We start from the raw sequence: 120,877 nt of genomic DNA on the forward strand, positions 1-120,877 counted from the left end.
CCAGATTCATCTGTGTCCCTGCAAAGGACATGATACTGTTCTTTTTTTATGGCTGCATAGCATTCCATGGTGTATATGTACCACATTTTCTTTATCCAATCTGTCACTGATGAGCATTTAGGTTGATTCCATGTCTTTGCTATTGTGAATACTGCTGTAATGAACATACGTGTGTGTGTCTTTCCGATAGAATGATTTATATTCCTTTTGTGTGTGTGTGTGATGGTGTTTTGCTCTTGTTGCCCAGGCTGGAGTGCAATGGTGCGATCTTGACTCACTGCAACCTCTGCCTCCTGGGTTCAAGCGCCTGCCTCAGCCTCCCGAGTAGCTGTGAATATGGGAGCGTGCCACTACGTCTGGCTAATTTTTTATTTTCAGTAGAGTCGAGGTTTCACTGTGTTAGCCAGGGTGGTCTCAAATTCCTAATCTTGTGATCTACCCACCTCAGCCTGACAAAGTGCTGGGATTATAGGCATGAGCCACCATACCTAGCCAATGATTTATATTCCTTTGTGTATATATCCAGTATTGAGATTGCTGGGTTGAATGGTATTTCTGTCTTTAGGTCTTTGAGGAATCACCACACTGTCTTCCACAAGGGTTGAACTAATTTACACTCCCACAGGCAATGTATAAACGTTCCTTTTTCTCCACAACCTTGCCAGGATCTGCTATTTTCTTTTTAACAATAGCCATTCTGACTAGTGTGAGATGGAATATCATTGTGGTTTTGATTTGCATTTCTCTAATGATGAGTGATGTTAAGCTTTTTTATACAGCAAATGAATATTTTCTAATTGACAAATGTGTGATGTTGCAAAATCATACATGGGTAAAAATTTACCATTCAACATGCATGGTAGACCAATGAATTTTGATATAACAATTTGAAAACTTTATTGATATGGTTTCAGATTCCACATTGCAATTAACCTTTAGGGGGTGGGGGGAAAAAACTCTTGCTGAGTTTGGTGTGGTATCAAATAAGAAAACCCAGTTTTCATTTTCTGAAAAGACTATTAAAATATGCCCTTTCCTCCCCAACTATATCCCTGTGTGAGACTGGATTTTCTTTCCATACTTCCACCAAAATGGCACATCACAACAGATTGAATATAAAGGTGGTTATGGTAATCCAGCTGTATTCAATTAAGCGAGACATTTAAAGACGTTTGAAAAAACTTAAAATAATGCCACTATTCTCACTACATTTTTTCTGTTTTAGAAAATATAGTATTTTTAATCAAAATGTTATTTACATTGACATGCAATAACGTTATTGCTATTTTAAATAAGTTAATAAATATTGTAACAATATGTGTTTATGTTTTCCATAATATCGATAGTGGTATCTTATATAAGCAAAAGCTCTTTGGGGTCCTCAATCATTTTTAAGAATGTAAAGGGTTCCTGAGACCAAAAACTTGTTGAAAAACTGTCTTAAATAACATAATTGTATTCAATTTCATGGCACTGGGGTTACTAGGACAATGTGAGGAAGAGAGATCACGATAATGGTCAGGAAAGTTCTGACAGAAGATCTGGTATTCCACTTAGACTCTGAAAAGTGAGTAGGATTTTGAAACTCTTTTTCAAAGATGAAAGGTATGAGTAAAAGCTAAGAAACCGCGAAACACCTGATATTCTCAGGCAATAATGAGTAATGAGTTCAGGTGATTGAAATATAAAGAGGATGCCATTCATCTCTGCTTCTCTTCTTACCTGTGTAACCATTCCTCTGGTCTTATCTCCTTTGTGGGAGGTTTTCTTCCTTTCTCATTCCACAAATATTGATACTTCCTACAGTTCTGTCCCTTGGATCTCTCTTCTCACTCTATATGACGGTCTCCCTCACCAATCTGATTCATCCTCAAGATTGGAGCTTCACTTCTGAGCTGCCAAATTCAGATCTTTACCTCACCTTCTCTCCTGAGCTCCAGAACAATATGTTCTGAGTATTTTGAAGGCAGCAAACTGAAAGTGAAACAAACGTTTCCCTGGACCCCACTCTTTTCCTGTATCCTCTTTCTTGGCCCCTCCCCACTCAGCACATCACCTTGGTTTCCACTCTCACCTTCTGTCACATACATTCAATTGAATGACCCTTCATTACCACTGCTCCTTGTTTTTCTTTTCTATATTATCATGCTGGTTTCTTAGTTCTTTCTGCCCCTAGTCTAATGAGCTTCCATTCTATCTTCTACGTTGCTGCCAAAACCAAAAGTACAAAAGCAACAAATCATGTTGTTTCCCTGTTTTGAAACCTTTTGATGCCTCCCTCCAGGATGAATCACTAATATCTCAGTGGTACTTAAAATGCCATTCATTATCTGGCCCTCGATTACATCTTCATGCTGTTGCTTGGCAGGGCCCCTCCTCAGCAATGACAAGCATGTTTCTTGCTGCTGCCATATCAAAAAGTTTGCAGTTCCCCCTAGATCTCCAGGTTGCCTTACATTTCTGTGCTTTTGTTCGGGTGCTTTCTCTTCCAGGAATTCCCTTCCCTGCTCCACCAACAGAGAATAATAACTACTTTCCAGATTGTTCTCAAGATGTTTTCTCTAAGAACCCATTTCTTCACATTGGGTTAAATGGTATATTTAACTTACTTTAACACAAACATCTTCAAAATGATTACAGAAGGTGCCCAATTTGGGAAGATTCCACAAAAGTGATACACAGTCAGTAAAAATTTGAATTTTGAATTTTGGCTTTTTCCCAGAGTGTGATATGCAGTGTAACACTACTGTATTGCAGGATGTCAGGCAGTGGCAGTAAGTTGCAGCTCCCAGTCAGCCACGTGATCAAGAGGATAAATGACCTGTAATATACAATGTATTGTGCTGCCAGATGATTTTGCCCAACTTTAGGCTAATACAATGTTCTGAGTGCATTTAAGGTAAGTTAGGCTAATCTGTGCTTGATAGGTGTCTTGAATACCTTTTTGACTTATGATATTTTCAACTTACAATGGATTTATCAGGACATAGCCCCATCTTAAGTCAAGGAGCGCCTGTATTTGCATTTGAAATCTATTTCTAAAACTATTTTTAATCCACTTCTCCTTTCTACATCCAGAGAAGATAACCTCCCCCTCCACAGCACAAAATAGTATGGTATGAGGCATTTTATGTAGACTCACATTATGTTAAATAAAGAGCAAAGAAAACTCAAATGTCTCACAGAAAGTACCAAATTTAGTATTTCTTCTCACATTCCATCATATAAACTGGAAAACAAAGAGTTAGGGTTTATAAACACATGTCCAGTATACAAGCATGTAATATGTCCTTTAAAAACTTGTTTCACAAATTATTTAATATTGCTAGAATTCTTTGAATAATATGAAAATTAGCTCTTTCAAAAAAAATAGATTTGACATTTCTTTAACTTCATAGCAAGGATTTTGTTTTTTGAGGTTTTTTTACCCAGAGCCAACTTTCCAGTCTTTTATTTTAACTGTAGCTGGTCATTCACAGTTCCTTTGAAAAAGGATTAAAATTCTTAAGTACAAACATCATGGTCCTGTCTGCCATCCTCTGAATTCTAGTGGTATCAGTGTTAGTTATGGATAAGCCTGCCAGAGACTTACTTCATGGTTGGGCTCAAGTCCCCATAATCAGTGAGCTCTGGCAGTTTTCTGTGAAAAACATAGAAACTTGGAAGGGTGTTTTATGAAGTCAATTAGAAAAAAAATGGCATATTCTTAGTTTATAAAGGACCTTCAGTTAAATGATTTATCCACACTTGACATTGCACATGAACTCCTAGTGATCTAAACTGCATTAAGTTTTCTAATTCTACTAAAAATAATCTATAAGAAGAATTTTGTCAAAGAAAAGATTAATAATAAATGATATAAGCAAGGACGTAGTTCTCATACTTAGATCTTCATTGTGCTCTGGTTTCTTGGTCTTAAAGGCAGAATCCTGGCACAATATTCTTAGTAAGGTGCCTAGAGATCATGTCAATAGGTACTGCCTGAACACAGAGCTAAAAATAACTTCTTCAGGACAAATGTGGGCCAGATACAGTGGTTCATGCCTGTTATCCCAACACTGAGAGACAGAGATGGAAGGATCACTTGAGCCCAGGAGTTTGAGACCAGCCTGGGCAACATGGTGAGATCCATCTCTACAAAAATTTGTTTTTAAATTAGCCAGGCATGGTGTTGCACACCTGTGGTCTCAGCTACTTAGGAGGCTGAGGTGGCAGGTAGGAGGACTGCTTGAGCCTAGGCGGTAGAGACTTCAGTGAGCCATGTTCATGCCACTGTACTCCAGCCTGAGCAACAGAGCAAGACCCTGTCTCAAAAAAAAAAAAAAAAGACAAATTTGGACAGAGGTGTATATAAATTATTGAGAAGATGCAGAATACTCATAGTTTTTATAGATTTTATCAACAGGACATTATCCCACTTTTAGAACTTGTGATTCTTCTATACAGAAAGACGCCATGTCTATCCATGCATTCTAAGAGCAGAAACAATAATCACAAAGGCATGGGAGGCATCATTTATTTGCTCCTGGGGGGATTTGGTGCCATTGGGTTTGTAGTAAGCTTGTTATGGTGGTGATGCTTTTCAGTGCCTTGTAAGCACTATATTAATGAAAGGATGTAGCTGATTTTTTTTTAAAAGGGCTAGTAGAGAAAGACAAAAAAATGAGAAGACAGGAATTACAGAAGAAAAAAGATATGAAAATCATCTGAGAAATGAGTCAACATTTGTGGAGACTATATAGGAATACAGAAGTTAAGATCCTTAATATTGAGAATGAAAAAAATCAAGACTTACTGAAGGCTGGATGTGATGGCTCATGCTTATAATTCCAGCATTTTGGGAGACTGAGGAAGGAAGATTGAGTCCAAGAGTTTGAGACCAGCCTAGGCAACATAGTAAGAACCCCCTCTCTACAAAAAAAAAAAAAAAAAAAAAAGCCAGGCATGGTGGTGTGCACCTGTGGTCCCATGTGCTTGGGTGGCTAAGGTTAGATGACAGCTTGAGCCTGGGAGTCTGGGGCTACAGTGAGCCATGATCACCCCATTGCACTCTAGCTTGGTCAATAGCGTGAGATCTGTCTTAAAAAAACAACAACAATAACAACAACAAAAAAAAAAAAAAACATTGAAGCAAAGTTTTATGTAGGAGTGATGAGATCTTTGATAAACTAGATTTTTTTTCCATTTATTTTTCTGTTTAAAATACTGTTTTCTTGTAAGCTGTGTGATAACTTTAGTGGGAGTAACAAATGGTTTGAAAGTATGGTGGGGAAAGTAGAGCAAAAGGTATTATAATACATTTAAATAGGAAAGATAGCTCTCAGCTTCAGGAACAGGAGGAAGGAGGCTGTCTCGCCTCTCTGAAGGTGTAAATGGTAAAATCATCCTATCAGAGGAGAACAGTTTGGATTTCCAACTTCTACTCCCCACTCAGAGACACTTTGTTCCTGCTTTGTGCAAAGATGAGATGTTAAAGCTGAAATCTGGAGGCAGAAGAACTGGCTTTTATAGTTAAGCATCAGGCTACAAAAGCAGTTTTGCACCTTCCTTTGGATTACTTGGAGACAGTGGATCCAAGCCACAGAAGGAAGGCATAGAGCCTAGACAGGCAGAAGCTGAGAGCCAGATCCTCATGTTATCAAGGACTGTACAGTGTTGGATAAAGCAAGCCATAAATGGAAGACTTTCCCTTCCCTTCCTTTCCCTTCCCTTCTCTCCCCTCCCCTCCCTGAGCTGTGTCCATGTATGTCCGTGTGTGTGGGTGGAGGTGGGGGCAATATATATATACGTATGTGTGTGTATATAATTTTTTAAGAAGCTTATTCTGTTTTTAAAGTTGGTTTCAAAGTATCCTCTTAACACACAGTTATAATTTGAAGTTAAACTCTTAAAAGAGGCTTTTGAATGAACGTAAAGTCTAGAACATGTGGAGAAAGTTTGGAATCATAAAAAAGCCACGGGAGTGCAGATAGAGATTTAGGTTCCAGTCCCAGCTCTTCCAAAATTCATGGCCCTATGAGCTTGACTATCTGAACCTCAGCTTGTCTATCTGGGGAAAGAAAATATTGGGCTAGAATGATCTTTGAGGCTCCTTACAGCTCTGACACTGATTATACAGTGAATTCTAGGTGATGTTAAATAGACAGCCACTCCCACATGGCACATTAACACATGGTAGAGAGGCACACCTAAAAAATATTAGGGAGGGTCAAAATCAGATTCTGAAATATTGAAATTGTTCCCCTCAACAAATGAGTAGCTTGCTTCATAACAGATAGGAACAAAACAGATCATGGCGATAGCAGCATGTAGTATTTCTCATAAGTAAACAGGGCTAAAACTAGCAAAGCCAACAATACATACATTAAGTTCACCAAAAGACAAGAACCAGCATGTATGCCAGGCTGCCCTTTTCACTGGAATTTCCAGGTAAAATAGGTAATGCAAATAAAATTTAGAAATTTGATGCAGTTACAATATGGAAAATAAATCCAGCGAGAAGCCAACACTCTCACTGGAGCACTGTGATAGTTTAGGGATCAAGGATTCAACAGATCTGGTTGAATATAGTTGGCTTGGCCACTTGTCAACAATGTTTAGTTGAGTAGGTGAGTTATGGGTTAATTGTAGAAAATTGGAAGAATACAGAAAAAACATCAAAGAAGTTGTAAAAGCCTTAATGCAAGGACTGGAAAATGTAGTTTTAGCTTTCAACTCTCTCCATTAAAGGAAAGCAAGCAAGCTAGAACAGGTGTTTCTGTATTTGCCATGCCCACTACCTATACTAGTCAGGGTTCTCCTGGGAACAAAAGTGCAGAGGGCAAATTAATGTTTTAGCTCAGTAGTCAGAGAGTGAATTCAACTTTCCTCTGTCTTTTTGTTTTATTCAGGTTCTCAACTGATTGGATAAGGCCCAACCACATTAAAGAAGGACACCTGCTTTATTCATTCCATCAATTCAAATGCTATTCTCTTCCCAAAACAACCACAGACAAACCTAGAAATTATGTTTAATCAGATATCATAGTAGGGCTGATACATTAAAATTAACCACCATGCCACCTTTACCTAAAATATTATTCTAAATGTATATGCCAAAGTCATTTCTTTAAAAGCACAACCAGAGAGAAATGTTCAACAACAGGTTTATTACTCAGTATTATTTTGGAGTTTCTTGTGAGTTCAGTAAGAAAAAAAAACGGAATGCTGATGAGGTTGCTGTATATGTAGAAAACTCCAAAATTGCAATTTTAAAGTAATAAAATAAGAAAGATAATTTGATAATTTTATCACTCATATATAATTAGAAATGTATTTACTGGTAATAAACACTAGAAATAGAAATGGAAAAAAGGAAATTCACATAAAACATAATAGTAAAAAATTAGGTTCAAAAATACAGAAACCTGGCTGGGTGCGGCGGCTCACACATGTAATTGCAGCCCTCTGGGAGGCCAAGGGAGGTGGATCACGCAGTCAAGAGATCGAGACCATCCTGGCCAACATGGTGAAACCCTGTCTCTACTAAAAATACAAAAATTAGCTGGGCATTGTGGCATGTACCTGTAGTCCCAGCTACTCTGGAGGCTGAGGCAGGACAATTGTTTGGACCCAGCAGGCAGAGGTTGCAGTGAGCTGAGATTATACCACTGTACTCTAGACTGGCAACAGAGTGAGACTTTGTCTCAAAAAAAATAATAATAATAGTAATACAGGACCTATACATGAAAAAACAAAAACAAAACCACCTAACTTATCAAAGGGCCCAAAAGCATGGAGTTTTTTCTCTCTCATGTATCAGCTCACAGGTAGACACGGGGTTCAAGAGGGATAGGCGGCCCAGTTATGAAGACAACCAGAGACCAGGTTTCCTTATTTCTTACCATAAACCCTAGAGGATTATCCTCACCTGGAGGATTAATTTGGCTTTACTACCACCATGTTTTCATTCTAGCTTGCAGAAAGTGAAAGACTCAGGAAGGGACTTTTAAAGATGAGACAAAGAAGTTGCACACATCATGTCTACTGTGCTTCTGTGAGCCACAAGGCTACAACCAGCTACAGGGGAGGCCAGGCATCCACACACCAGCCACACACTCCAGAAAAATGCACAGTCTCCGCCACATATATAATATTCCCCAATCCAAATTTCTGATATTTCTCATTTATGCAACGACATAGTATTGCATTATGTTTCTAGGTAATCACAAAAGTAGATTTGAGGAAAGAATCAAAGGAACATCATTTCTTCCTACTAATGATCATATACCCAAGCACTGATTTTAATTCGATTGTTAGTACCATTTTTACCTCTTCCTATAATTAGGATGAGTCAGGTGCTTTTAATTTCTCAGTTTAGTACTACTAGCTCACCTGCCTCCTTAAATCCCTCAAGAAAATCAGTGCAATGAAAACATTGAGTCACACCTTACTCCATCAATTGGAAAATCTTTCAAGTCACCAGGAATGTGGTGGGAGTGAAGGGTGAGCTATGAATACAGAACTGTGGTCGTGCAGCAGTCAGAATTCAATTTTCCACATGCTTTTATAGTACAGTAGGCTCCAAAACACTTACTTACTGTTCTTCTCAATTGTTGGCCATGACCAGGAAAACCTGTGTGAAACCAAACCATTAGAGAATAATTTCTGAGGCCTGAAATCTCACTAAGACTGTAAAAATAAATATTTCTCTGAACACTAGATTCTGCCTCCTATATCAGGAAAAAGAAATTGGAAAGTGAGTAAATCATGTCATTCCTCAGTTCAAAACCTGTAATGACTCCTTTTTCATTCAAATTAAAAAAACAAACTTCAAAATAACCTAAGGATCCTATACTATTTGCCCCCCTCCCTTATCTCTAAGCCCTTCTCTCCTACAACCTTCCCCTCATTTTTTTCTGCTCCAGGCTCCTTAGCATCCTTCTACCCCTGAAACATGCCAGGTACTTACTTCCTGACATAGGAACTTTTGGGGGCTCTCTTCTGCCTGAATTCCCTTCTCCGCCCCAGATGATCTGTGTTGTTAACTCCCTTACCTCCTCCAAAGCTTTGTTCAAATCTCACCTTCTTGATGAGGCTTTCAGATTAGGTCAGATGAAAAGCAGACAACAACATGGAACAAGACATATAAGAGATTCACTGGTGGAAACGCCTACAAGAACAGATGAGCTAGCGAGCAAGAGGAGAATAAAAAGCCTTCTGGTGCATGCAGATCTGACATCTGTGAAAAAGACAGGGAAGGAAGGAGAATGAGGTAGGATGAACCTCAGATTGCAGTGCAGCTCCGAGAAGGTCTTGGCCAGGGCAAAGGGAACCCCAGAGAAAAGACTTCCCTCTAGAGGTGTCCCATGTTAGGCAAAAATGCTAACTTCATGAACCCCACCAGGTGCAGTCATTGGCTAGGGGCTGCTGAGAGAGTGGCTTTGGGCTAAGCGCCTTAGCAGCCCCAGTGGGGTAGCAGCTGAAGGTTGTCAGCCACTTAACATTCCTCAGCAGGTTATATTGAAAGGAGAGCTGAATGGCACAACCCTGTGGCCCCAAGAGCCCTGCCTACCTACCCTGTATAATAAATACTACTGATCACCAGCTCACCATCCCCAATGCTTTTTACCCTAGTCTACTTTTACTTTGTTCCATAACCCTTTTTACTCCATCACAATGAGAGAAATGTAATCTTCTTAATTTACAATGAGTAAACCAAGGTTTAGTAAACTTAGAACATGTATCTATTCTAGGGTTCCCAAGGGTTTCATCCTTTGACTTTACTCATATGACTTCAATTGTCACTTATATGTTATTAATCGTGATTGGGATGATGATGCCACAATGATAACATTATTGATCAGTTATTATATATCAAACATTGTACTAAGTGATTTGCCTGTATTATTTAATCCCCTCAACGACCTTTGAGATTACGATTATTCCTTTAATTTTTAAAGCTAAGGATACTGAGGTTTAGGGAGAGTACACACAGCTTATAAGGGACAGAATCAGAAGTCATGACTTAGTCTGACTGCAGAGCCTGATTGACGTCTTCTCTGCCAGATTGATTTTTAAATTTTCATTGCTGGCTGCCTTCTATTACGTCCAGTTCAGATTTGTCTCCTAGCTCCAGACACACATATCTGACAGGTGACTTGACACTTCCACATAGATAGATGTCCCACAGATAGCTCAAAATGGACTTCTCCAAAACTGATCCCATCCCTTCCCCATATCTGCTCGTTTTTGTTTCCCTAACCACTTATATAGCTCTACCACTCATCCACTAATTCTCCCAGATAAAAAATCTGAGTGTTTGTCTGTATTCTGCCTCACTTTCCTGATTTCTGTACCCATTCCCATTGATGCTCATTATCAACCTCTTTCCCACCTGTCTGTCTTCTCTACCCACATCTCCACTGCCTTTGCTCAAGCCATCATATTCTTACCTGGATTACTGCCGACAGTGTCCTAACTCTTCTTTACCCCACCAGTCTTGCCTTGTCCTCTCTTCCACTCTTTCGGTAACTCCAGACTGATCTTTCTGGAAAGAAAAAAAGAATCCACTGTGTCATTCCCATGCTTAAAATGTTTCATTGCCGCTCTTTCACTAAGGACCCACCAACATGGGCCGCATTTGCACCAAAACTGTGAAGAAGGCGGCCCGGGTCATCATAGAAAGGTACTACACGCGCTTGGGCAACGACTTCCACACGAACAAGCACGTGTTCGAGGAGATCGCCATTATCCCTAGCAAGAAGCTCCGCAACAAGATAGCAGGCTATGTCACACATCTAATGAAGCGGATTCAGAGAGGCCCAGTAAGAGGTATCTCCATCAAGCTGCAGAAGGAGGAGAGAGAAAGGAGAGACAATTATGTTTCTGAGGTCTCAGCCCTGGATCAGGAGATCATTGAAGTAGATCCTGACACTAAGGAAATGCTGAAGCTTTTGGATTTTGGCAGTCTATCCAACCTGCAGGTCACTCAGCCTATAGTTGGGATGAATTTCAAAACGCCTCAGGGACCTGTTTGAATCAATGCTGTATTATTTTCAATAAACCTGGGACAACAACAACAACAACAACAAAAATGTTTCATTGCCTTTTCCAGTGCCTTTGAGGGGTCCATGAGCTATGCTAGCATACCTGCCTAATCTCATTTCCTCTAGAAACCCACTTCCAAGCTGTAAGGGACTTCTAGCACCTCTGAATGCCCCATGTTCCTCATCTTCCTCAAATCATTCATGCTATTCCCTTCTGCCCTTTACCCTTTTTTTGCATTACTACCGTCCTCAGATCCTCAGCACAGATGCCACCTCCACCAGGGACATGTCACTTGCTTTCCAAATCTGGGTTAAGTGTCCCTTCTTACATATTCTCGTGGCAACCTCATAGAATGAATATGAATGATATTATAATTGTACATCCTATCAGAGCAGGGGCAGCAAATTTTTTCCGTAAATGGCCAGGTAGTATATATTTTAGGTTTTGCAGACCTCGTGGTCTCTGTCATAACTACTTAACTCTACCGTTTATAGTACAAAAGCGACCACAGAATATGATAATAAAGAAGCATGGCTGTGTTCCAAGTGAACATATTTATGGCCATTGAAATTTGAATTTCATATAATTTTCATGTGTCACAAAATATTTTTTAAAAATTTCAACCATGTAAAACTGTAAATGCCATTCTTAGCTTGAAGGCTGTACAAAAACAGGTGGGTAGGCCAAATACAGTGTATGGGCTGCCATTGGCTGATCCTTGCACTATTGGATGAGTTTCTCATAGCTTAGGGCAGTGTCTCCCCTGACTTTAAATTCACAGTGCTTAGTACAGTATCCAGTTTATATTAGGTGCTTAATAAACACTTGTTGAATAAGTAAAACTTGCATAGCTAGTAGTAAATGAAACTGTCAGGATTCAAACCTGAGTCAATTTGAGCTGGCAGTGTGATGTCCCACTGCCCATTTTGTGGTTGATGCTGTATGTGATATAGTATACTTAGAGCATGATATTCGAGAGATCCAAAAAGTAATTCTAGAAGCACCTTGGTATTACTTGAACTCTATCATTACCATTATTAGTTGCTACTTGGCTTACCATACCATGTACCCTTCCTATCACCCCCATTTAACTTGACCTTATTTACTACATCTCCAGGTATTTAAAATACTCCAGATTTGGCCAACTTAATTTTTTTTTTAAATAAAGCTTTTTCAAACTGTTTTCAGCTTTGGAATCAGAAAGTCCCAACTTTGTAAATTACATAAACGCTTAGAGCATCATCACCTTCAAAAGGTTGCCAATTAGAAGAAATCTTAAGCGTTGTCAGGAAATTCCTTCTCTTTCTATATAGTCTTAAGTGTAGATGACTGTCTGCTTTCTTCCGTTTTTAAGTTAGAACATAGAAGCCCCATACATGGGCATTGTGAGGTCCTTGTGACCTCACCTTTCAAATAGATATGGTTACCTGGGAAACTAAATTAATTACATATGGAACTAAGGCTATGTTCAGAGGCTAAGCTCAGGTGGCAACAGGATGGGTCAGATCAAGGAAGGCCGAGACTCCAGGCCAACTCTCACAGCTCGTGAAGGCCAGGGACCCAATCACATGAATAAAGTTAGGAGTTAGTCACCTAAGGCATGGGCACTTGGGGACAGGACAAGAAAGTAAAATGCAAACCAGAAGCCCATTTCATTAAAAAAAAAGAGATTTATGATAAGTAAGTCCAACTGTTGGGAGAATTATGCAGTCAGTTAATACTTAGTTATTTGAGAACTTGACTATAAGGCAGTCACAGGAGAAAAAGGCAGAACCAGTTAAAAGAGAACAGCAAATCAGAGTATCAAAAGGTAAAAAGCATAGGGAGGTGAAGAGAACTTTGGAATTGGAAGGCATGATTTCTAACTAGCTGTAAATGACTAGTAAGTCATTTAAATTTTCTCAATAAACCTATTAATCCATTAGATGATTAAATGGAATTCAGTTCTCACTGAATGTTGAGTTGAATACTCATATCTCTAGAGTCCCTTCTAGCTTTAACATTTAGGAATTAAAAACTGTTTTAGAATTGAAATCACAAATTGTCCTAGTCTCAGACAAGTTTGGTACCTGAGCAGGAAGTGAGGATGTATTTACAGTTCAAATGTAGTGGTTTTATAGGGGTACCAAGTCAAGCAGGTCATCACATGGTGTGACTGTTTCTGACTTTACTCTCTCCTATTCCTGCATCATAGCTTCACTCTTTCCTTGTTATGCAGCTGTGACATGACAACTTCTTTCACTACTCTTACAAGCTGTACTGCTTCAGCACTGGCCAAAACTTCCTAAACTTCCACCAAACATTTTCATCACATTGAGAATATAAGAAACAGTTTGAAACAAAATTTTCAATGTGGTTTTACAAACCTGACCAGTGTTGAAGCTGGATGTAGGCAGGTTATCACACCTTAAAATATTTTTTTCTTTTTCTTGGGACAGGGTCTCACACTCTGTTCTCCAGGCTGGAATGCAGTGGTGTGATCATAGCTCACTGCCTCCTGGCCTCAAGCAATCCTCCCCACTTGGCATCCCAAAGTGCTGAGATGACAGGTGTGAGCCACTGCACCTTGCCACATGCCTTAAAAACTTCTAAGAGTGGGAAAAAGGGATCATAAATCTTTACGGCTAAAATGACTTAAAATTCCTGCACAATTCATGTAGCATCTCAGGAGCAGCAACATCTCCATGTACGTTTTTACATAGGCAATTCATCAGTAAAGGTATTTGTCAAGTAGGTTTCTTGTGGCCGAGATTCTGGACATGTTAAAAAACAACAGCACAAGGCTGGTTTTTACTTTGTAAGTTTGAGCAAAGTGGTAGCTACACCAAACCTGGCTGTGGCTGAATGGCTTTCTATTTAGCAGTGAGAAATGATGGGAAACCAGTTAAATGCTCCTGATTTTAGGGTGAGATTAGAGAGGTAAGCTCCATATATTGTATACGTTGCCTTTATTTCTGAACGGTTTCTCACAGGATAGTGAGCTATAAACGCTGAGTGCTTTTACATGCAGAGATCCTGTTTGGGGCTGGGATCAGTCATCCTAGTTCACAAACAAGGAATATGAGGATGAACGAGTGTATAGAACGCTAGCAACCGCAATGTCAATGGAAACCCCACTTCGCACACTTTTCCTTTGGGACATCATCCGCACTCCCCCACCCCTCAGTGTTACACGTTGCCAAGCTGCTTTGGGCGTTCCTTCCTCTATAGTGTCTCGCACGCGTACGTCATCAAATGTGCGTGTACACGTGCCAGATTCGCGTTTAAACAGTAATTTCCTCTAGGTCCAGATCGTGTATTTTCCTGTAAGTAACGGTAGTGCCGTGCCTGAACTATTCCTTATTTAAGTAATACGTAATGAATGAAGAGCTGAAACTGCAACCTGTTGATGGAAGAATGAATGAACGCGCTCCCCTCCTTCCTACAGGGCTGCGCGGAGAAAATACGGTTCTGATTTAGCCACGACGTTCAAGTGTTTGACCTGTAGGGGGAGGGGAAAGGAAAGACGGGAAAAAGAAAACGAAAAAACAAAAAAAAACGGAAAAAGGCAAAAAGCGAAAAGGAGGAGGTCGGTCGGCTGCTCGCTGGCCCGGCGCGGTAGCCCCGCCCCTCCCCGCCGCGGCGGGCGGCTGTGCGCGTGCGCAAGCGGGAGCGCGGCGGCGGGTCCCAGCCTGGCGCCGGGGGCGCGCGGCCGGGAGAGGGTTTGACGTGGCAGTTCACAGCCCAGCTGCAACTCCGAGCGTGAGACCAGGCTGAGGGGACGCCGGCCCGGGAAGAGGCGCGGCGAGAGGAACGGCCGCAGCGGGAGCCGGCTCACCGGCACTAGGCGCAGAGCCGCCAGCGCTCGGAAGCCCGCGGGGTGCGGGAGTGGGAGCAGGTAAAGCCTCGCACCCGCCGACGCGCTCAGGCGGGACAGCCCCTGCCCAGGCACAGCGGAGCGGGGTGCGGCGCCCGGCCCGGGGACGCGGCGGGAGGCCGGGTGTTCACCTGAGGCTGGGGCGGCGGGAGGACACCTCATTCTTTGTTCCTTTAGCCTTTCATTTCAGTTTAATAGTGGGGCGGGCGGGATAGGGGAGAAGGAGGTGGGCGTGGGCATGTTTTACCCGCCCCCACCTTTTGCCTTGGGATGCTGGAACCGCCTAGTTAGGATCCTCAGTGGCCACCATTCCAGTGTCATTGCCAGTGGTTTTCTTGTCTCCGTATCAACTTAATTTCCTTTTTCGAAGGAAGGGACTGTTGGAAATATTCATGATAAAAATGGCAACTATATCTTGTAGCTTCGGGACATCCGAATAGTGAAACTGATCTGGCTATATCCGAACTTGTTCCAGGGTTAGAAGCGCACCTTGGCTAGAGTTGCTGGGTGACAGTGGGCCAGGGGGCCGTTCTGGGGTTGGGGCTCCCCAGATTTTGATCTTAGGCCTGCTCACGCCAAGTGGCTTTCTGCCATGTCGCCGCTTGAAGCTGAGTCAGGTTTCTTTAACTTGGTGGTGTGTGAGGAAGTTTGACGTGGCAAACTGGGTTGCGTGAGGAAGCTGATTCCTCTCAGGACCAGTTTAGAGGGACCTGGCTGCTTCCTATTCTTTGGAGTGACCATCTTTGCCTCTCTTTTCTGTCACTCAGCAACAGGCTGCTGCTTAGGTGGGTTCGTGCCGACTTCCTAAATGCTCTTGGTTGGATGAGCTTGACCAAAGCTCAGGCTGCCACGTCTCTCTCTGCTAAGTGGGAGGAGGGAAAAAGAGTTGTCAAGAACAAAGTGGACCAGAAGGCCTTTGCCTGCCTCTGTCCTCTTTTTCAGTTCTCCCCTTCCCAGGAGAAGGAAGTGATATCATAATATTTTTACGTGGTTGCTTTAATTTTGGAAACGTATAGTTTAATATGGAAACAAAATCAAATCACAGATTTTAAATTTGAAATGTCATTTCTTGAATATAGACATATTCTAAGTCTTAGCAGGTATCACTGATCTGTTATCTTAAATTGCAGCAAATAAAAGAACAAAAGGAAAAATATGCCTGAATGGGGCAAATAAACTGGAGGGGAATTGTAGAATTAGTGGAAATCTGGAAAGGCTCCTAAAGGCTTCGTTTTCTAAAAGAAAGAACTGAGGCTCAGAGAGGTTCTTCAGCTTATTCCATGTCACACAGTTAAGTATGGCAGATATAGAATGAAAACATAACTCTCTTGCCAGGATTCAGAGCATCTTTTATCTTATTTATTTTTTAAAAAAATGTCCTATGAAATAGCTCTTATTTTGTGAAAACTGGGAAAAATGGAAAATTTAAAGCAAATTTGGGTTCTGAGTAGAATCAAGATGAAAATAAAAGGATCAAGATGAGTCTGTTATATTTGTGATGTGTGTGCCTACACATTTACAGAATTACACTTTTTTTTTCTTAGTCGCTTAAATATAGGTGCATATGTTCTTAGAGATGTGATATCATTTAAATTAGAAAAAAAAATTCTGTCGCCTTTGAAAAACCACCGAAAACACTCAAGTGGTTATAGTGACTACCTGGCTTGTTCAAATTATGACTCATAAAATAAGCCCATTATCAACTTTATCTTTTGCCATGTTTGTTGGACTGTGATTTTTCTTTGTCCTGATGACCAGATTAAAATGACTAATTAGAGGAGCACTAAAAAGAGGTAAGTCATAAAAGGTCTGATTGCAGACTGCTAGCAGTTATGGTGGTCAGTCAATTGAATGGCATGGTGTGCTCTCTGCTGAAATGTGACCATGGAAACCAAAAGCACAGAACTGTAGGAGCACTTAGGAAAAACTATCTGAAAAGCTTCAGGCTTCCAATAAAAAAGTGTTTGGCAGTTGTTATTCAGGTCTCAAATGCTTGAGCATTTGCCCAGAATTATTGAAGTGATTTACTGAGTTTCAGAGAGGTATGATTAGACCTTTTTAAGGGGATAATGATATATTATATTGTATAATGCAAAGATTTCATGTACCTGATAATTGTACTTTTCCTCAAACCATCATAAACATGTATTAACAGTGTTTATATTTTTAATAGCATTAAGTGACTAAAACTCTCTTGGTAACATGTTTTTTGTTTCTCTGTTGCAGAGTTCTTTTGTAGGATTATCCTTTGGAATGATATTTTCATAATGAGTCAACAAGGTTACGTGGCTACACCCTCATATTCTCAGTCCCAGTCTGGAATAGGCCTTTCTCCACCTCATTACGGGCACTATGGGGATCCATCACACACAGCATCTCCAACAGGTAAAGTGTGTTATTTTGACTTGTAGGTGATTATTCAGTTCTCAGGCTCAGAGACATAAGATGTTCTGAAAGAGGAGATTTGAATGCATTGAATGATCATTATGTAATGAAATGGCTTAGATTACAGGATCATTTGGAAAAGGCTCTCATAGCAGAGCTCTACATCACTAGTTTGGTTATTGCATGGAATACAAGTTTGTTTTTTAAATATAGACTAAAACACTTCCTGTTTTATTTTTACTGTGAGACTTGTTCCTGCTATTAATTAGTGGTGTAAAGCTATTGTACAAATTGAATAAAAAATGAATTAAATCTATAAATGATTTAAATTTATGTATTCTTAGCTAGGATTGGTCCTAGATAAATTTGTACATCAGTTATATGTGAGGATAATTCTTTGTAAAAATGGACCATGTGTAAATCAATGAGTAGCTCTCAGGGCTCACTGGAACTAACTCAGATATCTCGGATCCAGGCTGTGCTCCGTAGCATGTATATAGTGCAGAGTCAGCAAGGGGTGAGGACTCCCTGTGGTGGGGCTTGATGTTAGCAGGCACACGCAGTATTCTGCAGAAGATGCTCTGAGTTTGTGAATTTTCTGTGGAAAGTCACTCTTATGATTTATTCTTCCCTAAATTTTAAAGATGTCCAGATGAAGCATCCCCCTTCTTGTTCAGGACAGTCCTCTCCAGAACATTTATAATCTTGCCTTTCTGGATCCTGTAGAAACCATTAATGCCTCCAGTTTCTATCTGGTGGTTCATTCCTCCTCAGCATGCGTTTATAATGATAATTATAAATTATTCTACTTTGGGTGCTTAGGATGTATCGAAATCTGGTCTTAAAAGCTGTCTCTGTATCATCTTAATTAATACTCATACAATGCTATGCAGTAAGGTATTTTTGCGGCTAGGAAAATTGAATGTCTGGTATCATGGTGTCATGTGACTTGTCTAAGGTCACAGATAGCAAGTAGTAGCGCCAGGATTCGTACCCAGATCTCTCAAGAAGGCAAAAAACAAACTGCATACACACTTAAGTATACACTCATCATTATTCACCCTTCTGTCTTCACAGGCATCTTCTTGAGAAAGAAGGCTTTCTCTAAATTACCCCAGCTCTTACTTCTCTGATTATATTCTGCTGAATAACCTTACATACCTTCATCTTCAGTCTTCATGTGTCTTGTTGGCTAGCCTTTTCGTGACTCTTTTATTGGTCTTCTGACAGACACAAGCAACCTAGTTGTAGTTTTTTGAAGTATCTATTCTACTGTAGTTCTGGCCAGTTCAAACTCTTGCTTTGTGTTGCTTACATCATCATATCTCCATTTATGCCTATTCACTATGTTTTTGTAAAGCTAGTGCTGTATGCTAACACTTTTTTTAAAGAGGTAGTGTCTTGCCCTGTTGCTCAGGCTAGATTGCAGTGAAGAGATTATAGCTCACTGCAGCCTTGACCTCCTGGGCTCAAATTATCCTCTTACCCCAGCTTCCCAAGTGGCTGTGAGTATAGGTGTGCCCCACCATGCCCAACTAATTTTAAAAATTTTTTATAGAGATGAGGTCTCACTATGTTGCCCGGGGTTGTCTTGATCTCCTGACCTTAAGCCATCCTCCTGCCTTAGCGTCCCCAAATGCTGAAATTACAGTCATGAGCCACTGCACCCAACCACAAGTTTTAACAGATTTATTTGGTGAACAAAATACTTCTGGTAATATGACATTGAATAAAATAAGCCTAATCTCAGTCCTCATAGTGTTTACTTAGCTAGTGAAAAATGCATTAAATAAATTAACAATGACAATTTTGGGGGGAAATACTATTGTAAAGGAAGTAGAGAGTGGTATGGAAGCACGAGACAGGGTCACCTAAACAAGACTTAGGGTGAAAGGGCTCCTTCCCGGAGGGAATGCACTGAAACATGAGTGAGAATCGGCCCGATCAGGAATCAGTTTGCTGGGATTGGAAGGCAGTACTTTTTAGGACCTGCAAGACATTTGGCATGGCTGGGGTATGGCATGGGAATGGTGAGAGATGCCACTGGCAGGGGAATGTGGGACCATTTTAAGGAACTTAGACTATTGTAAGGGCAGTAGAGTACCACTTAAGTGATTTAATCTGGGAAGGGTCACAATCCAATGTATGTACATTTTAGAAAGCTACACAGCACATCCACTGGATGCCAGTAGTATGTCCTCCCACCTGGGAGTTGTGGCAACCAAACATGTCCCAGACATTGCCAAATGTCCTTTTAGAGAAAAAATCACCCTTGGTTGAGGACACTGGTCTGGAGACTGAGAGTCAAGAAGTATTAATGTCCTGAAACTAGGACAGGGGTAGTGGGGTAGTGATAGGGCTCCTAACAGCTTATGTAGGTGCACCACCCAGCACGGTGCTTCAGGGACCATAGCCATTACAATCCTACTGATATAATATGGAGCTTATCTTTGTTTATTTTAGATAAACATTTTCCCCCCAACAAATGGCTTATAATTTTGGTTTTAGTTTGTCAGGTCCAGGACCAAATTCAAAATATGCTTTTCTGTGATGTGGTTTTGGTCAGTGTTCCTTTGCTGTTAACAATCCCCTTGAGTGGAAAGGGATTTGTTAAAAGGTATTGGGAAGCAAACAAAACATCAGAAAAAGGCAGAGAACCAGACTTGGGAGTATGTGGTCCATGAGGATGAACAGTCCCATGAAGGACCATTCCACCAGAAGTCACCACCTTTCACTCCCAGAAGAACCGTCTGCCACCAGGCTTGCCAGCGCCTCCCAGAGGTGTGCTGCTTTGCTGAATTTAGAGCACATGGCAAAACAAATTGTAAGGCAATCTAGGAATTTTCACTTTTCCATCTCAAGACCATATATTAATATTAATAGAAAGGCAAGTCAGAAAGGGATTGGAATTGTTGAGTTAACTGGTCTATAGGATCTGCCACCCTGTTAGAGACCGATTTGTGATCTTAGATTTTTTTGGTGAGGTGTTTCTAAGCACAGTTCGATGTCACTGCACAGTGCACCTTTTCTGTTAAAATTCTCATACTGTTCTATAAAGAACCTGATTCTCTTTGTGTTTGAGTACTTTTGAAAATGCCAATAACGTGGCTGGGGGAAGACCATGACTTTGCAGATATCAGTGATACTGACTTCCCTTTGCCCTGAGGGTGGAGTGCAAGTGTCATACAGGACTTTGCAGTCTGACCCCAGCCAACCTGGACGGCCTCCACTCTGGCTACTTTCCCTCCCAGCCTCTCCACACCGAGCCCTTTCCCTGTCCTGATTGTGCCATCCTCTCTCATGTCTTTGCACAAGCTTTGCCTTCTAACTGGAATCCCTTATCCTGTCTTCCATACTAAGAAAGCTTCTGCTTGTCCTTGAAGATTCAGCTCAAGCAGTCCTTTTTCTTTGAACCTTTCTGGATTCCCCCAGGAAGAGTTGAGTAGTCTCTCTGCATATTCTAACAGTCATCACAAGACATTGTAATTATTTGTTTACATGGTTGTCTCTTATCTCAGTGCCTCAAAAATCACCTTAAATGTATATTGAATAATAATGAGAATGATTTAAGAATGCCACAGAATGATTTGAATCATTGCTATAGAGTTGATTCCCAAATAAAAGGGATAGTACAGTAAGACTCATGTATAAAGTTCTGCTTGCTCATATTATAGCTGTTTTTTTAAAAATTCTCTAGGCATGTTTATAGGGGTTGTTCCTGAAAATTGCTATTATTCTACTTATTTTTTTTAAAAATGGAGACTATTTTCGGGGAGAGCTGTGAGGCAAATTTAAAAAAAGGAAAAAAAACCCAAAAATAAAGACAAAAAAAGAATATGTGTGATTTCTTATAGTGCATGTAATTATTTAAGTTGAAAATATATTAATGCTACTGTTGTGAATTGCCTACTTTTGTCCAAAATAATGTTTTTAAGATGAAAATACAAATGTGCTTGTAATTATGGTGCATATGCTTTAGTAGAATAAAAATGCTTGCAAAAGGAGAGCAGGGGCTATGGCCAGGAGAGACGAATCAGCTGTTCTGAATACTGTCATATCCATTGCTTTATTTAATTCTCAGAACAATCCTTGGAGCTAGAGGATATTATTACCATGACATGGGATGACAAGTTGAGGCTCTGAAAAATAGAATATGTTGTCAGAATCACAAATTCAAATCCGTCTGTAACTGCAAGTCTCATGTTTTTCTAACTTTGCTGGGTTTGGGGTTTAGAACTTTGTATTAAAATGTGGTGTTAGAATAATATTTATTGAAATGGTAGTATATAAATGTGCTAAGCAAAACTATATAGAATTAATATAAAAATGTCCTCAGTTAAAGGAATCCTATTTTAAGAGAAGAAACCTTGTAAAACTTTCAATATTATTCATGAAGATTGGTACTTCTAGATACCTGTTATTTTAGATTACCCGAACATCTGAAAGCATTCTCTCGAAAGCAGTTATGGTGACAATATAAGAAACTCTTCCTGGGTGACTGCAGGTCATCAGTCAGTTCCTTTCTATCTGAGGGAATAAACTTTCAAGAGGAATATAACAAAAGAAAGGAAATGTTAATGTGAAATACCATGATGAAGCCAAAGGGAGGAGTGCACAGCAGGCAGCTAGGTGGTCATTGATGACCTTGCCAGAGAGCAGGGCACTGTCAAAAGTATATTGAATGAGTGAAAACAAGCAAGTAGAGAGAGCAGATAGAAGAATTGAAGTTTTTCTCCTTTTTTCTTTTCTCTTTTCTTCTTTCTAGAAGCTAGAAGAGGTCTCAGGTAATCTAGTCTAAGCCTTTCATTTTGCAGGGAGAAAACTGAGGTCCTTAAAGAAAAGCTTCTTGCCCACGGTCATACAACTAAGTAACCATGTGGGGCCTTGAACTACTCTAACCCAAGCCTAGTGATTTTTCTCCTCTATTATGTCTGAAGACAGTTCCAAAGAGAAGTCTTTAAAGGTCTCTATTTGAGAAGAGCTGCTAATAAGTGAAAGCACAGTCATTCCCAGAAGCATCCATTAATTGCATGTAGTCCTATATTTTGTCTGAGCAGGCATGAAAAGTCTGACTTAGAGTGAGCAGTCCCTCAGCTGTTTATCTTCTAGCCATTTAGGATCCTGGAAAAATTATTAAGCTCTGAAGGATATGCTCAGGATTTTAAGAAAAATAGACCCTACCCCCGTCTGCTTTTGTTGTGCTATAACTCAAAAGCATTTCTAGTGGTCTCTCCCATGCTCCCATATAGTTACAGTTAGAATGCTGTACCATGACCCTTCCCACTGTTTCCAGATTTATTTTCTGATATCTTACTGGCATTTTTCATTACATGTTCTAGTATTCTTTGTGTGGTAATGTGCTTTATCAAGGTCCCTCTGTCATATGCAAAGTTATTTTTTCTGTTTTAGTTTCTGTTTAGTGATAAAGTGATTTCCTTCTTTTCTGCTCTTTCATCATTATGATAGTCAGATACTTATGCCAGAGCCTGGTATTGACAGGTCTGTAGGTGATGGTTAAGCTTGAAAGAGATTTTGCTCTAATCCATTTGTTTCCCTCCTCCTCCACCTAGTTTTCATTTTCAACCTAATGCCTTTGCCTCGTCTCTCTTTGTACTTTAATACACTTCTAAATTCATGCTCCTCTCTTGCAGGTATGATGAAGCCAGCAGGGCCTTTGGGGGCCACTGCCACTGGAGCGATATTGCCTCCAGGTCCTCCACCTCCTGGACCCCATCAGTTTGGCCAGAATGGAGCTCATGCTGCTGGTCACCCTCCCCAAAGGTGAGATAGGTAGATTCCAACCTTCGTTTGTATATTCTCCTAAAATAATTTCAGAAATACCTTCAAGCTTGTATGTTTATTGGTTGAAAGTTTGACCTTTTGATAATGTCTACATCCCTGAAAGAATCTACTAGATAATTGCCCTAGGAAACAAAGCATTAAGAAAACCTGTGGCCCGGCACAGTGGTTCACACCTATAATCCCAGCACTTTGAGAGGTCGAGTTGGGTAGATAGCATGAGACCAGCCTAGGCAACATAGTGAGACCACGTCTCTACAAAATTAGAAAACATTAACTGGCCTGGTGGTGCATGCTTGTAGTCCTAGCTACTGGAGAGGCTGAGGTGAGAGGATGTTGTAAGCCCAGGAAGTCAAGGCTGCAGTGAGCTATGATTGTGCCATTGCACTCCAGCCTGGGCAACAGAGTGAGACCCTGTCTCAAAAAGATAAGAAAAGTTATGAAGAAAAAGACAATATTAGTGGGCATTTAATATCAAAAATTACTTGTGTTAATACCATACATTTTAGTTCTGAGTTATAGTCAGTTTATTTTAGAATTTTATATTAATTTCTAATTCCTTTAGATGTCCTGGACTATATTCTTGAATAAAATTTTAAATCATTCTATTTTCTTGAATCCTTCACAGAAGTGAGCTCAGTGCCAATGGGTGCTTAATAAATATTTTAAAATTAAATCGGATTGTCGCCAATGGTAAAGTCTATGAGTTTGATGTGGAAGGCACACAGATGCCAGTGAGGGATTCTCAAAAGGCAGAGCTATAGTAAAAACAACACAGGAAACAAATCTTGTGTTTGTGTTTATAATTGAGGAAGGGAAAAGTTGGAAGCAGGCCTGGATATTTCAAGTTGTATGAAATATTTAGACCCTGCAGCCCGCTAGGGACCAGTCCCTGGGAAAGAAGCCAGCATCACACCTTCCCTGTTAGAAATCCTATTATTGTTTGTCCTGTGAGGTATACCTGCTGAGAACCAGTGCCAAGCCAGCACCAAGCCGCAGGCAGTGTTTGTTTTGGAGTTTTTCCAAGGATTACCCACAGGCTTCATTTCTCAGGTTCCTTCCCAGGTAGCTAGGTTTGGATGGGGGTGGGCAGTAACCCCTAGTTATGACTCTAGACCCTGCTAATGGTGAAGCCTTTTAGTTTTGGCCTTTCACAAAGCCTGTAGTCCATAATAGGAAAACTCCCTCTGGGATTTTTTGTCTTCAGGTTAATTCACCTATAAGGCCTTTGTGAGTTTGGCACTTGCTGGCTCTTGTTTGTCATGATAACATTTGCCAGTTGAAATGGTAGCTCTGGGATGCAGAGGGTAGGTCATGCAAGAAACAGGGGATGGGTTTAGTTTGGTTTAAGTGTGATTGTTGTTTAAGCTTGGAGCAAGAAGTCAAAGGGCCTTACTCAGGACCTGACCCTACTGCCTTGAGTCTCAAAAGAGTAATAAAAAGGCAAGACAGAAAGAGCAAAAAGATGGAGAACCAAGATGTCTCTCCTAGTTTAAGCAGTTTACTAACTGTGGACACTGGTGCAGTTTCTTGGCCATGTCCATTCTCACTTTCCTCACTTGTAAAATGAGAATATAGAATTCTCAGCCCAGAAGTAAAGGGAAGAAAACCTGGAAAAATTCATTGTTGCCAGGTGTGGTGACTCACAGGCTCATTTGTAAAATGAGAATATAGAATTCTCAGTCCAGAAGCAAAGGAGAGAAGACCTGGACAAATTCATTGTTGCTGGGTGTGGTGGCTCATGTCTGTAACCCCAGCACTTTGGGATGCTGTTGTGAGAGGATTGCCTGAGCCCAGGAGTTTGAGACCAGCCTGGGCAACTTCATAAGACTCCATCTCTACAAAAAAGTTCAAAAATTAGCCAAGCATGGTGGCATGCACCTGCAGTACCAGCTACTTGAGAGGCTGAGGTAGGAGGATTGCTTGAGCCCAGGGAGACCCTGTCTCAAGGCAGAAAGAAAAAAAAAAAAAAAATAGAAAGAAATACAAAGATTGAACAGCTGGTTTCAAGTTTAGAAAAATGTTTTGGTCACTGGTATTAGCCTGGAATTGATTGATCTTTTTGGTTTATAGCCATTTATTTCACTTGATCAGGTTGCTTAGGAATAAGTAAACCATGGACTTGGCCGTCAAACAGGCCCTAATTTTGTCATTGTGAGCTCAGAACAGGGTCTGGCCCAGAGAAGGGCAGAGGACTCTAGAGTCAGGACATTTGCTAATGTTGGCCCAACAGTTACTAGCTAGATAATTACCTAACCTCTATGTGCCTTGGTTTACTCATGACTATTGTAACAACAATATGTGGTTGTGAGGATTTTAATGATTAATGCATGCAGAGTACCTTACACAGTGCACAGTGCCCATGGACTCAACATCTTAGCAGTTGTCAATATCATTTCCATTGGATCTGAAAAGTCCACTGTTTATAGCTTGTCTGTCCCTAGAACTCAATTCTAATTACTTAGGACAGCTCAAGAATCTCATGACAGCTTTAAGAATCTGCTTTTCTGGTGATTCCTAGGGAAGTACTGACAGATTTTTCTCCCTCTCTTCTACTGTTCACTTGCTACAACTTGCATACTGGATTAAAGTAGAATTAGGGTTAAAAAATAAAAAAGTCAGGGAAAATTATAGTATTTCAGGCTCAGCCTTCCTGGTAACCATGCTGCCTTGCCCTCATGGGACATCCTTCTGTGAATGTAGTGCAATGCAAGGGTAAAGTGTGCCGTGATTGTGCAGGTGAATCACACCAGTCTGATGATGACAGAGGCCGTCAAAGAGCAAAAATGGCATATGACTGTTCTTTGTGGATTCTAGCATTTCATTTGTGTCATTTGTACTTAGTATACCAATAAAAGAAATATTTTAATTTTACTATATCTAAATTATCAAATAAAACCCGAAATATAAATGAGTTACTATGTTGATTTGAATTTAACATGTAAAATTTTTATTTTCAAAATACTGCTATTTTAAAGATAATGTTTTATAAAATTTAAAAATCGTACCAAGTTATTTGTTGTTTTGATTTGACTGAGGAAGAATAAACGTCTTAAACTTTCGAGCAGTACTAAAGTTATGTATATAGAGTTACTACTGGGTAGGATATTAAATAAAATCTGCAACCTAAATATCAATTTTTTTAATTGTAAGGAAAAATTTAATCAATCAATTTTAAGTGATGTATTCTGATGAAGAAACAGTGAATTAGAGGGAACAGGGACCCATCTTCCCAAATTGAAGCTAATATGTGTGAGTCTACTTGATTTTAGCAAAAGTTGAAGCAAGGAACAATAAAAATAAGAGAAGTAGTTGTTTTTTCTTCAATTTTATTTAATGTACAAAATGATGCTAGAATTTGGTGGAACTTTTATTTTTTCTATCTATGGGGTAGGTATTCAAAATTCAGATTTTGTTTCAATCAAATCATTAAAAATTTGGCATCTTATCTCCGCATACAAACTTCAGCATATATCTCATTTCTTGAGCAATTTGTTGCAAACTTGAAAATAGGGAATATTTGAAGTTGAACAGGGCACAGAAAACTGAGCCAACTCTACAGAGGATCAGGATTAAATTGAGGCTAAATTTTCATGTTTTATTAATCATCTGGTGGTAATTCTTCATAGACTTCTTTCTGCTGGAGAATCTGCCCTTCTCTGACATTCAGTGAAACAGTAAATTAAAATATGTAATTGACATTCAATAAATAAACAGTAAATTAAAATATATAATTGAATGTTTTTCAGTCCAGAGCCATGTTAAATAAAGGCAGTCAACATGAGGAATATTTATTTATGGTTCTTAATTTTAACTACATTATATTTATAGCAAAAAAAAGAGGATCGTTCCTTTTCACTCACTCATTTTTAGAATCTGAAAGCTGAGAGCTACAGAGGTTAAGTGGCTTACCTATAGGCACACACTAGGTTTCTACACGAGGACAGGAGGACCCAGCTTTGTACAACATGCTATGTGACTTTGAACAAAGTAATGAAATTGAATATTAAACCAATTTGTATGTTTAAGATGTTCCTTCATCTCTTTTTTCTCATTTATGCGAGAGTTTTGTTAGCCATTTAATACTATTTTATTTTTTAATTGATAATAATTGTGTTTAAAAACAGAATCTATTTAATACTCACCATATTTAAGTTGGTAAGAAGAAATAATTTATTTGTGAATTTCTGAAACCTAATCCCTGGGGTATATGTTAGGCACTGAATGTTAAGTAGGCACTTAGGGGTTGAAAGTAGTGGCTGAGGTTATACAGTCTCTCATTCTCTATTTCAAATCCTTAACCTTTGCTATGTTTAAAAAAATACTTGAAGCTGCTTGTGTTGAAACTCCTGTTTAAAATATATTTTGTCCTACCTGTATTTTCTATATTGTTTAAAAAAAAAAAGATTCACAGAATTGCATATTTTAAAAATATTAACAGTCATAAAAAAACAAAAAGTTGTACTCACTGAAGACCTGGAAAAATGCTGGTCTTAGTGTTGTCACAAATAAATTGTAGGACTTCAGGCAAGCAGTGGCCTCCCTCAGGCTGTGTTTCTAACCTCTCAATGGCAGTAGGGGGCAGAAGGCAAGACATGGGCCATAGGAAAACAGTTTCTGGTTTACAGATAGAGAAATTGAAATCAGAGTATACCATTTGGGAAAATTTAATTTTATTTAAAATTTGAAATTTATAAGAATTTGTAATGTGACTTTCAGGCAGGCTTTAATCTCATTTGGCAGACTAACCATACTAGGTACACTGTCCAGATAGTGGTCATTGTTTAATGCAGAACAAGAAAAAATAAACATCTAACAAGTTCAAGCTAAATCAAAGGTAAAGCATGATGTAACTTTTAGATTTTTCTTTTTCTTTGAGACAGGGTCTGGCTCTGTTGCCCAGGCTAGAGCGCAGTGGCGCGGTCTCGGCTCACTGTAGCCTTGACCTACTGGGCTCAAGTGATCCTCTCACCTCAACCACCCAAATAGTGCCACCACTCCTGGCTAATTATTTATTTATTTTTTTATTTTGTAGAGACAGGGTCTCACTATGCTGCCCAGGCTGGTCTTGAATTCCTGGGCTCAGGTTGTCCTCCCACTTCAGCTCCCCAAAGTGCTAGAATAATAAGCATGAGCCACTGCTCCTGGCTATATTGTTTTCTTGGTTTTCGTTCTGTTGATCATTAACTTTAGTATAGATAAGGCTGTGGTGGGCTTAGTTTCCGAAATTGATTTCCAGAACTGGTTTTATGCTCACATTAGAATTTTTTTTCTTTCTTGGCATGTTCAGCATGTGAGCATAAATACAAGATGATGCTGCATGAACGTATTGAGCTCACGTCAAGCTTAATTAAAGATTGAGTATATAATATCAGTCATTTTCCTAGGCCCACTAGACAGGCCTATTTAATTTTACAAGCTGTTAATATTGTTGTATGTCATTTGCTTGAGATGCTATGATATTAACATCCTGTTTTTCTCAGATTTTCAGGCCCTCCACCTGTCAACAATGCGGCATCCTCATATGCACCATACCAACCCTCTGCACAATCATCTTATCCAAATTCTATGTCCACTTCATCTGTCACCCAGATGGGCAGCCAGCTCAGTGCTATGCAAATTAACAGCTATGGTAATAGTTTTATTATTAGTGTTTATTGACTGCCTTGCGTCCTGGTTATTTTTAATGAGAGAGGTTTTCTTCATTTTTAAAATAGACATGACTAGGGCATACTGTATCGAAGTAGTATTTGGACATTTTAATATAAAGCATCTATATTATGTATTGCTATAGTTGTTTTCTTGATCATGCTGCCACTTATTTCAAGGTAATTGAAGGACCCTCAGAATACCTTCCATTCAATGATCAAACAGTGAAATAAAATATGCGGACTTAACAAATAAACATTAGAACAGTGAAATTATTTTAGGAAATAAAGTTTAACCTTGTATTGTTTATGATGGGGACTCAAAATCAGAAATATAGTACTCATTGTTTCACAGTACATTTTAATTATGTGTTTAGATCATGGAAAGAATGGAAGCTCAGATGTTGTGAGGCAGAAAAGAGAAGAACAGGAAAGGAAAGAGTCACAGTACTGAGATTTACATCAACAAAAATGCTGTATATCCTACGAGTCATAGAAATATCCACTGTAATGACAGCACAGTCAGCCATTTATCTAGATGAAGAATGTTTCCATGTTACTTAAAATTAGTTTTTTGAAGTATCATTAAAACCCCTCAGAATATTTTCTGTCTTTTACCAATTTTAAAAGGGAAAAGTCTCCAAAGAAGCAACCCAATTTCCCATGATCAAAGGAAGACATAATCTGGTTTTACAGCAGTTTCCAATATGATTGAAGAGCATGTTATTGGCCCTTCCCTCCTCTCTGGTTATTTCAACCTAATTCTGAAATTTGTTTGGTCAAGTCACACACAGGATGCAAATAATTTATTGAATGTATAATTTACCTGAGTAATACTTATTATGTAATGAAATTTTTATATAATTTTCTAGATTTTGTACCAGATACAGATGCTTTAATTATCGCATAAATTATGTAATTACACAACTGAGTTAAAATTTATTCTATGAATTCTCTCACTTAAATTAGAAGTACTGATTTTACCTTTCAAAAATTTCCAGGCCAGGCCTGGTGGCTCACACCTATAATCCCAGCACTTTGGGAAGCCAAGGGGGAAATATTGCTAGGTTCCTAGAGCCCAGGAGTTTGAGACCAGCCTGAGCAATATCATGACACCACTTCTCTATATTAAAAAATAAAAATAAAAAAAGGAAGAGAAAAGAAAAAAAGAACGTGGTGTAGTGGTGTGCTCTTGTAGTCTCAGTTACTTGGGAGGCTGAGGTGGAATGATCACTTTGTTCAGGATGTTAAGGTTACAGTGATCCATTATCTTGCCATTGCACTGCAGCCTCAGTGACAGAGCAAGACCCTATCTTAAAAAAATAATCCCATTGTATAAAATAGCATTTGTTCTATTTTCTGAATGAAGATTTCAATTTCTGGCAAAAAACCCAAATATGGATTTCTAAGGGTGTCCTCTAGCTTTATGTCAGAAAAGCAAGCATCTCTGTCATGTACTTTGCAGAAGTCAGAGAGTTGAGAAATGTGGTATTTAAGTAGGCTGATCTTCTTTCTCACACAGGTTCAGGCATGGCTCCTCCAAGCCAGGGACCCCCTGGCGCTCTGTCAGCCACATCATTCCAGACTCCTCCACGACCTCCACAGCCATCCATTTTGCAGCCTGGATCTCAGGTTCTTCCACCACCACCCGCCACACTCAATGGTCCTGGTGCTTCACCTTTGCCTCCACCAATGTACAGGCCAGATGGGCTCACTGGACCTCCTCCTTCAAATGCCCAGTACCAGTCCCCGCCTCTTCCAGGCCAGACCCTGAGCGCTGGATATCCTCCACAGCAGGGTAAGGCAGGCAGGGTTCAGGGGAAGGCTTTGGGTTACCCAGGGGAACCCTTAATTGAAAATCAACTTTGTTCCTATGTTACTAGGTCTCTGTCACTTACTTTTAAAAAACGGTAGTTTTTGAAGAGTGTGGCAAGAGCAAAGAAATGGGGAAACCACATTCATACTTGACAGCCTGCCTTTTTAAATAAGATGAAAAATACAACATGATTGACTGAACAGCATGATATTGTCAACAAATCTTACATGCCGGATTTGGGATGATAGTCATTTCTCTTTAAATTTTTTTCCAAGCAGCCAACTCTGGCCCCCAGATGGCAGGCACACAGCTCTCTTACCCAGGAGGCTTCCCTGGAGGTCCTGCACAGATGGCTGGTCCACCACAGCCCCAGAAGAAGCTGGATCCTGACTCTATCCCTAGCCCAGTAAGTGCTCTTCTCACTCTCACAGTCTCACTCACAGAGGAGCATTGTTCTCAGCACCTCTTCAGTTTGTTAGCATTTATCCTATTCATTATCATAGAAGTTAGGAGATACTCATCACATAGAGGGAAAGCTTCCCTTCCTTATATGTGTGTATGGGGGAAGGCATGCTCGGGTTATGGGCATACTAAAGGTCTCCATGAAAAAGCAGCCTATATAGATTTTTTTTTTTTTGGTGTCATATAAACTTGGCAGTGTCTATAATGTTTATATACATATTTTGGCAGTATCTATTGCTATCTAATGAGTAATTAACAGTAAGACTATATCCTATATAAGCATGCTATTTTAGATAAAGGATCCTTTTCAATAAGAGAAACCCATAGAGACTGAAGGTATATTTTGCATCTTGCACATTAAAAAATAAAATTGTTTTATGTAAAGTGAGAACTAAACTCTTCACTCAAGTGACTTCTTTGAAGGGTTACTCTTTAATAATTGTATTAGTCAGCTTTATAAGGTTATTCTGCATAGCAAACAATCCCCAACTTTGCTTACAACTGCAAAGATGCATTTGTCACTTAGTTTACATGTAGGCTGCAGCGGCTGCAGATTAGCTTTGGGCTCTGCTTCATCCTTATTCCAGAATCTAGAGTGAAGAGGCACCTACTACTGAGGACATGCTATTTTTTGGCAGAGGGAAGAAAGAAAGAGAGCTGGCCAAAACATGCAACAGCTCTTAAAGCTTCCACTCATGTGCCCTTGGCTGAAGCAAGTCATAAAACAAAGCTCAATGTCAGTGGGGCAGGGAAGCTGCCAATCTTGTGGCACTGGAATATAAAATCCTTTCAGAATAATAATGAAATTGGCTACAGTTAATTTTGGGTCTTTGAATAGGTTCTATAAATATAAGCAGAAGAAGTTAGAAATAAACTAAGGAGCACGGAAAGCTACCATATTAGCTCAGTAGCTTAGCACTACTATATCTTAATACTCATGAGTCAGTGGATTCCCTGAGCAGTTTTGGTAATTTGGGCCAGGCTCACCTGGTTTGGGCTGGGCTTGCTCATGCATCTGGGGTCAGCTGGAGGCTTGGCTGGGGTATGGATGGTTTAGGATAATGTATTAGTTTCCTGTGGCTGCTGTAACAAATTACCACAAATTAGGTGACTTAAAACAACAGAAATTTATTCTCTCACAGTTCTGGAGGCCAAAAGTCCAAAATCAAAGTGTTGGCAAGTGCTATGGTTTGAATATTTGTCTTCTCCAAAACGCATGTTGAAACTTAATCTTCAGTGTGGCAGTATTCAGAGATGATTGGGTCATGAGGGTCCTGCCCTGGTGAATAGATTAATCCATTCATGGATTAGTGGGTTAATGGATTAATGGGTTATCATGGGAGTGGAACTGGTGGCCTTATAATAAGAGGAAGAGATACCTGAGCTGGCACGCTCAGCCCCCTCGCCATGTCATGCTGTGACGCTTTGGGATTCTGTAGAGCCTCCACCTGGAAAAAGGCTTTCACCAGATGTGGCCCATCAACCTGGGACTTCTTAGCCTCCGTAACTATAAGAAATAAATGTCTTTTCTTTACAAATGACTATTCCAGATGTTCTGTTATAAGCAATGAAAAACACACTAAGCAGGGCTGTGCTGCCTCTGAAGGCTGTGGAGGAGAATCTTTTCCTAGGCTTTTTCAGCTTCTGGTGGCTCCAGGTTTTCCTTGGCTTGTGACCATGTGACTCCAGTCTCTGCTTTTGTGGTCACATTGCATCCTCCTCCTCTTTGTGTCTTCTTCTCTGAGTGTCTATTTCAAAATTGCTCTGCTTCTTTCCTTATACATGTGATTCCATGCAGGGCCAGGATAAGCTTCTTCTCTCAAGATCCTTAATGTCATAAAATTCTTTTGCCATATGAGGTGATGAAATGGGAAAGGTTCCCTTGTGCCCCTCGCAGGGCATGCAGTGAGAGTGTGGCTGACTTCTTCAGTGCCCTGCTGCTCAAACCTCTAGGGGACCATACAGACAGGCAGGCTGTGGGGCTCTGGCTCCCATGACAGTGTCTAGGGGTGAATGTTTACAGCTCCTGAAGCCCCGGTGGACGTGTGTTACAGGGTGCTCTTTTAGTTTGCTGTCTGTAGGCGACTTGTGTTAACCAGCTCAATTAGACCCCTTCCTTATCACAAGGACAGAGGGATTTCTGTATCCCAGGTTTTTGCCTTGATGTACTGGAAGAATTGGATCACATGTGGGCTTGGAGAATGAGTCCGAGGTTTTATTCAGTAGAAGCAGCGCTCAGCAGATGGGGGAGCCAGAGGGAGACGGTTTTCCCCTGGAGTCCCGCCACTCAGTGGCCCAGGCTCTCCTCTGACTGCCCTGACCAAACTCTGCCTTGGCCCGTCCATGGATGGCCTGCCAGTGTGCTGGTGTCTGTCAGTGTGCTCTTCTACTGGCGTGCTCCCTCAACATCCTCTTCCCATCCAACCACTTGTATCTTTATCCACTGATGTGCTCCCCTGCACATCTGGCTGCCTGTGTGCCTGCACATTAGGGATTTGGGTTTTTATAAGCCCAGGATGAGGGTGTGATGGGCCAGGGTGGTCTTGAAAAATGCAACATTTGGGGGAAAATAGGAGTGCCTGTCCTCACCTAGGTCCATGGGTATAGAGCCCTAGACAGGGAACTGCTTTTCTCTACCCAGCACTTCCCTGCCTGCCTTCTGTATCAGTAATATTCACAGATTTCAGAGATTAGGACATGGACATATCTTGCTGAGGGCCACTGCTCTGCCCATCATAGTGTCATTTGTGTATCTTGTGTTTGGTATTCATCTGTTGATGGGGGATGACCAGGCCATGTTGTCAAGCAGAGTACACTGGGTTTGTTCATGGGGTGGCAGACATCCAAGAGGGAAGGTAGGAGTGAGCATGGCGTTTTGAACCTTAGGCTTGGAACTGGCACATCACTACTTCCGCTACATTGTCTCGGCCAAAGCAAGTCACAAGACTGCCTCAGATTCAAGGAGTAAGAAAATGGACTTTGCCTCTTGATAGGAGGAGGGGGAAGGCAAGGTTGAAAAGAGAATTGATACAGGGAAGTGTAGATAATGTTGGCTATTTTTGTAATCTGTCACTTTATATTTATTTGAATTCGAAGTTGAAGATTTGTAATACTACCTACTGCTATAACATGTTAGAAATTAAATTTTGACGATTCTTATTGTCTTTATTGATAATCATATTGCCAGTCATTGCTTTTATGGTTTAAAAGAGGGAGGGAGATTTATTTTAATTAATGGTTTTACTTGGTTACGGGAACAGAATAGGACAGTTAGGACAGCAGGCTGGAGACCTAGGGAGGAGCTGATATTGCAGCTCTAGTTTAAAGGCATCTGGAGGCAGACTTTTCCTCTTTCTCAGAGAACCTGCCTTTTTCTCCTAAGGCTGTCAGCTGATTAGTTGAGTCCCACCCACATTATGGAAGGTAATCTGCTTTACTCAAAGTCTGCCTGTTTAAATGTTAATTAGATCTTAAAAATACTTTAACAGCACCTTCACAGCACCATCTAGACTGAGACTGGTGTTTGTCCTAAAAATGGCCCAGCCAAGTTGACACATGAAATTAACTATCACATCCCCTTTCTCTTGCATCATCTACACTTCTTTGAAAATGAACTTGATTTTTTCTCTGTCTCGATCACTCTCGTCATAATATAAATATCCTATGATGCCTCCCATCATTAATAGAAGAAGCTTTCCTTGGCCTCTCCCCAAACCTGGATTCAGTTTCCTCCCATCTCTTGGCTTGCTTTTATAGCAAGAAATCTCCCAAAGAGTTGCCTATATCCGCTGTTTTCAGTTCATCTCCTCCCACTCTCTCCTGATCCTATTCCAGCTTAGATTTTATCACCACAACCCCAAAATACTGTGCTAGTCCAGTTACCAATGACTTCCTGTTACCAAATCTAATGGTCTATTCTCAGCTTTCATGTGACTTGACATCAGCAGCAATTTGACACATCTGTTTACTCCATTCTCCTTGAAACAAAACTTTTACATTTGGCTTGTGGGATTCCACCCATTTGGTTACATCTCTGCCTACCCCACTGGAGGCCCTGTCTCCTTTGTTGATATCTCCCCATCTCTCTATCACCTAGTGTTAGAAGTGTTATAAGACTTAGTCTTTGGACCTGTCCCTTTCTCCATTGACATTTACTCTCTGGATCAACACTTCTCAAAATGTGCTCCCAGGACAGCACCATCAACATCAGCTGGGAGCTTATTAAAAATTCATGTTCTCAAGCCTCAGCCCAAAGCTAAGGAATCAGAATCTCTTAAGGGTAAGACCCTGGAATCTGTATTTCAACAAGCTCTTCAGATGATTCTTAGGCACACTGAAGTATGCAAAGCACCACTCTAGGTAATCCCATTCATTCTCATGGCTTTGAATGAGAATGCAGATATTCCTAGTAAAGACCTTTTTCCTGAAATCCAGATCCAATTCCATTCTTCTAGCTCCTCAGGCCAAAAACCTAGGAGTCATCTCTGATTCTTCCTTTCTTGCACATCTCACATTTAGTTCTTTTGCTAATTCTCTTGGTCCTACCTTGTCTATTCATCCTGTTCTAAGCCTCTACTATCTACCTACCTACGTTCTTCTAAGAGCCTCCTAATTGGTCTCCCTACCCTTTTAGTCTACACAGAGTAGCCAGAGTCATCCATTTGAATTCTAAGTCACATCATGTCATGGCTTAGAAAGTCAATACTCTAGTTAAAAACCAAAGTTCTTACAATAGTCTGCAGGACCCTACATTATTTGCCACCCCTGGCTCCCCTACACCTGCACGCGTGCGCGCGCGCACGCACGCACGCACGCACACACACACACACACACACCCACCCACCCACCCCTACTGCTGACTTGGTCTTTTACCACTCTTCCCCACACCCTTTGACTCAACAACACCTGCCTTCTATGCCCCTGCCTCAAGGTCTTTGCACTTGATATTTATTCTGCTTAGATGCTTTTCCCCTAAGTGTATGCAGGGCACAGCTCATGTCCTCATTTCCTTAATGTCCTCATTGGTCATCCTCAGTCTCCCTAGCACCCCATCCATTTCACTGCATATCCACAGCACTGATTACTGCCTGATGTCGGGTGTGTTATTTGTACATTTGTTTACTTATTACCTGTCTTCCACACTAGAATGTCCACTCCATGAGGGCAAGGATTTGGTTTTGTTCACTGCTGTGTTTGTAACACTTAGAACAGAACTGATACATAGTATATATGTCCATGTATTCCTTGAATGAATGGGCAACAAAAGCAAGAAGGAGTAGATGCTGTGACTCATCCAGGACCCTTATAATACATATAGACAAATCAGTCCAGTGTTTGTTTTTATTTTAAAAGTAATTAAATAGATTAAAATTATTTTAAAAGTAATTAAAGATATCAGATGGAACCTGTTTATGCTCCTATTACCAAAGTAACATGCTTTTGTTAACAAAATTTTTCCTTCTGGAAAGAAAGATGTAAAGTCACATTTACTGAGCTTCTGCTATACTTCAGTCCTGAGCCAGGACTTATTACATTTTTGGGTGATAGTTTCAGACAAATTTTAAAAGTAAGGAAACTTATCATCATCAAAACTCTTTCTCCCTCCCTTCCTGTGTCCGTAAGAGGATTATTCCAAAGTTGGGTACTTTCTACTCCACTTTATCTTACCTCTCCAAAATTCACAATTCTGCTAAGTAGCCTTTTTTGTCTGGCACACACATCCTCTTGTTTTTCCCTTATTCTCGCTCATTTATCTCAAGAGAATCACTTCCTTTTTTTTCTCTTTTCCAATTCTGCTTTATGAACCCAGAATGCTCCATTCATAGCTGATAAGTAAAATCGTAATTCTAGCAGCGCATCTTCTGAAGGGAAAATAAATCTATGCCTTTTGAAGTAGTTTTGGTATTATCAAAATCACTGTCATTAAATCTAAACCCTTCAAGTACCGAGTCACAGTCAAAATTGCTGTTGAAGCTTGTTTATTTTCTCTCTAAGCCTGCTTTTCAAGAATATGCACTTGAGGTAAATAAAATAGGTGTACAATTTTTTTTAGCAATTATCAGAAATACTTTAATATCTCCTAGTCTTTATAGTATTTCATCCAAGATCTGAATTAATTTAGAAATATAATTACTACTGATAACACTGTTTCTTTGGAAGCAGGGTTTTGTAAATTGTAAATGGATGATTTAAAAATTAACTTTTTGGAAATATAGTTGATTAAAGGCTATGTTCAATATGTTCAATATGCACACTAATACATATTCATGGCTTTTACCTCACTTTCATATTTGACTCTTTGTTGGTTGAAATGATTGTAATAAATATTGAAAAATATAAAAATGACTCTAGGCCAGGTGCAATGGCTCACGCCTATAATCCCAACACTTTTGGTGGCTAAGGTAGAAGGAAAGCTTGAGCCCAAGAATTTGAGACAAGCCTGGACAACAAAATTAGACCCTATCTACAAAAAATTTAAAAAATTAACTCAGCATAGTAGTGCACACCTGTAATCCCAGCTATTCAGGAGGCTGTGACAAGAGAATGGTTTGTGCCCAGGAGTTTGAGGCTGCAGTGAGCCCTCTTCACGCCACTGTACTTTAGCCTGGGCATCAGAGCAAGACCTTGTCTCAAAAATATAAAAAATAAAAAACAACTCTGATTTTAATGAATCCGATTAACCTTGTGGTCAAAATACAGAATATAATTATAGTGTTAAAGTTTCTCTGCTTCTAGTCTCCGCTCATGGTAGCTTTAGTCTTATCTGTGTCTGACAGCTGGAGCCATTTTATATTTTAATCTAATAACAATTCATATCCTAAGAAATTAGGAGGGAAGACCTGTAGACTTAAAGGCAGGCTAAATCTGTCATCAACATTTCATAAAACCAATGTTGTCAATACCAGCTGGGGGCTGGATTGGATGGAATGGGAGGGAAGATTAGAGAAAGCAACCTTTCAGAGTTTGGTAGAAGGCAGTTTTCATATTGCTAATGGTTTTAGGAATATTAAAAACTGCATCCTTAGGTGCAGTTTGGACCTACTATTCCAGTCTGGACACACTTCCTGTTTCTCCATTTTTTTTTCCTCTTATTACATCCCCTCCATGTTTTTTCTTTTTATTCCTTCTTGTTTTGCCTATGAAGAAAGAAATAAGGGAAAGGAGAAGATAAAGAGGAAAAGATAATTATTAGGATTTTTTCTTGTTCTCTTTTTACTCCATATTACTAGATTTTGCTCATAATTTTCATCCCTAAATAGAACAGAGAGACATTTTGTATCTCTTATATTCTTCATCAGTAACAATTGTTTTTAGTAGAGAAATAGCAGATGTTTCCACATTAGATGACAGAACATAAGAAACTTTTGCTCCTGTTGACTTCTCAACAGTGGGCAAAAACCACATGGGATTGCTTTACTGTTTGTGTCTTATATCTCAAGGAGCCAGAGATTCAGTTGGAGAAATTTGAAAAGCAAATTGAAGATCAAAAGGCATTTGAGGAGAAAGTTAAGGTTTTTATAGGTTGTATATTATAAATCATCTCTTCTGAGATAATTTTTAGCCTTTTGAAAGTTTCTTTTACTTAAAAAAGTGTTCATTTATTTATTTTGAGATAGGACCTTGCTCTGTCGCCCAGGCTAGAATGCCCTGGCATGATCAAAGCTTATTCCAGCCTTGAACTCCTGAGCATAAGCAATCCTCCTACCTCATGGATAATTTTTTAAACCTTTTTAGTAAAGATGAGGCCTCACTCTGTTGCCCAGGCTGTTCTTGAACTCCTGAGCTCAAGTGGTCCTCCCACCTTGGCCCTCCACAGTGCTGGGATTACAGGTGTGAGCCATTGTGCTAAGCCAGTATTTCCTTTAAATATTTGTTTTCAATTTCTTATCATATTTTTTTTAAAGAAAATGCTGGCCAGGTGTAGTGGCTCACAACTTTGACACCAACATTTTGAGAGGCCAAGGCAGCAGGATTGCTTGAGCCCCGGAGTTTGAGACCAGCATAGGTAACATAGGGCGAGGAGATCCTGTCTCTACAAAAAAATGAAGAAAAGAAATTAGCCAGTTGTGGTAGCACCCACCTGTGGTCTCAGCTACTTGGAATGGCTTGAGTCAGGGAGGTCAAGGCTGCAGTGAGCGGTGATTGCATCACAGCACTCCAGCCTTGGTGACAGAGTGAGAGCACATCTCAAAAAATGAAAAAACAGAAAAGAAAATGCTTACCTATGTTCCTAATAAACAAATTAGATAGAAAAATAAAGTTCTCTGAAGGGTCACGTTGTCAGGTCTGAAGCTTAAAAAATTACAGAATAGAATTGGAAACTACTTTTCTAAAGTTGTAACCATTTTAACTGAAGACACGGTAGGTTTTTCCATGACAAGTTGATCTGAAATGAACTGAAAGGATTTAGAAAATGCCAGTTTGTGTGAATGTGTGAGACTGTGTGTGTGTGTGTGTGTGTGTGTGTGTGTGTGTGTGTGTGTCTGTGCATGTGAATATTGAGAGGGAGGGGAAAGGGAGGGAGGAGAGAGCAAGGGTACTCTCTAAATGGAATGTTGGGAAGAGTCTGAACCTACTTTAACTGGCTCTTGATGTCTTATTTATCAGATTCAGGTGATTGAGAATGATAGAGCCAGCAGAGGAGGACAAGTTTATGCCACCAACACCAGAGGCCAGATCCCTCCCCTGGTCACTACAGATTGTATAATACAAGACCAAGGTATTTGTTTTCAATTATGCCATTTATTAAGGTTTTAAAATTTCTCACCATTCTTAAAGCAAATACACTGACACCCTTCAATAATGCTCTTAATGATGGAAAACCCCATTATAGCAGATAATGAACCAGTTCTCCATGAATCCCTCAAGTACGAAGAGAGTGCTGTCAACTAAATTTTATTCTCTGAGTATAGAAGTCTAGAGAGTTTCTAGTGAGATACAGAGCAATATATCTGCTTAATACAATTATTTATTTTAGTTTATGGGTTTCAATTGGTTTATACCCTACTTTGGTTTAATTTATTCACTATGTTGGAAAGCTGGCACAAGCAGAGCAGTAAGGGATTAGACTCTTTGAAATGTCAGCAGACCTGGTTCTTGCCCTAACAACATTTTCTAAGCAGATCTTTTAACATTTTGGGTTCTGTTTTCCCACTTTTAAACTGGGAAGAGGAGAAGCTGAGCTGCATCTCTACTGACTGTTCATACCTTTCAGCATAAGAATATATTACCCTATTGTTTATGGCAAGTTAAAAATATAGCCTGATGAAATCTGAAGTCTGAGATTCTGAATATACCATTTTAATGAATCATGTACTTTATCCTAGAAACATAAAATCAGCATACAAACAAGCATTTTGTCTCATCTCAGAGTTGTTGAGTTAGCCAAATTCTAGTTGAGGATCATCTCTCTATCTTTCGTGCCGCCTTCAGAGCTAACCTTATACAGCAGGCAGCACAGTGAGATAGAAAGAGATTTTGATTGGGAGAACTCAGACTCTCTTCCTCACTGCTCAAGTGAACTTTGTCTGTCTCACCTGTCTTTCAACCTCAGCATCACCCTCAGTAATATGTGGAGACTAAGACTGGACCTGCAGAACTAATGTAAGAATTAGAGGTGACTGTGTGTGTGAGTCTTTATGTGTCATACACATACACGTAAGTATGCTTATACGTGTGTAGAGGGCTCAATACACAGAAAGGTTTCATGTAAATTATAGGTGTTGTAGATATTAATATTAAAACAATTCAGATCACTTCATTTATTATTCCAAAAATTGTTTGTGCTCCTGGCCTTTTGGTAAGATCTAGTGTCAAAATAATTTGTTTCTTCCTCGTTACCTACAGAATCCATTCCAACTAGTTAGATGAGTTTATATTTGTAAAGCATTTAGGGTTTGGTAGATAATAGATTGAGCTACATGAAATTGTTGATTTTTTTTCTATCATTGTGACCTATACAAGTGGCAATTTCATTTCAACCTAATGATAAGTGTTACATAAGTGTTTTAATACCTATTTTATTTAATATTTAAAATAAATATAAAATTTGGGGCTTTTTTTCAACCTAAAGAATATTCCTGATCAGCGTCATCTCCCACCTGTTTCTTCCTCTACAACTGCCTTAATAAACCAAACTCATCCTCTTTCTCCTCATGTCTCTGATTCTTGTGTGTACTGTTTTCTCTGCAACAGCCTAAGGATGGTTTTTTGTTCACCACTGTATCCTTAGAAATTCACCTGGTATCTAGAACAAACTAGTTGACCAATAAAAATGTATTGAACACATGTACTTGAAATATAAGACTCTCAGCCCTTTACTTGGGAAACATTTAGTTCTTCCAAACTCAATTTAAATTTTCTCTTTGAAGTCTTCTCCAGTGTCTTTTCCCAGAGTGCTTCATTTATATATCGCCCCATCACATTATATTTTACTGTGGAGATAGGTCTCCCCCACAAATCTTTGAGCTATCTGGGATCAGAATTCCACTTGTTCAGAACTTCACTCATTCATGGCATACATCCAGAAAGTGTTTATGCAGTACCTATTATGTGCCAGGCCTCTATGCTAAACCTGAAATGAATAATATAATAAAAAATAGACAAATTAACATTATTATTATAACTAATAATTGCAAGTACTTAGTATGTATCCAGACAATTTTCTAACCACTTTATATGGAATAATTCATCTAATCCCCCCTATAATGTTATGAGATAGGCATTAATATCATTCTCATATTACAGAGTGGAAAACTGAGGCACAGAATGCTTAGGTAATTTACCTAAGAGATGTAGCTAGTAGGAAGCAAAGCTAGAATTTGAACTTGAGCATTCTGATGCAAGTGCCTTTGTTCTTAACTTCACTGCATCTATTCAGAAATAAAAGACATGGCTCTTTTTTTTAAATGGGTGAGCAATCTGGCAGGGAAAAAGAGAAAACTAAATATTAATACAGTGAGATGAATGTTATAATAGAAGGATAAAAAGCATGTCACCATGGGAACTTAAATGTGAGGTCACCAACCAGATAACTGACCCAGCCTGTCTTTGCTCTAGTTGGAGACGCCCGAACTGTGTCTTTAGTGAGCAAGTGTAACCCACAAAACTAGGGAGGTGGGGGAGGGGAGGGGAGGGTTGCCAGGCAGAGGAGGTGAATGTGCTAAAGTATGGTAGTGGGAGAGAGCATAGTCTGTGTCAGGTAACAGAATCTGCATAGTTTTTTGTTTTTTGAGGGACTTGTGCATAGTTTTAAAATTACGGTTAAATCTGTGTGTGTGTGTGTGTGTGTGTGTGTGTGTGTGTGTGTATGTATATATATAAATAACATAAAATGTATTATTTTAATCGTACTTAAGTGTACAATTCAGTGGCCTTAATTATATTCACAATGTTGTACAACCAAATCCTTCTTGTTACCTGTTTCTAGAACTTTAAAAAAAATAATGTCACACTGAAACTCTGTATCCATTAAACAATAACTCCCCATTCTTCCACCCCACCTGGCCCCTGTTAGCCTCTAATTCTACTTTCTGTCTCTATGAGTTTACTCTAGGCACCTCATTTGAGTGGAATCATACAATATTTGTCCTTTTGTGTCTGGTTTATTTTACTTAGCATAATATTTTCAGGATTCATCTACCTTGTAGCATATATCAGAATTTCATTCCTTTTTAAGGCTGTGTGACATTCCATTTTTTTATACATACCACATTTTGTTTTCCATTCACCTGTTGAAGGACATTTGGGTTGTTTCTACCTTTGGGCTATTGTGAGTAATGCTGCTGTGAATATTTATGTACAAGTATCTATGTGAGCCCCTGCTTTCACTTCTTTGGCTTATATACTGTACCTAGAAGTGAAATTGCTGGATCGTATAGTATGGAAAGAGTATGAAGGAAGGAGTGGGTGAGCAGGCAGGACTAGTAAGGCGGCAGGGTCTGATTCATCATTATTTCTCCTTAGCCTGCAGCCAAGCCCTGGCAAGATGTGAGAGCAGGCCTGGTATGGAGGCCTGGTGTGGAGCAGGCCTGGTATCCTTTTGCTCTGAAGCCCCTTTGTCTGGCCTGACTTATTTGATAATAGTAATACACTTTTTAGGATGTAGCCCAAGGTTCTCAGACGTGTATATAAATTCACAGACTAAGTAGAATATAGAGCTGGAAGAAATCTTGAACTTTATTTGCTCAGCTCTCTCACTTTACAGATGTAAGGGTAAGACCCAGGGAGGTTAAGTGGCTTGCCCAAGGCCATACAGCTGGTTAGGATCAGAGCCAATAAAGATAAAATAGTCTTAAACTTTAAAATATTATTCCTTTGCCTTTGGCTACAGGATCTTATTTTAAGATTCTACTTGTCCTTTGGTTCCCATTCTTTAAGAACCTGTTCAAGCACTTCATCCTTTGTGTAGTCAATTCTGGTCTTAGGGACAGAGTCGTCTCCTTTGTTCTGTTTCTTAACCTATTTGCTCTTCTGTGATTTTTACCACGCTATGTTGCAATGAGCTATTTTTACTATCACTCTTTCCAACTAGATTGTGAAGCCAGAGACTTCACTCTATTCTGTTTCTAAGCCCTTGCATGGAACTTAGCTTAGTAAATGTTTATGGAATGAATTTATTGAATGTTTTCAGTCAAATTATCCCATAATGCTCTTTACTAAGCATCTCAAAAAGCTTCAAATTTTAGTTCCTAAGGTTGCTAAATTATCCACTGTAGCCAGACCTTTTATGCCCCACTGTCGTATACCTGTTTGTAAAAATAAATTCTCAGTTGCTTTTTCAAATTTTTTTCTTTGTGCACGTTATCTTCCTGAACAAAGCATTTGTTTAGTCATATTTGGAGCTCATTCATTTATGCATATTTCACTGTCAAAAAATAAACCCTTTAAAGATAACAAATATCCAATTTCAATATTTATTGGTAATTTTAACGAGTAAAATTGAGTTCAATGGAAAATTAAAATAAACTTTAAAATATTGCTTAAATTATTAGTTCACATTCTCTGTAGCATTGTGTAATGATAATGGGGAAAGTGTTGTCTAAATATGAAACAAACACTAATAAGCATTTAAGCATATTTACGTATATTAATATTATCTAATCATTTTCTTTTATTCCTGCTGCCAAAAATCTGGTTTCATCCTCTATTATGGCTCACTTGAGCTCTTAAAGCAATGGACCAGCTTACCTGTCTCTATTCTTTTTCTGTTCCTAGAAGCTATCTAACTTTGGGCAAATTGATTTTTTTCAATTATTTATTTGATATTTTACCCTTGGTAAAAAAAGTTTTTTGTTTTTGTTTTTTTTTCTTACTCTTGCTAAAGAAATGTCACCGTTGCCCATGGGCAGGCAGGGTTCGTCTCAACTCCTCATCCAGCATTGTCAGCCTTGACAACCTGGACTCAATTTTTCTGGGATGTTGTAGAAAATTATAATCGGTTCTAATCCTACTTTTGCCACTTACTAACTCTTTAACCATTGACAAATCACTTAATCTCCTAGTGTCTCAGTTTCCTCCTCATTAAAGTAGATTATAAATATATTAATCTATAGAGTTATTTTGGGGCTAAATGAGTTTACATGTAAGCCTTAGAATGATGTCTAACACATTGGCTGCTGTTATTATTATTATTATCCTTGTTGTTAGTACTATGTCTTGCCCTTCTCACATGCTCTGCAGAGGAGCCCAAGGACTGGGTTCAGCCTGCAGTCATGTTAATTTGCCCTACACAGTCATTTATTTTGTTTCTATTCGAATTAACTGTCATTATTTAAAAATCAGAATATGTTGTATAAAAGTCCAGATTTCTAGTTTGTCCTAAAAACTGTGAAATCTGGCACTACTAGCTTGGAAATGAGCAGAATAAAAGCATTCTTAAGTTCAACCTTCCGTTCATTTCAGGCCTGCATTTGTGTAATAAAACATGGCCAGAGAAAGTCTCACAACCCCACTACAATCTGTTTAAACTCAGGACCATAAACTTCTCAACACACTGTATTCCCCGGTCTTTTCACTTTTCCACTCTCCTTAGTGACTATTTTACACTTTTTCAAACCTGCAGCACCTTCTCTCACATCTTTCTTTTAGCTGCTTTACATCCTCCTTTTAGGAGGAAAAACTTCCATACCCCCCACCACCACATGGACCCCCTGCCTGAGCACATCCTCCCACTGTGGTGGCCTGCATTTGGCTCTCAGTGAGCAATCTGTGTTCTGGTCCAAAGCCAGCCTCTCTCCCTGTGCACTACTCAAGTATATTCCCACAATAAGTCTCCACTCTTCTTCTTAAATCACCAATATTTTTCTTTCTACAGAATGATTTCCATCTTTTTAAAAAACTCTTCTCCTACCTTAAAATATAAAAATGTTTTCTTGATCCACTTCCCTTACCAGCTAGCACTCTTCTCTTTCCGCCCTTCTACAGCAAAATTTTAAAGGACTGTTGCCAATTCTTCTCCTTCTGTTATCTCTTAAACTCACTCTGAGCAGATTTTCCCCCAGCATTCCACCAAAACTGTCACTTTAGCATCTCCAGCAGCACCATCTGGCATAGATGATCATGCCTCCGCATGATATACGTCCTAGGCTCCTCGTTTCATCCTTCTCAGTCCTCTGGCGGCTTTCTTCTCCTCCTCAAACCTCCTTCTTTTGGAGGACCCCAGGGCATAGTACTTGATCATCTTCTCTTCTTTGGCCATAATTATTCCCTTGGTGGTTTTAACTTGGTTTCATGGCTTCAAATACCATCTATATGGTAAGAATTCCCAAATGTGTATCTCCAGCCCAGACTTCAGCCCAGTCTCCAGATGCACATATCTAATTGTCTACTCAGCATTGCTGTTTCACTGTATAATAGATTTCCCAAATTGGACATGTCCCAGACTAGATTCCTGTCTCCACCTGCACACCCGTTAAAACATCCCTTCCCTTCTTGCAGCCTTTCCTTTGTCAGTTGATGGCAATTTTATGCTTCTAGTTTCTCAGGCCAGTAACCTTGGAGTCATTCTTCACCATCACGCTCTCTCATACCTCATATCTTCACACCTTATACATCATGCTCTTTAACAAGTCACTGTACCTTCGAAATATATCTAGAATGTAGCCACATCTCAACAGCTCTACTGCTGTTGGGCTGGTACTCCAGCAGTGTTCACATGGTCTCCCTGGTTCTACTCTTTGCCACTGAAATCCATTCTGAAAATGCAGGCAGAGGAACCTATGTCACATCATGACACTCCTCTGCTCTGAAGCCATCAGTGGCTCCCCATTTCGTTGGGAGAAATGTCGGAGGGCTTAAAATGGTCTCAAGAGTCTACCTCATCTGGCCTGTAGCTTTGCTGAACTCCTCACCAGCCTCGGCCCCCCACAGTGCCTCCGTTCCAGCTCCATGGGCCTCCTGCTGTCCCTCTACTCCAGGGGCGTCCTTCCCCAGATACCCGCTTGAGTAAATCGCTTGCCTCCTGTGACTCTTTGCTCGGATGTTAACTTTTAAATAAGACCTACCTTGTAAGTATTTAAAATTGTAATCTGCCTCCCACCTCCTGGTACCGTTCACTAGATATGCTTTTTCACAGCATTTATCACCTTCTAATATCCTATATAATTTACTTTTATTAGGTGTAATATTCATTATCTGTTGTCATCTGCAAGAATAAGCTCTTCAAGCACCTAGGACGGAGGCTGAAATGTTGTAGACACTCAGTGAACATTTGATGATTACATTCTTTTAGTCATAATTTCATTTCAAAATTTATTTTAGATAAGATATTCTAGTGTTAAATTATTCTTTATGTCTTAGATGTCGTTTTAACACTCGTGTATGTCATGAAGTAAGGATATTTGGTCAGGGAGCCTAACATCTATCAAAAATAGATTAGGGTGTTTTTGAAAATAATATTTCTGTTACAAGTAGAATTTTCATTTCTAAATGCAATTTCCAAATTTAGAGAAAAAACAGACAAATGGCATCATATTTGACAAAGTATCACTTGGTAATATGAAATGATGTACAAATGCTTACCTTTCCCATAAGCAGATAGAAGAAGATGAAGAAGAAATGATTGCGATTCGAAAATTTTGTTCTTTCATATTTATGTGCCTCATTGTTTTATTTTTTCCATTGAATCTAAATACTTCTCAAATCTATAGTAAGGCTATATTAAGGCTCTGCTTATGGAAAATAATAATAACTAAGATACTTCTTTTATGTCTTTGCAGTAGGATTCAGAGTATTTTTATTTTGTAAGAAATTATAGTGTTCCTAGAAATAGATTGTAGAATTGTACAATACTACTTTTAAAAAAAATCATGAAGAGAGTTTTACAAATCAGAAATAATGCAATGTATTATCTAGAAGTACCTTTTTAAATATTTGAATATCTTAGGGAAGGTTTTTTCCTAAACAAGTTTTAAGTGTATCCTTTTGAATGTTTCAGGAAATGCCAGTCCTCGATTCATCCGTTGCACAACATACTGTTTTCCATGCACGTCAGATATGGCAAAGCAAGCTCAGATTCCATTAGCTGCTGTCATCAAACCGTTTGCCACCATTCCTTCAAATGAGGTAAGAATGATATGTAATAGCAATTCAATAATTTATCAATTCCAAAATTACTCTTTTCTAACAATTTTCTTATACATTACTCAAACTGGAATATATTTATATAATGTAAAAACATCTAGTCATTGAATTCATCAGGAAAACAAATAATAGAATAAGCTATGGGTTTTGGCATCCCGTCCACCAGATACAGTTGGACTAAGTCACTTTTTGGCTTATTGTAGTAATGCACATACACAGAAAATATAGAATGTCACACGGTAAAAGTATCATGACTTGTCATGAGGCCCTTATGCCCTAGTTTAGAGCCCTGACATATAGGTGTTCTGTTGAGGGAAGATGATAGATCTATAGTCCTTGATATCTACTTTAGTTATCACTGGGCCAGGATACTCATCAACTCCTACTTAAAGATTAGAAAGCATGGGGTAGATAAATCTATGTATATTGATTTGAAAATATGTGCCCAACATATAATTGAGTGGGAAAAAAAAAAAGATAAGAAGTGGTTTACATTTGAAATCTGCAGTGTCAGGATGCTGCTAGTGGGTATTTGAGCTAAACTTCCAGAAATAGCCTAATTCCAACCTACGCTGCTGCCATCCCGTCTTTTGATGCCCCGGAGTGATGGATGCCCACATGCACACAGAGACACAGACACTATAGCAGAGCAAGTCACACAGGGGAAGAAAAGCTTGACTTCTAGCTGTAGTTGTGACCATAATCCATTGCAGTATCCCGATAAGCTAGGCTGAACCACAGATTCCTCTTGCTTCACTAAAGGCCACAGCCCCAGTATCCCCTCTCAGCATAAACCTCAGTCTTGGATCTAATGATCCTTTGAAGTAGGCTGATCCAGTGCACACCTAGCAGCATCTGAGCAAGAGGCAGAGCATCTGCAAGAGAATACAGGTTCGTTCCCTTTCTTGGTCTCACCACACCAGCTGGTATGGAGAGTAAAGCAGTGTGGGGAAGGGAAGGAAGTGAGAGGAAGCTGTGGTGAGTGGGGCTTACTTTATGTCCCCTGAGGGAAGGAAGAGAGAAGAGAGAGATGTGTGATGTGTGCGGTGGCTTTTATACCCTTTGAGATCTTCACTCACTGTCCTTATGAGTGTAGTGTAGTGCTGCCAACACTTCTTTTTGGTAGTAGAGTAAACTGGCTTAGAGTAGGTCATTGGAAGGGCATTGAACTGTTGCTAGAAGCCAAACTTACAAGTGGTATCATTTCATATTTGCAAATCAAGTTGTACATTCAGTATTTCCTTTACATATTTTAACCACAGTCCCTTCCATGATGGTTCTGGAAATTTAATATAATATTAATATAATTTAATATAGTATTTGTAAACTCCTTATTAAACTCACTATGTTTAGTATATGAGGTAGGCCAATGTGTATTGACAAAGAGATGTTGCTACGTACAATGTATGCATTTTAAAGAATAACTTAACTAGAAGTATTTTCGACATTTGGTTTTGAAAATTTTTAAACATACAGAAAATCTAAAAGGATTTCATAGTGAACACCTATATCCCTGTCACCTAGATATTACCATTAACATGTAACTATGCTTGTTTTGTCATATATCATGATGTTTATCCATCAACCCATCTTTTTTCTTCTGATGCATTTCAAAATAAATTGCATTATTTATTGCACTTCACTCTACTTCAGAGTGAATATCATTAACTAGTGTTCAAAATTTGCTTACGGATTATTTTCTCATGAGGAAAATCTCTTTTACAATAAAAATGTCTTAAGTGAACATTTATTGAGTTTTGACAACTGTATATACCTATGTAGCGCAGACACCTATCAAAACATAGAACATAATTGTTACCCCAGAAAGTTATCTCGTGCCCTTTCCTAGGCGGCCCCCACCCCTTCACATAACCACTCTTCCTTGGCAGCAGAAAACAATTGTGATTGTTTTTTGTGATAGATTTATTTAGCCTATTCTAGTACTCCATGTAAATAGAATCATAAAGTATGCACTATTTTGTACAAAGGTTCTTTTACTCAGTGTAATGTTTTAAAGAGCCATTTTGACATTGCATGTATCAATAGTTTGTTTTTTATTGCTGAATACTAATTCATTGTGTGAGTTTACCACCATACCCTGTCCTCCTAATAGAGGTTTTAGGCTGGGCAGAATGGCTCATGCCTGTAATTCCAGCACTTTGGAAGGTCGAGGAAGGTGGATCACCTGAGGTCAGGAGTTTGAGACCAGCCTGACCAATATGGTGAAACCCCGCCTCTACTAACAATTAAAAAATTAGCTGGGCATTGTGGCATGTGCCCGTAGTTCCAGCTACTCCGGAGGCTGAGGCAGGAGAATTGCTTAAACCCAGGAGGCAGAGGTTGCAGTTAGCCAAGATTGCACCACTGCACTCCAGCCTGGGCAACACTCTGTCTCAAAAAAAAAAAAAAAAAAAAAGTTTTTATGTGCTGACTTCATATGCAGGTATACATAACAGTATGCAGTATTGGTCATTTCTTTTGAAAAAGTCAATTGCTATACTTTTAAATAAGTAAAACATAAACAATCAAAAGATGAAAAGGGTGTACAATGAAAAATAGGCCTCTGCCTACCTCTTTCCCCTCTCCTTTCATACAGCCCTTACCTGTTCTTTGTGATTCCTTCTAGAAATAAAATATGCATATAGCAACATATATGTATCTCTCCTTTGAAAAACAGTATGTAAATGTAAATGATGTTATACACATTGTTCTGTACTTTTTAAATTTAATATATCTGGCACTGTTTTTATATTATTACCTACAAAACTCCCTCCTCCTTTAAACAGCTGAGTAATATATCAATATGAGAAACATTATTATAACCATACATACAAAATCAATTCTGAGATGCATACAGATGTGAAAAATAAAAAACCTTTATGAATCCTAAAATTGAGGAAATGTATTGCCATCAGTGTGCCTAGAAGAACTGTCCCCACAGCTTCTCTCGGGGATGGAATGGCTATACATGTGCAGCCTCTAACTTACTTGTTCCTTTGCTATCTGAGCCTTATCAAAGAGATCTTTTATTTTCATAAACCAAAGATAACATTTCTACCTTGACGGAAACCTGCAGCATATATAAGTAACAAAATATCATAGGAAGCAATTCTACTGTATATCAGTATTGTGGATACATAGGATTTATGCCCATGAATAGTGTCAGTTTTGGCTGCACTTTGTTAATGGCAGTGAGCTTGCATGGTTTTCAGCTATCTACTAGCAAAATCCCCCTCCTTGCTCCTTCCTTGTGATAAAGCTGACCTGGGTCAAATATGCATGAAATTGAACAAAACTCAGCAGTTGTTCACACCCAAAACCAGAGTCTGGAACCTTATTCTTGTTATCCTTATTTAGTATTAACAATAAAATTATTCTCTAATGTCTTCTGGAAAATAAAACCTGGCATTTCATGTTTTTGTTGCTATTGAAAAAAATCTTTCAAACATTAGTTTAAGCCTCTTCTTAAAAATGCATATATGCATTTTATATTTAAATGGAGTGAGTATGGTTTCTATTTTCCAAAGTTGTTTGTTTTAACCAAATATTATGTGCCCACCAACATCAACATCAGATCTTTTTTTAGTAAAGACTTGTGCTGCATTTTCATCTCTGTGCTTTCCAAAGTATTAAACAGAGGAGGTTAGTGTAGTAGCTTATTTTTGGAATCTGACTTAGGGAGAAGCTCTACTTGTGAAAATAAGACACTCTATTCCTTTAATGTTGTTGGAGACTCTGAATAGTGACCATGTAAATGTATTTGACAGTATTGTTTTCTCTACTTCTCTCTATACAAAGCCCTTTCTTTTCCCCTAGGCATTCAAGAATATAATTATTCTGAATATATTTAAGAATTACTTTCCCTTATATAGCAATGCTTCCTGGTTTGAATGAAGACCCTCTTTATTTAAAGGAGTACTTTTATTTTTATTTGTTGAAATAGACTTAGAAGTCAAAAAAATAAGGACTGTGAGAGGAATGCTGCAACACCAGGAAGAAGTTTCTCCAGAGCATTTGCTCAAAAAATGCCTTCCTTTTTGGGCATGTAGCTGGACCTAAACTTGGAGAGCCACCAACATTAGGGAATTATTGTTGCTATATCATACCAGCTAGCTAGACGCAAGTCTATATGCTACCAAGTGTTTGGGCCTTCTTGACAGATTCTCCTCTTTTGGCTTCCATGACACCTTCCTGGTGTAATTTTTCCTACATCATAGGCAGGGAACATTTAAATTCTTTTTATTGTTTTCCTGATCTCTAATTTGGGGGTTAGTCAAGGCTTGAACTTGGGAGCTTCTTTCCGCTCTCTTTAGATACCCTATCCTCTCCAAAGGTTAAGTATCATCTGTAATAGCTGCTGCTACTAGTGATAAGAATAATAAAAATTAAAATTTATAACAAGCAAAACTGTAAGTTTAAAAAATATTTGTTTATTTACTTAATTCTCACATTAACCTACTTATAACCATTTTAGATATAAGTAAACTGAGGCAGAGAGTTAGATAATTTGTTAAGGTCAGCAGCTGCTAAATAGCAGAGCTAGGATGCAAACTCATACAGACTGGTGTCTAAAGCACTGCACTGTTACTCAGTTATTCATTCATTCATTTCTACGTTTTCAGTCCCATACTCACACGTCCAAACACCTCTCTGAAATTTTTCCATGGGTGCCTCATTGAAACCTCAAACTTAACATGTCCGAAAATGAATTTCTGATCTCTGTACCTCAAACCTGCTTATTCTTCCAGATATCAATAAGTGGCACTGTCTTTTATCTAATTGTGAGACAAAACCCAAAAACTAAACAATTGTAGTTAAATAATAAAAGAAAATGAGGGACATGCTGATTTTAGATGTTTATAATCCATAATCAAGGAAATAACAGTTTTAAAGCATCTTTTCTAAGCAAATGAATTACGTAAGTACTGTTATTCTACGTATAAAATCATCTTTAAATTATTTTCCTCTACATGATTTATTTTGGGGTTAATAACATTTTAGAATTTGTTTGCTTAGCTAATATTGCCATCATTACTGCAATTTTAAAATCATTCCTTAACGATAACCTGATTTGGCAACTACCAAAGGATTTATTTAGTACAGTGTTTTTTAAAGTTGGTTCCATTGTTTGACAGGTTCCAACATTTTTAAGCATGCTATTGTGTTAGCAACGGCCCATAAAAATAAACCTAACCCCAGTGGTTTGGAGGAGAGGATGTTCCTTGTGAACATTTGCTTTGGAGATGTATGCTATTTCCAGGGGCATATCTATGTTGCCACTGTTTAAATTTTGTATTCCTTACCATACATTTTAATTTTTTATGTCTTTTAAGTAAAACCCATCCCCATAGTCAGTATAATTATGAGGTATATATTTAGCAAAAGTAATTGGTTATGCTGCAAACCCTTTTGTTTAGAAAACTGTGTTTTAATTTTTGATGCTGTATTTTAGGAACTGAGGTAGAATGGTGTAGAAGTCCAGTGCAAAAGGACTGGAGATTATAACTAATTTAATTTTGCATTTTTTTCTCTAAAATAGGAAATGTTTATATTTTGGACAAGTGCATAGTCTAATTAAAAATGCAATTAAGTAATTTTACCTATAAACCAGATGGTAGAAGCTTTTACTCCATCTGTGGCTAGATTCAGGAATATCTGTGTATATTTTTAGGTTATAAATGGATATAATGGTCAAAATAATTTCCTTGCCTATTTAATTAGCAAAAATAAACTTTCATCCAAGACTCAACATTTCAGTTGAGTTTTCATCTCCTACTTACTCTGTGCTAGGAATTGTGCTAAACTTTAGGGTTTTGGAAAACAGGAAAAACAAGAATTGGTTACTCTTGCCTGGAACTTATAGAAGATGTTTGTGTATACAGCTAACTTTTGTACAATGTGAAAAAGGCTCTGATGGGGATAGCTTCAATGTTATATGGAGCCTAGTTTCAGGGAAAGTTTTACCTGAATTATGATTTAATAAATAAATAAGGACTTGGCCCTACTAATAAATGCTGCTTAAATCTTGTGGCTGGGCGCAGTGGCTCACACCCATAATCCCAGCACTTTGGGAGGCCAAGGCAGGTGGATCACCTGAGGTCAGGAGTTTGAGACCACCCTGGCTAATATGGTGAAACCATGTTTCTACTAAAAATACAAAAAATTGGCCAGGCATGATGGCATGTGCCTGTAATCCCAGCTACACGGGAAGCTGAGGCAGGAGAATCACATGAACCTGGGAAGCAGAGATTGTAGTGAGCCAAACACTCCAGCCTGGGTAACAAGAGCAAGACTCTGTCTAAAAAAAAAAAAAAAAAAAACTTTCTTGTTAATGATTGTTTATATTTTAACAGATATAGTAGGTCTAAAGAAGGTACCGTTGTGGGGGGAAAAGGAATGGATGTCAAAGAACTGATTAATGAAATTAACAAGAAGGGAAAATTCTGTTAGGGAATAAGCTCAGCACCAATACTTTATGTCAGGAATGGTCTTTACATGTGTAATCAGCAGAAGGAATTGCTGGTCATTCGTTTGACTTTTCAGCTAATCTTGCTTGCATGGGTTGACATAGTTTTGGCAGAATTTATAGTGCCTCACTGTACTAGTGTATTCACGATGACTATGTCATCCTTCTTTTAGGAAGATAGCAGCTTTGTAGTAGGTGTAATACCACTTTTATAAATGATGAAGCTCCACAGGTTCTGGGGCTATTAAAGTTACTAGCTGGTAGTGATACTACTGAAACTCAAGATTCTAAATTTCAGTAAAACAGTATTTTTCTTGCCGGCTAAAGTTTTAGCCATGGGCCTCTTGCTCTCCCTAGAAGCTTATTAGTTATCTTAAAATATCCATTTTAGAGTTCTTAAAGTCTTTTTGACTGTAAGCGTTTGCATAATACTCCTTGAAGGCAAAGACTATAGAGTTCAGCAGTGGGCTGGGAATAGAGGCCCTAGTTGAATAACTGTACTCTCCTCAGGGTTGTAGAGACATTTAAAAGACAAAAAAAAAAAATAAATAAATAAAAAAAAAAATAAATAAAACAAACAACAAAAAATACCATGTCACAGAATGGTGGTTGATTCGTAGGTATTTTAGGCCTCTAATTTTTTTCATCTTAGTTGTTTGTTGGCAGCAATTGGGTCTATTGATAAACATATTGCTAATGAAATAAACACTTTTTAAAATCCTACTTTCGATATTTCATGTCTTACTTTTAAATGACTACAGACTTCACTTATAACCCTGTTCACCTATCTAACAAACTCTGTAGGTAAAGAAAAAAATCATTTGAAAGGCAATATATTTTTTACAAGTTCCTCAACATGGTGGGAGAATTAGTTTCTTCTATCACATATTAATGAGAGAGGTTCTATTTCACTAGAAAGGACAGAACAGTAAAACAATTGAATGAAGTTTGGACGAAGATATTTTAGAAACCAATAAAAACTGGCTACTTTTTCCAAAGCACAATAGACATTAGCTAAACGGTGGAACACTGGATTAGGAGCCAGAGAATGATTTCAGGTCTCCACTGTACCTTTATTGTGACCTTGGGCTTCCATTTCTAAGAGGGAGAAGCCTGGTTCTGAGGTCTTGTAAATCCAGGAAGCTGATAGTGTCTGTCTTACTTTTCCAGTTTTTATTGGATATTCACCGTGGATAGCATTCATGAAGTCCTACATGTTATTAAAAATTAATGTGAACAAATTTCACAACCCAACCAAAAATGATTTCATTTGTATAGTACTTTCAGTGTAAGTCTGGAGTGTATAATATTATTCATTTAAAAAGAAACACATGGCCAGGCATGGTGGCTGACACTTGTAATCCCAGCTCCGTAGGAGGATGAGGTCAGAGAATCACTTGAGGCCAAGAGATTGAGACCAGCCTGGGCAACATAGTGAGACCCCATATCTACCAAAAAAAAGGTTTTTTTTAAGTAGCCAAGTGCATTGATGCACGCCTGTAGTCCCAGCTACTCAGGAGGCTGAGGCAGGAGAATCACTTGCGCCCTGGAGTTGAGACTTACTTGAGACTGCAATGAGCTATGATAGTGTCACTCTACTCTAGCCTGGTGACAGAGTGAGATCTCAACTTTAATTTTTTCATTTCATTATTTATTTATTTAACGAGACAGGGTCTTACTCTGTCACCCAGGCTCGAGTACAGTGGTGCAATCTCGGTTCACTGCAACCTTCACCTCCCAGGTTCAAGCGATCCTCACACCTCAGCCTCCCAAATAGGGACCACAGGCATGCGCACCACACCTGGCTAATTTTTGTATTTTTTGGTAAAGACGAGTTCTCACTATATTGCCCAGGCTGGTCTCAAGCTCTTAGCTCAAGCAGTTTGCCTGCCTGGGCCTTCCAAAGTGCTGGGATTACAGGCTTGAGCCACCACATCCAGCCTCAACTTTAAAAATAAAAAGAACATAGTAAGATTGGGAGACTATGCATTTTCACATATAGCCAAAATTTAGCTAGTTTAGTGATGAGCATACTCTGAAAGTAAACTGATTACTGTGTGATGTCATGGCCTGGAAATAACTTAAAGAAGACTTAAATTATTTATTTTTAAATGACAGCTTCAAAAGTCAGAATTTATTTTTTAAGTTGTATATCATAATCTTGTCTGCTTTAATGAAATATTTAAAATTATGAATATAAAAACTTGAAAATATAAAATGTATGTACTCAGAAATAAAATAGTGAATATAACATTTAAAATACCTTTGTTGTATCCAGTTACATTAGAAACTGAATCTCATCCCTTAAGATTTTTGGTCATTATTTATATAGTGCTGTGAAAAAGTGCTATGAAAAAGTTTGGCAGCTGAAGAACAGAATATTATCCCTTTTTAAACAGTGTTCTAGCATTATAGCACATGTGTAGGGAGAGTCACATTTGTCAGGGCAGAGGTCGTTTGAATTCTTTTTAAGTTACATTTTAGAAGCTAAATGGACCAAGCTTATTTTCTCAATCATGGAATTATTCCTATAAATCTTTATTCTCTTATTAAGTGGGGAACAGCTTCAAGAGAAACAATAAAAAGAAAACATTCGCAATGATTTAATTTTCAGTGAATGTAAGGTGGGTTATGACCTTGAAAAATTTACTTTTTTGTGTAAAAATTTACTTCTTTTACTTTCTATGCCCTAGTGATTGAGGACCCAAATCAACCTTCCTAGAAGTAGAATAGTGGGGAGGAGTGAGAAGCCACCACAGATAAAGAAATGTGTTAGAGCCTTTTTGCTGCTATTTCTGTCAATTCTAAGACCCATATTTTCTCATATATTTAGCATTTTAAAAACAAAAATATGCCTTATTAGCAAAGGCTTCTTAGCAATGTGTCATGTTTACTTGGAAGGTTTGGTGTCTCTTAGAATTGAAGGGATTTTAGAATCAATGAAATATACTGTCTGTACCTTGCTTCATGCTTCTAACTTCTGTCAAATTTTGTGGATATTTAGATAATTCAGGAGTACCAGGGTCTACAATGTGGGCAGCTGTGCATCTTTGCTGATCAAGTATAAGAAAGTCAAATATTTTGATGTTTATATTAGAAAGCTTCATAGGAATCAAGTTCTCATTGAATAAAAGTCTAAAAAATTAATAAAATTATATTTTTAAGAAAGAAGGAAAGAAGAAAGAGAAAAATGTAGGAAAAGAAAACCCTGTCTCAACTTTTAATCTGGCATTGTTTTCTTGAAATGTTTCAAAGTGGCACCCAAGTTGGTCTGAAACACAGATTATTTTTCAAGTAATTCTTTGTCAGGAATATAGCATTGTCATGAATGTGGTGACTAGGTCAGGAATTTGGGAGTTAAATGGAGTTAGCTGCATAACTTGACCCTATCTCAGTAGTATGACCTGGAAAAATTTACTTTTTTGAGCCTTATTTTTTTCATAAGTAAAATTTCAATAATACCCCTTAACCTGTAGTTGTTTAAAAATAAACTAGTCTTATCATCTTTATCATTATTATGATTATTTCCTATATAATATTAAATTTCACCATGGATCTTTTTATTTTAATCTTATAATCTTGATTTTGGGTGTCTGCTATATACAAAAAAGAAAAGTATGAGAACTTCAGGCAATTTATATTTACTTAAAGTGTATACATTTAAGAGGGATGTTGTCAAACCCCTTCAGTGATTCTAGCTACATATTATTATGTAAGAAGGAGGCAAATGAGTTAGACTGCACAACTTGTAGTCATATGTAAATGGGAAAAGAGGTTTAATTACTCTGATTTTAAAGAAATGTTGTGTAGTATCTGTCATTTGATATTAGATCACTGTTTTCTCTGTTTTTATTATTCAAATTGTAAGCATCACCATAACATAAACATTTATATAGACTTTTTTCATAAGGTGTTTCATGAGCATTTACTGGAATAATTTTCCTTCAGCTCCTTCACACTATTCTGTCCTTTTAGTCACTTCCTGAAGAGCGCTTTTGGGATACTTCCCCAGCCCCATTCTCCCCTGTAGCTCAACTCATACCATGAATTCCAGTTTGCAATTTTGATATGTACATTTGGCTAATGTCTTTCCTGCTGGGTTTACAAGGGTAGGGAACACATCTGATTTTTCTCACTACTGCATTTCTAGGACCTAAGATAGTACATGAAACATTTTTAGCTAAATAATATTTAAGTGATATTTTAATCATATAATAGCATTTATATATGAAAGTAAAGTTGAATTTTGATGCCAAGCAATTTGGTGAAATTTTCACCATAGAGGTCTGTCTGTGCTCAAACATTTATTGAGCTTGTTGTATATAAATGCCATATTTGATACCGAAAAGTGTTACAAAGTAGATAAAAAAGGAATTGACAATTTAAAAGCCAAACTAAGACCAGGATCTTGTATTTAGAGTCATCTCTTTATCCAAGTGTGTGCTTGAGTTCAGTTTCCATGGTCTATATCAATGAAAATATTTTATTTTCCACACATATGTTCTTATAAAAAAATAGACACTTGGGGACCCACTACAAATTATTATTCTTTAGTATTGCTAGCGGATAAACACAGCTGCACTGACTAGAATAACAGTTGCTTAAGGAATTTCCAGGACAGTAAAATTCTGCTTAAAGTTTAGCTTAGGTTTCACTTCTGTTCTCTTCCCACTCCACTGTTTCTCTCAATATCGTCTCACACAGGAAGGTATATGGTATTTGTGAGTGTGTGTTTGTGTGGATTTGGTGGGCAGGGCAGGGGCAGGAAAGGATGTTGTTACATGTAACAAAAAAGCATTTAAAAAGCTTTAAAAGTATTATTTGTTGTTTGGGAAAATACGACCATCATTGACGTTCTTGAAAATATTTCTGTAAAATGCAGGCAAAATAGAAGAACCATAATTATCAAATCTAGTGTCTGTAGATATCCTGGAGTTCATCTACCACAAAGATTACTTTCCTTTATCCTAAACTGTAGATTAAAGTATATTGTAATCTAACATGGGATGAGATTTAAATTTTTTTGGTTTACTACATCCCATACTCTCTTGTCCTCTATAGTTTGAAAAGTTTTGAAAAATTCTTTATCTAAGTAGTTCAAACATAATTTTGTCTATATTTCATATTTCTTACAGAAAAGGATAGAAAGTGTTTTATATTTATTAACTTTTATTTCTGATAAGAAGTCATCTTTCCTTTTATTTCAGTTTATTACTGATATAAATATATAAATGTATTTATTTCTTTAGATGCTTTTGAATTTGTCACCTGTTTTTTAAATTAAAATTTTTTCTCAACTTTTTTAACCCTATTTTCAAAAACGCTGCTCTCTGAATGATTTTTGGCTGTGTGCCCAAATAAAATTAACTCACCAAAGATGATTTGCTGTGTTACTGGAAGTAGCCCACCGATGCACGGGGATGGTTAGTCACCAATGTTCTATTTTGTTTAAATAGAGACGGGGTTTCACCATGTTAGCCAGGCTGGTCTTGCACTCCTGAGCTCAAGTGATCTGCCTGCCTCAGCCTCCCAAATTGCTGGGATTACAGGTGTGAACCACTGTGCCTGGACAGTCACCAATGTTTACACCAATAACAGATTGAACTGCATGACCCCTAGAGTCCTATTTTTTTTCTACTCTGAAAAGGATTTGTAGAGAAAGTTTTAGACATATTTAGATAAATGCATAGCTTCCATAGGTGTCTACTCTGAAAAAGGAATTGATCATTTGGTTTGAGTTCTCTTAAGCTTCTTTATGGAAACAGTTTTATACTTGTATTTATACTTGTATAATCACTCCTGGGATTTTAGTGATGTTTTCAGTCATCTCATATACCATAATCTGGACAACAATACGTTGTTATTTGATATGATAGTTTATAAGCTATGACCATTTTTATGGAAGACTTTGTGTATGACACCTTATTTCAAAAACGATTTAAGAATAGCCAGTTCAATTGAATGAATACTTATTGTTTGCTCAGTATGTGCCAATACTGTTCTCGGCACTTGAGATACATCAGCGAACAGAAGAGACAATGATCTCTGTCCTTGTGGAGCTTACATTCTAATGGAGATTAGACACTGAACCTAGTAAGAAGGTTATCTGAGGCTATAGAGGAAGGAAAAAGTAGAGCAGACTTGAGGGATGACATCTGCCTGGGAGGAGGTGGAGTGTGTCTTTTGTAGATTAAATAGGTGTTCAGGGCAGGCTTGATTGAGAAGGTGTCATTTAAGTTCAGACCCTCACATAGAGAGAAATTCTTTTTATGGCCTTATAAAGAAGTAAAACTAATAGAGGGAATACTTTGACTAATTTATAATTCTGCCAGAGAGACAAAGAGAGTTTGCCTCTGTGCTTATTATTTTTAATGCTTTTATCTTAGAGTATTTCACAACGTTTCTTTGAGGAGCAGAAAGCTGCCAATTGTTCTGTCATAGAAGAAACACACTTGATACAGAAGGGTTTTAAGTCTAAGATATATTAATCATCTGTAGAACATGGTGCATTGTTGTAGCAATGAAGTATGTTTTCTGCTAGTCGCCTGTAGTTAGACAACATATATATTTCTCCCATAGAGATAAAAGATAAATTACAGTAGGTCAAAGATTGTAGGAAATGTGGCAAAATGTTGCTCAAGTATAAAATTCTGGAGAGATAGTATCTTACTCAAAAGTTTTTCTAGCAAGAAAAATAATGCTGATCTTTGCAAATAAGCCCATAACTTGAAACACTGTGTCAGCGTAACCCAATTCAAACAGACCACTTTTTGCTTAAGAATCATTACCTACCATTGATAGTTTAGTTATGAACTAGGACTGCCATTCAGGAAAACTAATTAAGATGCTCTCTTAACTGCACTGGTATTTATTTTCCCTTCTGAAGCTAAGGATGCCCTATCACCAGCAGCTGCCCTTTCATAGACTACAGCGTACAGTTTGTGACCTTCCCACCAAAAAGCCCTCCTGGCATTACAGCCCTGGGTAGAAAGGTCACAGCTGTGCTTGTTTTAAAGCATTTGGGGACATTCCAAGAGAAGAATCTCCTGGTATAGTTATCAGTACATATTTTGGGTTGAAAGCACATTAGGGTTCATCACACCCAGATCTTCTGTGATAAAACAATGGGCAGATATCCTTAATTCCAAAGGAGACTTCTCTGTTCCCTCCCCCGGCCTTCCTTCGGTTTTCCCCTCCCTCACATCTTTCCTGTCACTCTTCTTTGTCATCCACCCAAATATTTGCTGCGAATTTACTCTGTAATGTAGGCCTTTGGGATCAGTGGTGAACATGAAGCTTACATACTGCTGTTAAGGGGTGAAGATTTTTAGTTAGAAATTTAATTTAAAAATTGTTTATGGTATTCAAACATATTTTGAGTTTATTTTAAAAATAAACCCAAGAATTTTATGAATTAAGTGAAATATGAGATGATAAAAAAAAACAAAAATTCGGCTGGGCGCGGTGGCTCAAGCCTGTAATCCCAGCACTTTGGGAGGCCGAGGTGGGTGGATCACGAGGTCAAGAGATCGAGACCATCCTGGTCAACATGGTGAAACCCCGTCTCTACTAAAAATACAAAAAATTAGCTGGGCATGGTGGCGTGTGCCTGTAATCCCAGCGACTCAGGAGGCTGAGGCAGGAGAATTGCCTGAACCCGGGAGGCGGAGGTTGCGGTGAGCCGAGATCGCGCCATTGCACTCCAGCCTGGGTAACAAGAGTGAAACTCCGTCTCAAAAAAAAAAAAAAAAAAAAAAAAAAAAAAAAAAAATTCTAAAAACCCTTCATGATAATGGTAAAACATGATAGTATTTGCTAATTTATAAGCTATCTCACTAACTTCTGTGAGAATTCCTACCATATAGTAACGACAGATTTTAGGTAGGGGGGAGTGTGTGTGTATGTGTGTGTGTGTGTGTGTGTGTCTGTGTGTCTGTGTGTCTTTGTCTATGTCTGTCTGAAACCTGCTGAGTATACTACTATCCTACCTGGCTTTGAAGGCTCTCCTCAAAATCACTCTAGCCTTTCTCTTTATCTCCCTTCATCCCAGCTGGTCTAGGCTACCTGCTTACTGGCCACCAACATACCCTGGGCTTTTCTTCTTGTGGTAAGCTGTTCTCACTGGTTGAAATTCTTGCCCTCTCTCTGTCAATGGACAAATAACTCCTCATGCATGCCCATGTCTTCCTTGAATAAAGGCTTTATTGACCCTTCTGAAGATTTCTTCTTTTATTTGGCCTTTTGCTTTAACACCTATCACAAGTTATCCTGAGCATATAACAATATATTTGTGGGTACCTGAGCTATTTTGTTTGTTCATTCAGAAACCATTGACTGATCCCTCTCTCAGGTATTGTGCTACAGGAGATACAACAGTAAACAGACTGGACCTGAGAGTCATGGATTTGAGAATGTAGTAGGGGTTCTAAAAAGTAAAATAGTGTGATGAGTACTCTCAGGCACAAAGTTATATGGGAACATATAGCAATTAAATATGTTTCCTGCAAGTAGCCTGGAATTAGACCACAAAATGTAATTCTCCCTTGTGGATGAAAGGATCTTGAGGGGCCAGGTTTAGGCATGGTCCTGGATTAGACAAAGCCCCTGAGAAGTCAGAAGAGAGGGGAGATCCCTTCCACTGTATCAGGAGAAGGAGAGAAAGGAAAATGTTGGATAGATGCTGATAAATTAGTGGGGGAAAGTCAAGAGAGTTTTTACCTGAGGTTTTCTATTTTCTTTATGAAGAATAATGCAAATTTATCTACCAAGGGAGGTGGAGAAGGAGCTTATGGGGAGGATTAAATAAGGATGTGAAGGTATATGGCAGCTCCTATAGAGAATGGGAGAGAGAAATGACTAGAGACAATTAGACTGCTTACCAAGGAGCATGGTTCAAGGGCTTGATTCAAGTCACAGAGCAGGGAGAATGGCACCTTTCTCTGAAACAGTATGCTTTTCTACAGATGCGGTCTACAAGCTGTTTCTCGTATATATAGCATAGAGGACATAAATAGTTGGAATAAATCAGAATTCAAGCTATAGCTCTGCAATTTGTTTTATGGATCACTTCCTATCACTGACCTTGCATTTCTTGAACAATGTGGATAGGAATTCCCTACTCCCTGGGTTGTTAGCCCCTCGATATCAAATTGAGATTTTATAAATGATAGTATTTTAAACGACAAATGACCATAAGACCATAAAGATAATAGTTATACCCTTACATTTATTATGAAAAGTCTGAATCAGTAAAAATTTTTCAGTGCCAAAAAACCCCAAAAATAAAAACGTAACTTCCAAATTAAAGAGCTATCCAAGTATAATACAAGCTGTAGTTATAGTTAAAACAGAACAAATAGACTCTCTGATAGTATTGTTCAAAGAAAAAAGGAAAACAATCTCTCAGGTGTCACTAACATTCTAACAAAACTGATCTTCTGAAAATGCAAAGTTTTAGGTTAAGAAGGGTTAAAAACATTAAAATTTTTAGAGAAATATTATTTATAAAAATATATAGTCTTAGAACTAATACAATATATTAAGTGTCTTTTCAATCTCTGTTTTATTTATTTATTTATTTGAGGCAGAGTCTTGCTCTGTCGCCACGTGCCTGGCTGGAGTGCAGTGGCGTGATCCTGGCTCACTGCAACCTCCGCCTCCTGGGTTCAAGCAATTCTCCTGCCTCAGCCCCCTGAGTAGCTGGGACTACAGGCGCACACCACCATGCCCAGCTAATTTTTGTATTTTTTTGTAGAGACGGGGTTTCACCATGTTGGCCAGGATGGTCTCAATCTCTTGACCTTGTGATCCTCCCAACTTCGGCCTCTCAAAGTGCTGGGATTACAGGCATGAGCCACTGCGCCTGGCTCTGTTTTTTTTTGTGTGTGTGTGTTTTTTAATTCAGAAAATATTCTTTCATTTCACACTTATTTAAAAAAGTCTGACTAGAATAGTACTGCCCTCTAAAAAGCACATATACAGTAAATAGCCTATGGAACTGCACCTTTTTTATCCATATTGGTCAAGTGAATGTCATATATGGTAAAAGTAAAAGCAGAAAGCGCATATAAGCTGCTTCTCATTTCTCTTTCACATGGAAATGTTTTTAGTAAATGCAGTTGATACAGGCTTTTTTCCTTTTGGCCTCTGGGCATAATCCTCTGGGAATCTGACTGACTGCTCATCTTCCAGCATGCCTAATAGTCTGAATGTTTAACATTTTTAAAGGATAGTTGTTCATCACAGGTTCTGGATTATCTTTTCACATACCATTTCCAGGCTTCTACTTATATCCCTCAATTAATCCAAATTACCAACTGACCCTCTCTTGAGACAGTTCCAAAAAATAAGCAGCACTCCAATTCCAAGAAATAGCTGCTTGCCAAAGTTACATTGACAATAGGAAATCACTGCTGCTAGAGAGATACATTTACAGTGATTTCCTGGGAAATATAAATTGATGCTGAATATGATCCTTCATCAGCATGGAAAACATTTTGGCAGGTCTTATTTTAAATCTCATCTTATTTAGATCCCATTGTGGGCAAAGATTTCTCTCCCATAACCAGTAACTGCTTAGCCAAGGTATTTCCTTCAGGCACTTTGTAAAGTAAAATATTGGTGCTGTGGAAACAACTGTATAGTCCCAGGACACTGATTACTTTCCTGAAGACTTCTAATGAGGGAAATAAAGAGAGAAAAAAGTGAAGAAGGAAGAAGCATACATAGAAAACATAATATAAGTATTTTCTTTTTAATTAGTGAATAAGTGTTAGAAGAGAGGGGAAAGTAGGTGGTTGAAGAGTGAGTTTGTGTGTGTATATTAGAACTATGAACTCTGGTGCTGAAAAATAAGGAGAGCGGATAGTGGGCAAATGAGAGAAGAAAGGAGAGATGGGGCCATTTTCACCCAGCAATGTCCTAGGTGTGGGCAGGTATGGCATTACTCATTCAGGATATTCTTGAAATCTGGGATTTGGCTACTCTGTCTCCACCCTTTACCAGCATCATGCCTGTGATATGATATTCCAACAGGAAGGTAGACATTTGCCCATTCACAATTGCTACAAAGAGAATAAAATATCTAGGAGTACAACTAACAAGGGATGTGAAGGACCTCTTCAAGGAGAGCTAAAAACCACTGCTCAAGGAAGTAAGAGAGGACACAAACAGATGGAAAAACATTCCATGCTTATGGTTAGGAAGAATCAATATCGTGAAAATGGCTATACTGCCCAAAGTAATTTATAGATTCAATGCTATTCCCATCAAGCTACCAGTGACTTTCTTCCTAGAACTGGAAAAAAACATCTTAAACTTCATACAGAACCAAAAAAGAGCCCTCATATCCAAGACAATCCTAAGCAAAATAAAACAAAACAAAACAAAACAAAACAAAACGAAGCTGGAGGCATCACACTACCTGACTTCAAACTATATTACAAGGCTACTATAATCAAAACAGCATGGTACTGGTACCAAAACAGAGATATATACCAATGGAACAGGACAGAGTCCTCAGAAGGAACACCACACAGCTACAACCATCTGATCTTTGACAGACCTGAGAAAAACAAGCAACGGGGAAAGGATTCCCTATTTAATAAATGGTGTTGGGAAAGCTGGCTAACCATATGCAGATAGCTGAAACTGGACCCCTTCCTTACATCTTATACAAAAATTAACTCTAGATGGATTAAAGATTTAAACATGAGGCCTAACACCATAAAAACTCTAGAAGAAAACCTAGGCAATACCATCCAGAACATAGGCATGGGCAAGGACTTCATGACTAAAACACCAAAAGCAATGGCAACAAAAGCCAAAATAGACAAGTGAGATCTAATTAAACTTAAGAGCTTCTGCACAGCAAAAGAAACTATCAAGAGAGTGAACCAGCAACCAACAGAATGGGAAAAAAATTTTGCAATCTACCCATCAGACAAAGTGCTAATATCTGGAATTTATGGAGAACTTAAACAAATTTACAAGAAGAAAATAAACAACCCCATCAAAAATTGGGCAAAGGATATGAACACATACTTCTCAAAAGAAGACATTTATGCAGCCAACAAACATATGAAGAAAAGCTCATCATCACTGGTCATTAGAGAAATGCAAATCAAAACCACATTGAGACACCACCTCCCACCAGTTAGAATGGTGATCATTAAAAAATCAGGAGACAACAGATGCTGGAGAGGCTGTGGAGAAATAGGAACACTTTTACACTGTTGGTGGTAGTGTAAATTAATTCAACCATTGTGGAAGACAGTGTGGCGATTCCTCTAGGATATAGAACTAGAAATACCGTTTGACCCAGCAATCCCATTACTGGGTATATACTCAAAGGATTATAAATCATTCTGTTATAAAGACGCATGCACACATATGTTTATTGTGGCACTGTTCACAATAGCAGAGACTTGGAATCAACGCAAATGCCCATCAATGATAGATTGGATAAAAAAAATGTGGCACATATACACCATGGAATACTATGCAGCCATCAGAAAGGATGAGTTCATATCCTTTGCAGGGACATGGATGAAACTGGAAACCATCATTCTCAGCAAACTGACACAAGAACAGAAAACCAAACACCATATGTTCTTACTCATAAGTGGGTGTTGAACAATGAGAACACATGGACGCAGGGAGGGGAACATCACACACTAGGGCCTGGGGGGTGGGGGTGGGGGCTAGGGGAGGAATAACAGGGGATGGGGGGATTGGGGAGGGATAGCATTAGGAGAAATACCTAATGTAGATGACGGGGTGATGGATGCATCAAACCACCACCATGGCACGTGTATACCTATGTAACAAACCTACATGATCTGCACATGTACCCCAGAACTTAAAGTATAATAAAAAATAAATAAATAAATAAATAATCATTTTTCTTCATTGCCGTGTACTGCTGAGTGCCAGGACACACCAGGTGTCACTGTTGCTTTGTTATTTTGCACCATGATGGCTAATGTGGAAAGCAGGCATGGATGCTGGTGACAGGGCATTCGTGTCGTTCTCTCTGCTTCCCAGGCCGTCATTAGGTTGCCTGCTCCACATTGTGACTCCCTATCCCAATCTCACCTCTATTTCCCTACATATACTCAAGGAAACTTGGCAGAGGATTAGAAACTTTTAAAATGTTTCTCTTGGCTGTTAGTAAATTTGGCACGTTCTATAATTTCTATACAATGTATGCATACAATAGTCTTGCATTCCGTGTTTAATTGTATTTTGTTTGGCCCAGAATATTTTTAAACCATTATCAAAAGTTTCATTGAGAAAAGCAAATTCAGTTAAAAGTTGTTAGAGTTACATGAAATGAATGTAGCATGATTATCCTGGTCGTTTTCTTGAATACTGGTAAGGTTTATACAGCTTTAATTTTAGTTACACAGTGCCATCTATTGGATCTGTGGGGTAAAAACACTTTGGTATTTTAGCTGCTTTCTTTTAATTCCTTACTGTAATTCGTTACTTTCCTAAAACAGAAATACTGTAGCCAGGCTTGGGTACTCATTGTTCTTAATAATATACATGCCAAAACAAAACTACATACAGCCTACAAACTTGGTACAAATTTTCCATGATGGATCTTACTACACTGTGCTTTATTTTCTTTGAGCATCTGTGTTTGTTTTGGAAATACAATCTGTGAATAGCTTAACATCGCCTTTCTAAGCTAAAAAGAGCTTTAAAAAGAGCTCTTGTTGATGATGCTCTCCCAAGTGTTATTTCTACTCAGACCCTGTGTTTTTCATTGCATTTGTGTGTACTTTTTTGTTTACTGTCTTTCTACCCCGCTACACTGTAAGTCCCTCAAAGGTACCTGCAGTACAGATATTAAAGTTACTCAAGAGAATGGCAGGAATACTTGGAAAACTGATAATGTATTCACATAAGACTTTTAAATTTTTTACTAGTGGTATTAGAAGGTATTGGTTGATACATCTTAATGTCTATTTCTTTTGCATGGAAAAGTAATCAAAAGTTATTTTGTTTCTTAATTGTTAGATATCATTTTAGTACTAAGCCTCATTTCTTAGAATGATAGTTTCACTTGTGGTCCAAAATCAACTAGTATTATATATACACAGAAGAGATACATTTTATTCAATTAAAGCACTTTTATTAAAATTAGTATTAACATAGTATTGGGCACACCCCTATTAATCCAAAAATACATGGAAAAGATTCACATTTTTCCTCAACTTCCCTATCACTTTCATGTTGTGTAAGCTTAAGCCATATAGGGCCAGAATCAAACAATAGTCAGGTGAGGTTTTTACAGCCAGTCTCTCTAACCTTTCACTTTTCCACTTAAGAGAAGAACAGAAAAGCAAGGGTAGACAGGGATATACTAGGAGCTAAAGATTAAGTACATTTATAAATAAAATTTTTTAAATCTGAAAATATTTCTGAATTAGATATAATTCCCTTGGTAAGGAAAAAAATAACTTAGGGAATTTTTTTGAAAAGTAGTTTGATTTTTTTAAGCCATACACACCAAGATGGAACTCAAAAGTAAGGTTAGCTATTTATGAGCTCATGTACACTACTGTGGTGCAGATAAGCCGACATCTGGAGAGTGCAAAGGGAAATCTCTGCTGGTTTTCAACATGGCCTGAGAGAGATGAAACAAGCCAGTGTAATTTAGAAGCCCTTGCCCTGTTGCCTGAAAATAAAATGTAAACAGTTAAAAAGCTTTTAACATTCTTTACTGTCACCTCAGTTGTCTGAAAACATTGCTTACCTATCCATCATCTGGTTTCTAAAAAAGTAAAAATTGCAAAAACTCTAAGTGTATTTCATAGCCTAGACCCAGTCATGACTTGACTCCAGTTTCTTGTTAGACATTCATTTTCAGTCCTGCAAGTTTGAATCTGCCAGGACTGGAATGCATAGGTGTTAGTTGCCAACAATTTCACAGTAATTTTAGGCTGGGCCTGGCCTTGAGCAAAATCAGTGATAATAAGGTCAAATTTCCTTCCATTACTTTTGGCTTGTCTAGCAAATAATTGGATCATATTTGGTTTCTAAAATCAGGGGATTTGTTACAGCCTTTGGACTTTTTGAAAATAAAAGGATGAGAAAAGTAGACTTGGCTGAGTGAATGGAAGCTGCAGAATTTCTCCCAATTTTAACTTCTGAAAGCATCCCCTGATCTCAGAGGTTGGAGTTGTGGAACAGAACAGTAACTGGAGTCATAATTGATAATTGCAGTTTTAATTCAGAAGAAGCTACCTGAACAGCACATATTTGTTGTCTTCTACTTCTCATTCTTCTGGCTCTCCATTTATTGTTCTAAGAATCTCTTTTTTTGTACCTGCATGTTTTTGCTTCTCTCTTGGCTCCTCAAATAATTTCTTTTTATTACTACCTGAAGAGAACAGGCATTTGTCACTATATGCCTTCCTAACAAAAAATTTGTCTAAAAGACTGGTTTATGTATCAGATATATGAATTTGTATGTGTGACTATGTATTTAAACAAAATTCCTAGAGTGTTTTAAAAATCCGTTCTGCCTCTCAACTTTTAACCATTAGAGTGTATCAGGATCTCCTGAAAGTCCATTCTCTGTCTTCTAGATCATTTTTACAATAATGCTTTACAATAACTGACCAGGTAGTCTTCAGGAGCTGAAGTCCATCCCATTTACCCAGCTATAACTCTCCTGTCAAAGAACACTCTGTCCTGAGCTGAGTGGTTTTGAGAGAGGAAAGGCTGTTCTGGATAAAACTTTTCCAAGTACTTTGTCCCAGGCACAATGCTGTGCGCTACACATGTATTACTCATCTAATCCTTGACATAGCCCATACCAGTGGGGCACCAGAGCCCGTGCTGTGGATCAGAAGTAATCATAAATAAGAAAATCCAATACATCGTCTGGCTTTCTTGAGTCAAGAGATGGGGAAGAGGGCAGTGCAGAAATAGAGGGGAATGATTTTTTTTTTTAACGTTTAATCCTTTCCCTGATTTTTTTGAGTATTGTGTTAAACCTGTTTTCTTCTGCTCTGAGACCTCCCAACTGATTTCTGTAAACCTCAGCTTTCACGTTGAACATCTGGAAAGGGACAATGGAAACTCTCAGTTTTCTAAGGCTAGAGCAGAAAAGAGCCTGTTGCCCCTACCCCACCAAACTCCTGCTCTTCAGGCCTCCATTCAAAAGCAGTCTGCTTTACTTATATATTTTTCAGTAAAGAAAAATTTAATTGACACGCCAAAGTCTGCAATTCTCAAGTTTATCTTTAAATGTCATCTTTAAGGAGATTTAGAACAGCAATAAGAATCTCTGTGGTTTTCTCCTGAAAGCTGGAAGAGTTGAGAAACAAGGCAGACTTAATGCTGAGCTTTTTTACTTTTAAACTGTAAAAGATGTATCATGGTTTCTATGTATGTTTATGAGGAAGAAGCAATTGAATGATTTATTTTTTTCAGTTCTGGCACAGCATGGCCAGCCACATTGTGAGTATTCTGTGAAACTTTTTTTTTCTAGTAAAGTAGCAGAAAAGGTAGACTTGTCCTCCTTGCGTAAGTAAATAAACATTATTGCATATTTCTTCAAATAGTTGCATTTTTGAAGAAACAGTTGATGTGCTTTGGGGGAACTACGTAGACAGCATATTGCTATGCAAACTAGAACTTTTAAAATCAGATCTAACTCTATTCATAATCTATGAAGAAACAGCAAAATGTGTGACACAAAGTGTCCAGAATGTTTTTAACATAAGCATAATTAGGTATTATTACCATCACTATATATTCTCTTTCCACACACATTTTGGCAAATATGCATACACACATAGACATAAATATACATATATTAATATATCCTTATACATGAAATATACTTAAATTAACTTTTGTTTGGGTATCATGGACAACATTTTATGGCTTTGAATTTATGTGTTAGCAAGAAAGACATCTTTACTGTCCTGGGGCAAAAAGCTAAGAGTTGAGTCCCTTAAAAAGTGCCATTAGGCCAGGCATGGTGGCTTATGCCTGTAATCCAGCACTTTGGGCAGATCACCTGAAGTTGGAAGTTGGAGACCAGCCTGGCCAACATGGTAAAACTTCGTCTCTACTAAAAATACAAAAATTAGCCAGCCCTGGTGGCAGGCACCTATAATCACAACCACTTGGGAGGCTGAGGCAGGAGAATCGCTTGAACCCAGGAGGCAGAGGTTGCAGTGAACCAAGATGACGCCATTGCACTTCAGCTTGGTTGACAGAGTGAGACTCAGTCTCAAAAAAAAAAAAAGTACCACTAGAAGGCTTTCCAAATTATAATACCTAGAAATTCTAATTTTTCTTACTCTCCATAGACTCCCCTTTACTTGGTAAATCACGGCGAGAGTGGACCAGTCAGATGCAATAGGTGCAAGGCCTACATGTGCCCATTTATGCAGTTCATCGAAGGAGGAAGGAGATATCAGTGTGGATTTTGCAACTGTGTGAATGATGGTAAGCAGTGCCCTTAAAAGCTCTTTGTGAAATTCTTTATTAAGTAAAATGCATTATATGTGTTAGTTTAGGAAAAGTATAGATTCTTTTTTCTATATAGCTGTACCTTCTTTATAATTTCTCTGGAAGGAAACCAACTGTAACAGGCTCTATGTGGGAAATTTAAGCCCCTTTTAACCTTAGGTAACTACATGAGCCCCACATGGAAGTTGAAATGTTTCTTATAAAAGAAAACTCAAATGTGGGAGAAACATTTTATTTATTAATCCCCTTCCACCAAGCCTCAGTGGGAAACAAAATAAGATTTTTACATCTTATGATTACAGATGGTAAATTTAGGAGACATTTCCTCTGTTGTCATTCCTCAAGGTTATTCTTGAATATGAGCTCATTGATACTTAGGAAAAGCTTAGGTATAACCAAGGGCTTTAACACACACACACACACACACACACACACACACACACACACACACACACATCACTCTGATGCAAATGTTGGATTGTTTAAGGAGGAAGGAACATTATTAAAAAGAACTTTCCCGTATTCATTATATTTGTTTTATTCCAGTACAAATTCACTGTTGTTGAAGAAAACTGCAAAGTTGCTGAAAGTATTCTCACATTTATTGCATTTATAACATGTCTGTATATTTTTAATTATTTGTTGTTAAATGAGGTACATACTCAGGCTGAGAACACTTGCATATTCATTGACATTTTTTGAACCATGTGATGATTATTAGAATACAAGTTTTCTTCTGTTTCTTATCTTTGTAGACAGGCTTCCCTGCAGGTAATTAAATCTGAAGAGCATATAGCACTCTCTGCTTGTGAACACACGGTTCTGCCCATAGGTACTGGCTACTCCCTAATGACAACTGAGCTGGGGACAGTATTCCTCCTACATCATTGCATTCATGGCTCTGTGAGCATCTCGGCTCTGTGAGCGTTCTCTGTGGGAGAGCACTGCTTGCCTTCTTGTGTCCCTGCCCCCTTGTCTCACACACAGGGCTTTTCTCAACTTAGAGCACCAGAGACTGGCCTTGTGAGTGCCTCTCATGTAGACATTTGGTCAGTTCTTAAACATACCTTGCTGTGGAGTTGAATCATTGACTTCTAGACTGGTTCCAAATTATGGCCTCAGCCTCTTGGGATGTCTTTCTCCTTGTGTTAGCTGTGGTTTCCACTCAGTGCAAATTGGATATCCATTGAGACCAGATTCTGTTTGTCCTCTACTCTTACTTCTCTTTCTAAGGAAGATTTTGTTTCCTCTCTCAACCTGGATGAAATCTGCAACCAAATTCTTGGCTATCATTCAGTCTTGGGACCTGGATTTCTGGAGCCCTGTGACAATTCATTTCTCTGTGCTTTAGTTTTAGAGGAAAAAATCCTGAGAAGGGACAGAGGCTTCTCCCAAAGCATTTGGACACAGTGCTCCACCGAGCCCACCAGTTCCTCAGATGTCTTCACCCAAGCCCCCAGCTTTCTTAGGAAGGTGACCAAAATCCTCCCCAGCATGAAGAGCAGCAAGGATCTTCAGTTTGCTGTGTCTCTTTGGCCTCCTACCCAAAGTGTCGGCTCAGAGCCTTAAAAGGCCCAGCCACTTCCCGGAAGAGAAAAACGACTCAGAATTCTTGTGTCTCAGCACAGCAGATTATGTTCCCTCAGGTATCCACTCCTAGGAAGCTGCCATGTTTATTTTCCAATATAATTATTCATACTAGGCTTAAATATTTGTCTCTACAAGGAAGCCAGACTCCCATAAATGTATGCTGACCCCTACATTGTTCATTTAGGTTTAACAAAGACAGAGGTTTGTTGGAGTTAGAAGGAAGCCAGAAGGCTTGGTTTCAAGGTTCCACTCTTATTTACTTGAAGAGTGTCCAGATATTGCCTAGTGGGGAGCATGTGTGGTCAGAGGCATCCGGCAAGACAGGGCAAAGGGTAGTGCATGATTAATGGGATGACTTGAATTTTGGCTTACAAAAGATGACAGACAATATTAAATGCTAATGAATATAAAAAAAATTAAAGGAAAAAAATTTCACATAATACCTTTCTGCAGCATCCTCCACCTCATCTAAATGTAACAAAACAGCAATTTAAGACCCTCAAAGTTTACTTACCTCAGCTGAGCCTGTCAGTTTCTACTTCTATAATCTTTTCAAGAAGTTGAAATTTCTGAATTCAGAGATCTTTATGTGCATAAGAACCTTATAAAACTTTAAAAGTAATGGTTGTGATACAGTAACAATGTAGAAAAATCAAGCCTCAATGGGTTTTTTAAAAAAGTACAACATCAAAAAGCAGTCTCGTTATTATGTCAGTTTCACAGTCAAAAATATATAATGCTGAATTGTTGGTTTAAAAACAAGAAGCATTACTTGGATGGTTTTTACAAATGGTAATGTTGTTCTTTATAAAAAGCTTAAAACCAGATCATTGGTAGTTTTTCTAAATACTTTTATTGGCAGTGGTTTAGTAGCCAGCCCTATTAATCTTAAGGCAACAGGAGTCCGTTTTTACAGAGATACCAGGCCATATTTGTCCAAGTGTTCAGTATGTGACTCATAAGTGTTCCTGTGCTATTGGATGACTTCCAGATCTTTGCCAGAACTAACCTTCTTAGACATTTGAATCAAATTAAAGTTCCTTAGCTGAGATCTAAGTGGTGTAGTCTTTCCCTAATACAGTAATCCTCTCCACTCTTAAGCCCAAACATTAAAAGATTACCATGCAAACTCCCCGTGGGTGAAGACATCTCTTAATTAAAGCATAATAAATATTGTAGTTCATAGTATAGTTAAAATAATGAATGTTTATTTCTGTTAGGTATATTAAAAATTCAAATAGTTAGAAAAGTGGAATTCTTTTTAAAAGAGAAAATAAAATGTGGACAATTAAATTTGGGTTGTGACAACTTAAAAACACCAGTACTTTTATATCCTGTTTTTCTAGGATGTTCTAAATCATAAATGTTCCTTGTCATCAATAACTTGTAGAAGAGGAACCCTCCTCCTTTCCAAGACATGTTTTTAAAATAGAACATATTTAAGTTATACTACATTCCAGCTTTAAAATACATTTTTCCTGATACTAACTCCTTTCCTCCCGTAATAAATTTTGAGAACTTATTAAATTGTCTGTGTTTATAAATACAAAATATTTTCTTTCCTATTTTGTTTTTATTAGTTCCACCGTTCTACTTCCAACATCTGGACCACGTTGGAAGAAGACTAGACCACTATGAGAAACCAGAGTTATCTCTAGGATCTTATGAATATGTTGCCACTTTGGATTATTGCAGAGTAAGTGTTCCCAGAACTCCAAGGGTTTATGCATCAGTGTCAGATTCAAGTGAATAACTTTCCTATGTAAAGAACTGACTCTTGATTCACAAACAAAGCATTTTGGTGGTACCAAAATGCTGATAGTGGTGGTACCATTTCACCACATACTCCTAACTGCTGTTAACTGAAGAAGAATCATATGCAAACACTTAATTTTTAAATTAAATGTAAGAAAGCCATTGTAACTAATGATGGAAAATTTATTTGCTGATCTTTGCAACCATAATATAAATCTAACCATACTCTCAGTTTCTAGTTCTCTGCCAAAAAACTGAAATGTGGTGTCAGAAATAGAAAACAATAATTTTTATGTCCCTGACAGACAGAATATACCTGGTTCTTAATGCAGCAGTTTCATACATTGCCTCTGCCCCCTTTATTTTGTAAAGAGTCTCAGAAAAACTTCCCTTCAAAGAGAAAAGCTCAACAAAATGGTTAGTAGGACTGTTGACGTGTTTCTGCACTTCTCTTCACTCCAGTTGCTACCACAGTGATTTGGGCTCTCAGAATCCCTCTTACACTATCTCAGCAGCCTGAGATCCTGGCCTTTGATTCTACTGCTCTGTAATGTGATCATGAGACACCGCCTGTACACTCACTGCCTCCCATAAACCTCTATTGGTTATTTCTTTTCTAAAAACATAAATTAAAAAAAAAATAGCTTTCTTTATAAGGCCATTAAGCGTTGGACCCCAAACTATCACCTCAGCTGTATCTTCAGTTGTACAAAACTTTTCACCTCATACTCTGAATTCAGCCCCTTTGACAACTCCATGCCTTTATACCAGATGTTCATTTGACCAGAATATCTTTTCATTTTCCTGTCACATCTATACAGATCCCAACTGGCAAACCCTACCCTATTTATTCTGTAATGCCTGGCTGAAATTTTATTGCGTGTTGGCATATGCAACTTTCTCTGTCTTTATGATGGTAATTATTTATTATAGCTTCTGTTTTTTCACAGAATTTGGTCTACATCTCTCTATTAGCATTTATCCCCTTGGAATTTAAATCTTATTGCATGTCTGCCATCTTTACAGATTCTGATACACTAGTCATCTTTATGACATTTACCACACTATCTGGCACAGGATAGGTAGTTGGTCAGTGTATCTGGAATGAATAAATGAATGAATTTGCGAGTATTACTATTGCCAGGACTATCCATTTTCCTTGTCCAGTGTCACAATGACACTATATGGGTACCTTGCAGGGCTTTAAAATTCTTCACTGATTTGAAAATCTCGTTTTCTTGGGTATCATTCAGATTTCAGCACATATTTGAAGCAGCATGTGTGGACTTGAAGAAACAGGATCATTCTGACTTATTTTCTTGTTTTCTCTTCTAAAAATGAATGTCTACTAATGCCCAATTCCCAGAAAACAACTTCTGACCCACAAATTTCTTTTATAGATGTTTGCAAGGGCAGAAGTCATGTGGAGCAGTCATGTATTGAGTATAGATGACAATGAACATTTTTTCTAAACAGATTTTTTTTTCCATTGACTGACTCTTAAAATTTTTAAAATTAACATAACTTACTGCATTTGTTTTACTGCTTTATATAATTATTTTGCACTGTATCACATAGAACTAGTTGTTAAAGAAAACATAATGCTTTATTAGTTTAAAATGTTGCAACATCTGAACATACTTGGGGAAATCTAGGAATATTTTTGGTACAAATGCTTTATTTTTAGGCAAGAAGCATGTCCTAAAATACAATGACTTTTGGACAGCATATGTTCCTAACTGCTATTAACTGAAGGACAATCATTAGGCAACACACAAATATTTAATGTTTTAATTGAATATAAGAAAGCCATTGTAACTAAGGATGGAAAATTTATTCGCTCATCTTTGAAACCATAGTATAAACCTGACCATACTCTCAGTCGCCAGTTCTCCGCCAAAAAAAGTGACATGATCTTGATTGTATGCTTTTTCAGTAGAAACTTAGGCAGAGAGTCAAATCTGTTTCTGGGAACAAAAGTCTTAGTATCTTCAAACTCTGTAAACTCTGTTATCTGGAAATATTCCAGAAGTCTAATTGATGGGAAATCTCTCCCAGTCAGGCAAGGAACCAAACAAAAATTGTACATTTTGAAGAGCTTTTTGTAAGCATAATCTTGCTTTTATTATTCCAAGTAGAGTTCATAATAAATATGCTGTAAACATCCTCAAATTTAATTATAATTTAAAATGTAAATAAAGTATAATAATGAGTTGGCTTAGCTACTCAGACAATGAAAAAGCTTGTTTAATTTGTACTTGTATTTTTTATACCATGCACTTGGAAAGAGGAATTACAAAATCACATTTTCCTTTTCATCATGGCTTATCTTAATGATGATTTTAGATAGTAAAATTGACAATTGTTGAACATTTACCATGTGTCAAGCTGTAGGCTAAATTCTTTTTATGTATTGGATCATTTAGTCCTCATGGTGAACCCATGTGGTGCATACCATCATTATTAGAGGAAACTGAGGCTTAGAGAATGCCTAAATGCCAGCTTCATATGCATCCAGGAAATGATGGCGCCAGACTGAAAACCGTATCTGTGTGACCACAGAAGCCCTATTCTCTATCAATACACTGTGTATATATGAGCAAGTATTAACACAATCATCCTGGAGTTGCCTTGGTAAAAAAAAAAAAAAAAAAAAAAAAAAAAGGCCTCAGTTTTGTCACATAATTGGGAGTTTATAATTTATAAGTTTATGGAATATATCTGCATGTAAAGTATACTTGAAATGTAAAACCTCCTTCCAAGTCAGCTTTTATTTTTCCTGAACAAAAATGTAGTTTCTTCACTTAATTGTAATTCACTTTGACATTACCAGATGCATAACATTTCTAAGGTACTTGTCTATGTGCTGTAAGGGATAACAAAATTAGCAAGATGATAAACCTGCTCTCAATGTACTTACCATGTGTAGACCTGATAAGAAATGCATATAATTTTGGTATAAACTCAAATATTATAAACCCTGTAAGAATAGAATAATTATAGTACCATAAGAAAACAGGATTGGGAAGGCTTCATAGAAAAGGTGACATTTAAGCAGGTTAAACTATGAGCCTGGAGAGGGGAACTAGAACAGTGAACAGACACAGTTTCACAAATATATTGACAATTTATTCAGATATCTTTAGGGGCTAGGCAGACATTGTAGATGAAGTGATGTGGCCCACAATAATTAGAGAGTCTATTATCCCTTCCCTCAAAACATATTTAAATTCAAATATTTTTTTGAAACACTCTGCCAAACAAAACACTTTTCCAGACAAATTTTTGGCTTAGGCCCACTAGTCTGTGACTTCTGGACAGGAGATGTTTTGGAAATGTCAACCACTTAAGTTGTTGGGAAAATGTGTATTGGGAATAATGGGAAGTTGTTTTGAGGACACAGTCTATCTTTTTATTTTCTCCTGGGTACAGCATCCTATCTTTTATTTCCTACGTATTTATACATATTTTTAAAATGAGTATCATGGTAGGTCTTCAATGCCAGGCATTGAAGAATTTATGTTAATTCAGTAGGCCATGAGGACAATTAAAGGTGAAGATGAATTTGTTTCCATTCATTCATCCATGCATTCACTCACTCAGTCAACAGTTAACAAGCATTCTTTGTGGTGCCATGCTCTGTGCTAGGCTCTAAGGACTCAGTAAACTTCCTGTTCTCAGAGAAGGTAGCATTGTGGTCTGTATTGAGCATCAGATAGTTTATTCTGACTGCAGTTTATATAATGAGAGGAGAGATTAGAGGCAAGGGTGCATTAGAAATTAATGTAGCTGTCCAACTAAGAGAAAATGAGGGTAGTATGATAATTCCTCAAAAAATTAAAAATAGAATTACCATACGACTTAGCAATTTCACTTCTGGGTATATACCCAAAATAATTGAAAGCAGAGTCTCAAAAAGACATTCACATATCCATGTTCATAGCAGCAGTATTCACAATAGCCAAAAAGAGGAAGCAACCAAGTGTCTATCGACAGAAGAATGGAAAAGCAAAATGTGCTATATATGTATAATGGAATATTATTCAGCCTCAAAAAGCAAGGGAAGTCTGACCTATGCTACAACATGGATGAATGTTGAAGATGTTATGCTAAGTAAAATAAGCCAGCCACAAAAGGGATAAATATGGAATGATTCTGTATGTGGTATGTACAGTAGTCAAATTCATAGAGACAGAACATAGGATGGTGATTGCCAGGTGCAGGAGAGAGGAAACAGATTGTTTAATGGTACAGTTTCAGTTTTACAAGCTGAAAAGCATTCTGTGATGGATGGTGGTAATGGTTGCACAGCAATATGAGTGCACTTAATGGCACTGAACTGTACACTTGAAAGGGTTAAGATGGCAGTTTTTATGTTTACTTTTCCACAGTTAAAAATAATAGAAAAAGAGAGAAATTGAGAATCTAAATTTGGCTCCTGGAACTAGGAGAGCCACATGGGCCTTCACAATTAATTGGCTGTATAATCTAAATGAGGTGGACAAGTCCATGGAGACAGTGAGATTTCAAGCCCAGATTATTTTAGCTAATTGTGTTTTTTAAGTAAGTTTCTTATAGGAAAGACAAATACAGTGGGGAAAATGTTGTCATAATCTCTAAAATTTTGAGTCTAAGGTGCTGGTAGAACTTTTATGTGGATGTGTGCTATAGTTAATTGGAATGGTGGTCTTAAGCCCAAAAGGGACCACAGTAAGAGAGAATTTGAAGAGTTGCCTATATAGAGGTGCTGGCTAAAACTGAGCAAATGAATGAGATTTCTGTGATGGACATGGGTGGGAGGAGAGAAGTTAGATAAAGATGAGAAAATGAAAAACTGAAACAACAGTTAGAGAACTGGGAGAGGAAATGATGCTTCAGTTCCTTGACAGCCAAGAGAGCCAAAGTGGTCTGCTGTGCCTAAAATTGCAAAGAGAGAAGAGATCTAGGATGAGAGCTGGATTTTATTTCAAGTCACTGTAGTTTGCAATCTAGATAGCTTAGTCACCTGTAACAGAGCAGTTTTAGTAAGATGGCATGGAAAACCAGTGTTTTATCGAGTACATACATGTTAAGCTTGTTGGACAAAGCCAGCTGGATTGAATGGGTAGAGTAATAGATTAAGGAAGGTAATGATGAAGCCATGACAGTCATCTAGGCATGAGATGACAAGCTTTCAGATGGTTAAGAGTAGGGATGGGCCAAAACATCATTTAAGAATCATTCTGAAAAATGAAAACGATGGGACTCAGTTATTGAAGGAAAAGGAACAGCCAAATCTAATTTCTTGCTTTCAAGCCTTTGAGTTGGCATGTGGTGATGTTATTGATAGAGACAGAGAAATGGGAAGAGAATGTGATTTAGAGGAATGATGAATTAATTTTGAGTATATCAAAACAAGTTATAGTGAAGCATTTCTGTAGAAATGTGCAAATTGGAGATATGGAAAATATTCCATAAGGAATTGGTAATGCTGAATTTAGAAGAGATTACAAGAATGGCACAGCACACTTGGGTTTTTCACAAAGAGGTTTTGGCTTAATTAATGGAAATGCTTATTATTTTCATCCATTATAGATCGGCGTAAGTCTATGTTGTGAATTAAAGTAGGTGTAAATCAAGAATGATTTGCAATAAAAAATTATTCACAGAGAAAGCAGAATTTCTTCATTTCTTTGTTGGTCTGATTTTGGCAAGGGGATGAAATTTTCAGGATGATGATTTGTAAGTCCTATAATTGGTTTTTATTTAAAATGAAGGATTTTATTTTAAAAAGTTATATCTAGCCTTGTAGTAGATATAGAATGAATCAGTAAGATAATTTACAGACATTGTCATCTAATTTTAAAATAATTAAAATACAATTTTAGAAATTTTTGTGATTTATCATAAAGTTAAAAATCACGTTGGTCTTAATTCTTCCCTAGTGTAGGTCACTAAAGTTGTTTCCCTGTGGCTCTTTTTTCTAAATATTTTGTAAGATGCAACTGAAGGATCACTTCCTAAAAGCTGTTTGAACACCAGCCAGAAAGGGACCAACAATTAAAAAACATTTTCATAGCAGCTGCTTTATGTCACAGTGATTGTTTTAAACAGATAAAGAAAAGGCCCAACATTCTGTGTTACCACAAATGTGTAAGAAATTAGGTGAGGACTTAACAATATAGTACAGTTTTTAGAAGCATACAGTTATATTTTCATAAACAATTTTATATCTTTTAAGCAGAAAGAGCTAATAGAAGAGAGTCTAAAATAGTGACATCCAAATTAATGAAGTTTTATTACAGTTTCAAAAACAAACACTATTATATGTACTCTTTTTAAGCATAATTTGTTAGTGTGCCAAACATATTTTGACCTAAGGCAGAGTGTTACAAGCAAGTCTGGCCATAATACTGTACTGTCCCTTCAGCAACTGTAGTAATAAAACTTTGCAAAAGTGAACCTTCTGTGCTAGATGTCATAATAATGTCTAATTCAGTACTGACCCAGGTCATACCCTGGAAAATAAACAAATTCTTTCATCTTTTTAATGGTATCTGAAACCAGATGCTCTAGATATTCTAGAAAAATGATTTAATTCCACAGATGGTATGTCCTAAAAATTAAATGAAACATCTGATAACTTTCAAGGATTTCTAATGAGTATCAACATTTTATTATGCAATGTATTTACTTTCTATCTATTTATGTGATGTGTTTGCTTTCCTGTAGAAGAATAAGCCTCCCAACCCACCAGCCTTCATCTTCATGATTGATGTTTCATATAGTAACATAAAGAATGGACTTGTCAAGCTCATATGTGAAGAACTGAAGACCGTGCTGGAAAAACTTCCAAAGTAAGGGAACCGTCATTCTCTTTACAACTTATACATTATTGCCCAATTAATTTATTGGCCAGAAGATAAGTGCTGAATGACCAATTGATATTTTTTGCTAATGAGGATGTAGGGTAATTAGTCATAAATCAAACAGCACCATTGTTTTGAGTTCTTAAAAAGTTAGAGTGATCTTTTGTACGAAGCAAAAGAAACAAACTGATAAAAAAAAATGCTACAGTAAAAAACATTCAAAGTACATTATAAATTCTAAGAAGAATCCCAACAGTGTGATGGGAAAGACTTTGGATGTGTTACTCACTTTTCGAAGCATGAGGAAAACTAGTAGTTGGAGCTACTAGTAGAGGAAACTAGTAGTTGCTGAGCATGGCAGAGTTCGAAGGGATGACAGGAAACTGAACTGTTGTCTTATGGCAGAGATGGTAGATGTTTAGGCAATTTCCTTTTGCCCTTATGATAAGCTGTCCAACCCATTTGCAGCTTTACTGCCTCTGTGTCCTGTAACTTAACAGCACGAGGTGCATCACATTCCTTGCCATTGCAGGAGGGCAGCAAGGAAAGATGGACAACTAATTCTAATCATTAATAGATGAACATACCCTAGACCTTAGTCAAGACTTAAGACTGTGCTTTAAAAAGGCTGTTTGGCATATTACCTTCTGTAGAGGAGAGAAGTAAATCAAACTGATGACAATCTTACCATAAGAAATATAAAGTTACACACACACACAGCCCAAAACAAATTTCAGGGGAGAAAAAACAACCAGATGTGTTTTAAAAGATAAAGAGGAAACAAATTGTATGTTGGTGTGAATAAAAGCTTTTAAGAGAGATATTTGGAAACTAGTAGGGAATAACTAGCAGTATCCTTTTTTCTCTCTCTCTTACTGCCTCTAAATCAAACATGGCTATTTTTAAATTATCATATTGTAAAAACTAGTTGTTTAGGATGGGGAATAACATCTAAGGTGATTCATGCGCAGGGAGAAAGCCATCCTTCATGTGAGGAAACATGAACAAGCTAGAAAATGTTGTCTGTAACCTAGTCCCTGCACGTCCCACCCCCTCCCTGTCTCCCTGAATATCGACAGTCTTTGTTCTGGATAGGGTTGTTTTTCTGGAGGGTAGGGTGTTGGCTTCAGCCCTTAGAGCTCCATGAATCTTTGGGTGCCCACTTCTCTGTATTGTTTGCACATATGACTGGTGCTTTGCAACTCGTGAGGCTCAGACAGATGAATTCTGGACCTCCCAGGAATAGTTTTGTTTGTATCTGTGAAGCTGAAGTCATAATATTTTTGAGATGGCTTGGAAAAGCAGTGGAGATGTTTAAAAAACACCGAGGCAATTCCAAACTAAATTCTAAAATGAAGAATGAGCTGGGGGCAAGTTGAAGATGGTGGCATAAGGCATCTGATGCCTGCAGATGTGTTTGCAACTGTAGTTTCCCTTACCCCATTCTTAAAGAAACTTGAGAAGTACGGATTTTCTGCTGAATATGATATATTTTCTTACAGAACTCTCTCATAGGGCTGGTTTAATCTGAATTTTGAACTTGATTAGCATGAAAGAAAACTAATGTCTGGAAATGGTCTTTCTCTCTTTTCCTTTTCTCAAACTGGTTCAACTTAGGCTAATCTATTATCCTAGGCAGTTACTTCACCAATCCCTTGTCTCTTATCAATGCTGGTGATATGAAGCTAATAGCCTGTTGATGTAAGTTATGAAATCACACCCCCTCCTTTTGTGTCATTATAATGTTATGTCCCATTGGAGCAGAGATGTGTGACTTTGGCAAAAGATAGGAGGAAAAAATAAAAGGATACTGTTGATTATTCGCTGCCACTATTCCAATCTTTCTTTTAAAAGAGTTTATTCAAGCCAATTACCTTTTTCTCCTTTATCTTTTAAAACAAATCTTGTTGTTTCTTCTCCCTAAAATTTATTTTGGGCTGTGCATGTGTGTAACTTTATTTTTTTAATGGTAAGATTGTCATCAGTTTGATCTACTTCTTTGTACTAAAGCAGGTACTATGCCAAACAGCTTTTTAAAAAGCACAGTCTGAAGTCTTGATTAACATCTTACGGTATGTTAATCTCTTAGCTAATGTTTTGGAACAAGAAGGCCTCATTCTTTACTATTTAACTTTGAATTTATACTTTTGGCCTCTCAAGGTCGCCAGACTTTTCTCACTTCTCTGGAACAGGAAAGAAAAGATTTGAAATGTTTCATCTGTTGTTCAGAACTAGCTTTTTAGTTTTTTTTTTTTTAATCTGTTTGTTTTTAGTGCTGCTGAAACTAAAATGTTCCAAATGCTCGATCTTAAAATTTTCTGGTTCACCTAGTTGCTAATGTCTTCAGTGTTGCTCTGTCAGGTTTGTTCCATTAAAATGATGATGGGGCAAGCATTGAGAGAAGTGATCATTGAAAAGCAGAAGAACAAAATGTGTTAGTCTTTATGATGTCTCTTATATAACTTCACAAAACTTGTCTAGAATTAATATGAAGGAGAAGCTGAAAATTAGTTTTCTTCTGGATATGATTTAATAAGGCAGTTATACTGTTGAAGAAAATTTTAGGACAGTTCTGTTTCTCAAACAAGTTTTCAAAAATGTTCCCATGGAGACCAGTACTAATATTTTGTGATAGTGTAGGGTGTTCTGATTAGATGCTTTTAAAAAATGTTAATTTAGATCTTAAGTGAACTCTGTGAATCCCAGGATACTCGTTTCCCATCACTTGAAAATGTCCAAATCCAATGGGAAATAGTAATCTAGATTTTCCTCTGTAGATTTTCTTTTGTGCCTTTTGCCTTAGTTGATTCTAAATTAACTATTAAAAGAGAATAAATCCCTTTGTGATTTGCTGGGATGTGTTTCACCTAATGTCATAAAAAGTTTTACTGGAAATGGAAGCTTAACTAGTGGTGTGCTGGTAAGCTGTCTCTCAAAAAAAATAAAGCCTTGATTTGTAGTGTTTGCTCAATCCATGGTGTCAGTGCTTCTAGCCAGGATGGTTCCAAACTGTCAGGGTGACATCACTAAACTGAAGCTGGGAAGAAATGTGTACTATTGGGTTATCAGTCGGGGCTCTAACTTGCCATCCCAAATCCAGTTTTTCACCATCATGATAATCATCCTCAATAAAACCTCTGATTCTCCACATTGTACTTGACCCTCAGGGGACAGATAACGTAAACTTTGGGTCCTGCCCTTTATTAGCACGTACTCAAGGACTCATGAAATGTTTATTAAAAGGTACCTTTAGCTAAGAGCCCAATGAGAATGATTTATAAGAGTTTAGAAGAGGAAATGACTTCCAATTGGTAGCATCAGGAGAGATTTCATAGAGGAGGAAGAATTTGCACTTGGTTTTGAAGAATAAGATTCTAATGAATCAGGAAAGGGTTGGGGCAAGCATGGATGCAGTATAGCATAGTGGTTAGTTGCACAAAGTTGCATCATTTAGGATATTGAGGTGTGCATGAGTGTCTGTGTATGTGTAGTTAGAAAGAACAGGGATTCTCATTTCTGAAAGCTTTGCAAGTATCCAGAATATAAACAGTTACCAAGTGCTTTTGGAAGGGATTGTAAGAATCTACTTAAACTGCCCAGTGAAGAACAACTATTCTCAGTTAGTTAAGGAAGTAGAGAAGAAAACACAGTTCAAAGTCAATACCTTATCAGCCTATACTCTGATGACATATCAAAGAAATTGGTAAGTGTGCAGCAGAATCAGCAATTTGAACTTCAGATACTTCCATCTAGATACCTCCATTTTCCTCTCTCTTATACTTGAATAACTCTTTAGGACATATGCAAAATTTAGAAGCTGGGCAAACCAGACTCCTTTCTTTTTTTTTTTTTTTTTTTTTTTGAGACGGAGTCTCGCTTTGTCACCCAGGCTGGAGTGCAGTGGCACAATCTTGGCTCACTGCAACCTTCACCTCCCAGGTTCAAGAGATTCTCTTGCCTCAGCCTCTTGAGTAGCTGGGATTACAGGTGCACATCATCATGCCCAGCTAATTTTTTGTATTTGTAGTAGAGGCTGGGTTTCATTATGTTGGTCAGGCTGGTCTCAAACTCCTGACCTTGTGATCTGCCCACCTCGGCCTCCCAAAGTGCTGGGATTACAGGCATGAGCCACCAGGCTGGGCTATCAGGTTCCTTTTCAAAATAGTTGCCCTTTAATCAGAATAAGTTAAACTGACATCTAATGGTCAAAGAAAGTGGCATGTATCTTTTGTGGGTTTTACTTAACCATTGAGCACTATGATATTCTCCATTAAAAATTAGTAAGAGCATCAGTAGTACCTAGCTGTTTTCTTTTAAAGGAGAGAAAAATAGACAGTACAATGCACTCAGCAAACATGAAACTAAAGTTTAGAGCACAAAATTCTGAATGTACTTACTATAGACTGGACTATAGACTGGAATGAGAATATTCATGCCTTTACACTTATAGGAATACTAAAGCCTCATTTTGGAATTTAAAAATATATATATACTCTTTGTTACAATTTTGGAGCCTTGGAGCTTTTTAGTCCTTTGCCATGACCATCATAAATGCTCACCTTATAGCAACTACACCTTCATTTTATAAATGTATTTTATGTATTTACCCTATATAAGGTATATAGTTCTCAAAATCTAGCCTGTTTTCTATTGAGATTTTCTGATATGTAAGAAAAGAATCAGAGGAGGAGCAAGTGTTTTCTCGATAAAAGCAGCTGTCCTATTAGTAATATGAGTGTGGTTTCCTCATCCCTTGCTTCAGATATTCCATTTGTTCTTCTGACCTTCTGGTGACTTTTGAGAGAGCCTTGCTTATAAGGAATGTAATAAGCCTAGTTTATTCATGAAGAAAGCATTATTATTTTCTATAGATTAAAAATAAATGTTACAGAAATATGATTTTTACCTAGAATTTTGAAGATTTTTTTCCTTATCAGTTTGTTTATTTTTGTGATAACTCTTATCCCCTATTGCCGTGACTAGTATTGTTTACACCTGGCAATAGAATAAGACAAAAACTTTAAACATGTCTTTATGTATTTTATAGAAGACACACTTACTGAATTTCAGATAGAAACCTCCTTTTCATTCTAAGTTTATAATGTATCTCAAACACGTTTTTTCCTTATAGGGAAGACCAAGAAGAGACGTCTGCAATTCGAGTGGGTTTTATCACATATAACAAAGTTCTCCATTTCTTTAATGTGAAGAGTAATTTGGCCCAGCCTCAGATGATGGTAGTGACTGATGTTGGAGAAGTCTTTGTTCCTCTGTTGGATGGTTTCCTTGTGAACTATCAAGAATCCCAATCTGTGATTCATAAGTAAATATCAAGCATTTTATAATTTAAAAGTGAATCAGGTGTCTGTCTTTTGTTGCACTATGTTTTGATTCAATCATGCATTGTTTTGTCATTAGCAAGGGGGGTTCAAGGCATGGATTATAAAACTCTATCATTTATGTTAAGCCTGTCTTTTTTTTTTTTAATATAGACCAGTATCTAAAAGAAAGAATTTTTTGAATACTCATATTCAACCCTATCAGTTCTTCCTTTTTTTTCTGGAAAGGTATTTTAAGGGAGCTATTTCCTATATGTGGAAAAATGTATTCAGTGATGATAGTCACAACTGAAAATATCGCCACTGTTCCAATAATTTATGGTCTAAGAGATCAGTAATGCAATGAATAGGAAAAAATATCTACAAAGAGTGTTTTTGTAAATGTTCTATTCAAATAATATATTTTGGTGCCAAGCCATGCTAAGATATCATTTCCTAAGGAAACTTACCTATAGGTGTTGGTGTCAAATAAATACCATATGTGTTTAGGCTTGAAATGTCAATGATTTATTGCTTAAAGTTTATTAAAATATGCTAAACATTTCAAACCTTTTGCTTACTCATGTCTTATAGTTTGTTGGACCAGATTCCAGACATGTTTGCAGACTCTAATGAAAATGAGACTGTCTTTGCTCCTGTCATCCAGGCCGGCATGGAAGCACTAAAGGTGAGAAGAAGCCACTTCTAATTGCTAGTATATAAATTTTAAAAACAGAGAAACAAAAAAAAAAAAAAAGAAAGTTTCAGTTATATACTCTTCATTAAAACGTGGGTCACTAGAGGCTATTCTAAACTTCCACTCAACTCTCAGGAGGAAGTGTCCAAAACCACAGATTGGTCCCAGCATTTCCATTCCAGCACTGTTAGCATCTGAGCAACTGATTTTGCCAGGATTTCCAGTTTAGCTCCTCCCTCTGGCTTTTGTATGAACTTTATATGGTCTATTTTAAAATTAGTCCAACAATATCAGAACTACCAGATTACCATATCACTCTCCCCAGCCATGGGATTTTCAAACATGCCAGGCCAAGTCCTTGTGACAGCCAATGACAGAGATGTGAATGCGGATTGCCAGAAGTAGATGAGAGGTTGGCCATGTCTCCAGTTGGGAAGCTGAGCCCAGAATGACTCTGGTCATCCTCATAGTAATCAAGACAGCAAACTCAAGAAGGCATAATGATTAAAAAGCACTCACTCTAAATCATCGTTATTACCTTAACACAAGAGTCAGACCACTTTGGCCCTTATAGCTAGTTCCTAAAATTAATTTTAAAATGTTACTATTAAAGTTAAATTTTAATTTTAAAATAAAATGCTTAGTAATAACAATAACAGCAACAACAATATTACAGAACTGAGTTTATGAAACACTTCCCACATAATTTTATATCTCAAGACAGTGATTCTTGCTTGGGTTTTCTTTATCTTCAAGAGTATTTACTTATGGGATCAAAGATTTTTGTGGATATCACCCAAAAAGTCTCAGAATATATGTTAATTTAACATAAAATTAATAAGAAATATATCATAAAGCAACTTGAAGATATTAGGGCTCACCTAACAGAAGCCAACAAATGATAACTGATTGGTCTTCAGAAAGAAGGGAATTTGTTTTATTCTACATTACTACAAATAAATACCTTCTATTTCAATTTGAAAGGGTTGTTTTTGTTGTTCTTTTCTCCTCCATTAAGGTATCTAGAAATCCATATGTAAATGTTCCTGTACACAATAAGTCATATATCACACTACAAGTCTTTCTACTCTAAGAAATTAGGACTGGGAATAATACTATATTCATGGATTTGTATATGAAAGGAAGGATGAGTAGATATTCATTAGCTAATATTTCATTAATTAAGAGAGCATAGTAAAGTAGAATTGTAAAGCCAAGGCTTCCAGAGGACCTGAGCGTAGAGTCCCAGCTAAACCCCATATTTCATTTCTAAAAGGGAACAATCTTACAACAGTGGTTTCCACATTGGCAGTCCACAAGAGGTCTAGAAGCTGTTTGGCAGCTTAGAAAGAAAAGCTATATAAAGCAAATTGTGTACATGCATCCTATGTATCTGAAATTTGATATAATTATGATGCATTATTGAAAATCACCATGTTCTTAATAGCCACGTTCTCCAAGGTTGCTCATGCAGTACAATGACCACAGCAATCAGTATATTCTGCTATCAGCTAGTTTACTAGAGTCCAGCTCATTTCAGCCAATGTGATGTATCTCATATCTTTTGCATGTTTTTTTGGTCATATTTGTAATTTTATTGTTATAATAATGTATATTTTTACCTTGACGTTTAAAAATGAGAAGAAACTAATATCTAAATATATAACAACTCAGGATAAGTTCATAAATACAAAGTTAATGAGTAGTATAATAGTGTTCTTACAAAGTAGAATGAACTACCTTTATAAAAGGTAAATAACTCTTTATAAATAGATAAGGAACTATCTTGACAAAATGCCACTGTTGGACATAATGTCAATGGCAGTTACTACCATCCCTGCTGGCAAAGTAAACATTGTTCTCCCCAACGCCAGTTTTCATGTGGAGGCTGCATGATGCTCCACTGCTGTCCCTGCCCCTGGACTGCTTACAGTATGCTGGAGGAGATGTAACTCTGTAATACAGAACACAATGTTGGTTGGTTATATTTTTTTAATGGGGGTGGGAGAAGGGCAAAGAGTAACTTTGGAAAGCCCAGGACTGTGGCTGGTCAGCCAAATAGCTCAGGATATTCCTCCCAGAAGGCCAGAGATGAGAGTCTCATCCCCTGTGCACAGGGAGTAGAAATGGAAAGAACATAAAGTGAAAGTTTTCTTATTGTGTGTCCAAGTGAAAACATTTCAGAACTATACTCCCCTATTTGAATTATAGCTTTATTTTCTATCAGCTACATGCCACGTAAAATCTATATATAATCAGTAGTAGTACTTCTTGAAGCAAACAGAGTAGATAAAAACTAACCAAAAATATGCTAATTTGTCATGAAAATAAACAGCAACTCTTTGGAAAGTTCTTATGCATACTTTTGAAAAGTCCTTGAAATATCCAACTACAGGCTTTAGAGCACTATTTTCTGTTGTAAATGCCTCCGTGTCCACAGCATCTTGTACTCTTAGCCCTTTTTTCCCCACATAGCCTTTAAAAGTCTGCATTTATTTCAAAATCTGACCTTCATGACTCAACTATACATTGCTGGCATTGTCTTTTAAGTTGGCCAAAGAACAGTTTACTGAGTTAGCTATTATTTCCACCATAAAATTAGGGGTAATATTTGGAAAAAAAAAAAGGAGGAAAATGATCTTTAGTGGTTATGCTTAAAATATATGAGTTGGGGGGGAATTTATCTTTAAATTATCCATATACCTACCTAAATTTGATTGCAGGGGAATGCATCACAAACAGTACTCCTTGCACAAGGGTTTGTGGAGCACCATAGAATGGAAGGTGGTAGTCTCCATGGAGGTTGGAGAAACACAAAATCAAGGTCCTTCCTTTTCAGGGAACCCTTGATCTACAGGAGGAGACACTAGAATACTTAAAGTTGTGATACAAATGTCATTAATTCAAGAATAGTCTTTTCTATAAAGAAGAGCAGGTAAAGTCAAGGGTGTTAATAACATATCTCTCAGAGGAAGGGGTGTCAGAGCTGAATTTCAAACTATGAGTTCTCCAGGCCAGCCTCTCTCAACCTGTTTTCTGCTATAATAAGAATAATATATACCATTCATTAATTCTGCATGACTCACTCCTATAGGCAAAGTCAGACTTTGGTTAAAACATAAATTTTTGTAGGGAATAAAACATTTAATACATAGGACCTTTATCTTTTATTAATTTGCTACTTCTAAAAGGCTATATAATGGTGTGCTTATGAAATTATGGATCTAAAATTAACCATTTCATAAGGAAAAAATAAATATGGCCACTTTTTAAATAATATTGACCTTTTTTTCCAGTGGGCCCTGATGTTTTTTCCCTCAGAGTTTTACTATAGGTAATATAGTAAAATATAACAAGACAAAGTATGTTTAATTATGATTAACGTGTACTAGATGATTGAATTCTCCCAACAATCTTTTGTGTAGTTTAATGTATTGACTTGTCATGAGATAACTGAAAATTAAAGAAGTTAAATAATTTGTCCAGTGTCACTCAGATAATAAAATGGCTGATTCTGATCATGACAGGTATGACCCATGTTCTTTACTGCTGTGGTATAAAATGACAATATTAATATGAGTAGAGAATATCTAAATGAATAGAATTTTGGACAGTGAATGCCTTAGGGGAATTGGGTAGGCCAGGCATGAAAAGCTGATGAGAAGGTAGACTTTCTATTAAAGCTTTATACTCTCGATGATATTTGAATGTTTTTTAAAACTATTTTTATAATAATAAAAGCTACAGGGCCAGGCATGGTGGCTTACGCCTATAATCCCAACACTTTGGGAGGCTGAGGTGAGCAGACTACCTGAGGTCGGGAGTTCAAGACCAGCCTGACCAACATGGAGAAACTACATCTCTACTAAAAATACAAAATTAGCCGGGCATGGTGTTGCACACCTGTAATCCCAGCTACTCGGGAGGCTGAGGCACAAGAATTGCTTGAACCTGGGAAGCGGAGGTTGCAGTGAGCTGAGATTGCGCCATGGCTCTCCAGCCTGGGCAATAAGAACAAGACTCCATCTCAAAAAAAAAAAAAAACTACAGAAATAATAAATTTACAGTCAGAATTTCAGGGTTTCAACATGCTTAACATTTTGTAATCAATATTATTGTAAATTTTACTCGGATTTGGTCATTGGAGCTAATGTGTCTTTACTGGCCAGAATCTTGCTATTCCCTTTCTCCTATTCAGTACACGTATACCTATAGATTCGTACCCGTTCTTCTTCATTCATCCTTGTGTCCTTATATTAATAAGAACTGCATCTGTCAGTAATTTTCAGTAGAAGACACATGCAACAATAAGATCATAGCACACAAATTTTTGCTCACTACTGTCCATAGCAGAGACAAGAGAGCAGGCCCCAGGTTAGGCCCCTTCTCACCATGTCAGCTGTGTCTTCACCTCTCTGACCCACTCCACAGAGCGTAGAATGTCAGTCACTGAGAGAGACATTGGGACAGGGCTGACCTTGAATTCTCTCTCTTTGTTTTTAAGACAGCTATTCACAAACCTAAGTACCTTATTATTAGCAGCACTTACTGCACATCTTGCAACTGAGCCAGGCACACTGTGCCTTTGCAAATAACAGCTGCAAAGAGCTGGAGAAATGCATTCCAGACCAAGGGAACAGAATGTGCACAGACAGGGAGGTGTGTAAAGCATGTAGTACATCCCAGGAAAGCAAGAAGCTTGTGTGGCTAAAACTTCCAGTGTAAGCAGATGTCAGGGGTAAGGATATGTTGGAAGTAAGACTGGAAAGATAGATTCAGACTCAACTTCAAAGGGCCTTTAAAGTTATTTACTGGTTGTGTGACCTGGGGCAAATTGGATGAGTCTCAGTTTCCCTATTCTTAAAATGCAAACAGCAGTACCTGCTGAACAAGGTTGTGAGTGTTAAAGAAAACGTGTGAAGAGCCTGGCACAGAGCTGTATGCAGTAAATGTTGGTAGCAGCTCATCTCACTGTTTCTAGGACTGTGGACTTTATCCTGTACTAGAAAACCTTCAGGATTCCTTCCTCTCTTCCTCTTCCCCTTTCCCTCTCTCCCTCTCTCCCTCCCTATCTCTCCCTCCCTATCCCTCCCTCCCCTTCCCTTCCTCTCTCCCTCCCTCCCTCCCTCCCTCCCTCCCTCCCTTCCTTCCTTCCTTCCTTCTAGGATCTGGCTCTGTCACCTAGGCTGGAGTGCAGTGGTATGATCATAGCTCACTGCAGCCTCAAACTCCTAGGCTTGAGCAATCCCTTCACCTCAGCCTCCTTAGTGGTGGATACTACAAGCAAGCACCACCATACTCAGCTAATCTTTTAGTTTTTGTAGAGATGAGAGTCTCACTACCTTGTCTGGGCTGGTCTCAAACTCCTGGGTTCAAGCGGTCGTCCTGCATTGGCCTCCCAAGGTGTTAGGATTACCAGCATGAGCAGTTGTGCTCAGCTCTTCAGGATTCGTAAGGATAAAAGCCACATACCTGATCAGAGCTATTGTCTTCATTTCAGAGGCACTGCTCTGGTGCAGTGTGCAGTGTAGTTTGGAGAAAAGCAGGACAGTAGGGTTGGAAGGACAATATATTGAATCATACTTAATTCCAGGAAATTTTGCTTAGTAGGTTACTTCTCAGCACCTTAAATAAGATTTTAAGTCTTGATTCTTAATGCTGACTTGACTGTCATGGGGCTTGACTCTTTTTGTTGCTTCCCAGAGACTACAGATATATGATCTTGATCCCATACTTTTCCTCTTGGCATCATGCCTCATAGCTCATAGTTCCTGGTGTCTACTGTTGCCAACCACCACTCCGTTCTTATGCATTCTACCTCAAAATACCACTGTAGCTTTAATCCATGTTTACTAAAGATCTGAAATAAGAGCTTCTCTTGCATCATCATCCTGGGAATTCTACCATCTACTTTACATTATGAGATTACCTGGTCCAGGAGGCTATACTGTAGGCTAAATAAGAAAGTGTTTTCATCATAACATCATTTTAGTAGTTTTTTTTTTTTTTTTTAAGCATCATGATACATAGACCTAGCTTTAAATGTTGGCTCTCTTTCATTTACAACTTCTATTACTTTTGGCCTATCCTCTCTCAGCCTCAATTTTCTAATCTGTAAAATAGAATAGTACCTCCCCAGGGACACAAAGGTTATTATGAGGATTAAATTAAATGAATATAGTGCTTAGCTCATAGAAAGAACTTATATTTTAATTTATTTTCTGATTCTCTTAAAATGTTCCTACTCAAGGCATTTTTTGTGAGTTTTGGGTTTTTTTTTTTTTAGGCAGCAGACTGTCCTGGGAAGCTGTTCATCTTCCATTCTTCCTTGCCAACTGCTGAAGCACCAGGAAAGCTCAAAAACAGAGATGACAAAAAACTGGTTAATACAGATAAAGAGAAGGTACTTGTAAACAGTTACTCTTTTAGTATCTATATGTCCGTTATTAAGAGGAGTTAAAAAGGCAGTGTGTTCTTGGTGTAAGAAAAGGGGAGAAACTAAATCTCATAAATTAAGATAAATTTAAGTCAAGGGCATTGCATGTTACAGGAATATTTTAGATTACAAACAGCTTAAAATATTTTATATTCCTAGAGAAACCAATTTCTGAAATATGTAAATTAAAATAAGGGCCCAGGCTAGGCATGGTGGCTCATGCCTGTAATCTCAGCACTCTGGGAGGCCGAGGTAGGCAGATCACTTGAAGTCAGGAGTTCAGTCTGGCCAACATGGTGAAACCCCATCTCTACTAAAAATACAAAAATTAGCCAGGGTGGGAGCTACTTGGGAGGCTGAGGCAGGAGAATTGCTTGAACCCGAGAAGTGGATGTTGCATCATGCCACTGCACTGCAGCGTGGGCAGCAGAGTGAGACTCCATCTAAAAAAAAAAAAGGTGGGGCGGAGGGCGGTGTCCCAAACTTTTTTGTGCATAATCAGCATAAGAGAGACTGAATGATAAGACTATTATAGAAATGGAGGAAGTGGGGGAAAAACAGCAGATTGAAGGGGTAGAGGGCTTTAGACTGTGACGTCCAACAATATATAGACTGTACCATCTAATGATACCCCTTGGAGGTAGAGACCTGAGGCATGAAGCACAGGCATGGCGTTCTCAAAATATGCCTTTGCCTAAAACCTCTGACAGTGTAGCAGTGAAGGGAAAGTCCGTGGGATGGATAAAGCTATGGACATAAGGATCCAACTTGTGCTTACACGGCAACTACAGGTTGCTTCATCTAAGTCTGTAAAGTAAGGGCTGCAATATCAGCTTCATTAGGATTGATAGAGTATAAAATAAAATTGAACACAAAATTACTTCACATAGCATGGACCTGGCACAGACTGAGTCCTCAGCAGGTGGCCACTGCACTGATGATGACCACTGCACTGATGATGACCACAGTGTGTTTCTTCAGCCTAGTTCACTTACCTGGAAAATGTCTGTTTTTCCATTTTGAAAATTCAACAAGAATTCAATAGAAATTTAAAATTTAAACCAAAAACATTTCATAATTTTTCTTTTTCCTTTTATGCATCTTTCTTCCAGATACTTTTCCAGCCCCAAACAAATGTGTATGACTCATTGGCCAAGGACTGCGTGGCTCACGGCTGCTCTGTCACCCTTTTCCTCTTTCCCAGTCAGTATGTGGACGTGGCCTCACTGGGGCTGGTTCCTCAGCTCACTGGAGGAACCCTTTACAAATACAGCAATTTCCAGGTAATGCCAGCAATTTGTTCACCTCAGTCTTCCACTCCCATTTTAATTTTGGTATTTAAATTATAGGTTTAAAAAGCTGTGTTCACTTGTGGGTAGATGACAAATATAAATTCAAGAGCAGATGGAAAACAAAGTATATTGTTGGCCCTTTTTATCAGGAGAGTTCTGCATCTTGGCTTCAACCAAGCTTGGATCAAAAATATTCAAAATAAAATATTGTAACATACTGAATATGTACACACTTTTTCATTTTTCTCTATAGTATAACAATTATGTACATAACATTCACATTGTGTTGGGTATTATAAGTAATGTAAGCTGGGCGCAGTGGTCCAATGTCTGTAATCTCAGTGCTTTGAGAGGTTGAGGTGGGAGGATCACTTGAGACCAGGACTTCAAAATCAGCCTGGGCTACATAGCAAGACCCTATCTTGACAAAAAAATTAAAAACTAAGTAATCTAGAGATGACTTAAGGGATATGTAAGATGTGTGTAGGTTATATGCAAATATACCATTTTATGTTAGGGATTTGAGCAACATTTTGGTATCTGTGGGAGGTTCTGGAACCAATCCCCCACAGATAATGAGGGACAACTGTGTGGTGTGTGTGTGTGCATGTGTATGTGTGTGTATGGTTCAGCAATTCCATATTTCCTAAGTGTTTGGTGATAGAATGAGCTTATTTATCCTCAGAGTTAAATATCACTGTGAGCTTTCGTAATGGGGAAAAATATATTTTATGTAAAACATACTTAAGATAATACTTTTAAAAGTGACTGCATATTTATTTTAAATTATTGGGATTTTAGGGATCACTTCATTACACTTCTCTCTTCTAAACCTGAATTGAGAGACATGTTCCAGAGATGATCAAAATGTCAGCACTATAATGGACCTGAGTCTGTAGGCAAGTGGGCTTGCTAATGATTTACCCCTGAATTTGACAAACTTATACACCCAGGCACAGAGTGGGCACAATTTGAGTTTCTCCTGTGGACCCTTGTGCCTTGAAAACACATTGTATTGAGGGACAGAAAATGTGTGCCTCCTGCAGGCCAGCTGCTTTCCTATGAAGAGGACTCAGAAGAGGCTGAGCTGTGCCCACCCATTTCTTTTTCCCAAACTTATTAATCAGATAAGTCACTCCCCCTCACCTAATGTGTGTGTGCCTGGACAGACATGGAGGCATGGACTGAGAAGGTGTGTTCTCCAACATAGATAATAAATGTTAGTCATCTACTTTTGTTAATCATCAATACTATTCTTAATAGACACTAGTTACATATTTATATTATAAACTAGTTAAGGGACTTGATAAGACCAAAGATTGTAAATGAAATAAAATTGAAAAAGATTTAACAACTCTTTCTAAGACTTCTGGATATAAGTATTTTCAGCCACACTCTAGAAAATAAGCTCTTAATAATCATACAGAATTCTAACCCTTACTCATTCTACACATATTCTGGGTATTGAGGTACATGCAACCTACCACGCTGATCAATGTTAGCTCCTTTTCCAGCTAGGGGAATAAATTTCATCAGAAGCCTTTCCCCCCATTTTCCAAAAAGGACTTTATCATCCTCCATTCCTGGCATATGTGAATTGCACTGGGGTTCTTGCTAGGTCCTTCGCTACGTACTGGTGTGATCATCTACATGGTAGTGACTTGGCTTCAAAGAGCAGCCTACCAAGTGATGTGTAGGCAGGGGTGCTCTGCAGTGTAATCATCCAGGTGTATTACTTTTTTTTCTATTTAAATTTTTGAGTTATGTGCCAACCATATGTAGTTTCTGATATAATAAAGGATATTTACTTGTACCTCAACATATCCATAATTATTATTGACTCCTTCAATGTTACTAAAAAAGAAATGTGGTTATAATCCAGCAGAGGAAAAGCCTCTAAGACGTAAACAGGCAGTAAAATATTTTATAATAAAAGAGTGTTAATGTTGCCTATGCTGCTATTCAGTTGTTTGTGTTTACTCTAATTGTTGCAAAACTGAATCCTACCGTAGCATTTCTTTTTCATCTTCAACAATACAAATTTTAATAGCCTTTTCCATTCAGTAACATTATAAGATGAAAATGATGGTCAGGAACTATGCAGGCACCATCCAGTTGTAAGCAAGTAAAGGGATTGTTATAAAGATTGTGTCTGTGATCTCCCTCTTTCCTTTCCTCCTTCATTCTCTTTGGGATGTGTGTGTCAGTGTCTCTCCTACATGTCAAATAGTAGTGAAAATTTCCTAAAGAGCTTGACTGACAAGGTCAGATGAGAAGCTTTAGAAGCTGGTGTTCAGCTAGTTTGTTTACTGTCTTGGGTAACCTCTGAGCTCAGTGTTGTGCACATGTGCATATTATATAAATGTTGCTTAGTTGTGGAATGTGGTCATCTTTCAGAAACATGATGATCATAGAATAGTTAATAGGGGTAGGAGAGGGGTTTATACTTCCCCTTACATAGCTTCACAAAGCTCTGAATGTTGTCAGATTTTTAAAAATCCCCAATTGCAGGGTCTTTCCCCAACCTCATTAAATGGGTATTATACACTGAGTCGTAATCATGTCTCTTACCCTAAGCCACTGAGTGGATCACTTATGTGCTCTTAATTTTCCCATTTGTGATTAATAATAGATTTTCTCATCAAAGTGTTAAAATGAAAGAAAATAATATATGTGATTTTAGTTTTAAAACTTAAGAAACAGTGTCCAAAGATCCTATATTTTCTTTAACCAAAGAAGCATAAGATATATGCAAAAATATGCCAAATCGGGATTTAAAAATTATTTTAACTCATGATTAAATTAAGAACTGTTATTTTAAGTATTTTACTGCCATCTGGTGGACACTGATCAGACTTTATTTTTTAGATGCACTTGGATAGCCAACAATTTTTGAATGACCTCAGAAATGATATTGAAAAGAAAATAGGCTTTGATGCTATTATGAGGGTTCGTACCAGCACAGGTAATTATCATTTATACAATTTTTCAGGTCTCTCTTGTATAATTGTTTCTTTTTCAAATTAATAACAGGCCAACAAAGAAAATAACAGTAAAATAAATAGAAGGAAAATTTCCCTTTTCCCTTATCTTTAGGTTTCAGAGCCACTGATTTCTTTGGTGGAATCTTGATGAACAACACCACCGATGTAGAAATGGCTGCCATCGACTGTGACAAGGCAGTTACTGTGGAGTTCAAGCACGATGACAAACTCAGTGAAGACAGTGGAGCCTTAATCCAGGTGATTGAAAATTTATTACCATGTTTTGTTTTTTAGTTTGTTACTGACAATGATCAGTGGGGAGACTGAAATATCATCAAATGTATTAGTGTCTTGATAAAAAAATTCAACTCTCTTTCTCCAAAGTCAAAAGTCAGTAGATTAGAACACTCAATTGTGAGGTTTCTCCATTCTCATTCATATTTGCTACTTATATGAAGTGACAATTTTATGTCATTGCATGCAAGTCCAGCAAATTTGTGGTAAGTATCAGAGGCATCAGCAAACTGGCTTCCAACAGTATTCACTTCTTTTGGGCTTCAGCACCCATTCACGTCTACCATATCTGTATTAGTTTGCTAGGGCTGCTATAAGAAACACTACAGAGTGAGCAGCTTAAACAACAGAAATTTATTTTCTCACAGTTCTGGAGGCTGGAAGTCCAAGATTAAGGTTTCTGAGGGCCTGGAGGGAAGGATCTGTTCCAGGCCCCTGTCCTTGGTTTGTAGATGGTTTTCTTCTCCCCTGTGTCTTCACATCATCTTTCCTCTGTTACATGTCTATGTCCGAAGTTTTTTAGGGTACACTCTACTGAACTCACTTTAATTAATTTACCTCTTTAAAGGCCTCATCTCCAAATACTTAGGTCCTAGGGGGGTAGGACGTTGGAGGAGCCACAGTTCAGCCCCAGTACCATGTTAATCATATTATATTATAAGCAAGTGAAATAGGATTTCTTTGTTTAAAGTGAAACTAGCTAAAAGCCATGGAGACTTTGAATTAAAAAAAAGAAAAACTATGGCCACTAGATATACATGGTCATAGTTTTCAAACATTTGCATCATCTTTAAAGGATGAAGAGAGGCTGGCATTAGGTTGAGGAAGAACTTTTAATTAAAGTTTATATTTCAATCACAGATATTTGGGGGAGTGGTTCTATCTATGCATTCTTGAAATGTATATCATCAGCATAAAACCTAAGTCCATTGTGAAAGCTAGTTGTATGTTTTTAAGGAAGCGAGCCTTGAGTAGGGCTCTGAGCATGTGAAGGTATTGTCTCTGGACCTCGATCCCTGGTAATAAAACATGAGCTACGAGAAATGAAGACTAGTTGTAGAAATGTGATTATTTACATGTGAATTATTTACATGTAGAAATGTGATTATTTACATCAGTTTAAACTAGTGAAGTGCTACCTTGAAACCCAGCAAATGAATGAGTCATTATTCTCATATACTTCCTATTGTTCATTCTTTAACAATAATAGAAAAAAAATAGAGGTCTTTTATCTATCTGTACACAATGTTTTGTAAATGCAAGCAAGATCAAGGTAGTTTGGGTGGATATGTTAATCAGAAAAACATGTGACCTCAGTGTTGCTTCTACAGTGTGCTGTGCTTTACACGACAATCAGTGGTCAAAGAAGACTTCGGATTCACAATCTTGGCTTAAACTGCAGCTCCCAGCTGGCTGATCTTTATAAGAGCTGTGAAACAGATGCTCTTATGAACTTCTTTGCCAAGTCAGGTAACACTTTGCCAATCCTGAGGTTCAGGAAACCTTGCTTAGTAATTCAGTCAAGGTAATTTAGTAGCTAAAAAGCACTGCAGTTTTGCAACCTTCTGGTGGATAAATTCAGAACTAATATAAGCAAAGTCTGAGGGAGAATAGTCTGATTCTTAACTCTAAATTAATAAGTGAGATAACTCACTTCAGGGCCAGTCTATACAGACTTAGTTGAAGTTTCCTTCCGGAGTGGCAGTCTGAGTTGAAATTTAGGAATAGGATGCTTAGACCCTCATTATGGTATGTAATCATGCCCTCTGACACATTGGGTTAATGGATGAAACCACCTCTAATGCTAGACTAAACTTGCTTATCGATACCATGTTAACTATGAAATAGAATGGGCCCGAGGTGGACTTTTCTTTGGCTTTCCTTGAAAGCCAAATTCTACATACACTAAGGTTTGGAAAAGGTAGCAATCTAGTCCGTAAGAATTCAGGATATCAAAAAATGACAAATAGGCCTGCCTTTTTTTCTGTGTGTACAATTTTAATACTCTGAAGATAAATCTGGCCAGTGTAACCTTTGCCGTAGGTAGGCCAATGTTCTCCATTAGCTAGATCATCATATTTAGTCAAGAAAAGACCATTAGCAAATGACTTGAACAGATTTAAATATTATTCTTGCTTGGTGGTCTGAAGATAATAGCAACTTGTTCCTTGTCTGATTATTTGAAGAGTCTGATTATTATTATCAGTGTCTCAGCTAAAACTGATGTCCTTTTCATTGTTTTGTGCACATAGCTTTTAAAGCAATTCTCCACCAGCCTTTGAAGGTCATCCGGGAAATTCTAGTTAATCAGACTGCCCATATGTTGGCATGTTACCGAAAGAATTGTGCCAGTCCTTCTGCAGCAAGCCAGGTGAGCTACCTATTGTACATAGATGTTAAACTGTTACAATCGACTACTCAGTTCTTCAGCACATAGCTGTTGAAGGCTTATGATGTTGCAGGCACTTAGATGCTGTGACTGTAATAGTAAACCATGTAGCTGAGAAGATTAAGAATGTTATATGTAAGAAGTGTCCTAATATAAACAGGATTCTCTTTTTTTATCCAGAGATGGGTATTTTGTTATGAAATGTGTATGCTTAAATACATTTTAGGCATAGTAACAAAGTTGACATGAGGAGATAGCACTAATAACATACTTTATAAACAAATATAATTTATAAATGTAAATACTGGAGTTCTTTACATTTAAAAGTTTTTAATAGGTATGAAGAGTTTTCAAAGAATTGACTGTCTCTATAATCTAGTAATTTGAAATTTTAGAAGATTCTTTAAATAAACCTCACTTAGTCTTTCTCCTATAAAACAAAAAGCAGAACCTCAAGCCCACATTTAATTTTGCATTTGTTCTTGTGTTCACATTCTCCTCTATGTCAATAAAAGTTAGATGGCATTTTTATAGCTGTGTATCAAATATGTGAATATAGAATTTCAATTAAGACAGCAACAGATGGGAAAACTTTCTAGTTTATTCATTGTCAAAAATGAGTGCTGATAGGACATCTATCTGAAGCCCCACCTAAAAGAAAATTCTTGGCAGAAAAGATAATGCAGATAAATTTGGGGTCCAAATTTATAATCTGGGCAAAGAAAGAAAACAAAACAAACACATTTACTCGATGGACTTTTCATAAAATTCCTTTCCATGCTGTCCAAAGTTATTAAATTAGTCATCCATTCTTTTATCTCCTCTGTTGATAATCATATAAGCAACTCTTGAATCTACATGAGTATTCAGTTCTCTTTATTATTCAGAAGATTTCCATTTTAGTCAACTCGAATATCAGTGCTATTTCATAGCATGCTTGTTCAAGTTACACAAAAGCCTACCAGGTACACCTGGAATCTAGCCAAAAGAGTCCAATCATGAGCACTTTAAACATTTACTTCATTTTACCATTTGTCTTAGAGCTATGGAAACATTATTCTGATTCTGGAGTTTCTCACACTCCCGAAGGATTAGTTGAAGTAGTACAGATACAGTTAGTGTCCTCTCTGGACATTTATTTGTTAACTTTGAAACAACTAGATTCAAAGACCTTAAGTTGAAAACAAACTCATTGCCTACTTATGGAAGAAAATAAAACCTGTAATTTTATTCTGGTTTAAAAGTTTAAAGGATTGTCTCTACGACTGGATCACCTGTTTGCACAAATAAATTATGTCTGGAGTAAAAACATTATGATGTTAAATTTTCTATGAATAAGTTGATAGAGATTGTTCCTGTTTTTATAATAAGGTTTTTCCATGAGCACTTTTCAAGTGTGCCTTTGAACCAATAGTATGCTTTAAAAAAATAATGTATCTTAAGTACCTTATGATTAACCAACCATCATGGAGTCTGGAAAATGTGGAGATTCTAAAACAGTATTATCTGAAAACAGAATAGTTGGACTTAATGTTCTCTTCAGAAAATCTTACTGTAGACTTGGTACTTTCCTACAGTTTACTTGTGAAAAACAGTATCTATGGAGATGGAGCAATTCCTAAAGGAATTCCACTATTTTACCATAGAGCCCAAAGTTTCCCTGACCCAAGCAAGACCATTAAGGAGCTATTTAGATTGTATGATAATGAACCTCAATAGAGCTACTTTTACCGAATTGCCAGAGCCAAAACTAGGCTGTAGCAAGAGAAGGCATTAGGGTACAAAATTTAAGGAAGCATTCACTCTGAGGATCGTATGATAGATGCTGAGTTAAGACATATGGCTGGGCACGGTGGCTCACACCTGTAATCCCAGCCCTCTGAGAGCCCAAGGCAGGTGGATCACTTGAGGTCAGGAGTTCAAGACCATCCTGGCCAACATGGTGAAACCCTGCTGCATCTACTAAAAATACAAAAAATTAGCTGGGCATGGTGGTACAGACCTCTAATCCCAGTTACTCAGAAGGCTGAGGCAGGAGAATAGCTTGAACGCAAGAGGCGGAGGTTTCAGTGAGCCAAGATCATATCATTGCACTCCAGTCTGGGCAACAGAGCAACTCCATCACAAAAGAAAAAAAAAAAAAGGCCAAGTACACTGTCTCGTGCCTGTAATCCCGAGGCTGGTAGATTATGAGGTCAGGAGTTCGAGACCAGCCTGAACAAAATGGTGAAACCCTGTCTTTACTAAAAATACAAAAAATTAGCTGGGCATGGTGGCACGTGCCTATAGTCCCAGCTGCTCGGGAGGCTGAGGCAGGAGAATTGCTTGAACCTGGGAGGTGGAGGTTGCAGTGAGTCCAGATCATGCCACTGTACTCCAGCCTGGGTGACAGAGCAAGACTCTATCTCAAAAAAACAAGAAAAAAAAAAAAAGAAAAGAAATATAACTAGAAACAATATTAAGACAAATTAGGCTGGATGCAGTGGCTCACACCTGTAATTGCAGCACTTTGGGAGGTCAAGACAGGAGGAACACTTGAGCCCAGCATTTCAAGGCCAACCTGGGCCCCCACCTCTACTAAAAATAAAAACTTAGGTGTGGTTGTGCACGACTATAATCCCAGCCACTTGGGAGGTTGAGGCAAGAGGATCCCTGGAGTACAGGAGTTCGAGGCTGCAGTGAGCTGTGATTGTGCTACTGTCCTCTAGCCTGGAAGACAAAGTGAGACCCAGTATATTAAAAAAAAAAAAAAAAAAAAAAAAAAAAGCTAACTTTAAGGCTTATAAGTCTTACATAAGCAATATAGATTTTTTTTAATCTGATAGCTCACTGTTCTGAGCTTAAGTATGTTAATATCATATGGAAGTGCATTGATTTCAAAAGGCAAGTCAAATGATCTTAACTGCAAAATAAATTTTTTTCTTAAAAAAAAAATTATTACTACTTCTGTCACTTCAAAACCTAAAGAAGAAAAGAATCTTCCAAATTCAGGCAAGTTCGACTTACATGCATTACTGCTCCCACCTCACTCTCATTACCTTACTCCCAGAGAATAATTTAGTTATTTATACAGGGGTGCCAGTGGGGTGGGGAGATTTTATAGTGGAAATCCGTGGCAACATTTTCTTCACTCAAAAACATTGAATAAAGTGTCTTTTTGTTTTCTTTCATTTTTTAACTCCATTTATTTTTGTTTTCATGATTAGATTTTCCTTCTCATTTATCAGCTGTTTTCTTTCCTCTCCCTCCTACAATCCAACCTCCTCTGATTAGACTTTTTAGTCCTAATAATGTCATTGTGGGCCAACCTCACCTCTTTGTGGCATTTAGGATCACAGATTTCTGAACTCTTAATATGACCTGATTAATTAGAAGCAGCCAGTGAAATTTCAATCTGATATTTTAAAACCAAATGTACATGCCTTATACAGGAATCTAAGCACATTCCTGATCCATAATAACATGTAAAATGCCTAACTGGTAACTAGACCAGAAATAGCGTGGGGGCCACATTGCTCTGGAATATGACCATGATCTGGTTCCTACATCTTTTTATCATAGTTTTCCTTGGCTGAGAAAGTAACCCAGTACCAAATGTTGTTAAATAAAGATATGCTAGAGAAAAAATTAGAAGAGAGTGTTCTACTCTTATGAATAAACATACATTTAACTGTCCTTGGTTCTTTGAAAGGAGATTAGAAGTCAACAGGGGAAACAAACTGCAAAGTAGAATCATTTTGAAATATGTTTGCCTGAGCCAGTTAGGAAGTTCTGTCCAACACTCTTTACTTAGTACATAATGAGAAGAGACCTATGATATAAATTTAAGTTGCAGAATAAATTCTAACAGAGCCTCAGGGACATTTTCTTTTCAGTATGGATTCTGATAAGTGTATGTCCATCATCTTCATCATTAAGATAGAAAACTAAGCCAGGCACGGTGGCTCACACCTGTAATCCCAGCACTTTGGGAGGCTGAGGTGGGCAGATTGCATGAGGTCAGGAGTTTGAGACCAGCCTGGCCAACATGATGAAACCCCATCCCTACTAAAAACACAAAATTCACCATGCATTGTGGCACATGCCTGTAATCCCAGCTATTCAGGGGGCCGAGGCAGGACAATCACTTGAACCCAGGAGGCGGAGGTTGCAGTGAGCAGAGATTGCACCACTGTACTCTAGCCTGGACAACAGAGTAAGACTGTCTCAAAAATAAAAGTAAATAAAAAAGAGAGAAAGCTAAAAAGAAACCATGAATTTATAGACCAGATATTTCAGTTATCTGTTTACAAATTATTATTATCTCCTATGTATAATTTTTCTTTTGGATATGTCCTTGTTCACTGACTTGTGCCATTAAATGGAAGGAAATGACATTCGGATCAGTCAAACTTAATTATTAGCTATTCTTACAATATTGATTTAGAAGAAAGTTAAATAATATAGGAAATTACAATTTTTTAAATCATCAGGTTGTGTTCCTAGAATTGCTGCACTGTGTTAGGTTGTAGTATCTCACAGGGCGTGTACTTTGGGCAGTTAGAATGAGGTCATATGAGCCAAAGTGAAGATGGAGAGAAGGTACAGGTAGATTCTGCCTTCAGAATTAGGCAGAATAAAAAGGATTTGTTTATTAATTGAGGGTAAAGAAATAAATGAATTAGGGTTCATCTGGAAGTTCTACACTGAATAGGAAACATGGGAGGAAGAACATGTTTGTGGAATTGTAGGAGTTTGATTTTGCAGGTTATCATTCAATAGTGACACATCTAAATGCAGGAAGCATTTCCTTTTTTAATCTATAGTACTGTAATCTCTTTATTATGTTTTATGCATTTATATGTCTATCCCAGGCGAACTTCAAACATCTTACCGTATGGACTATGCCTTATTCTTCTTTATATCCTTGACACTTTGCACAGAACCTATGACACAATGCCATTTATTATTTGTTTGATGAGTTTAAGATGCATGAAGAGCATGAAGGGACATCCTGTGGGCAGTTAGAAATGCTTTTCTTAAGTTGGAAATATAGGTTAAGAAATCACTTTTTAAAAAAGTTTTATTTAATATATATATATATAAACATATATATGGTACATCCAATGTGCTAGGCACCATTGTGCTTTACAAATCATTTAATTCTTATTATAACTCAGTTATCATGAAGTAGATATACCATTATTCCATATTCAGCTAAAAAAAAAAAAAAAGAAAAAGAAAAAAAAGAGAGGGCAAGTAATTTGCTCAAGGTCACACACCTGGTAAAAGAGCTGGAATTGCATCCTAAGCACTGAGTGGGTGGTGCTAACAGCTACGCCAGGCTGCTGTAGCACTAGATAAAATAAAAACAACTGCTGCTCTTTGAATGCCTACTCTGTGCCAGATTACTGTGTGCTCTAGGTGCTTTACATGGGTTACCAGTTAATCCTTACAAGTTCAAAAGCAAATGAAGTTTCAGTCTTACAGATGAAGCTCAGGATTGTTCTCAGTAATGATCAAGCATATGAAACAAAAAATTGTCTTTTTCAGCTTATTCTACCAGATTCCATGAAAGTATTGCCAGTGTACATGAACTGTTTGTTGAAAAACTGTGTGCTGCTCAGCAGACCAGAGATCTCAACCGATGAGCGGGCATTCCAGAGACAGCTGGTCATGACCATGGGTGTGGCTGATTCTCAGCTTTTCTTCTACCCACAACTTCTGCCCATAGTAAGCATGCTGGGGTGCTGCATTTCCTAGAGGGAGGCTGGAAGGGAATCCTATTTTGTACTTAAACCATATGTTATATCTGAAACATTTTGTTCTTAAGAGGAAAGTTAGTCACAAATGCCGTCAAAATGTATGGTGTGGGGTTTTGAGTGGGGGCTCTTTCTACAAGTTGCTTATGTGTATCAGTATGTGCTCACTATGGTGAGGGGAGGGAATCTGAGGAGTTCTGCGTCTCCTTCAGTCTGTTTTCAGCCCAGAAGGTAGGCTGGGTGCAGTGGCTCACGCCTGTAATCCCAGCACTTTGGGAGGCCAAAGCAGGAGTTTGAGACCAGTCTGGCCAATATGGTGAAACCCCATCTCTACTAAAAATACAAACAAATTAGCTACCAGGGGCAGGGAGGGGGCTGAGGCAGGGGAATTGCTTGAACTAAGGAAGTGGAGGCTGCAGTGAGCCAAGATTGTGCCACTGCACTCCAACCTGGGCAACAGAGAGAGTCTGTCTCAAAAAGAAAAATAATTGTCAGCTTGTATCACTCCTCCACTCAAAACACTCCAGGATTTCCCATCTCAGTAAAAGCCCTAGCCTAGTGCTGTCTGCCCTCTTCTCCCCTCCCTTCTCTCTGAACTCTTCTGTTACTCTCCCTTTCCTCATCCCACTTCAGCCTTCGTGCTGATCCTCAAACACTCCAGTCGGGCCCTTCTTTAGGACCTGTGCACTAGCTTTTCCTTCCATCTGAAATGGTCTTCTCCAGTTGTCTCCATGGCTCCTTCACTTACCTCCTCAGGATGCCTTCTTAAAAGCTGGTGGGCTCCCTGGACTATCCTAGTTAAAATTGTCCCCACCTTCACAAGCGACACACCTCATACCACTCTCTTGCATCTTTTCTTCATAACTCTTAGCAGCATCTATATTCTGTATATTTTACTTATTTTATGTGTTGTCTTTTCCTCCCTGCAAAAAACTATTTGCTGCACAAGGTAGGGATTATTATCTAATGACTGGAATAAAGTCTGGCACATAATAGTTACTCACTAAATATGCACTGAGGGAGGGGAGGGAAGAAACAGGAAAGGAAGAGAGGAAGGAGGGAAGGGAAGGGGAAGAAAGGAGCTTCTAACTCTCTTGTCTGTGCGTGCCCAGCACACTTTAGATGTCAAGAGTACAACATTACCTGCTGCTGTTCGTTGCTCGGAGTCCCGTCTTTCAGAAGGAGGAATATTCTTACTGGTCAATGGTCTACACATGTTCCTGTGGTTGGGAGTAAGCAGCCCACCAGAACTGATCCAAGGAATATTTAATGTGCCATCTTTTGCACATATCAACACAGATATGGTAAGTATTTTTTTCATTGCTTTTGTGGTAATATGAAAAATATCAATTCTTAAATGTTTTTACTTATGTGCAGTCAAATATTATAGAAAGAAACAATAAGGCATATATTTCTGTATATGAATGAAAAAATTTCATGTTTTGATCAATATCAATTAGCTGGCATAAAGTTATTTGTATAGAGTACTTTCAAACAACTAAAATATATGACTTTAATAGAAAATGCTAACACTTCCAGATCATTAACTGTGTGCCAGTCTCTGTACTCTAAATACTTAAATATACCATACCTGAGATGGATATGGTATCAACATTTTATAGAGGAATCAATTGAGGCTTAGAGCCAAGCTCCTTCAGGTAGTAAAGTGGCAGAGATGGGAACTGAATTTAGTTCTTATGCTCTGGGCTCATCCCTCATGCTGAACTGCATACTCAAAAGAATGTAGAAATCTTTCATAGGTGTTTGACTACAGACTAAATCAAATTACTGAGTTAACAAAATAATAATTCCATAAAAACAGATTATATACCCCTCTGTTGCAATTACAAGAGAAATTGTGGGTTTGATGTTAAATTAATAAAAATGCATTTTTAAAGCATCTTAGGAAAACGCAGCAATTATAATTTGTACAAGAGTCAACATTTATTGTAAATCTTATTTGTAGACCATGTTGCATGAGCATCACTGCCAGATGGCTATTGTCTGACTCTGATAGTGGATTCCAGTAGGGCTCAGCAGTTAGTTTGTTCCCCAAAGTCTCACCTACACTGTGGCAAGATGGCTTACGTCTAGTTGTTGAACCCAATGGTATGAAGTACAATTTATCAATATATATATAGCATCTTGCAGAAAAAGACAGGATTAAAATTCAAGACCATGATAGGTAATCAGTTTAGAGAGCTGCATATTCATTAGGAATGTCTAAAGTATTTTTAAGAGAATTCAAGGGTATCCATATTCCAGTTAGAGACTAGTTTTAAGATGAAGATTTAGAAATAGTAAGATATCTGCATATGTTTGAGTTAAGAAATAAGAAATGTAATTTAAAAATAAAATTCAGTAGGCAAAGAACTATGAGTCTAAAGAATGTTTATATAAAAGTTAAGGGAGCTTCCTTTTATATTGACATAGTAAATGCTGAATGCATAGTTGCTGAACTGAACATCCACAGGAAATAGCCAGTCTCTCTACCACATGGCAGCAGATGTAGGGCTGTGCTTTTATCTGCATACCTTTCCTTGACTTTCATCAACAAAATGAAACAAAGTTAAAAACTAAATGTGAGCTACTTTCTTTTTAAAGGCAGTTGGCACTTTAATGAATTTTTTGCTTTCCTAACTCCTGTGAAAAATATTGACCGTAAACTTTTCCTGACACTTGAGGTTTATGGTAAAACATTCTAGCTCACATATTCTCTGGCTAACTCACAATGAGGCATTGGCTCTTGGCATCTTCTTGCTGAGAAGCAAACATTAGCATTTTACTCTGTCTTAATGGAATAAATGTAAGTCAAAATCCTTCATATCTCCGGGATGCCATGTGCAGCTGGATTGGTCTGCAGACCACTAACCAGGTTTCTGGGATATTTAAGAGGCTGCATTCCCTATGAGAAATCAACATTTGGTAGTATGTTTTAATGCTGGAATAGTATGTTTTAATGCATTTTCCATCCACTGAAGGAATAAAGTACAGTCTTTTCTCTCACAACATAGCCTTGAATTTTGAAAAGGGATCAAACTTTCATGGGAAATGGTTTGCATAAAACATTTACTATGTCTGTTAGTATCTATGGGGAATTGGTTCCAGAAGTTTCTGTAGATACCAAAATCTGCAGATGCTCAAGTCCCTGGTATAAAGTGGCATGGTATTTGCATATAACTTGTGCATATACTCCCATATATTTAAAATTATCTCTAGATTACTCTTAACACCAGCCGGGCACGGTGGCTCACGCCTATAATCCCAGCACTTTGGGAGGCTGAAGTGGGAGGACTGCTTGAGCTCAAGTGTTCAAGACCAGCCTGGACAACATAGTGAGACTACATCTCTATTTTAAAAAAAAGATTACTTATAACATTTAATACAATGTAAAATGCTATGTAAATAGTTGTTAAACCATATTGTTTACAGAATAATGTCAAAAAAACAAAATCCATGCCTTTACAGTACAGATGCATTTTTGACAAATGTTATTTTTGGTCTGTGGATGCAGAACCCACAGATACAGAGGGCCAACTACATCTGTGTTGTATCATTTCAGTGATGTACATGTGTCAAATTCCAGAGGAAGAGTTGTTTTTGTTTTTTTTTTTCAAAAGACAGAAAATGATTCAATTATGAATCACTGGTGGGAATGGGTGCCAACAAGAATTTTTAGTGCATTTTCCCCAGTTTTGTTTTTCAGGTAATAAATTACACCAGTATTCAAGTACATGGTTTTAGAAGGATGTTATAAACATTATGATAATCTCATATTGCTACTTCTATCTAAATGTTATAAACTGCACTAAAACTTTGATTTTCTTAAATTTAGACACTGCTGCCTGAGGTAGGAAACCCATACTCTCAACAACTCAGAATGATAATGGGTATTATCCAACAAAAGAGGCCATATTCAATGAAGGTAAGAAAACGATTTTATTTTTTCCCTTTCTCCAAGTGTTAAAAATTTCAGCAAAGACTCTTAAAATGCATACCTTATGTTTTTATGTTGTGATCTTTGATTTTAAAAATTCACACCATCACAAATCTTAAAAAACAAAAACAAACAAAAAAAAAACCTCACATTAACCTTACATATAAGTAAGTATATATACCTGCTTATCAGTCACAAACATAAACAGCTATTACCATGGGTTAACTACGGGGTATCTTAGTCAGTATTAACCTTACAATTTAATAGCAATTGGTATCATTAAAAGACTTTGAAATGACTTTTCTTTTGGTGCCTAAAGTTAATTAATTATAGAAGTATCATTTAGAACATTTGTAAGATTTATTACAATGTTTAATTTATGATCTCTGAAAAGTTTTGTTATTCTTGTCCTTCCAAGCCCGTCTAGCCTTTTCCGAGTTTGAGTAAAAGAATTTAATATGTCTAAAACCCAAAAAAATTAAAACTTGTTGCCAACTTCCAGATACTTACTTGTCTTCCTTCCCAAGCTCAATATTAGAGTCTCCTGGGATCTGGAATGTTTAGATGATGATGTGCTGTGTAACACTGCTTACTGAAGAGCTATAAGACACTCACCTGGAGGCATGTGTCTACAAGTCCCAGGGTATTTATGGAGCCAGATGTCTCCTGAAATGTAAATGTGATGTCAATCTAAACCAACATTCGTAACTTTGAAAGTAACTCATGCATGCAAACATCAACTTTAGGTAGAGCTTAGGTAAACTGAACTAATGACATCTGGATGAATATAGAACTTTTCTAGAACAGTTGTCACACCACACAGCACCTATGTGGGTTCAGTTTAAGGGCAGGACCTAGAGATGACACACAAGGCTCAACTAAACACATTCTTTTAAGATTTGGTTACACGTTTTTCTAGGGCATTCTGTCTGAACACCCTAGAAACATGTAACCAAATCTTGAGTCTCTTGAAATGCAAATTGAAAACCACCAGTATTTAGAATGCACAGCAATAATGATTCACCTTCATCCCAGCTCCAGCTGCAGCAACTGCATCCCTCTATTTGCAGAGAAGAGGCACGACTAAGCATAGAGATCATCCCTATCCTTAGTAGTTCCTCCTTCAGGGAAAAAAATAAAACTTTCCTCTGCTTTCTCCTACCTGTTCCAACCTCTTATCAAAGTTATGTCAGCTTTGGTTATAAAAGCATCTGGGGGTAAGCTTCAAAATATTATATGTGAATAAAATATTAAGCAACTGTGTAATAAAACAATTTTAGCTTGAATAAAGAATTAGATTTTCTTATGTACCACCTGCAAATTTGTCCATCTGTTCATAGAGTGCTATGTCTATAAAGAATTTGAAATCTAAAATCTACAGATGTCAGAGCCGAAAGGAATCTGCGAGATGCCTGGCTCCTTACACCTGCACATCACAGACATGAAAGTGAGGTTCAAATGAGCTCACTAGCATGATCAGGGTCTCACAGCTGGATCATAGAAGATACACGGCTTGTACTAGCTGCTTAGTCCCAGTGCACTTAGCATTACACCTTTTCTCTGACACTTGAAAACTGACCAAACAAAGGAAATGAAAACATACTTTTAAAGGGTTAAGATTAAGGAGGAGAAAAGAGCTGGTATGGAAGGATCAAGAATAACAAAATCAAATCTAGAAGGAACTGCACCTTCTAGGTTATGCTAATTACGTTTTTAAAAAATGAGTCCTCTTAGAACTTATTGTCGGATTATTCTCATATGTGTGGGGGAACAACAACAACAAAAAAGATTTCTACCACAGTGTGTCTCCAGATGACTGAAACCCAGTGCCCTCCTGATAAATGCCAGTCCTGCCCTGCATGGTTCTCTGTGCTTCAAATGTTTTTCATTCGCTCTCGTTCCACTTGTATTTTCTGGATTACTCCTTCCCCACTGGCCCTTTTCCACAGTTTACAAACTGTTCAAATCTACCTTCATTGAAGCTGCCACTTCTCCGAGATCCTGCTTCCCTTTCCTTTCATTCATTCTACAAATATTTATTGAACACCAGCATTATACCAAACATTCACCAACCAAGCTCCTTGAAGAACTCTGTATTAACTGCTCTTTCCTTCTTCTCATCAGTCCAGTTCTCTGTAAACTGCCAAACTGCTAAAGACAATTGATTCTCAACCCTTTTACAGCATTTACAAGGTTGACTACTTCCTCAAATTCTCTCTTCTGTCAGCTTTCAAAACACCTCCTACTCCTGATTCTTCTTTCTCAGTGACCCTTTTTCGTTGGCTTCTCTTCCTTCATCTGCCTCTTAAGAGTTGGTATTCCCCTAAAGTTGTACCATGGCTCTCTTCTTTTCTCACTCAACATGTTCTATGCACATTCATTCTTTAAGGCCTCTGGTAATGTGACCCAGAGAATGTCACATTCAGAGTTAGCCAGTCATTCCTTGGAGAGGGCACACAAGAAGCAAGGAGGTAACAAGCAGTGATTATTTTAATGTTCTCCTCCTACTCTACAGGGTCATCCCCCTCCCTATAGAAATATAAAGCGGGGAAATAAACACAGATCTACCAATCCACACCAGTATGTTTTCCTTTTATTGGTGTGGGTGTGCCCCGTGAGGAGGCGACCATCACTATGTCAAGACAGGCCAACACTACTTCCACGAGTCCACTCCCCTGAGACCTTCCACTATACTTTCTGTGTCATCCTGGCACCTGTAGATAATCAAATGGTAGGGTAGGATATTCATCACTGTAGCTTCAAGTTAAGTTTCTCCCAAGGCTGAAATTCATTCCCTGTTCTACTTACCACCTCCACTCATAGCCAGATTCTTTGTCAGAGGAGGTTGTACAGTGAGCACCACACACACACACAAAAAAAAAAAACACCAAGTGAATGGCAGCAATAGAAAATACCTAAGATGAGCAACCTGAACTTCTTTCCAATTATTTCCATAAAGAAAGTACGTTCTAAAGAAATTGGAACTTCAAATCTTCCCTCCTTCAATGTCTCATTCTGTCCAGTCTCAACCTGAGTTGTGTCATAGTCTAGACCCACACTGCTCCTACCAATCATGGACGATAGTAAAGTCGTAGTGGCATGTGGGTGGATAAAACATACAATGAAAAGAATCTTGACTTCAGGTTTATCAGGAGGCAAATCTTAAACTTCTTTGGAGAAATCTCCATTAAGGGTTAGTTGTGCTTCCATAGGAGCTGAATCTGCCTATGCACACAGCTACTCCAGCACCAACTCCCAGTACCTAGAGCTGACACGCAAAAGCCAAGGCATCACACATGTCTGTGTCCACAGGGAATTAGCTGAGTTGCAGCAGCAGCAGTTGTTCTTATATATTATTATTTTACTAGGTCAGGGGCAGTTTAAAACTTAACAGCCTTGGACCCAGGCCAAAACGTTATAAAGGAAAAAAACAAGTGGTGTTGACAGAATTATTCTACTTGATAACTAAAAAGCATGGAATGCAAAAGTAGGGAGGCCCTGCCCTCCTAGCCAAAATTGTACATACCTTCCCTGCCGCAGCTCGAGAAGCTGTTAACTGCATGCACTTCCCTATTGCAGGCCTTTCTGGTGGTTTTACCTCCTGCCAGGAAAAAGAGAAGAACGCTGGCTCCTCTTAATTATATAGGAAGCAGGTGGCATTGTTGTACATGTATGGCTTTGTTAACTCCACTTGTGGCACAATAAATACAAAATTCTGATCATTCAGATCATCTACCCTGACTTCCTCGAATAGGAATACAGGAGTAGAGAGAAGGGCTCAGAGTGTTCATGACAAAACTCCCTGTCTTCTGGGCTTCTTCCCTGTGGGTTTCTTCTAGAGCAGCACTCTCCAGTAATGCAAATGTATATGCAATTCTGTTTCCTGATGACCACATTTAAAACGAAAAAAATCATTTAAATAATTAATTTAACCCAGTATATCCAAAATATCATTTCTATATGTAATCTGTAGCAATTATTAAGATATTTTTGCATTTTATTTTTTATACTAAGTCTTAGAAATCAATTGTGTATCATATTTACAGCACATCTTGATTTGGATGAGCCACATTTTAAGTGCTCAATAGTATGTTGGCTGGCTGTTGTACTGGACAGCACAGGTCTAGAGAGTCGTGATGAGCAAAAGGACAGTTCTCCTGGTTTTCCCTGCATGTTAACCTCTCTAGCATCTCTCCAATGTACCCACTTTCCACCTCCACTGCTCTAATCCAAAACCTGATCATTTCCCACCCAGATGCTTCAAACCACTTCCTATCTAGTGTCCCTCATCTCGCTAATGTTTTGTACACACTGCTGCCACTTAACTGCCTCATTTCATTCTTCTGCACCTTCACTGGATCACATTTCCTACAAAAGCCCAAACTCATTATTATGATAATTTGTCCCTTTTAGAAGCCTGTGATAATTTACATGCCAGCCATAATTGTATCTCTGGTACATGGTACATGTATTCCAGCATAGAATACTCTCTAGCCCTACCCCTATCTTTTAAGGCTCAGGAGACAGTTACCACCATTGTGAAGCCTTTCCCATAACACTCTGCTTAAGTTTCATTTTTGCCACTTAAAATTGTATGTCTTAGGTTTTGGGGTTTCAGGGTCCATGCCTCTTTCCACTCTAGATATTAGGCACTTTCCCATCATCCTCCATAGCCTCAGACATAATGGACATTCAATAATGTTTGCTGAGATTGAAATAGACAAAAGTGAGCCATTTTCAAATTATGTGTTATATAACCAGGTGCTGTTACATTTTGTGTTTTGTTTTGTTTTTTTTCCTAGCTCACAATAGTAAAGCAGCGAGAACAGCCAGAAATGGTTTTCCGACAATTCCTGGTAGAAGACAAAGGACTTTATGGAGGCTCTTCTTATGTGGATTTCCTTTGCTGTGTTCACAAGGAGATCTGTCAGCTGCTTAATTAATTGAAGCTTCTCTGTCATTGATGTTGCATTTCTAAGGAGATAATCTCCTTCTTGGTGCCTAATTTTCTAGATGATAATAGGCTAGCTTTGATTTCTTGCTCATTTTCAGAATAGCTTTCCAGGAAAAGATGGCATTTAGAACTTCAGCTTTGGTGCTCAGGTATAAAGCCAATTAAGGTACAATTGTACCATAAAGGGAACAGTCTGTTTCTGATTGCACAGTTTCTAATTTTTAAAACTGATGTGGTTTGCATTTCATGAAAGACAAAGTTTACAGAACCATAAACATTCTCAATTTTCTTTCTTTGTGCTAGACATATAAATTATTTTTCAAACTGTATAGATGGGGGTAAAAAGTTGTCTTGGTTCCTCTCCCAATTGCAATGAGAAAAAAAAAAGCTTAATTTTTACATTATACCTAATTTTTTAAAAACCATGTAACTCCATTGAACACATTTTTCAACTTAAGGATTGCAGAGCAGACTTTCAATAACCTTGGAATCTATTTGGTAGAACAATTTGTGTTCTACATTTTTTTCATAATTATATATTGGGTATGTTAAAACTATTTTCCAGTTGTTTTGTCTATAAAAGTGTCTTTATCCATATTCTTAATGGTTCTTTGTACAATTTGGAAGTTTCTACCTGTATATAATGGATCTTAACCAATATCAATAAATCATTTCATATACTCTTATTTGGTAGAATTATTGCAAATTTTATGTCTTAAGAAGAAATAAGGGTAGTATTCAAAATGTCTTGGCAAAAGGTTGTTGGGTAGGTCACTAAGAACAAATTGGGAGAACAAAAATTTCTCTTTTTTTTTGAGAGTTGAGGAGTACTAGGCAATAAATCTAGGAAACATCATAGTGTACTCGAGAAAGGCATTTCAAAGTTCTCTAATATGTTTTTGTGGGCAAAATAAATAGAAACAGGCTACATGAAACCATTTGTTAATCAATATATCTAAACCTAGGAGAATGGGTTTGAGTGATGTCACATAGGCATCTGCCCCTACTTCCCTGTTCAACTTTGTTATCAATTATATGAATAATAATAGGAGTACATATCATGTCCCAAGAACTGCATGTTTTTTGTGAACACATGCAGATGTATTCTTCACAGCAACCCTGAGCCCCATTTACACATAAAGAAACAGGCTTAAGTACCTTGTTCCTGATTATATGGCTAGTAAGGTTTATTTACAAATTAGATGTCATAAAGTAGAATAGAAAAACAAATACAGTGGCAGGACTAAAATCCCCCCATGTTAGCCAACTGGCATGTTGCTTACAATCAACTTGGATAAGTTTAACAAGAAGAAATGTAAGCTCCTAGACTTGTGTGCAAAAAACAAATGCATATGCAGGAGATCATTCCTGGAAACAACACGTTAGAAAAAGAACTTAGGGAGTTTGCCATTATGAATCAGTAGTGGAATGGAAGCAGATATGATCTCAATCTACTTAATTACAAGGATAGGCTGTCAAATGAGCATAGTGATGGTCCCTCTCTGAGGTCGGACCACAGCTGGGTGAATGTTCAATTCTAGGCTCCATGCCCTAAGTGGAATAGAAGCACAGAGCACATTCCTTTATTCATTTGAAGACTGCCTAATGATTTGTTCTCTGTGTTCTTTAGGGTATAGAACCAGAACCATTAAATAGAAGAGACAAAGGGCCACTTAACAGAAAAAAACTTGTAAATAGATGCTCAAAGAATATGCCATTGGAAGTAGTATGTTCTCATTTAACAAACACTGTTTGCACATGTTCAGTGTGCCAAATACTAGGCACTATGCTGGGGAGACAACTGTGAGCAGCACAAGCAAAGTCCCTGCCATCTCTACAATTACAGGAAAGTTTCAGAAATGCCATGAAATGCTAACAGTAAGCACAGAGCAAGGATATGGTCTAGCTGGGGAGCGAGGTGTAGTCAGTAAAGATTTTCCAGAAGTTGTTACAATGAAGATGAGACCTGAAAAAATTGTAAACATTTGCCAGGTAATTGGCAGTATTGGTAAATATGCCAGCAAAGGTGAAAATAAGCATAAAGGCCCAGAGTGGAAAGAGCATACATCACCCTTTTGTGACCGAATTGCAGATGATGGGCTCAGGTTGCATCCCAACAGGATGTTGGTCCTTGGTCCCTCACTCACCCAATAATGGAGAGGACCCTGCTGAGCACGGTGAGCTTGTTTTAAGTAAATATCGGACCCCAAAGAGTTTTGCAGAAAGTGATTTATTTAGGCAGAGCAAGAGAAAAGGGGGAAAGAAAAGCAGCTCCCGTGATGTCGTGGGAGGGGATCCAGAAACAGAGTCTACACTGATGTGGGAGAAGGGGACTTTTAACATGGGAGATATTCCTGCCCCATTCAAGTTTCCTGTCCTATGAAAGGAGTTCCTTTATACTTCCACTGTAGTGATTGATCTTTGATTCTGACCTTTGATTTGTTGTTTTGGCCCACAGTCCTCCCGTAGCTTCTCGCGGGCTTTTCTAGACAAAGGGAGCTTACCTGACCAGTCTATCTTTACCTGCAAGCGAAAGTTAAAGACCTCTAAGCTCCTGGATGGAGGAGTCGGTGGAGGTATGGCACTGGGAAGTTCTTGCCTTTGAAACCATGCCCCCTTGTGGACCCGGGAAGAGAATACAATCCCTCACTTTCAGTAAACTAAAGAAGTTAAACTTGGCTGAAACTACCAAGAAGAGACAAAGTCGTAAAAGATAAAGTTGGAGAAGCAAGTAGAGTGAGACTTAGCCAAGGAGGAGTTTGGACTTAATCCTAATGACAAAGTGAAGACATTCAAAGTAATTTAAGCAGGATCACTTATAGAGCAGGATCACTCTAGAAAGATCTCTTTAGGGTTGTAAGGTGATGTAACTTGCAGCAGAGAGACCATTTAGGAGGCTATCAGAATAGTCCATTTGAGTTCACAGTGGCTTGAATTAAAATAATGGTATTTAGTTGGGGGTGGGGAATTTGGGGGAGAGCTGATGTAAGGGAGGAGAAAATGTCAGAAAATGATTTGTTTTGAGCAACTGGGTAGACAGTGAGATGATTCTCTGAGAATAAAAACAGCTTGTTTATGTCAGTGTGTATGTAAAAGGTATAGTCACATTGTACAGATTTAAGGTAGCTTGCAAACTATCCAAGTGAGATAAGCTATAGCACCTAAAAATATGGGTGTGAATCTCAGGAGAGAGTTTTGAGCTAAAGATTTGCAAGCCACCTACATGAATATCAAGAAAAAGCCACACAAGTGGCTGAAAAAACTTTGGCTCTGTAGAGCGGGAAGGTAGCAAATCCCTGGGGCAGACAGTCACTAGAAACCTTAAAGGAGACAGGGAAGGGCCACAGAGGTTAGGAAGGGAACTTGGCTAGATGTCACAAAGCTCAAGGTAAAAGAGGGGGTACGTGAAGAGAGTGGGCAGCCAAGTCACAGGCTTCCAAAAGAAAATATGAAATGTTTGTTGGGATTAGTAAAAAGGTCATGGGTGACTTTGGTGGAAACAGTTTCTCTACATCAGTCAGGATAAAGGCTAGATTGGAACAGGCTGAAGAAGGGGAGGCAGCATGGAGGCAACTCAAGAGGGGATGAGAGGGTGAGTCACAGGTAGAGGGGAGGATTTTTTAAATTTTAAGGGATTTGCCATTTAAATGCTGGTGGAAAGAAGCCAGTAGTACGTTCAAAAAATATATATAGTGACAATACTATACTACAAAGAATGCTGAAGATTCAAGACAGAGAAAAAATATTCAGAGCAAGACCCTTGGAAAACAGAGGGAATACAATATAAATGGTGAGGTTAGCTTTCATGGTAGAAGAAACCCAATATGTAATGGAAATGCTCTGGTGAGCCCTGAATGACCACCTGCCAAAAAATGGTGTAAGTGCTGCCCTGAAATGGTGCTCCAAACTGGAAGAGGCAGTGAAGCACAATGGTTCAGAGCACAGGCTCCAGAGCCAATGACATGGGTTTCTATACTAGTCCCACCACTAGCTGTGTGATCCAGGGCAAGTTAGAAACTTTCCTGTGACTGTTTCCTCCACAGTTTTTTCAAGAATTAAAGTTTATAAAGGGCCTAGAACAGCATCTGACACATGGTGCTGCTATTTAAGTGTTCATTGCTGTTATTGTTTCATTAGGTTTTTTACTAAACTTGCTAAGGATCATGAAAACTAGGACTAATCTGACTCCTAATTGGATTTGCTGCTATGCCACTAGTATCATAATTGACATTCTCCAAATCAAGCTTATCTTTAAATGCTATAGAAATTCCAATTAGCAGATGGTTTCAGAGATTAGAATAAATTTGCCATATGAGAAACTTGCAGCTTAAACTACTTTAAATGTCAAAAAACCAATATATAAACCAAAGACAAGAACTTGTATTTCAAATGTTAAGACACCATTATTTAAAAAAAAAAAAAAACAGTTCACTCACTGTTTGAAGGCATATCTTTGAGACTACCAAAAGGCAACTTTCCTAGAAGGTTCATTTCTAAAAGTTTAACATAATGGTAGTAGACTAAGAATAATTAGGAATCATCTATTAATAATTTTTAAAATGTCCACCCATATAGAAACATATTTCTCTACTCAGAAAGCAATGATAAGCAAAGATCAAATTTTAGATCAATTTTTTGAACATGGAAAGATAATCTGAAGTTGAACTTGAGCTCCACTAGGGGGCATTCTACATTAATCTGTCTAAACCTTCGGAAAGGTTAGTAATCTTCCAGAAAAGGCAATTCTTTAGGTAATTGAATATACAAATTTTAATTGCTGAAAAACACAAGATGTAATGCCAACTAATCTGAATTAAAAGAAAAATAAAAGCAAATTGATTGGAAGAGGCAATAGAAATCCCCTCGTCATCATCTTTAATAGATGTTTCCTAGCCTCTGTTTGAGAAACAGGGAAGAGGGTTGGGCATGGTGGTTCATTACTGTAATCCCAACATTTTGGGAGGCTGAGGCGGGAGGATTGCTTGAGCCCAGCAGTTTGTGACCAGCAGGGGCAACATGGTGAAACCCCTTCTCTACAAAAAATTAGCTGGGCATGGTAGTACATTCCTGTAGCCCCAGATACTTGGGAGGCCAAAGCAGAA

General features: G+C 37.9%; 1 protein-coding gene and 1 pseudogene across 5 annotated transcripts; both read left to right on the plus strand.

The window, feature by feature from the left end:
* Positions 1-10,594: 10,594 nt before the first annotated feature.
* On the plus strand, positions 10,595-11,066 carry LOC116560786 (annotated as a pseudogene).
* Positions 11,067-14,659: 3,593 nt separating this feature from the next.
* Positions 14,660-116,461, plus strand: SEC24D (SEC24 homolog D, COPII coat complex component). Of its 5 annotated transcripts, none has more exons than XM_032292455.1 (24): positions 14,693-14,905; positions 16,015-16,175; positions 17,111-17,269; positions 22,921-23,050; positions 28,552-28,700; positions 30,239-30,514; positions 30,808-30,938; positions 39,602-39,713; positions 47,430-47,557; positions 71,378-71,516; positions 74,711-74,826; positions 81,597-81,721; positions 86,865-87,056; positions 87,646-87,739; positions 94,035-94,151; positions 95,297-95,467; positions 98,345-98,441; positions 98,573-98,718; positions 100,086-100,224; positions 101,007-101,125; positions 106,676-106,855; positions 107,997-108,188; positions 110,720-110,842; positions 110,875-113,687. In XM_032292455.1, exons 3-24 carry the CDS (start codon positions 17,152-17,154, stop codon positions 110,938-110,940), a joined length of 3,060 nt encoding a protein of 1,019 aa, XP_032148346.1. In that variant the 5' UTR covers positions 14,693-14,905; positions 16,015-16,175; positions 17,111-17,151; the 3' UTR covers positions 110,941-113,687. The 5 variants fall into 5 exon arrangements, with proteins under 5 accessions (XP_032148343.1, XP_032148346.1, XP_032148344.1 ...); XM_032292453.1 differs by lacking the exon at positions 110,875-113,687 and adding an exon at positions 115,624-116,367 and having other exon boundaries at positions 14,695-14,905; positions 30,811-30,938; positions 110,720-110,809; XM_032292451.1 differs by lacking the exon at positions 110,875-113,687 and adding an exon at positions 115,624-115,931 and having other exon boundaries at positions 14,695-14,905; positions 110,720-110,809.
* Positions 116,462-120,877: the final 4,416 nt, after the last annotated feature.

Source organism: Sapajus apella, unplaced genomic scaffold (assembly GCF_009761245.1).
Source record: "Sapajus apella isolate SASKATOON/1434 unplaced genomic scaffold, GSC_monkey_1.0 scaffold27, whole genome shotgun sequence".
NCBI lineage: Eukaryota > Metazoa > Chordata > Mammalia > Primates > Cebidae > Sapajus > Sapajus apella.

Excerpts from the sequence above, each read along its gene's own strand:
- SEC24D (XM_032292452.1), top strand. The coding sequence starts at position 17,152 with ATGAGTCAACAAGGTTACGTGGCTACACCCTCATATTCTCAGTCCCAG. Across the intron at positions 71,517-74,710 it reads TTGCAACTGTGTGAATGATG|TTCCACCGTTCTACTTCCAA; the intron begins GTAAGCAGTGCC and ends TGTTTTTATTAG. Across the intron at positions 110,810-115,623 it reads AGAGGCCATATTCAATGAAG|CTCACAATAGTAAAGCAGCG; the intron begins GTAAGAAAACGA and ends TTTTTTTCCTAG.